This window comes from Patiria miniata, unplaced genomic scaffold (assembly GCF_015706575.1).
Source record: "Patiria miniata isolate m_02_andy unplaced genomic scaffold, ASM1570657v1 HiC_scaffold_16, whole genome shotgun sequence".
Classification (NCBI taxonomy): Eukaryota; Metazoa; Echinodermata; class Asteroidea; order Valvatida; family Asterinidae; genus Patiria; species Patiria miniata.
This window is the reverse complement of record NW_024037054.1, coordinates 5,514,068-5,642,349: the sequence shown is the minus strand read 5'-3', so window position 1 is coordinate 5,642,349 and position 128,282 is coordinate 5,514,068. Positions and strand designations below refer to the sequence as shown.

General features: G+C 42.1%; 7 protein-coding genes across 8 annotated transcripts; 4 read left to right on the top strand and 3 right to left on the bottom strand.

Moving 5' to 3' along the window:
* The first annotated feature begins 19,724 nt into the window (after nucleotides 1-19,724).
* On the top strand, nucleotides 19,725-45,650 carry LOC119722760 (sialidase-3-like). 2 transcript variants are annotated; one of them, XM_038193064.1, is made up of 11 exons: nucleotides 19,725-19,993; nucleotides 24,319-24,462; nucleotides 31,752-31,874; nucleotides 33,061-33,115; nucleotides 33,869-34,039; nucleotides 34,484-34,622; nucleotides 35,135-35,228; nucleotides 37,481-37,558; nucleotides 38,687-38,829; nucleotides 41,049-41,240; nucleotides 42,865-45,650. In XM_038193064.1, exons 1-11 carry the CDS (start codon nucleotides 19,972-19,974, stop codon nucleotides 43,237-43,239), a joined length of 1,536 nt encoding a protein of 511 aa, XP_038048992.1. In that variant the 5' UTR covers nucleotides 19,725-19,971; the 3' UTR covers nucleotides 43,240-45,650. The 2 variants fall into 2 exon arrangements, with proteins under 2 accessions (XP_038048992.1, XP_038048991.1); XM_038193063.1 differs by having other exon boundaries at nucleotides 19,726-19,993; nucleotides 24,263-24,462.
* Nucleotides 45,651-46,880: 1,230 nt separating this feature from the next.
* LOC119722759 lies at nucleotides 46,881-50,210 on the bottom strand. Its single transcript, XM_038193062.1, has one exon. The coding sequence runs from the start codon at nucleotides 49,234-49,236 to the stop codon at nucleotides 47,944-47,946; it is 1,293 nt and encodes a 430-aa protein (XP_038048990.1). The 5' UTR covers nucleotides 49,237-50,210; the 3' UTR covers nucleotides 46,881-47,943.
* A 2,671-nt stretch (nucleotides 50,211-52,881) lies between these two features.
* On the bottom strand, nucleotides 52,882-60,600 carry LOC119723204. Its single transcript, XM_038193765.1, has 6 exons — nucleotides 60,558-60,600; nucleotides 59,327-59,704; nucleotides 57,778-58,134; nucleotides 56,563-56,931; nucleotides 53,857-55,985; nucleotides 52,882-53,463 (listed from the first exon to the last, which is right to left on the bottom strand). Exons 1-6 carry the CDS (start codon nucleotides 60,598-60,600, stop codon nucleotides 53,194-53,196), a joined length of 3,546 nt encoding a protein of 1,181 aa, XP_038049693.1. The 3' UTR covers nucleotides 52,882-53,193.
* Nucleotides 60,601-63,736: 3,136 nt separating this feature from the next.
* On the top strand, nucleotides 63,737-73,969 carry LOC119722758 (calmodulin-4-like). The gene is made up of 6 exons (XM_038193061.1): nucleotides 63,737-64,116; nucleotides 65,086-65,263; nucleotides 71,581-71,727; nucleotides 72,744-72,867; nucleotides 73,394-73,512; nucleotides 73,749-73,969. The coding sequence occupies exons 2-6, from the start codon at nucleotides 65,095-65,097 to the stop codon at nucleotides 73,799-73,801; spliced, it is 612 nt and encodes a 203-aa protein (XP_038048989.1). The 5' UTR covers nucleotides 63,737-64,116; nucleotides 65,086-65,094; the 3' UTR covers nucleotides 73,802-73,969.
* Nucleotides 73,970-78,333: 4,364 nt separating this feature from the next.
* On the bottom strand, nucleotides 78,334-87,266 carry LOC119723203. Its single transcript, XM_038193764.1, has 4 exons — nucleotides 87,119-87,266; nucleotides 79,648-79,941; nucleotides 79,046-79,177; nucleotides 78,334-78,830 (listed from the first exon to the last, which is right to left on the bottom strand). The coding sequence occupies exons 1-4, from the start codon at nucleotides 87,264-87,266 to the stop codon at nucleotides 78,334-78,336; spliced, it is 1,071 nt and encodes a 356-aa protein (XP_038049692.1).
* Nucleotides 87,267-93,021: 5,755 nt separating this feature from the next.
* Nucleotides 93,022-101,161, top strand: LOC119722757. The gene is made up of 5 exons (XM_038193060.1): nucleotides 93,022-93,261; nucleotides 96,163-96,366; nucleotides 97,177-97,317; nucleotides 98,484-98,578; nucleotides 99,516-101,161. The coding sequence occupies exons 2-5, from the start codon at nucleotides 96,204-96,206 to the stop codon at nucleotides 99,849-99,851; spliced, it is 735 nt and encodes a 244-aa protein (XP_038048988.1). The 5' UTR covers nucleotides 93,022-93,261; nucleotides 96,163-96,203; the 3' UTR covers nucleotides 99,852-101,161.
* Nucleotides 101,162-104,051: 2,890 nt separating this feature from the next.
* Nucleotides 104,052-123,029, top strand: LOC119722756 (solute carrier organic anion transporter family member 4A1-like). Its single transcript, XM_038193058.1, has 8 exons — nucleotides 104,052-105,446; nucleotides 115,479-115,769; nucleotides 116,834-116,998; nucleotides 117,655-117,853; nucleotides 119,830-120,022; nucleotides 120,807-121,042; nucleotides 121,471-121,535; nucleotides 121,686-123,029. The coding sequence occupies exons 1-8, from the start codon at nucleotides 104,582-104,584 to the stop codon at nucleotides 122,060-122,062; spliced, it is 2,391 nt and encodes a 796-aa protein (XP_038048986.1). The 5' UTR covers nucleotides 104,052-104,581; the 3' UTR covers nucleotides 122,063-123,029.
* The last annotated feature ends 5,253 nt before the right edge of the window (nucleotides 123,030-128,282 follow it).

Here is a 128,282-nt window from a genome sequence, read left to right as displayed (position 1 = left end):
AAAAACGAAACTGGGAGCATCATGCACCTACGTCTGGGGCTCACTCCAAAAGTTTCAAGTCTGAAGCCTTGCCGATTTGTCAGCATGTTGGCCTATTCATCCGCTATCCACCAAGGTATAGTTTGTCAAATCCATCCATGTTAAGTACCTTTAGACCGCGACTCATGAGAGCCATGTCGGCTGGCGCTGACAGCCCTTGCTATGGGACTTACTGCACAAAAAACGAAACTGGGGGCATCATGCACTACGTCTGGGCTCACTCCAAAAGTTTCAAGTCTGAAGCCTTGCCGATTTGTCAGCATGTGGCCTATTCATCCGCTATCCACCAAGGTATAGTTGTCAAAATCCATCCATGTAAGGTACCTTTAGACCGCGACTCATGAGAGCCATGTCGGCTGGCGCTGACAGCCCTTGCTATGGGACTTACTGCACAAAAACGAAACTGGGGCATCATGCACCTACGTCTGGGCTCACTCCAAAAGTTTCAAGTCTGAAGCCTTGCCGATTTGTCAGCATGTTGGCCTATTCATCCGCTATCCACCAAGGTATAGTTTGTCAAAATCCATCATGTAAGGTACCTTTAGACCGCGACTCATGAGAGCCATGTCGGCTGGCGCTGACAGCCCTTGCTATGGGACTTACTGCACAAAAACGAAATGGGGGCATCATGCACCTACGTCTGGGGCTCACTCCGAAAGTTCAAGTCTGAAGCCTTGCCGATTTGTCAGCATGTTGGCCTATTCATCCGCTATCCACCAAGGTATAGTTTGTCAAAATCCATCCATGTTAAGGTACCTTTAGACCGCGACTCATGAGAGCCATGTCGGTGGCGCTGCACAGCCCTTGCTATGGGACTTACTGCACAAAAACGAAACTGGGGGCATCATGCACCTACGTCTGGGGCTCACTCCAAAAGTTTCAAGTCTGAAGCCTTGCCGATTTGTCAGCATGTTGGCCTATTCATCCGCTATCCACCAAGGTATAGTTTGTCAAAATCCCCTATGTTAAGGTACCTTTAGACCGCGACTCATGAGAGCCATGTCGGCTGGCGCTGACAGCCCTTGCTATGGGACTTACTGCACAAAAACGAAACTGGGGGCATCATGCACCTACGTCTGGGGCTCACTCCAAAAGTTTCAGTCTGAAGCCTTGCCGATTTGTCAGCATGTTGGCCTATTCATCCGCTATCCACCAAGGTATAGTTTGTCAAAATCCATCCATGTTAAGGTACCTTTAGACCGCGACTCATGAGAGCCATGTCGGCTGGCGCTGACAGCCCTTGCTATGGGACTTACTGCACAAAAACGAAACTGGGGGCATCATGCACCTACGTCTGGGGCTCACTCCAAAAGTTTCAAGTCTGAAGCCTTGCCGATTTGTCAGCATGTTGGCTATTCATCCGCTATCCACCAAGGTATAGTTTGTCAAAAATCCATCCATGTTAAGGTACCTTTAGACCGCGACTCATGAGAGCCATGTCGGCTGGCGCTGACAGCCCTTGCTATGGGACTTACTGCACAAAAACGAAACTGGGGGCATCATGCACCTACGTCTGGGACTCACTCCAAAAGTTTCAAGTCTGAAGCCTTGCCGATTTGTCAGCATGTTGGCCTATTCATCCGCTATCCACCAAGGTATAGTTTGTCAAAATCCATCCATGTTAAGGTACCTTTAGACCGCGACTCATGAGAGCCATGTCGGCTGGCGCTGACAGCCCTTGCTATGGGACTTACTGCACAAAAACGAAACTGGGGGCATCATGCACCTACGTCTGGGGCTCACTCCAAAAGTTTCAAGTCTGAAGCCTTGCCGATTTGTCAGCATGTTGGCCTATTCATCCGCTATCCACCAAGGTATAGTTTGTCAAAATCCATCCATGTTAAGGTACCTTTAGACCGCGACTCATGAGAGCCATGTCGGCTGGCGCTGACAGCCCTTGCTATGGGACTTACTGCACAAAAAACGAAACTGGGGGCATCATGCACCTACGTCTGGGGCTCACTCCAAAAGTTTCAAGTCTGAAGCCTTGCCGATTTGTCAGCATGTTGGCCTATTCATCCGCTATCCACCAAGGTATAGTTTGTCAAAATCCATCCATGTTAAGGTACCTTTAGACCGCGACTCATGAGATCAATGTCGGCTGGCGCTGACAGCACTTGCTATGGGACTTACTGCACAAAAACGAAACTGGGGGCATCATGCACCTACGTCTGGAGCTCACTCCAAAAGTTTCAAGTCTGAAGCCTTGCCGATTTGCCGGCATGTTGGCCTATTCATCCGCTATCCACCAAGGTATAGTTTGTCAAAATCCATCCATGTTAAGGTACCTTTAGACCGCGACTCATGAGAGCCATGTCGGCTGGCGCTGACAGCCCTTGCTATTGGACTTACTGCACAAAAACGAAACTGGGGGCATCATGCACCTACGTCTGGGCTCACTCCAAAAGTTTGAAGTCTGAAGCCATGCCGATTTGTCAGCATGTTGGCCTATTCATCCGCTATCCACCAAGGTATAGTTTGTCAAAATCCATCCATGTTAAGGTACCTTTAGACCGCAACTCATGAGATCCATGTCGGCTGGCGCTGACAGCACTTGCTATGGGACTTACTGCACAAAAACGAAACTGGGGGCATCATGCACCTACGTCTGGGGCTCACTCCAAAAGTTTCATGTCTGAAGCCTTGCCGATTTGTCAGCATGTTGGCCTATTCATTCGCTATCCACCAAGGTATAGTTTGTCAAAATCCATCTATGTTAAGGTACCTTTAGACCGCGACTCATGAGAGCCATGTCGGCTGGCGCTGACAGCCCTTGCTATGGGACTTACTGCACAAAAACGAAACTGGGGGCATCATGCACCTACGTCTGGGACTCACTCCGAAAGTTCCGAGTCTGAAGCCTGCCGATTTGTCAGCATGTTGGCCTATTCATTCGCTATCCACCAAGGTATAGTTTGTCAAAATCCATCTATGTTAAGGTACCTTTAGACCGCGACTCATGAGATCCATGTCGGCTGGCGCTGACAGCCCTTGCTATGGGACTTACTGCACAAAAACCAAACTGGGGGCATCATGCACCTACGTCTGGGGCTCACTCCAAAAGTTTCAAGTCTGAAGCCTTGCTGATTTGTCAGCATGTTGGCCTATTCATCCGCTATCCACCAAGGTATAGTTTGTCAAAATCCATCCATGTTAAGGTACCGTTAGACCGCGACTCATGAGAGCCATGTCGGCTTGCGCTGACAGCCCTTGCTATGGGACTTACTGCACAAAAACCAAACTGGGGGCATCATGCACCTACGTCTGGTGCTCACTCCAAAAGTTTCAAGTCTGAAGCCTTGCCGATTTGTCAGCATGTTGGCCTATTCATCCGCTATCCACAAGGTATAGTTTGTCAAAATCCATATGTTAAGGTACCTTTAGACCGCGACTCATGAGAGCCATGTCGGCTGGCGCTTACAGCACTTGCTATGGGACTTACTGCACAAAAACGAAACTGGGAGCATCATGCACCTACGTCTGGGGCTCACTCCAAAAGTTTCAAGTCTGAAGCCTTGCCGATTTGTCAGCATGTTGGCCTATTCATCCGCTATCCACCAAGGTATAGTTTGTCAAAATCCATCCATGTTAAGGTACCTTTAGACCGCGACTCATGAGAGCCATGTTGGCTGGCGCTGACAGCCCTTGCTATGGGACTTACTGCAAAAAAACGAAACTGGGAGCATCATGCACCTACGTCTGGGGCTCACTCCAAAAGTTTCAAGTCTGAAGCCTTGCCGATTTGTCAGCATGTTGGCCTATTCATCCGCTATCCACCAAGGTATAGTTTGTCAAAATCCATCCATGTTAAGGTACCTTTAGACCGCGACTCATGAGAGCCATGTCGGCTGGCGCTGACAGCCCTTGCTATGGGACTTACTGCACAAAAACGAAACTGGGGGCATCATGCACCTACGTCTGAGGCTCCCTCCAAAAGTTTCAAGTCTGAAGCCTTGCCGATTTGTCAGCATGTTGGCCTATTCATCCGCTATCCACCAAGGTATAGTTTGTCAAAATCCATCCATGTTAAGGTACCTTTAGACCGCGACTCATGAGAGCCATGTCGGCTTCGCTGACAGCCCTTGCTATGGGACTTACTGCACAAAAACGAAACTGGGGGCATCATGCACCTACGTCTGGGGCTCACTCCAAAAGTTTCAAGTCTGAAGCCTTGCCGATTTGTCAGCATGTTGGCCTATTCATCCGCTATCCACCAAGGTATAGTTTGTCAAAATCCATCCATGTTAAGGTACCTTTAGACCGCGACTCATGAGAGCCATGTCGGCTGGCGCTGACAGCCCTTGCTATGGGACTTACTGCACAAAAACCAAACTGGGGGCATCATGCACCTACGTCTGGGGCTCACTCCAAAAGTTTCAAGTCTGAAGCCTTGCCGATTTGTCAGCATGTTGGCCTATTCATCCGCTATCCACCAAGGTATAGTTTGTCAAAATCCATCCATGTTAAGGTACCTTTAGACCGCGACTCATGAGAGCCATGTTGGCTGGCGCTGACAGCCCTTGCTATGGGACTTACTGCACAAAACGAAACTGGGGGCATCATGCACCTACGTCTGGGGCTCACTCCAAAAGTTTCAAGTCTGAAGCCTTGCCGATTTGTCGGCATGTTGGCCTATTCATCCGCTATCCACCAAGGTATAGTTTGTCAAAATCCATCCATGTTAAGGTACCTTTAGACCGCGACTCATGAGAGCCATGTCGGCTGGCGCTGACAGCCCTTGCTATGGGACTTACTGCACAAAAACGAAACTGGGGGCATCATGCACCTACGTCTGGGGCTCACTCCAAAAGTTTCATGTCTGAAGCCTTGCCGATTTGTCAGCATGTTGGCCTATTCATCCGCTATCCACCAAGGTATAGTTTGTCAAAATCCATCCATGTTAAGGTACCTTTAGACCGCGACTCATGAGAGCCATGTGGCTGGCGCTGACAGCCCTTGCTATGGGACTTACTGAACAAAAACGAAACTGGGGGCATCATGCACCTACCTCTGGGGCTCACTCAAAAAGTTTCAAGTCTGAAGCCTTGCCGATTTGTCAGCATGTTGGCCTATTCATCCGCTATCCACCAAGGTATAGTTTGTCAAAATCCATCCATGTTAAGGTACCTTTAGACCGCGACTCATGAGAGCCATGTCGGCTTGCGCTGACAGCCCTTGCTATGGGACTTACTGCACAAAAACGAAACTGGGGGCATCATGCACCTACGTCTGGGGCTCACTCCAAAAGTTTCAAGTCTGAAGCCTTGCCGATTTGTCAGCATGTTGGCCTATTCATCCGCTATCCACCAAGGTATAGTTTGTCAAAATCCATCCATGTTAAGGTACCTTTAGACCGCGACTCATGAGAGCCATGTGGCTGGCGCTGACAGCCCTTGCTATGGGACTTACTGCACAAAAACGAAACTGGGGGCATCATGCACCTACGTCTGGGGCTCACTCCAAAAGTTTCAAGTCTGAAGCCTTGCCGATTTGTCAGCATGTTGGCCTATTCATCCGCTATCCACCAAGGTATAGTTTGTCAAAATCCATCCATGTTAAGGTACCTTTAGACCGCGACTCATGAGAGCCATGTCGGCTGGCGCTGACAGCCCTTGCTATGGGACTTACTGCACAAAAACGAAACTGGGGGCATCATGCACCTACGTCTGGGGCTCACTCTAAAAGTTTCAAGTCTGAAGCCTTGCCGATTTGTCAGCATGTTGGCCTATTCATCTGCTATCCAACAAGGTATAGTTTGTCAAAATCCATCCATGTTAAGGTACCTTTAGACCGCGACTCATGAGAGCCATGTCGGCTGGCGCTGACAGCCCTTGCTATGGGACTTACTGCACAAAAACGAAACTGGGGGCATCATGCACCTACGTCTGTGGCTCACTCCAAAAGTTTCAAGTCTGAAGCCTTGCCGATTTGTCAGCATGTTGGCCTATTCATCCGCTATCCACCAAGGTATAGTTTGTCAAAATCCATCCATGTTAAGGTACCTTAGACCGCGACTCATGAGAGCCATGTCGGCTGGCGCTGACAGCCCTTGCTATGGGACTTACTGCACAAAAACGAAACTGGGGGCATCATGCACCTACGTCTGTGGCTCACTCCAAAAGTTTCAAGTCTGAAGCCTTGCCGATTTGTCAGCATGTTGGCCTATTCATCCGCTATCCACCAAGGTATAGTTTGTCAAAATCCATCTATGTTAAGGTACCTTTAGACCGCGACTCATGAGAGCCATGTGGTTGGCGCTGACAGCCCTTGCTATGGGACTTACAACACAAAAACGAAACTGGGGCATCATGCACCTACGTCTGAAGCTCACTCCAAAAGTTTCAAGTCTGAAGCCTTGCCGATTTGTCAGCATATTGGCCTATTCATCCGCTATCCACCAAGGTATAGTTTGTCAAAATCCATTTATGTTAGGGTACCTTTAGACCGCGACTCATGAGAGCCATGTCGGCTGGCGCTGACAGCCCTTGCTATGGGACTTACTGCACAAAAACGAAACTGGGGGCATCATGCACCTACGTCTGGGACTCACTCCAAAAGTTTCAAGTCTGAAGCCTTGCCGATTTGTCAGCATGTTGGCCTATTCATCCGCTATCCACCAAGGTATAGTTTGTCAAAATCCATCTATGTTAAGGTACCTTTAGACCGCGACTCATGAGAGCCATGTCGGCTGGCGCTGACAGCCCTTGCTATGGGACTTACTGCACAAAAACGAAACTGGGAGCTTCATGCACCTACGTCTGGGGCTCACTCCAAAAGTTTCAAGTCTGAAGCCTTGCCGATTTCTCAGCATGTTGGCCTATTCATCCGCTATCCACCAAGGTTATCTATGTTAAGGTACCTTTTGACCGCGAGTCATGAGAGCCATGTCGGCTGGCGCTGACAGCCCTTGCTATGGGACTAACTGCACAAAAACGAAACTGGGGGCATCATCCGCCTACGTCTGGGACTCACTCCAAAAGTTTCAAGTCTGAAGCCTTGCCGATTTGCCGGCATGTTCGCCTATTCATCCGCTATCCACCAGGGTATAGTTTGTCAAAATCCATCCATGGTAAGGTACCTTTAGACCGCGACTAATGAGAGCCATGTCGGCTGGCGCTGACAGCCCTTGCTATGGGACTTACAACACAAAAACGAAACTGAGGGCATCATGCACCTACGTCTGAGGCTCAATCCAAAAGTTTCAAGTCTGAAGCCTTGCCGATTTGTCAGCATGTTGGCCTATTCATCCGCTATCCACCAAGGTATAGTTTGTCAAAATCCATACATGTTAAGGCACCTTTAGACCGCGACTCATGAGAGCCATGTCGGCTGGCGCTGACAGCCCTTGCTATGGGACTTACTGCACAAAAACGAAACTGGGGGCATCATGCACCTACGTCTGGGGCTCACTCCAAAAGTTTCAAGTCTGAAGCCTTGCCGATTTGTCAGCATGTTGGCCTATTCATCCGCTATCCACAAAGGTATAGTTTGTCAAAATCCATCCATGTTAAGGTACCTTAAGACCGCGACTCATGAGAGCCATGTCGGCTTGCGCTGACAGCCCTTGCTATGGGACTTACTGAACAAAAACAAACTGGGGGCATCATGCACCTACGTCTGGGGCTCACTCCAAAAGTTTCAAGTCTGAAGCCTTGCCGATTTGTCAGCATGTTGGCCTATTCATCCGCTATCCACCAAGGTATAGTTTGTCAAAATCCATCCATGTTAAGGTACCGTTAGACCGCCACTCATGAGAGCCATGTCGGCTTGCGCTGACAGCCCTTGCTATGGGACTTACTGCACAAAAACCAAACTGGGGGCATCATGCACCTACGTCTGGGGCTCACTCCAAAAGTTTCAAGTCTGAAGCCTTGCCGATTTGTCAGCATGTTGGCCTATTCATCCGCTATCCACCAAGGTATAGTTTGTCAAAATCCATCCATGTTAAGGTACCATTAGACCGCGACTCATGAGAGCCATGTCGGCTGGCGCTGACAGCCCTTGCTATGGGACTTACTGCACAAAAACGAAACTGGGGGCATCATGCACCTACCCCTGGGGCTCACTCCAAAAGTTTCAAGTCTGAAGCCTTGCCGATTTGTCAGCATGTTGGCCTATTCATTCGCTATCCACCAAGGTATAGTTTGTCAAAATCCATCCATGTTAAGGTACCTTTAGACCGCGACTCATGAGAGCCATGTCGGCTTGCGCTGACAGCCCTTGCTATGGGACTAACTGCACAAAAACGAAACTGGGGGCATCATGCACCTACGTCTGGGGCTCACTCCAAAAGTTTCAAGTCTGAAGCCTTGCCGATTTGTCAGCATGTTGGCCTATTCATCCGCTATCCACCAAGGTATAGTTTGTCAAAATCCATCCATGTTAAGGTACCTTTAGACCGCGACTCATGAGAGCCATGTCGGCTGGCGCTGACAGCCCTTGCTATTGGACTTACTGAACAAAAACGAAACTGGGGGCATCATGCACCTACCTCTGGGGCTCACTCAAAAAATTTCATGTCTGAAGCCTTGCCGATTTGTCAGCATGTTGGCCTATTCATCCGCTATCTACCAAGGTATAGTTTGTCAAAATCCATCCATGTTAAGGTACCTTTAGACCGCGACTCATGAGAGCCATGTCAGCTTGCGCTGACAGCCCTTGCTATGGGACTAACTGCACAAAAACGAAACTGGGGGCATCATGCACCTACGTCTGGGGCTCACTCCAAAAGTTTCATGTCTGAAGCCTTGCCGATTTGTCAGCATGTTGGCCTATTCATTCGCTATCCACCAAGGTATAGTTTGTAAAAATCAATCCATGTTAAGGTACCTTTAGACCGCGACTCATGAGAGCCATGTGGGCTGGCGCTGACAGCCCTTGCTATGGGACTTACTGCACAAAAACGAAACTGGGGGCATCATGCACCTACGTCTGGGGCTCATTCCAAAAGTTTCAAGTCTGAAGCCTTGCCGATTTGCCGGCATGTTGGCCAATTCATCCGCTATCCACCAAGGTATAGTTTGTCAAAATCCATCCATGTTAAGGTACCTTTAGACCGCGACTCATGAGAGCCATGTCGGCTGGCGCTGACAGCCCGTGCTATGGGACTTACTGCACAAAAACGAAACTGGGAGCTTCATGCACCTACGTCTGGGGCTCACTCCAAAAGTTTCAAGTCTGAAGCCTTGCCGATTTCTCAGCATGTTGGCCTATTCATCCGCTATCCACCAAGGTTATCTATGTTAAGGTACCTTTTGACCGCGAGTCATGAGAGCCATGTCGGCTGGCGCTGACAGCCCTTGCTATGGGACTAACTGCACAAAAACGAAACTGGGGGCATCATGCACCTACGTCTGTGGCTCACTCCAAAAGTTTCAAGTCTGAAGCCTTGCCGATTTGTCAGCATGTTGGCCTATTTATCCGCTATCCACCAAGGTATAGTTTGTCAAAATCCATCCATGTTAAGGTACCTTAGACCGCGACTCATGAGATCCATGTCGGCTGGCGCTGCCAGCCCGTGCTATGGGACTTACTGCACAAAAACGAAACTGGGGGCATCATGCACCTACGTCTGTGGCTCACTCCAAAAGTTTCAAGTCTGAAGCCTTGCCGATTTGTCAGCATGTTGGCCTATTTATCCGCTATCCACCAAGGTATAGTTTGTCAAAATCCATCCATGTTAAGGTACCTTAGACCGCGACTCATGAGATCCATGTCGGCTGGCGCTGACAAGCCCGAACTATGGGACTTACTGCACAAAAACGAAACTGGGGGCATCATGCACCTACGTCTGTGGCTCACTCCAAAAGTTTCAAGTCTGAAGCCTTGCCGATTTGTCAGCATGTTGGCCTATTCATCCGCTATCCACCAAGGTATAGTTTGTCAAAATCCATCTATGTTAAGGTACCTTTAGACCGCGACTCATGAGAGCCATGTTGGTTGGCGCTGACAGCCCTTGCTATGGGACTTACAACACAAAAACGAAACTGAGGGCATCATGCACCTACGTCTGAAGCTCAATCCAAAAGTTTCAAGTCTGAAGCCTTGCCGATTTGTCAGCATATTGGCCTATTCATCCGCTATCCACCAAGGTATAGTTTGTCAAAATTAATTTATGTTAGGGTACCTTTAGACCGCGACTCATGAGAGCCATGTCGGCTGGCGCTGACAGCCCTTGCTATGGGACTTACTGCACAAAAACGAAACTGGGGGCATCATACACCTACGTCTGGGACTCACTCCAAAAGTTTCAAGTCTGAAGCCTTGCCGATTTGTCAGCATGTTGGCCTATTCATCCGCTATCCACCAAGGTATAGTTTGTCAAAATCCATCTATGTTAAGGTACCTTTAGACCGCGACTCATGAGAGCCATGTCGGCTGGCGCTGACAGCCCTTGCTATGGGACTTACTGCACAAAAACGAAACTGGGAGCTTCATGCACCTACGTCTGGGGCTCACTCCAAAAGTTTCAAGTCTGAAGCCTTGCCGATTTCTCAGCATGTTGGCCTATTCATCCGCTATCCACCAAGGTTATCTATGTTAAGGTACCTTTTGACCGCGAGTCATGAGAGCCATGTCGGCTGGCGCTGACAGCCCTTGCTATGGGACTAACTGCACAAAAACGAAACTGGGGGCATCATCCGCCTACGTCTGGGACTCACTCCAAAAGTTTCAAGTCTGAAGCCTTGCCGATTTGCCGGCATGTTCGCCTATTCATCCGCTATCCACCAGGGTATAGTTTGTCAAAATCCATCCATGGTAAGGTACCTTTAGACCGCGACTAATGAGAGCCATGTTGGCTAGCGCTGACAGCCCTTGCTATGGGACTTACAACACAAAAACGAAACTGAGGGCATCATGCACCTACGTCTGAGGCTCAATCCAAAAGTTTCAAGTCTGAAGCCTTGCCGATTTGTCAGCATGTTGGCCTATTCATCCGCTATCCACCAAGGTATAGTTCCTCAAAATCCATACATGTTAAGGCACCTTTAGACCGCGACTCATGAGAGCCATGTCGGCTGGCGCTGGAAGCCCTTGCTATGGGACTTACTGCACAAAAACGAAACTGGGGGCATCATGCACCTACGTCTGGGGCTCACTCCAAAAGTTTCAAGTCTGAATCCTTGCCGATTTGTCAGCATGTTGGCCTATTCATCCGCTATCCACAAAGGTATAGTTTGTCAAAATCCATCCATGTTAAGGTACCTTAAGACCGCCACTCATGAGAGCCATGTCGGCTTGCGCTGACAGCCCTTGCTATGGGACTTACTGAACAAAAACCAAACTGGGGGCATCATGCACCTACGTCTGGGGCTCACTCCAAAAGTTTCAAGTCTCAAGCCTTGCCGATTTGTCAGCATGTTGGCCTTTTCATCTGCTATCCACCAAGGTATAGTTTGTCAAAATCCATCCATGTTAAGGTACCTTTAGACTGCGACTCATGAGAGCCATGTCGGCTGGCGCTGACAGCCCGTGCTATGGGACTTACTGCACAAAAACGAAACTGGGGGCATCATGCACCTACGTCTGTGGCTCACTCCAAAAGTTTCAAGTCTGAAGCCTTGCCGATTTGTCAGCATATTGGCCTATTCATCCGCTATCCACCAAGGTATAGTTTGTCAAAATCCATCCATGTTAAGGTACCTTTAGACCGCGACTCATGAGAGCCATGTCGGCTTGCGCTGACAGCCCTTGCTATGGGACTTACTGCACAAAAACCAAACTGGGGGCATCATGCACTTACGTCTGGGGCTCACTCCAAAAGTTTCAAGTCTGAAGCCTTGCCGATTTGCCAGCATATTGGCCTATTCATCCGCTATCCACCAAGGTATAGTTTGTCAAAATCCATCCATGTTAAGGTACGTTTAGACCGCGACTCATGAGAGCCATGTCGGCTGGCGCTTACAGCCCTTGCTATGGGACTTACACCACAAAAACGAAACTGAGGGCATCATGCACCTACGTCTGAGGCTCAAACCAAAACTTTCAAGTCTGAAGCCTTGCCGATTTGTCAGCATATTGGCCTATTCATCCGCTATCCACCAAGGTATAGTTTGTCAAAATCCATCTATGTTAAGGTACCTTTAGACCGCGACTCATGAGAGCCATGTCGGCTGGCGCTGACAGCCCTTGCTATGGGACTTACTGCACAAAAACGAAACTGGGGGCATCATGCACCTACGTCTGAGGCTCACTCTAAAAGTTTCATGCCTGAAGCCTTGCCGATTTGTCAGCATGTTGGCCTATTCATCTGCTATCCACCAAGGTATAGTTTGTCAAAATCCATCCATGGTAAGGTACCTTTAGACCGCGACTCATAAGAGCCATGTCGGCTGGCGCTGACAGCCCGTGCTATGGGACTTCCTGCACAAAAACGAAACTGGGGGCATCATGCACCTACGTCTATGGCTCACTCCAAAAGTTTCAAGTCTGAAGCCTTGCCGATTTGTCAGCATGTTGGCCTATTCATCCGCTATCCACCTATGTATCGTTTGTCAAAATCCATCTATGTTAAGGTACCTTTAGACCGCGACTCATGAGAGCCATGTCAGCTTGCGCTGACAGCCCTTGCTATGGGACTTACTGCACAAAAACGAAACTGGGGGCATCATGCACCTACGTCTGGGGCTCACTGCAAAAGTTTCATAAATGAAGCCTTGCCGATTTGTCAGCATGTTGGCCTATTCATCCGCTATCCACCAAGGTATAGTTTGTGAAAATCCATCCATGTTAAGGTACCTTTAGACCGCGACTCATGAGAGCATTGTCGGCTGGCGCTGACAGCCCTTGCTATGGGACTTACTGCACAAAAACGAAACTGGGGGCATCATGCACCTACGTCTGGGGCTCACTCCGAAAGTTTCAAGTCTGAAGCCTTGCCGATTTGTCAGCATGTTGGCTTATTCATCCGCTATCCACCAAGGTATAGTTTGTGAAAATCCATCCATGTTAAGGTACCTTTAGACCGCGACTCATGAGAGCCATGTTGGCTGGCGCTGACAGCCCTTGCTATGGGACTTACAACACAAAAACGAAACTGAGGGCATCATGCACCTACGTCTTAGGCTCACTCCAAAATTTTCAATTCTCAAGCCTTGCCGATTTGTCAGCATGTTGGCCTATTCATCTGCTATCCACCAAGGTATAGTTTGTCAAAATCCATCTATGTTAAGGTACCTTTAGACCACGACTCATGAGAGCCATGTCGGCTGGCGCTGACAGCCCTTGCTATGGGACTTACTGCACAAAAACGAAACTGGAGGCATCATGCACCTACGTCTGGTGCTCACTCCAAAAGTTTCAAGTCTGAAGCCTTGCCGATTTGTCAGCATGTTGGCCTGTTCATCCGCTATCCACCAAGGTATAGTTTGTCAAAATCCATCCATGTTAAGATCTTTTAGACCGCGACTCATGAGAGCCATGTCGGCTGGCGCTGACAGCCCTTGCTATGGGACTTACTGCACAAAATCGAAACTGGGGGCATCATGCACCTACGTCTGGGGCTCACTGCAAAAGTGTCATAAATGAAGCCTTGTCGATTTGTCAGCATGTTGGCCTATTCATCCGCTATCCACCAAGGTATAGTTTGTGAAAATCCAACCATGTTAAGGTACCTTTAGACCGCGACTCATGAGAGCCATGTCGGCTGGCGCTGACAGCCCTTGCTATGGGACTTACTGCACAAAAACGAAACTGGGGGCATCATGCACCTACGTCTGGGGCTCACTCCAAAAGTTTCAAGTCTGAAGACTTGCCGATTTGTCAGCATGTTGGCCTATTCATCCGCTATCCACCAAGGTATAGTTTGTGAAAATCCAACCATGTTAAGGTACCTTTAGACCGCGACTCATGAGAGCCATGTCGGCTGGCGCTGACAGCCCTTGCTATGGGACTTACTGCACAAAAACGAAACTGCCCACTTCTGACTCCAAACTTATAAGAGAATGTAGCCACGCTATTTAGCTCCACATCCGTGTCAAAATAGTTGGATGATAAAGTTTTTGATGAATAGGGCACTTAAAGTCGAGATATAGTAAGTCACATCATAGCCGATTGAGCGCCAAAGTTAGGCAGTCAAATGGAAAACCGCAAAGAAATAAACTTGGCCAAGACATAGTTGCGTCAACTCCAAACTTGTGGGAGAATGTAGTTACTCGTACTAGCTCCATATTCAAATTTCAAAATATTCTGAGATTTCTGAAGAAGGGCACTAAATGTCGAGATATAGCAAGTCATGTCATAGCTGATGGAGCACCGAATAAAAGGCAGTCAAAATGCAAAACCGCACAGAAATAACCACAGCCAAAACACAGTTGCATATCCCTAATTTTCTCCAGTTATATTTGGTCAGCCAACTCCATACTTGTGGGAGAATGTAGCCACATTACCTAGCTCCACATCCATGTCAAAATATTTCGAGATTTCTGATGACAACGCCGCTGCCATATTCATGTCATAGCTGGCAGAGGGCCAACAGACTGATCGGCAGGCAAATGGAGAATACTGCACAGAATTATAGTCGGCCGAAACTAATTGTCTACAGGTATCTGATGAATTCAAACGTGTTGTATAATGTAGTCACACTAGCAAGGTCCCTATCCATGTCAAAATATTCCAGAATTACTGATGGCAAGGGCACTAAAAAATGAGATATTGCTAGTCACATCTTAGCTCGCAGAGCACCAACTGATAGGCAGTCAAATGGAATATATTGTACATATATATAACCTTGGCCAAAACATGGATGCGCATGTCAAATTATCTTCAACTTTGTATTTGATCTGCGGACTTTAAATTTGTTGGGAACTGTAGCCACAATATCCAGCTCCCTATCCATGTCAAAAATCCGAGAATTTCTTTCTAGAAAGGGACTCATACTCGAGATTTAGCATAAGTCATATCATAGCTGGCCCAGGGTTCGCTGACAGGCAGTCAAATAGTGCACAGAATGTCTCAAACTAAACGCATATGGATATGTCAAATTATTTCAACAAAAGCAAATCATCCTATTGCCTTTATTGTCGTATGGCTTGGAATATACATTGAGGTAAGAGCCGTTATACAGGGTGATTCAGAAAAAGCGGAACCAAAATCCCATAAAGTATATTTCATATTTAAAAGAATATTTAGCACCGACAACAATAATGAATGAAAAGCCAATTTGATAAGCTACTTTTTTATTTTAAAAAAATATACAAATTGCTCAATCCGTTCAAAGAACATCACCATTTACTGAACACAATGACCCTAAAACCCGTCTCGTCAAAAAAAAGCCATTCATTGTGTGTTTTGAGTGTTTGGAACAACAACGAAAATGACACAGAATACATATATCAAAAACTACTATCAACTGTAGCATATCTTTATTAACAAATCTGGCAAACAATTTAATTAATAAAATATACTTTTTAAAGGACGGGCCTTCAAAAGAATTCTGTTGAATATGTTTTATCGTTTATACTGAGATTTAATCGCTGGTGATGTTTGAAGAAAGATGCGATGACGATTCTTGAATTCGCATGGGGGGGGGGACGAGACAGGTTTTAGGGTTATTGTGTGTAAATGATGATATTTTCTAAACGGATTGACTAATTTCTTTTTTTTTCATCAAACAGTACCTTGTGAAATTGGCTTTCTAGTCATTATTATTTTGGGTGCTGCATATTTGTTTAAATATGAAATATAATGTTTTGGGGTTTGGTTCCGCATTTTGTTGTACTCACCCTGTAACATTATTAAAAACAATAATTCAGTAACATAAGAAGTGCAAACACTTACCAGACTCAGCAGTGTTGAAGAATTTCTTGAGTAGCTGCGACGTTGAACCACATCAGCTTTATCAGCCTGCCATGCATGATAGCGTCCGAGGGTTACAGGGAAATTGATGAACGGATGCCCGTGAAAACCCTATAGCTAGCAACGGCAAAACGATCAAACGGTCTTTTTAAAAGGTGTTGTTTAAACAATTTTTAACAATGTTCATTGCTTCCTTATTCAAGGCCACTATCCTATATCACTTCTCCAATAAAGGGCCATACAGAAGGTTAACACCTTGAGGCCATTTCTTTTTACAATTAGCATGTTGTTTACAAGGAAGAAAGTGAGCATTATCATGTCTAAAAAAAATCGGAAAGTCGAAAGACGCCAGTATACAAATATAACAATTAACATGTTTAATTTGAGGATGGACAGTCGATATTAGCTCTAACAAGTTTTGGAAGATGATAAAATAGTTCCTAAGGCGAAATTAAAGGGGCACTTCGTCCTGAAAACCACGAAATGTGCATGTTTCTGGTTCTGGTTTAGTCAGTAAAATTCACTCAGGAATATCACATAAAAAAAAAAAATATTGACTTTAAATTAGAATATCGCGCACAAGCACGGTTCCAAAGCGAAAAGATAGTTTTCGAAAAATGTATCAATAACCAATACCTTAAGGATGAGAAATCCCGTGTGCATCCATGTTTAAGAACGGCCTAATTAGCACTAATTATTTACTGTCAATTAAACTTTTGAGCACAAGAGCAAAACCTTTACTTAGGCTGCTTGTGACTATAATGCAAGATCCACAACTTAAGAATAGATTTTCCCGTGCATTTTGTGCTTAAGAACGAGTTAAAGTTCAATAATTAGCCGCTTTCTAAGGTGCTTTTTGTTTAATGTGTTTAAACATTGAGCACAACGATCATTCCAACACCAAATGGTGCGTTACGAGTCAGCGTCTGCAGAATGTCAAGTTAAGAATAAAAAAAAAACTCGTGCAAAATCTGCGAACCGCTTTATTTACCGCGAAATAACGCAAAACCGTAAAGCCCGGTTCATACTTCATGCGAAAGCGAATGCGAAGCGAATTTGACGTCATAAAACATTCGCTGCGAAATTCGCCCGAGTTGAAATATGTTCAACTTTTACGAATTCGCAGCGCGAATACTTGCTACGACGTCACAAGTCGCGTTCGCTTTCGTTTTCGCGTAGAGTATGAACCGGGCTTAACTCTTTTTTTGTGAAATGACGTAATAGCATTGAGGCATACGTATCAGTTTGCAAAACAGCCCCCAAGAATCGCGAAATACCATGACAGTAATTTTAAAAATAAACACGTACCGTACACATGTACTGTAAAATAACAGAGTGTTACACAGTTTTGGAATTACAACGCATTATTTGTAAATTATTCATTCTTTTTCAAAAACTTCTAAATCCCCAGAAACACTCCCACTTCCTGATCTCACGGTATTGTAGAGGTTCCGACTTATGCATAATTATGTATAGGCCTCATTAGTACTTTTTTGGTATCAATCATTTAATTCATAAACAAATAATTATACATATATAGGTTTTCCCCTTCCTCCACTTAAAAGTACACATTCATAACAGTTCCATGGTCTATTTCGATCAAAATCAAAGAATGTCTTGAATCAAGAATCACTCTATAGGCCCTATATGAACCATTATACACATGAATGTATTGATCTGATAATATATGATATATTGCGGTGGGTTTTTTTTACTTTCTTTTTTAAGAAACTGTGCGCCTTTGGTTGGAAAAGTTTAACACTCCATGGACAGCTGTAAAAATTGTGTTACTTTAATTAAACATGCGTATGACTTCCGTTAGTTGGGATCTATGTTTTCCGGATTAGTGGAAAAACATGCCCGTTTAGAACAGCGCTTCTTTGGTGTGTTCAATTCAATAGCAGTTTGTAAAGGGGAAAATCATCGATCCCGGCCATTTTGTATCATCCTTTTTATGCCGAGAGGACTCGCATCAAACTGGGGAGAAAATCCAAATGGCCCTTAGGATCCCTGGCATACTAATGTGTTCGCCATATCATCCTAAATCTCTTGCTTGCTTTCAGGCCTTCTTCGTAATGTATCTCTCTTTAATAATTCAGGCTCCGCCATGAGTGAATCTGCTTTACAGTCCATTCATGTATCAGGTAGGCTTTGATACATCGTCAAAAAATCTAAATACCATGAGAATTGACTAACTGGGCATTATTGCGTAATTCGCAAAATCATGACTATCTCGAATATTTGGGCCGGCATAATATTAATGCATAATATCGTATATTGCACTATGTTACATTGCAGTGGTTTTGCAATGCAGTACGTGGGTAGCGATGCTTTGGTGTGCATTGCGTAATACTTTTTAAGCCGTGCAGAAATCGGCAATTAACTTGTCGTTCTTAAGTGAATTTTGCACGGGATTTTTTATTCGTAAGTTGAAATTCTGCAAGAGCAGACTCATTCATGACTGTTTGGTGTTGGAATGATTGTTCTAATGAACTTAGACATAAACAAATGTTTAGGCGGTGTCCCCTCCCAGACGCACGGGTATGACACTTAAGAATTGCGGTTTTGAAGGTTGGACACCCCACCTACTCGCTGCCGCCATTAAACCTTTTGTGAGAGACCTCAATGGGCTCTCGGATTATATGGGTAAAATACGAACAAGGAAATATTTGAGAGGATTTCTGACCAAGAGGATAACGCAGAAACGGTCACTATTAAGAGCAGGAATTTGAAATCCCCTAACAGACGCAAAATGCTTTGAATGTTGTAATTCCAGGCCATTATAGCAAAAGGGATTTGATTTCGCATCAACGCTGTTTCTTTCAACGGCCTCATAATGTACAATCTCCGTAAAAGTGGGATGCAGAACAATTACTGAAGTGTATAATGCCAACCTTTGGAAATTGCCCAACTATAGGCCTATTTGGATTGAAAAAAAACTATTGCCTGTTGCAGCCGATTTTTTGTTTATTTACGCCATTTGCCCCTTACTGTTTAAAAATATGGCCAACTCCCAGCAATGGCGAAATTCTTGAATTATTTTATTTTCACTTGGGTGAGCAGCTCTATGGGTGAGCTGGCCAAATGCAGAAAAGAAAAGAAAAGGTGAAATTATCGGAATCGTTCTTTGCCGGCGCAGCCCCCCACTTTTTAGCGTCATGACCCGCCCCTAAAAGGGTCAGACAAAATGGCATTAAATGGTTTTGAACTTGTTGAAGTACCGCCTATGCTATATGTGTTGGGAGAGAGTGTACCCAAAAATACATATAGAGTCCGCCCCACTAGAGCACATAGGAAAGGGCGCGCAGTGACGGTTGTTGCAACTATATAGGCTTAGTACTAGTACTTTTTTTCCCGGTCGTCAGAGAGCATTGCCAAAAAAAAAATGTTGATATTTACCCAACTGCATGAAGACCATGATTTTGGAAATTTCAGAGTTGTGAAGAGAAGCTTGAGGAAACTGTAGCTTGAGGAGCCTGCGTCTCCATCTTGTCTCTCAACATTTCTGACATCTTCATGATTTCCTTCCGACGCGGATACAGCCAAAGGTGTTGTATTTACACCGAAGCGGCGGGTAAGAAATTTGAGAGCGCCTGCCACACGTGCTTGTGGAAGAGATGTAAACGAGCCGACCGTCGCATCAGCAGGGCTGCACATTCCTTGCAATTGGCATAAAATAATCATATGGCCATTGCAAATTGACATGAATTGGATATTTGTACATTCCACACACACAAAGATGGAAATGTGGTCCACATTGTAACGTTTTGTAAAAGTGGATACACACAACAAAACGTATGAACCGCGGCCCGCTGGTCCTGTTAAAAGCTTCTTGAAAACTTAAATAACTTGGGGCGTCTGACGCGGATAGAGCGCCCCCAAGAGTCTACCGGCATTCAAGAGTTTTTTGTAAAGTGTTCCGTCATCAAAAAGGGTATACCATCAAAAAGTGCTGAGTGAGAGAATTTACTGTTGTAATGTTCCCTAATGAGAGCTCAGATTGCTTCCAAATAGAACTTATAGAAGCTGTTCAAACTCTCTGTGCAAAATGTTTTTGGACTTTTCAAAGACAGCGTTGGGGAACAAGTTGATGATAGTTCTGCACGTCTACCTGCGATCGATTAAGCCAAAATAGGCATGGTCATGATGGTAGGCCAAGGTACGTGGCGGTAGTAACAACTTACAACTTACAAGTTCGTGCTAGGGCGGGCTCATTATTATACAGACTATGGGCGGGCCATACATACGATTGCACTTGGTTCCATTACTTGACTACCTCCTGCAAGCTGGGAGGGGGTAAGAAAGAATGTTGCAACCGGTAATTTCAGCAACAGCCCCCCCCCCCCCTCCCAGTCCACCAACACGGCAACAAAAAAACACCCCCAAACAAAAGGCTTGCTTTATTTCCTCCTGATGCCAGTGCAATATTTACTCTAGCCATGGCGAAAGGCCAAATAAAAAAAATGAAAACATGTTTAGTGTCCCCGCCTGCTTCCTTTTTGGAGGCCGCCTGCTTCCTTTTTGGAGGGTGCCTCCTTTTTGGAGGCCGCCTCCTTGTTTTGGGGGTTTTTTTACCGAAAAAATTATAAGGCAAAATAAAAAAAAACACATGTTTAGCGTCCTGCCTCTTTGACAAAAAGGAAGGAGGAGGCCCTTTTTTTTTTTTTTCTTTTCAAAATGGCCGCCCGACACATTTTTCAAGACAACGCGGCCGGGCTATTTTTCAAGATGGTTACCAGCTTTTTTCAAAATGGCCTCCACTTGGACTCATTGACTATTTCCACAGCTTTATACACGGTATAAAAGTCTAAAAATACGATTTCTTTCGTCAGATATCGTTAAAATTTATCAATTTTTGTCCTTAAAAAAAAAAAAAAAAAAAAAAAGGAGGCGGCCTCTAAAAAGGAAGCGGGCGGGGACGCTAAACATATTTTTTTTTTTACTTCGCCTAAATTCTGGCCGCTTTGTCTGTTGCATCTAGCCCATATTTTTCCACATATCTAGCCCATATTTCCAGAGTCCAAGTGGCGGCCATTGAAAAAAAAATGCTGGTGGCCATCTTGAAAAATAGCCCGGTCGGGCGGCGATTTTACAGGGGAAAAACAGGGCCTTCTCCTTCCTTTTTTTCAAAAAGGCAGGACGCTAAACATTTTTTTTTTACTTGGCCTAACTTGAAGTTCACCGAGAAGTAGTCAAGTTAAATAACTTTTAATCTATTTCAATATTTGAATATTAGGCCAAATAAACCTATTCGGACACTAACACTGACGACAAGAATGTATATGGCCGAAAAACAGTGACAACACATCAGGACAAGGGACAATTGGACGTGTACACAAGACTCAAACTAGGGGTAGGGCAGGGCAAAATCAACATTTCAACAACAGAAATCTGCACAATTTTTATATAGGGCCTACATGTATTTGATAGAAATGTGAGTCATCGTGCTCACTGTAGTGCGTGAAAAGCACCGCTTACATGTATATTGTTATATAGATGGTTGAACCAACTTGAATAAAAGTTGAATCGCCTTTTTCCTCGCAGACGGTCTTGCAAATTGTAAGAAGTTCAAGTTTACGTTTGTTGAAGAGAACAATACTGAAACTTAATTATGACCTGCCTCCATGATTCAGACCGTTTGTAATTTTATGGTAACACTCAACATTTTCATTTCAAATGACACCTTCATGTTTTATTGCATTATGATTTATTGTCAAAACTGTACAATCAGCCTTCGCCTGTGTACTACAGTAACCTTTTCACTACGTTTTCCAAATGCGACTGCCTCACAAATGCGACTGATTCTATTGCTCAGAATACATGTACATGTAGCTGATTCAATTACTCCAAACTCAAAACTTTAAAAGATGATCTTCTGCTCAAATTGGTTTCAGTGGTCAGAAATTGCCTCAGATCACACCACAGAAATTGCTTTACTATAACTGCATGTCTCCCAACTATATCCCCCATTTACATTTAACTCCCCACATTTTCATCTCCAACACTACGCCCTACCCGATCTATGATCGGGTAAATCAGCTTGTTGCCAATAAGCGGCCATACACGGTGTGTCTCGTTGGAAGGAATAATGCGGATTATACATGTTATAACACCTCACACACAGATTCTGTGTCTTGATTGGCCAAGAGCGAGTCACATGTTACTTTCTATTTTTGCTATCTTTCTGTGCACGGCCAAAAGTACCATACCCGTAGCAACCAAAGTACTAGGCCTATACCATTAGCAACCAAAGTACTATCCACGGTGCGGTATTTGTATGCAAATGCATGCTGGTGTGTGCGTTGCGCGTTTTGTTCCAAAGAGAGCGCGACGTGTGAAGGGGTAATTTGGAAGAGAGAAACACATTTTCCACCAATTTTGTATTGAAATTTACATTTATTTAAACTGTGTCCAGATTTAAATCGTGTAAAACATTAAAACCAAGCAGAATCTGTGGTAGAAGTGTTATAAACCAAATATTGAATGCTTTATCTCATGGTGTAGTAAAACTGGCCTCCCTCTGTGATCCATGGACCATTCTATTTTCCCTCGGCTTCGCCTCGGGAAAATAAAATGTCCATGGATCACCTCAGGAGGCTAGTTTTACTACACCACTCGAAAGCATTCAATATTTGTATAGAATAAAACTGCACACCTATTCGAATTGTGGTTGAGCCCAAAATTGTGTAGATTTAGAGCTACGTGATTGGCTGGGCGAATGATGAGCTATGAACACCCATATTGGGACATGCACTACACATGCATCTGTGACCTAATGTACCATGATTAGAGAGTATTGGCTGGAGCTGAAGACTGTTTGTACTGTAACAGAGGTAAATGTTTAGTTTCTAGTGCACCTTTCAACAGATTGTTCATCAAAGAAAAAGTAAGTGGAATAATACGCAGATAAGCAATGTGAATGGTCAGGCACGAATACATCACTTAAAGGGAAGATACAACATTTGCAAACATCACAAAACGAAATGATCAAATTATCATGAAATACCTTACTGGATTGTTATGGAATGACAGTCTAAAGCATCCTGTAAAATTGTGGCTCCTGGTGTGCTATCATTCTCAAGAAAAATGGTATTTTTCCAACGCTGGTCGGCCGACCAGCGTTGGAAAAACTGCTTTTTTCAAAAAAACTGTTTCTAATTTTTCATAATAAGTAATTCATTGTTTTCTTTGCAATTGATTGCACACCTGTGAAGGGGTACAAGCCTGCTAGTCTGATCCTCTGACTTTATTATTCCCCAAAGTCTATAAATTGCTCCGTTTCATCTTAAGTGGGGTCGGGGAACCAGACTACAAGAACATGATTGGTTTTCTTGGTTTTTCCAACATCTACAAGCCAAAAACGTGAAACAAGTCATTTTAACAATATTGTTATACATACTAATCCTCCAAACCCATTTATTTCTGAAACTTGCAGCAAAAGCAAATGTTGTACATTCCATGCTTAAATTTTGAAAATTATTGTTATTGTTGGGTTTATTTCATTCAAATAAAAACCTCGCGGCTTGGTAGACTGAATGAAGTTTTGATTTACAATAAGAAATATTTATTATAAAACATTAATCAAATATTGAGAATAAAAACCCCTACTTAATTAATTCATGAAATTAACTTGAAAAAGTAAATAAATGCTTGATTTATTTAAACTTTACTTGTGCACTCTCTTGAAACTTAAAGTAAAAATTTGAAGAAAAAATTGTAATGTAAAATTAGTGAAATTTGAAAAACAAAACCAGGTTTATTTCATACAAGTTTATTTAAGACTCTATACAGTAAAATATAAAAAGATTATAATCTGGAACTATATTTAAAAAGTACACTCAACCAAAAGGAAAGCCCCCCCCCCCTTCTGAAATTTTTTTTTTTCTAATTCAAAAACTACTGAGCACCTCTCGCTCAAATAATGACTAATCAGTACAGAAATTCGTTAGCAATCCAGCCATACTCTTTATTTGGCCCAAAACAGTGATAATCAGTACAAATTTATGCAGTTTATGACAAATGATACTGAAAACAGTTGCACTTCTGTATAGGTGCAAGTTGTGGTTCACACTCACCTTGCACATATACAAAAGTGCAATTTTTTTCCCAGTACCTTTGTGATAAATGCATAATTTTGTACACATTGTCACTGTTTTGCTTAGGGCCAAACAAAGAGTATGGCTGGATTGCTAAGGAATTTCTACACTGATCGGTCGTTATTTGAGCACGATGTGCCCAGCAGTTTTTGAGTTGAAGACAAATATTAAAGTATTCAGGGGGGAACTTTCTTTTTTGGTTGAGTGTATGAAAATTGTGTTTATCTGTGTGCAATTGAGCAGGATGAGGAAATGCATGCTTGTGCATTATTTTTGGGACTGAAATATACAAATTACATGGGTAAAAGAGTTAATGTTGTCTTTTTTTTCAGAATGAGGTCTGCACGCAAGGTTAGATCTAACCTGCTTCTGTTGGGTATCTCCCTAGGAACCCTTTTCTTTGCCGCTTGGAAACTTGGTGTCGAGAGCTCCTTGAAGAACGCACTTGATGAACACATGCAGGTGCATAAGCCCATGGAGGTTCCACAGGCACCCTGGACCACTGCCAACAGAGCATCTAGTCACAAAGTGGGTAGGTTTCATTGCTAGAACAGCCCTCCTAGGCTTACATCCCAGCTGTACCACATGTAGGTATGGTTGAATCAACAAGATAGTGACCCGTGGATTAAAGATGGTTTTTTTTTTCTTAAAGGGAAAATACAACATTTGCAAACATCAAAACACAAAATGATCAAATTGTCACAAAATGCCTTACTGAATTGTTAGAGACTGACAGTCTATGGCATCCTTTAAAACCTTAGCTCCCTGTGTGCTGACATTTTCAAGAAAAACTGTATTTATTCCAACGCTGGTTAGGCCGACCAGCGTTGGAGAAACTGGCTTTATTTCAAAAACTGTTCTTAATTTTTATATTAGTTATTCTGACTTTTCTTTGCAATTGATTATACCTTTGAAGGGGTACAAGCCTGCTAGACTGATTCTCTGACCTTACAATTCCCTAAAGTGTATTAATTGCTCTGTTTCATCTTAAGTGGGGTCAGGGAACCAGACTACAAGAACATGATAGGTTTTCTTGGTTTTTCGCACATCTACAAGCCCAAAACGTGAAACAAGTCAGTTTAACAATATTTTCTATAACATACTAATCCTTCAAATCCATTTATTTCTGAAAATTGAAGTAAACTCAAATGTTGTACATTCCCTTTAAAAAGCAGTCAAAGTTGGTACGCCAATGAAGTCTAAAAAGAGCAAGTTCGTCCACTCAACTGAAGAAAAAAAATTACTGAAATTGGTCCATGCCATCAGACGTTAGGCCAAGTAAAAATAAAATGTTTAGCGTCCCCGCCTGCTTCCTTCTTGGAGGCCGCCTATTTTTTTTTTTTTTGTTGAAAAAAAAGCAAAAAAATAATCAATTGTAAACAGTGACATCATTTTGACCTTTTTGTCTGTTATTGTACATGTCATTTCCTGAGTCCAAGTGACGGCCAATTAAAAAAAAAAAGCTGGGGGCATTCTTGGAAAACAGCCCGGTCAGGCCTCCTTCCGTTTTTTTTTTAAAAAGGCAGGATGCTAAGGCCAAAAAAAAAATAGTTCTGCATCCGATTACACGGCATTCTAAAATAGGGTAGGTAGGTAGGGATTTTTTTTTTGGCCAATTTTTTTTGTGTACAATCATATGGAGGCGTCTGCGTGTAGTCAAGGGTAAAACTTAGAAATTGATGGTCTTAGGTGTTTTTTTTCTCATTTTGCCCATAAGAAAACTAGGGTAGGGGCTGTCAGAATAGGGTAGGTAGGGAAACCGGAAGCAGAACTTTTATTTTTTTTTGGCCTAAACATGTTTTTTTTTTTATTTGGCCTAAATGCATGTTTTACTACAAACATCTGGCCATTAAATTGGGCCCTTGTCTGAGTCCAGGTTTTGTACACAGTGTGGCCAAAAAAAGTGCAACATTTACAAAAAAAATTAGAACCTTTTGATGTTTTTTCTTCAATGAAATTGTATTTCATTAAAGCTATCCGAAAAGTAGCTGGCTTAATTATTGTTGAAAAACATACTTGGTTGAAAGATAGTAAGGGGACTAAACTCCCTGTGAAATTATTCTTTCTGGCAAGCTGTCATTTTAAAGTAATCAACGAAAAAAGGCCTTTCCAACGGTGCTTCTTAAGACGCACCGTAGGAAAATTTTTAATTAGTAGTTCGTTATTGTTATTCGGCGAAGCGCGTGCAAGCATTGGCATGACGCACACGCACCCCCGGTTGCTTATTCGTCGGATCAGTGCGCGACATCGCGTAGCTGCAATCGGCTTAGCAAGAACGTGTCTCAAACGCTGAATTCAGGCGCAATTCAAAACATGATTCAGCAACTTTTGATTTAATATTGAGATCCTAGAATACTGTTTTTCTCAGAATATACAGCTAAAGCTAAACTGAAACTTCATCAGGTTAGTTGTTCAGTATCCTTCTTTAGATTTTAAGCACTTTTGTTGCTTCAAATGAACAAAATGCACGAATTACAAATGATGGACCATATCTTTAAAGACTGACTATTTCTCAATCCACTCCTCTTAACTCCATTCCATGATTCCATTTGGGTCCCTAGATACAGAAATAAGATCAAATAAGTAAAAGAGCGTTACCGCGACATGCTGAATCTGGCTTTAGTATTGAATGGCATTGAAGTTGGTGGCATTGAAAAATCTCGTTTTTGAGACATCATGATGATGTCACACATTTGTTGCATTTTTGTGCAAATATAGATCTACGGTCTAACAAACCAATACAAAAAGCGTTATGAATTTGGCACTGTTTGTGAGATACATTGAAAAGACTAAAGCATTCGAAGTTTCATTAAAAGAAACCACACGATGATGTCACCACATGATGTCATCAGCATAATGTCACTCCAAACATACCACGTTTCTACCTGGTCGTAGTTCTCAAGACTTTGAAAAATGAACACGTTTAAGATGGCGTCACATGCTACATGTACGTGATGACGTCATAATGATTTGAACATCTTTGCTATAATAATATGGTATTTGCCCATATTACATAAATTTGTAAGTTTCAAAGGTACATGGTGTATACATGCATATTCCTTGTTTTCATTACCAGAAATAAATTTATAATTTAATGATCATTTGCTTCTGTTTCGTACAAATAAAAAGGAGAAAAATGCTTCAGATTTCAAATATGCACAAGTTTGTCATTATTCAAGGCTGGGTTGGGGTAACCTTGAAATTATACAGCAAATAGTTCTGTGCAAAAATTACTGCATTTATTAATGTTACTTGCAAAAAATAAATATTAATTAACAAAGTCAAAAAAGTACAACGATACCGCGTTTGTATGAATAAAACATGGCATTTGCTTTTACTACCAATTTTTAAGCATACCAATTTTTAAGCATTTACTCGCATCTGTATAGATGAAAATTAAGCAAATTTATACTTTTTCTGAAAACCACTTGCTAAACTCTGGAAATATTTACTTTTTACCTTTTAGCTTTTGCTACACTCGTTTACTTCGTTTCATATGAATAAAAAGGGGTAAATGCTTCAGATTTCAAATATTTACTTGTCATCAATCACGGCTGGGTTGGGGCTACCTTGAAAATATAAAAGCAAATGACTCTGCGCATACATTACTACCTTTATTAATGTTAATTGCGAAAAATGAATATTAACAAAGTTTATAAAGTACAAATAATACCATAGTCTGTATGAATAAAAAGTAACATTTGCATACATGTATATACCATGTATACTACCAAATTTTAAGCATTAACTCGCATCTGTATGAATAAAAAGTAAGCATTACTGAAAACCATATGCTCTTGAGTAAATGGCCTGCACAATGTAAAGGTTCACAGATTTATAAGTTTGCAGAAAATGAAATTATTGTAAAGCCCGGTTCATACTTCACGTGACAGCAAAGCGAAGCGAATTTGTGACGTCAACAATACATTCGAAGCGCGTCCACCATTGTTGACGACATGAATTTCGCTTCGCACATGCTTTCGCGTGAAGTATGAACCGGGCTTAACTGAAACGGAAAGCGGCACGTGTGTGCGCAGCGCGTACATGCTCGGTGCGCATTTCTAGCTTCGGGCGTGTTGAGCTAGGTCACGTGCTGGAGGACAGATACATTTAGCTGTACATTTGTATATGACGTTATTTAAATTTGTTTGCGCGTCCACAAGAGACCACACAAACAATGCACATTTATCGCACAGTGAATGGGGGCGTATGCACGCACTGCCGATCTAGTCTTTTTATTCTATGTATCTATGGCCATAATATAGACTGCAACCGCGCCACCGTGCTTGCGTTACGTTCCAGGATGAGCTACATGTATAGAATGGTTAACATAACATTGTTTGTTACTGTTTTTTCAAAAAGCGTAAATTCCTTGGGCTGAAATTTCAACAGGTTTGGTTTTGAACATTCTTCTTGGATTTTGAGTGGGGTTAGCATTGGAAACAAACAAAATGCATATAAAAAGAAAACGATCCTCCCTTTAAAATGGGTGTAACACTAAATAACAGTAACACCTTTTACTTTCAGTAAATGCATTTTTTACGATATTGTCATGATTAACACAGTGCATTTTCCATTCGTAAGTTATAAAGGGTGAGTAAAAAAAAACGAAACCCAAATTGCTGGACTAATTTTTGAATGAAGTTTTGCCTGTAGCACTTTCAAAATCTAGGATATGAAATCACTCATGTACTTTTCAAGTTACGGAATTTTGAACACAAACACCGTTTTAAAGTTCTGTCCGCGGATCACCAAAAAGGTAAGTGTTCTTTTCGCAAAATGAAAAACAATTCACATGCATCCCTATGAGAATTAGTTTTCGTTTTCCTGAAAGAAGAACACTTACTTTTTTGGTGATCGGTGGACAGAACTTTAAGACGGTGTTCAAAATTCCGTAAAACTTGAAAACTAGGAGTGATTTGAATGATTCTTGTAGTAAAAGAAATCTTAATTAATGACTGGGCTTTCAAATCCTAGATTTTGAAAGTGCTTCAGCCACTACTTCATTCAATTGGTCCAGCCATTTGGGTTTTTCTATTTTTTTTACTCATATTTTTTTACTCTTCCTGTGTAATTGCCGCTGTCTTACAAATTATGCATATTCATATAAAGTGCAAAGGGTTATCACTTTGCATTCTGTTGATTTTTTCCAATGATTAGGCCTACAGCTCTCTGAAACTGCCACAGCTGCTAAAAAAAACTTTCAATAAGAGGCAAGAATTTGTAATGGATTGAAGGCATTGTTTTAACATACATGTATTTTGAACATTTATGCACACAGTTTTTGTTAAGGAAATTGTAGGCCTATTGTGTTGAAAAAAAATTGAAAGAACAAGTTGTTTTTGAAAGTGATATAAATTTTCGGCTTTGTTGGAATAGTTAGTAACATCAGTATTTTATTCCATTTTTGTTCTTACATGCCTGCGTATCATGTTTAAACGAGGGCGACTAGTGCGACTAGTTGCAAAGTCGCCAATACCAAAAGGTATTGGTACATGTAGTCACGACTATCGATTTTCAGATAGTCGGGTAGTCGTCATGCAGCGACTATTGTCCAGCTAGTTGCGACTAGTGCGCCGCGGCAATAGTTTGCGCCGCGACTATTTGTTGCGTTGCGACTATTGACCTGCCCCGCACCACGCACGGCTCAAATTCTGAGTGCCCAGTCACTGTACAGTACATGTACATTGTACACCAGGCGCACAAGTCCCACACACAGTACTTACAGTTTCAACGAAACACCACACACAACGAAACACTCACTGAACGCTTCAATGTACATCGTACATGTACAATACATCGCGATAGTGCGTGCACAACTGCATTGGGGCCGGGGTCACTCATGAACGATGAATGGCGCACGTGTTGACTGTGGAGAGTGCCGATAACTGTACACAACGAACTTGGCGCACATGAATGGCGCCAGACACACAAAACAATGTAGGCCTGCACGTACGTATGTTTCCTTACAGTTGGACAAGTTGATGGTGAATATCTTTCGTCGTGTGTTTCTTGAATTAAAAAATAAAATATCAGACAGCTGCTTGTTTGCTTGAGTCCTTTCATTCTGTTCTTTTCATTTTTCTTGCGTATAATTTTTGTAATTAAGATTTGTATGTGTAACTTTTAATTAGTCTAAGTTCTTTTAGTAAAGTTTCGATGTAATTTTTGCAAAGTTTCAAATTGATTGAAAAGTAAAAAACGTGACAAGCTCAAGTCAAGGCCTCCATTGAACGTCCCGAAATGTCTTTTATTAGACCCAGCTTGCCCATTAACTTTGCTTATTTATTCATGCTTTTATTGATTTCTCAAACTTCTCACAGCAATAATCATAATGATTTAAAAAGACTCAGTCTAGCTTCAGATGTGGTTTTTAATATAGTTTTATTCAAGCAGAGAAACAATTCACAACATTCAGGATGTTGATTACTTGAGCCCTTAGCGCGCGGTACGATCAAACACCCTCTGTCTGGTGGATGAATAGAGATTGGCAGTGTAGGTCCAGCCATGCCCTACAATAGTGTTTTTTTACACACGTGGTAAATTTAAAGGCTGCTGTTTTTTATGCATGTGCGGGGCCCTAGTCCGATTCATTATCAAGCTTGGGATCCAAAACCACGTGGTACATGTAGTTCCTCCTTCTGCGAAAGGCTGACGTTTTGTTCATTTTTCATGTGCGGGGCCCTAGTCCGATTCATTATCAAGCTTGGGATCCAAAACCACGTGGTAGTTCCTCCTTGAAACGCTGACGTTTCGTTCATTTTTCATGTGCGGGGCCCTAGTCCGATTCATTATCAACCTGGGATCCAAAACCAGGTGGTAGTTCCTCCTTCATTGAAAGGCTGACGTTTTGTTCATTTTTCATGCACGGGGCCCCGGTCCGATTCATTATCAAGCGTGGGATCCAAAACCACGTGGTAGTTCTCCTTCCTTGAAAGGCTGACATTTTGTTGATTCTTCATGTGCGGGGCCCTGGTCCGATTCATTATCAAGTATGGGGATGTTTTTTTTCTTTTTCACAATGTACATGTTTGTAAAATAAAATACGATGTTTTGTTTTCATGTATTATAATTGAATATGGTGCTTCAAACAATATCTTATTCTTTATAAATCATGTAACCGTATTCAATAAATTTAAAACTCTCCTTAATGAAAATGGAAGTATCTTACAATGTACAAAAGTGTCACGTGATCGTGACTGACCGCGTCTTCTGAATCTTCTCATGCATGATGCATCTTAGCGGGGCCATTTTTGTTTATGTGGACAACTCAGTCTAGAAATCATCCTGAAACCACAAGCCTGGAAAGACACAAAGTGCGACGCACTCTGCGCATGCAATTCATTCATGTATGATGTACAAAACATGTTGCTGGCAAACCGGATGCGTGCGGCATGCCTCACACAATCTGTTGAAATTCTTGTTCTTAAAAGTGTTAATTATTCAAGCATGGATTTGTAGAATTAATTGCAATTGACGATCAAGGAATTATTTGACTAATAACAACCACTTGATGTTACAAAAGTGATAGGAAAGTGCGTCATAATTCAATACGTTTTTAAAAAAATAATAAATAAACTCCACCGACTAGTTTGTGGAGAAATGCTGTGTGGGGCCGGCGTGTGGTAAGCCTGGTGTGTGGGTATCCTTTGTGTTATGCAAACGCAGATCCACGGATGCCTTATCAGTGGTTTTAATGGATAAATAAACAATGCAATTAGTCGTGACTAGTCCACTAGTCGCGACTATTTATTGATAGTCGCCGTGACTATTGAAATTTGATAGTTGCCCAGGCCTAATCATGTTCTTCTGTCTTCACAGGTAGCTTTCCATCGGATCATAAACTTAACTCCACAATGTACACACTGGATAATAATCACCTAGAACAACTTGTCAAAAGCCTTCAACTGAAGCTAGACGATGCCTGGGTGTCTGAAACCCCATGTAAGTATTGCTGGACATGTTAGATTCCATGAGAAAATACCGTATCACAAAGTTCAGCTGGCCACCAATGCTCATGTACCGTTCCATGACAGTGGAACTTCGCTTTACCGAACACCGCTATACCCAACACTCGGCTATGCAACATCATGGTTGGCTTCCGATTTTTGTGTTCAAAACGTACTGAACATTGTTGTTAAAAAATGTCAAGAGAAGAGTGACAAGTGGCTTCCCCAAGGAATAGAAGGGGAGAGCCACCCATTGCTGTAGGTACAGGAGTTCAAAAACTGTGTAAACATAATTCAATAGTCGGCACATGCTCAAAAATTGGCTTTCAGTAACTACCAGGGCGTGCAGGGTGAAGTTCTGAAGGGTGCCATTTATTGAAAAGTGAGTACCGGAGCACAGGCAGCTTAAAATCGCTATACCGAACGATCGCTATTTCTGTGGATCCTGTGATGTTCGTTATAGCGGCATTCCACTGTACAATGAAGTAATGGCGTTTTCATGCCTTTATGAACCAACAAAAATTTGTGCAGGAAAACAGACAAAAATCACCATCACCATGATCAATATCTCAGGGGGAAAAAAAAAATAATTCGAATGCCTGTGTGCGTTCTGGTTCTCGCTCAGTTCAATAGCTTCAAATGGCATTCCATGGACAGCTGTTAAAAATGGATTACCCTAGTAAATATGCATAACTTCTCAAAGTATGGATCAATTTCGGTAATTCCTTTTCCAAATGAGTGGAAGAACATGCTCGTATGTATGCTTCATTGCCCGTAGATGTCACATTTAATTGCTTTTTAATTAAGGGGAAAAAAATCATAAATCCAGGTCACTTTCTTTTTGGCTCACCCTTTTGTACAGTAAACGTTCCCCAAAATGTAACATACATGTACAATGAAGGGGTAAACATATCTTTTTTTACTAATTTCTGTATTTTTATTGTATGCTTAAAAAGAGGAGATTTTGTCAGAAAATTTAGATATCCTACCTCCATTTTGAAAAAAAATCATCCACAGTATTTCTATGAGCAAATAAGAGTTGAATATTGACATGCAGTATATGAATTTGTTTTTTTGTTCAGGATAAAAATATTGGCTTATATGGGCAAATGATTCACTTGTAGCAATTCATATATTTCTTTTTAGACTTTGTTCTGTTTTATTTCTCTGTACTTGTATAGCACTTTTTGCAAAGGAAGAGTTTAAGGATTTAGACATTCCAGAGTTTCAAGCAAGGTAAGACTCACAAGGATCAGTAATTTTGGACGATCACACTTTAAAACACAATGTGACATCTTTACATCTCTTGTTTGTCTTAATTAGTTTTCGAGTTTGAAAGTGTAGTTTGAAAATGCTCATACAATGTATGTTAACCAGAATTAATTTCCTTGGCTGAAATGTGGACTTACCGGTAATATCCCTTTTCTAAAACTCTTCCATTTGCGACAGATCAACATAGCTTGGAAATTCCTAGTTTTTGAGTACAATCCATATATCTATTTCGTGAAAACTTGTGGAGACGTATGATTCATCTATAGAAATTGCCCTGTGGAGATATACATGTATACAATCTTTTGGTCCCTATTGTACACACGTCTCTAGAGGGCACAGTGTATCAGATCTGTCATGTGCCCCTCTAAAAATGTGAAAAGCACTCGCCTCTCACTACTGTGGCCTGGGTTCGACTCCCATCACAGCCCATATGTGAGTAAAATTGTTTGTTGATTCTCTCCAGTGCCTAGAGGGTTTTCTTCAGGTTCTCCAGTTTTCCTCCCTCCCCAAAAATAAAAAATTCAACACTTTTGATCCTGCTATGCTCAGGGGTAAAAAATTGTCATATGGCGGCTACCAAAGGCACCTGTACTTGCCTTCGGCTTGAGAACATTGTAGCTGCATCCTTCACAATTCAGCTTCTGCTGTGAGTAAGGATGATTGTCCGTCCCCCCCCCCCCCCCATTATAAAAACTGTTCCTTCTCTGAATGTCCCAGAGTGCCAGCGGTAGTGTACCATAAGGAGACGATCTTGGCTTTCTGCGAGGCCAGGTTTGACACGGTGATGGACTGGGGGAACATGATGATTAGCTTGAGGCGTGGTAAGCTGACAGGACAAGACGTCACCTGGGAGAGAATACGACTTATTGCCGGGATACCAGGACACAGGTATGTGACTTGCCCAATACATTTTCATTTTCCACAGGCAGTGCCAAACACCTGCTAACGTCAATTAAACGTACAGCAATTAGACTGTAGCTGGGCCACCTCTCACCAGTGATGTCACCAACCCAGATTCAGCATGTTCAGGTGAGAGTGCTCCAAATAAAAATGTACACCCTTAATTGATTGGTCGGGCAAACCCTACCACTCTTTAGATTTGTTATGATTAATCTTTCTTTCTTTCTTTTTTTCCGTACAACATGTTTCCATGGGTTTTCTCCGAAACGCTTTATGATATGAACTTGTAACTTTCAATATATATCGACCCTCATCCTTAGGGTAATTATCAGCACCCAGACTCTAAGCGGTCTTAAACAGAGTGATTAAAACCTCTCGAGCACACATTTATTCCCTTAATATAAGCATTCTTTTGTGTGCATTGTATTTCAGGACCATGAATCCCACTCCCATTGTTGACCATAAGAAGAATGCCATTGTCTTAGTGTTCTCCGCCTTCCCAACAAACATGACCTTCTTTGATTTGGTCAAACGCAGGGGCAAACGATTATCAAGAGTTTACGTTATAAAGGTGAGAAAGTTAAATACTTGTATAAATAAATATTGCACACTCTGCTTAAAAATGTTAAAATCACTAACAGTAAAGTGATTGGTTTTAGACTAGGACCATACTAATTTTAACTGCTTCACAGAAAAAGGCACAAAATGGGTTTCTTGGCTTTGCCGTTACGCAAACATATCTTTGCATTTACAAAAGCAATCTCAATTAATCAAACGGTATTCTAAAGCTAAAATCTATTACCTTGAAGATGGTGTAAGCATCCGCAGAAAATTTTGGTTGTAAATTAACAAATATGGAGGGGTTTACATGCATTTTTTTATCAGGATGCCTTGTAGTTCAAATTGCCAGTTTTTGATTGGTTTCATTTACCCTAGCCTTGTCAGGTTTGATTATATACCACTTTGATTGTCGTCGTTCTGTTAGTCTCTTTCCTCTTTCACTCCGCATTTTACTGATGGTACATGTGGACCGATTTGTTCTCTGAATCATGTTTCTACAATTTTATTTTACCTGTGGTCTAGAGTTATGATGTTGGCTTGACCTGGACGGACCCCGTAGAAATCACCAATCAGACCATCGGCAAGATGAAACCTTTCCCTGTTTTATATGCACCAGGTAACTAATAGTTTGTATCTGTGTATGGGCCATTTTTGTAGTGTCATTTGGCAGGACTTTACCTATGCAAAAACTCTCTGGGTATTTGCACATTCAGATGATCATCCATGGGTATTCCGAGTCGACAGTAAGAAGTACCTTTCAGCTTACTTGTTTTTGAATAGTTGGCCAAAATAACATAGCGCCCTCTATTGAATACGCATTTTATTCGTATTGCAATTCGCTTGTACCTCCCGCCCTGCAAACAGGACGCTGGGATACTCTGATGAGCTTCACAGAATCTTGTGAAGGAAGTGGCCTATGACCTATGTATAAAGCATCTGGCTGCAGCTGTTCAAGACCGCATTTAGACAATGTGCTCAAATGCTATCCGAAACTTCCCATAGCATTGCGCACATTTCATACCGGATGTGATTTCTGTTTCATTGCGGACCATGTGGACAAAATTGTGTGCGTCCCATAATGCAATCCGACCGTTCGTGATTCGAAACGGAGCCTGAGCAAGTATTGGGAATTGTAAATTTACAACACAGATAAGTTTTACAGAATTTCCTACATTGTTAAGCTTTTTTAACGAGAAAAAATATCTCTAAACTGGAATAAAAGAGTAATGAATCAGTCTTAACGGCCGTTTCAAACCATGCAGAGTCATGACCTTGATGACGCGCAGGTCACTGGTCACACAAAATCCAACCAATCAGAGCGTGAATTCATCAGAGTCCTGTTTGCAGGGCGGGGGTACGAGCGAAGTATTGCAATTGCGAGGTTGCAACAACAAGAGGGCGCTGTTTCACTCTGCAACCATATGAAAATGTTACAGCTGAGTATTTCTGTTCATTAGTATTATGTTACACTCATCAACATGATGTTTGGGCCTCAGTAACTCTCTGAAAAAAGAAAGAATTAACAGCTCAAATATTGATGGTGCGTTGCTCACAACAACTTAGCGACACTGAGAAGTGTGGAAAAAACTGTAGTGAGTAAGAAGCTTACATAATGCATGCTTTTGTTAAGTGGCACAAACTTTTGAACGATATGCATGCCTGAAGTTTTGGGACTCGCATACTTAGTATTGAGAGTCCCAAATTTTTGGACCTAGTTTTGAGTCTTACCTGTAAGAACCAGTATAACAGTGAATGTGTGCAGCAGCCGATTTCACGAAAGAGTGCGCAGCAGACTTACGCAACAAATTTGTTACGCAGCTGCGCAATACACTTCCAGATCAATTTCACAAATGTTGGGTTATAGCTGCGCAACGTTTAAAATTTTGTAAACATCTTGGACGAGGATAAAAACAGCATTTATGACGGCTGTTTGTATGTGAATTTGTTCGTTTGCAAAAAGTCGTTGGATCACCTCAGCCCGCCATTTTGAAGTTTTGAGTTTCTTCAGAATTGTTCGGCAACTCTTAAAATTACGTTACAAGTAAAATAGAAATTCATTTACTTCAAACATAAAGTTGTGAGTGTCTTGTAAAGTCAACCTTGATAAATTGTGCAATGACAGTCCCGATTTTCTGGCGAAATAGGTCATTTTCAGTCACTACAGCACAACTCACATGTACGCCACCCAAAATGCAAGTTACGCCATAATTTATTGCGCAAGTCGCCCATTCTTGTGAAAGGTATTATAAGGGAACTGTTGCGCATAGTTAAATGTTGTGCAACTTATGCAATAATTGTTGGCGCAAGCAGAGTTGTGCCATATTGCGTAAGGTTTCGTGAAATCGGCTGCTGCCCAAGGGTCTTTTGTGAGTAGCATCACAAAGCATCATCTACCGTTCACGCACTGAGTCCTCGGAATCCCTTGAGCAAGGAGTAGAATGTTACAAATCTTCCAAGGTTTGAGATGCCCCATAACAACTGTTGATAAGTTGACAAAATTGAGTTAGAACCTTTGTTGAATATAAGTCTGCTCACAAGTGCTATTTTCTCCAAGTAACGATTACAAAATGGCATTTTTCACTTCACCGACGTATTTGTTGTAAATACTGTATACTCATCCATGCTGTCCCGATTGATTTGGACTCGAACCCATGACCTCCTGCTTACTAGTGCAGACATCTTAAAACTCGACCACCGAGCTTGCTGGGGTCAGCTGGCTCACAGCCATTACAGATAAACATCGTGAACCGAGGAAACAGCATTTATCAAATACGTCGGTGAAGGGCAAAACCCAACATTGAATTCATGTTACCCCAATGCATTTCCATCTTATGAATCCCAGGGATTTACAAATTTGTTTTTTGGCAGGGCCTGGACATTCCATACAGATGAAAAGTGGAAGGCTAATAGTTCCCGGAAATTTCTTCACTACAGAGAGAAGAAGAAGTAAGGAGACATGTCATTGTAAAATGTATGTATTAATTCACCTACCCATGGCGATGTTTAGTTGCCTGATGAATACTACCAGAAATTGGAACAATTCAAACACAATTTTACTGTATGCAATTTTTGTTGCGATAAAACTGCACGTGAAACCTTAGCCCTTCGCCAAGGCCATCGTGGCTTAAAGCTGCGAAACTGAGAGTGACTGGAACGAAGACTAATTCAGCGCGCACGAGTAGCGAAGCCACAAGGCCTTTTCTAACTTGATTTTGTTGAATTATTTATATTTTTTTATGCAAATAAATAGGGTGCTGAAAGGTTGACCAATCACAACGCGGATTTTACCTATATAGTTGTGTCCATATGTGAAAGAAGTGTGGGTTATGGAAAACGTAAGAGGAAACAACTATAAGTTCAGATAAGAAAGTAAGTTCCTACACTCAAATAATTTCTTGAAATACTTTTATAAGTAAACTTACAATAAGATAATGAAAATACAATTACGCTGTCACGATCTCATGGAGAATTAGAATAGACTCGCATTTTTTTGTTTTTCAAATTTTGTGCCAGCATCCGGGGTGGCGCGCGCATAGGGTAGAAGCCACGCGCGCCAAAAGGCTGATGATTGGTTGGAATTTTGCTACACTTTTAGGGTAGCAAAAAGAGATTATAAAGAAAAACATAAGAAATTCTTGACAAGTTGGAAAAGGCCTCGTAGCTGATCGCCACTTGCGTGTGTGGTCTTCCGCTCCAGTCGCTTTGCGCATTCACGGCTTTGCAGCTTCCTGGCTTCGCGGCTTCGCGGATTCGCTGCTCGGCGGCTTTGCCGCTTAGTCTAATGCAGGCAAGTTAAGCCACGATGGCCTTGGCTAAAGGCTAGTGAAACCTGTGCAGGAGGACCTTCATATCATATTACTATACCTCATACATATTTATGAGCGAGAGCCACATTCCCACTGGTCCATTCACCATCATATGTCAGCGCGTGATCATGCACAGTGTAAATACGCATGCGTAGTAGACAAACGCATTACCGGGCAATCATGGAACTAGCGTACAGGGGTATATACATTTGTAGTGCGCCTTTTTATCCACCATTCAAAACCTTAAAATCGTTCATTCACAAAATAGGTATCTCTGGCATGTGCTCTGACTGTACCAACCTGGCCAGCATAATATACAGTGACGACGGGGGCATAACGTGGCATCTAGGGGCCGAGACAAATCCTGCCAAAGATGCCAGGGGGGCTCGAATATACCCAAATGAAGCTCAGGTTAGTTTCCAGAGTAACGGTCTCAGTGATCCCGTGTCCTGTTTTTTTTTCCAGACGATTGAGTGGATAATTGGCTGTTTCGGCAACCGGCCGAAACAGCCTTTGTTTTCGTTAAAGGTTTTTTTTTTTTTTTTTTTTTTTTTTCCTCCAGCCGTGGCCAATAGTATTTGTACACGTTTTCATCGTGGAAGGCACTTTGGGCACTAAAATCAGTCCGATTGACTTAAAACTCGGCACACACTTAGACCAGCACCTGAAGTTGTGTGCCGAACATTGATGTCATCATGATATCATCACGAGTCACGTGACGTCACAATATAGGTGCATATTTTGAAGGCCTATATCTCCATAACTACAGGTCCAGTTGGGTTGAAACTTAGTATGTTCCTAAACTGGGATGTGTAATAGATGCAAATTTATGTGAAGTCACGATGACGTCATCACGTGACATGTGACGTCATATTAAAAATGCATATTTTACAGGCCAATATCTACAGAACTACATTTCTGATTCGGTTGAAACTTGGTATATACCATGTGGGTGGCATGGGTGGCTCGTGCGTAAAGCGCTCGCCTCTCACCAAGGTGACCACGGTTCCAATCCTGGCCGCGGATCACATGTGAGTAGAGTTGTGCGTTGGTTCTCTCCTGTGCCACGAGGGTTATTCTCCGGGCCCTCCAGTTTTCCTCCCTCCGGAAAAATCAAACTCGATCTCAGGCTGTGCTCCGTGGTCATATATGGGTCGATGTGGCCGGCAGCCATAGGCGCCTTTACGTGCCAGCGGCCCGACCACGTTGTAGCCGCGTCCTTCGCAATTCAGCATACCAGCTGCGAGTAAGGATGATTAGCCTCCCAAATTATTATTACCTAAACCGGGATGTGTTATAGATGAAAATGTAAGTGACGTCACGATGACGTCATCATATGACATGTGACCTCATATTAAAAGTGTATATTTTGAAGGCAAATATCTACCAAACTTTATTAGTACTGATCACTCCACCGCACATGCCCTATCAGTCTTACATGAAATAAAATACAGTAACAAATTACCGAAACAGCCGTATATTTGTACACAAACATAAGTAAATCTAGTTGAGCTTGTTACCGTCACAGGCTTAGACCCATTCCCACTAGATCCACCAACTGACCAATTGGGGGAACTGAGCCATTTTTGTTGCCAAATTGCCGGATCAGATCCGCCAATTGGTGGATGAGATCCTGCAAATGTGAGTAGGGGGAACGCTAACCGTTATAACGTGGATCAGGATCTGATCCACCTTTGGACTAGGATACAGATCCCCCAATTGGTGGCGTCGAGTAGTACCCTGATGATGGCTACATGTATATCATTTTTACCCTCGCCAAGGGGTTATGTTTTCACCAATGGTTGGATTGGTTTGTCTGTGAACAGGATAGCTTAAAAAGTTGTTGGCAGATTTTCATGAAAACTTGTGTAGGGGTGGTACAAGCACGGACCGTTAGATTTTGGACCTAATCTGGATGCAGGATTTTTTTTAAAGGATTCTTCACCATTCTGTATGTGCAAATATACCATAGACCACCATGAAACTGGGGCCCCCCCCCCCTAAAAAAAACCTTATGGACCGGTCCCTAGAGACCCGCGGCTATGGAGCCCCTGTTTTCCAACCTACATTTGTAATGCGCCTATCAATTGTTCCCCCCCCCCCCCCCACTGCCCCAGGTCTGATGTCGGGATCTTGTCACGTTTTTCAAGCCCCAGGGTGGGGATTTTGGTCACTCAAATTACATTGTTACCATGGAATACTACATGGAAAGGCAATCACTAGTGCGCCCCGCGTGTGTCTGGAATGGTCGGGGATCATCAATTAAATTTTGCCCGAGCGGTGGGGATTTTGTCACTTCAAAAGTGACAATCCCCACGTCTTTGGTGTGGCAGCTGGGGGGGGGGGGGGGGGGGGGGGGGTGGGGGAAACAATTGATAGGTGTATAATGTAAACACTGACCCTATAACTGACTCAATTCCGCTAGATGCACTTAATAATTCTATATTCGAATAGAGCAAGGTCCTTGCTCTCTGATTCAACAAGTAAACGATACATATTAATACAGAGTGTTTTGCCCTTTGATTTCAGAACATGATTGAGCAATTTAAAAGTTCCTCTTGGGTCTTGGGTATTTATGAATATTCATGAACTCATACCTGAATACAGCCATTTCCAATTCATTCTTTCAGCTTGCTGAAGTTGAGGACGGCACTCTCTACATGAACCTCCGCACTCTGGATGGCGTGCAGCCCAGGGCTTATTGCTATAGTTACGACGGCGGCCAATCATTGACCCCCGTTCAACTCCATCCTACTCTGGTGGAGCCGGGGTATAGGAAGAAAAACAATGTATGGAAACCCACATCTCCAGGTGGTTGTCAAGTGAGTCTCTATGTGTGGGGGTTCATCAAACGTCTGGCTGTGGTTTGTTTTTCTGGCTGTGGGCCTATCCGCTCCGTTCACAAGTACCCCCTCTACGGCAAAGAAAGTACAGTTAGGGGTGACCGAACGACGCCATCTTGCCTGACTGCAATACTTTGCCGCGAGGCGCGGCCACTGCGTGTACATAGTACAAATCCCCTGGTGTACGTGTGTCACACACAAGGAACGATGCGCGCGCGTCAACCAGCAAAATGTATGTGTTCCGCCCATGGGACGTCGTTGCTAGGTAAAAGGGCGCCCTCTTTTGTTGGCGCACGGAGCCCATAAGCTGTTAGTGTTCGGTGACAATTGGAGGCTGTACACTTTGATCTCGTGATCAGGGCCCATTTCATGGCAGTGCTTAACTGTTAGCAGACACGTTGTGTTAACTATCCTATATTACAATATCCTACGTTGTCAGTCTGTCTGTCTGTCTGATGTCTGTGTGTCACGGTTTTTTTTTTAAAAGGCCTGAGAAGTGTGCGGAAACACAAAATGCAAGGGTTTTGGAGAGGCTTATTATTGTTTACTTGTCCTTAAGTGTTATATATATGCCCCGATTTCACTGTCCTCTGAAGTCACAGTTGTCATGTAAAAAAAAAATCATTTATTTGTTTTGTTTTCCTTTTTTTGGAAAATTTCAGACTATGAAGCGTTAAATTTCACATTAGCTCTGTGAAAACAATCCACAAGGTATCACTATTATACAAAACACAACATTCATGATGAAAAATTAAGTCAACTTAAGCCGTCAATCGTACTAATTTGTACCTTATGAATATCCATTTCAAAACCTGACTTCAAAATACGTCAATTGAGGGCTCTCTGATCATTTGTACGACACCCAGCTATAGCCGGTGCCACAGCGCGGCGCCCCGCTAGTAGCAGAAAATTACCTAAGCTCTATTTCATGGTGCGAATGTGCTGACAGTTGCCCGCACATGGAGATTTCTAGTGTTACGTCACTGATTACAGCAGCTTATTCCTTTGGTTGATAAGTGAGTGTACCTTTTGCTTTGCTTGATTACTGCATATGGCCTAATGAAATAGATGGAGGCTGTGTTAACAGAAAATCACATGCTTCGGAAATGGGCCCAGCTTGATGCTCTTAGGCAGAAAATGGGCTTATATTGAGATGGATCTGCCAGTGTAAGGTCCTTTCATATCCTGCTGCTTTGGTCACTATAAGTGTAAAAAAAGAAAATCTGTCATGAGCCAATATGGCCCATCAGGCCAGTGTTAATCTCTGGTCTCAGTGGCATGAGATGACTGAAAAGTTTCTATTGCCACCTGGATGAGATGCCAGTCCATCGCAGGTTACTTATCTAAGCTAATACCTATTATTCTCCAGGATGGAGAGAGATACAAAGTGGGGTGAAGTGGCTTGCCCAAGGACACAACAAATGGCCATCTGCTGGATTCAAATCCCTGATGACCCTCTGATCAAGAGTCAGGAACCCCAACCATGAGGCCACACTCCCCTTTTTGGTCACTAAAGGGTTACAATAATTTATGCTTGGGGTCTAGGGTCCAAGTCTAGGCTTCAATGACAGAACTGGTCTCTTGATTTTCCTCTTCTCTTTAGGGGAGTGTCATCGCAGTCAATTTTGGAAGTCCCAGTCAACGTCCGACGTCGCAGCAGAAATGGCTGGTTTTCTCCAATCCAGCTGACCCTTTGAGCCGTGTCAACCTGGGCATCCGGGTCTCTGCGGACAGGGGCAGCTCCTGGAGCAATCCCTGGATAATCTTTCCTTATAAGGCGGGCTACTCGGACATGGTGTACATCGAGACCACTGTGGCTGGTAAACCGGTGCAGTACTTTGCCATTATATTCGAAGGGGGGAGCTCCCGATTCTCCGACCACGTGAAATTCCGGATGTTTAACATAGAGGCGCTCATACAAAATATATTGAAGCATGAAACAAATGAGAGACTACACCGACGGCCGTCTGAAATCTAAATTGCGTTGTAGTTACTTCTTATTTTAGTTCCTTCTCCTGCCTGATTATCCCCTCCTATTACACCCCTATTTATCTCACACTTCAGGGACGGATACAGGAGGGGGTGGGGGGGGGGGGGCAGGTGTGAAATGTAACAAGCAGCAAATGGTGAAGGCAAGTTAGGCGCCTTTGCCGAAGGCCAAGGGGGGGGGGGACATATTGTGATTAGTAATGCGAGCGTGTAGCACGAAGCAGTAACTGTGTGGGGTCCGGGGCCTACTTAAGGGCCCCTGAACATTTTGGATTCTAGATGCTCTGTGGTGCAATCTCAGGCAATATCTGACGACTTTAACCAATTCAATTTTTAGCAAAATATCATCATTTATACATCATTTTCGAGTTTGGAGTCATTGAATCAGCTATCCTGAGCTGTAAAATCAAACTGTAGACAATATTTATCTATTTGGTATTTTTTTTTGGAAGATTGCGTCGGAAAGAGAAAGTGCCTAAGACTTCTAATTAATTGTGACATCAGCACACAGTTTCACAAGAGAAAAAGTCAAAAATATTTCCCCGAATTCAAACATTTTGGAAAGAAGTCTTCCGAATTGGCATTAATTCAAATGTAATATTATTGTACCAGGATACAAGTATTGAATGCAATACTGTATACATGTATTTTTTTATGTATTTTTTTTTATAAAGCGTACTCTTACTTGTTCACGTTGTCTGATTCTGTCCCTCGTCTTGTCATACCACAAATAATCAATGACATGTTTTATTTCTGCTTTTGATATATCTATCCAATCAATGATTCTGACCATATAAATTATACTTTCGAAATCATATTTTCGAAATGTGTGCATACAAATATTGTATGTCGTTTGGGATTATAAATTTTGTTCCAAAAGTAATTACTGCAAATTACTTTTACATGTACTATAATATTTCAGTATTTTTATTTTAAAATTTGTTTTTAAAGTTTTGTTCTTCTTTGTTTGTTTTGTTTTTGTTTGTTTTTTGTTTTTGCTGTCTTGCCAAGATGTATTAATGTTAGGGTGTATTTACTTCCAATTCAAATTAGCTATTTTTTTGGCTGCGTTGGAACCTTTGAGATATGCATATGGTTTTTCTTTATTGTAGGGAGACTTAAAGGTATTATACAACGTTTGCAAACATCAAAAAACAAAAACAAAACTACTAAATTATTATAAAAATACCTTACTGCACTGTTCTTGAATGACAGTCTAAAGCATCTTGTAAAATCACGGCACCTGGTGTGCTTTCATTTCCAAAAACTGGCCTTTTCAATATACTGCCCCCAATTTACCATATTTAGTTAGTCCGCCTTTTGTTTGCAATCGTACTTGCAAGCCAGCTGGACTGGGTCCCTGACCTTCACAATTTCCCGACGTCTATAAATTGTTTTGTTTTATCTTAAACCGGAACATGACTGTTTTTAATGGTTTTTCCGGAATCTACGAAAATAAAACTTCAAACGAGTCGGTGTAACAATTTTTGTTATAAAATACTAACCCCAGATCCATCCATTTCTGAAAATTACAGCAAAAGCAAATTAATTCCCTTAAAATACCGTTCACTAAAACAAAAAACACACGCACATACACGCCAGTGCCAGTTCAAGTTTGTTTTTTTTTGTAATTTAAACAAAATGTACAAAATGAAGCCTTGATGTATGTTTCCATGCCGTTGCGTAAAACCAATAAGTTATTACAATATTATGTTTGTACTTTGTACATACATTTGTATTAACAGAGACATTGTTTCATATCCGTGTCTGGTAAACATATTGTGATTGTGTAAAATAATAACAAGTTAGGGGTGCTGCAGGAAACGAACGAGGCCAAAACAACATCCGGTTTCTGGTTCGGTGGAGTATACGTCATGTGATGATGATACTCTTGTGCCTTGTAATATTGCCATACTAAACCTTGCCAGTTTGCCAAATGTGCATCTCTTAAAGAGACAATGCATATGAAATTAACAGTCACTTCAAGACATTAACAGGTTTCTTATATCGTGTCTTAATAAACTATATTAGACAGTTTCCACCGAAATGTACAGGGTGAGTAATGGTTGGACCATTGAAGGGAGTTCTGAATGTAGCACTTTAAAAATCTAGGATATAAAAGCCGAATTCCTAAGCTTTCGTTTAGAACCACTTGTAATCATTTAGATCACTCATGTAATAGTCAAGTTACGGAATTTTAAACACAACCACCGTTTCAAACTTCTGCCCATTGATCAAGTGTTCTTTTTCAGCAAGACAAATACAATTCACATACAACTCCATTATTATATGTTCATTTTCTTTTCTGCTGAAAGAACACCAACCTTTTTTTATGATCCGCGGACAGAACTTTTAAACTATAACTTAAAAGTACATGGGTGATTTGAATGATTCTTGTACTAAACGAAAGCATATGAAGTGGGCTTTCATATCCTAGATTGCTACATGCAGAACGTCAAACAAAATTGGTCATGCCATTTGGGTTTCCTTTTTGTTTTACTCGCCCTGTTTTCTGTTGTGCAGTTATATTTCAGTTCGCCCTTTGCGTGGCATATGCTACACACGTTTACAGTGATCCAGCCTGATCTGCTATGCTTGCATGAAAGCGAACTGCACCAAGCAATTTTACACAAAGTATAAATCGTTAAAGAGAAAGTAATCTTTAAATTTAAGGGCAATAATTGAGCCCTTTGATTCAAATTTATATATCTGTAATTATAACAAAAGAATACATTGATATTGATTGTTCAGCTTGTAATTTCTACATCTCTTTTTTTATAAGAAATAATAAAAGAAGGTCGTTTCCTAAGACAAGTTTTAAGACACCTTTTTGGCAATATCAGTTAGTAGTTCGTTTTTAATTCGGCGACATCGTGAAGCTGCACTGAATCAGCTGAATGAGAACATGTCCCCGACGCAGATTTCGGGCGCAATTCAAAACATGACTTGGCAACTTTTGAATTGAAATCGAGATCATAGAATGCTGTTGTCAAACGAAACAAAAATGCACAAATGGCAAATGATTTACTCTACCTTTAATTGCAATGTGATTATTGGATAACTAACAAATTAAAATGAAAGTTCCCTTGCCCAACCCATGATTGTGGATCGAGTCGCGTAACGGTTTTGCTTTCGTTTTCAACAGACATCGTTATCAAGATTAACATATACATTTTATAACTTGAATAATTCGAAAGCTCTCTATTGACACATCTATAATCTCATATAAAGTATCACTATATAATTACATGATATATTATACATTTTATATAGCATTTCAACTCCAGTTCATTTTCAACTCGGAGCTTGGAGCTGATATTCTTTATTTAAAGATTATTTATTAAAGACATAATTATGGGGTCATTTTCAATTATCCCAAAAGTAACCCACCGAATGATTATCATACTTGATAATGTTTATCATAGGCCTACTTGGATTGATGATCGTACTGGTACGAAACGCCCCGTGAAATTATTCCATCTGGCTTGCTGTCATTTAGAAGAAATCAAGAAATGTACATGGTTTCCAACCATCAGTAAATTGACTGAATTTTTTGAAAAATGAGTTCCATAAACGAAATCGTGTTTCGTGATCTAAAGGTTGTGCATGGTTTTTCACTGGGGTCTGAAACTTCAACAGGTAACGTTTTGAATATTCTTTAGATTTTGAGTGTTGTTATTTGAAACGAACAAAATACATGAAAAAGCAAATGACCCTATATGCCTCTAAAAAAAAGTCGTGAATTATTTCGGTAAGAAAAGCCATACCGGTTCTGTAACTGCCATACTACAGAGCATTACAAATAAATTAAAAGGTATACAAATATATACTTAAAATGTACAAAGGAAGAACTAATCGGCAAATTATAAGCAGTCGGAATATAGAAACACATGTGTAAAATACAATCGAAGGAACCTTTTGATTGTCTCAAAGTGCGAACTTGTAGCGGGAAAAGAATTACATCGAGGCCTATCTGTGATTATTCTTTTCTCCTTTACTCTTTGTAATTATAATATACATGTACCCAACATTCATATTCTATTGTGAGCTTGTCGGAGACTAACAGCTCGAAATGACAAGTCCAAACGTTTTAGTTCATTCCCAAATCCGACTTCGAAATTGTGAAAGATTTTTGAGGAAAATGTAAATATTCTACATTATTCAACCAAGTTTTTTTGTTATCTCAATTTTGCTAAATCAGTATCGCGCAGGTTACCTCCTTAGTAGCCTGACTTTGAATGATACAATTTTGGGTTTGCTGTGTACTGGGCCAATTTCAGGATCTACCACCAGTAGGCATATGACAATTGTCACTTTCACACAAGTATAATGACCGATTATCTCGAGTTTTTACTGTCTCGAAAGTATATTATTCACAAACTACCCTGATAACTATTTGTTTCAGGCGTGAGGTAATTTGTTTCGTACTTATTTCCTATATGTAATGCTGTATTTTCTTGGGCAATATTTTGGCATCCTTGGTTGAGTATTGCTAACAATGCTATTCAAAAATGAGCGGAAGTGTATCTCAGAGTAGTTGGCAATTTATAGGCCGACATACGTTTATACAAAATTCTAAATTGCTAATAGTATTGTAGTTTTTTAATCGTGTATGGGTACGATAATATTGGGCGCCCTTTTCTCTAGGAGACCGGCAACGAAGCTTCAGTTGTGCGGGCAAGTTGCATGAAATTCACGTGAGAAAGTCGGGCAATGACGCCGTGTGGCCCAACGTGGGCTTGGGCGACAGCGGACGGGAAGGGAGGGAGGGCGCAACGTTCTCGTACACATCAGCCCGTGGCTCCGTGTGATCATTTGGATGGCCGTTGTCATCTTCGTTTGGGCTGGCCACGTTCTCGTATTCCGTCTTCTTCCGTTGGTGGGACGACCTGGGGGTGGAGTAGTAAGGCGGGGATGTGGGGCGATGTCCGAGCATCGGCAGGGTTGCAGCCGACGTCGGCGCCGGGGTGTTGACGTAGGTGCTGTCGGGGTCCAGATGCAGATCTAGAGGCGGCGGGGGTGCCGGCTTGTGAGGCGGCGGATTGGTGCCGTCGTCTTCATCGTCGTTTGCTGCTGCTCGCGAGGAGTTACTGGTCAGCCCGTTCTCCTGCCGCTCGTTCAGGGTGGTCTCGGCGATCGGTGACTCGTGAACCTCGTTCTGCTCCTCGTTCAGCACGATGTGCCGGCGGGACTGGCTGCGCTTCTTGGATCGCTTACGTCTAGCTCTGGAGCGCGCCTTATGGAGGCACCAGGCCAGGCAGACCACGATCAACACGATCACAGGGATGCCACCAGCCGCGGCACACGCAATGAAAATCCACAGGCTGGACACTGAGCCACCCTCGTCAACAGACGGCTCGTCTAGATCGATTGTCAAGTTAGCGCTTGCTTTCAGACCTGACGGTATGTAAGCCTCACACGTAATCACGCTACCGTCATCCGATATCATCAATCTCTCAATCGTGACAATCTTACCGTCCTCTGATCGTCTGAGTCTACTCCCTAGACCCTCATCCTCCAGGCCGTCTACATACCAATGGTAGCGATCGATCGAGGGCAGACCCTCCGCTTTGCAGATTAGAGACGCCTCCTTCCCCAGGACGAAAGCGCCACCGAGGTTCTCAACGGACACAGTAGGAGGCACCACAAGAGGCATGAGAGTGCAGGTAGACACGTCACCCGATGTGCTATTCTGTCCAACGCAGAGAAACTCAACGCCGTTGTCCAGCCCTGCCATTCTCCATATCGCCTCGCCGTTTTGAGCGGATATCGGGCTCATTTCTTCACCAGAATCGATTCGGTACCAGTTGAGATTGCTGTTGTCGACGTCTTCATCCACACTTGCCCAGCTGCAGTTCAAGGTGACATAGGTGCCCTGAGTTATCAGTCCTCTGCCGTGAGATGTAGCGGAGGTGCATAGTAATTCACCTGTCGCACACCACCATAGGGGTAGACACGTCGCCAAGACAAACCTTGCCAGATACATTTTAGTTGTAGAATCACTGTTCTTGATTTGGGTGTAGTGTTCTTCACCGAAGAGGTTTCAGTTCGTCAAACTTGGCACGCCTAATTAAGACGTTCTAAAGGGTTATTTGGATAATGTTATTTTACGATGTTCCGGAGCTAAACGTTAAGTTGACAGGTGCATGAGACGTGATTAGGAGGTATTAGAATTGTGTTATTGATCCCTCTTTTCCGAGAAAATCCGATCTCGGCCGATCTTTGAGCCTGGCTCCAGATTACGTAGTTGGTAGAGCAGACTGTCTTGTGATTGAAAGACTCCTATAGCACATGTGGGCGCGGAGCTGGGTGAAGTTGCATCGGCTTTGGAGAATGTGATAGAACGCTGGAGTATGGAGTACACGATTTTAACATCACACTGTTAGATACGTTTATGGCACGGTGTTCGTATCGTCCGGAGAAAAACAAAATCACCTGACATTCGACGAAATGGTAAACGCAAACACCAAAAATCCGAGGGTCTTATTTGGAGAAGACGACGAACGCAACGAACCGGGTTTTCCCCAGAAACATTCTCATTCGAACTGCATGCACATACCACGAGATCTAACCCGAGCTCATTACCGGGAATGGGATATCACAACATTTACATTGTCAAGATGAGGTCTATGCAGTATCAGACACCACAGACGGAACCGAGAACTTCCCTGAACAATCTGACACGACCATCTGATAGCTTTACCCGGCCGGGGAAGGCCGAGGAAGCGCGTGTGAACACATGGGCCTGACCCAAGAGCCAGGCTGGAGGGTTGGAGGTCGTCATGGTGCTGTCCGGGTTGTTTCAGTTGGGTGTGCTCCAAACACACAGGGTGGACCGGGTTGCTTTTCCTTCCGTCCGTGAGGGTATGGTTCCATAATGGTGTTTGTTCTATATAGGATTAATATTTCTTCTATAGCCTTTGTGTGCCAGTTGTGTATTAACCGTAGGCCTTCAAAAACCTACGCCAATGACCAAACGTCTATTCAACAATAAAATGTCGAAAACAGACGCTTGTAATATAAAATCAGTATTGGGTTTTGCCCTTGGGCCACGTATTTTGTAATAAACTCAACCCACCTCGAGTGATTGTGAGGAAAATTTCACACATTACTCAAGTGGGACTCGAATTTTTTGTTCGTGATTTATTTTTGGTGATTTGTATACTGTGAGTATACAGTGTTCATAAAAATAAGTTGCAGGGCAAAATGCAATATTGATTTCACATTTTATGAATAGCTTGTGATATACTACAGCATAGCACGTAAATTGTAATGCGATTGTTGTTCAAATTGAATGGCATGAAAGTTACACATTTAATATTGAAATTGAATATAATAACTGAATAAACTGTTGTTTTTCGTTAATCCGTGGTATGTTTGGAAACATATCAAATACGAACATGCCGTTTTTTATATGAATCGGTATACATGTATATAATTAAAATGTATTGACAGAGAAAGACGAAATAATTTAAAGAGTTGTTTTGGAGCAACACCAAAAAATCGCTATCATAATGGAATGACTTAATATGGTATGATAAGTTAGTATGTCGGAACTTGTTTGTTTTCAACAGTCTGTTACGTGTTTTGACTTGATAAACTGACTCGAATTCCTAAATTTTAATAAAATAGCCTGCCTTAATAGATATTTGCCCGATTACTCTATGAGGAAAAGAAATGAATATTTACCTTTTTTTAGGGGGGGGGGTATTTATTTCTTGAGCCCACGCAAAGATGACGTCAGAACCGCTACTTTTATTGAGCCTTCCATTTTCTGGCGGATTTGATCAAGTAGGCTCTTAAGCTTAAGGTAGAAAAGGGATTTTTCAGATTGAATATGACGTATGTAGGAAATACTCCAAGACTCAACTAAGAAACAAAAAACCACTGGGCATATTTAAAAGAAAAGGCACAAAGACATGTAGGTTTGAGGAAGTACATTATAGAGGCCTTAACAATGCCACCCTGTAGGCCTACCTCACAATAGACAGACTGTAGATACCACGTTAACAAAAACAGCTTTTTCCCCGATGTGAGGATGTGAAAAGGAAAGCGTTAACCATCGAAACCGAAAGAAAACACTGATTGGTACTACCATCAAGGAAACAGTTTTTCCCTGTTCTGTGGTGTACCACTAAAACTAAAAATAGGCAAGGTAAATTGTACCAAATAATCACCTATTTTAACCTCAACGCCACACCGCAGTGGCACCATTTAGGCAAATGTTGTTTCTATTGTGTAGTCTTTAATCGCCGTATTTACAAGCCACAAGAGTTAAAACAGCAGTGAAGATGAGAAAATGTTGGTTGTTGCTTCCAATACTCCAACAGCCATACGATTTATATACAGCGGCATACGTGATCTTATATTAATTTCAAATGAGTGGTACCAGTGGCGTAGCCGGGGAGGGGGAGGGGGGCGGGGGTTAAGGGCGGTATTTAACCCCCCCCCCCCCACAACCTCCAACCCAAACCAAGTTTTTTGTAAAGCCCTTTTCACAAGTGCCTTTTTTCACGGGTGCCCTTAACGAGTGGCATTTTTGTTTTTGGCATGTCGCGTGAACGTCGGCAATTGTGCCGCCATGAAAAGCGCCACCTATTTTCAGATTGTGCTATATGATCGTCAGGTTTGAACAGCGCCTCGTTTGCAATTAAGATGGTGTCCAACCCCCCTTCCGCTTTTTGATTTTACGGAGGCCGGGTTATCGGTGAAAAAATTCCTTTCTACCTTTCAGCACGGATGGGCGATCGAGTGCCCTTTTTCCTAATAAAAATAACCTTGCTGTGACACTCTGTACCTGAGAAGGTCTGTGTTTTTAAGTGCCCTAATTTTTCCTTATTTCCCCGCCCCCCAAATCTGGCAGGTTTTTGATACTTTTCCGCGAAATTTCCAAAAATTTTCGCTTTCTCTTTGCGAATTCAACGTATTTGTGCAACAGTCTGAATAATGGCTTTCATAAACAGCGCCCTCGGTTGCTTGACAAAATCAAATATATGCAACAGCAATTAATGCAGCATGGGGCAAGTTCACGCAAGAACTATTGTTGACCAATACAGGCGCGGATCCGGGGGGGGGGTGTTCAAGGGCGGATCCAGAACACAATTTTTTTGGGGGGGGCCAAAAAAAATTTTGGTCCCCCAAAAAAGTGGGTCAAAAAAATTACGGCGTGGGGTTCGGGGCCCGCTTAATTAAGGGCCCCGAACAAAATTTGGATTCTAGATGCTCTGTGGTGCGATCTGAGGCAATTTCTGACCACTTTAACCAATGTTTTTTTGAGGAAAAGATGGTGGTGTACTCATTGCCTGCCTTTATTGCGATGTCACATAAAAAAAAAACTGGTTTCATTTGGGGGGGGGGCATGGCCCCCTTTGCCCCCCCCCCCCTGGATCCGCCCTTGGGGGTGTTAAAAAAAACAGCTCTGTCTATTTTTTTGGAAAGAATTTCATGGAAAAACTTAACTCTAACTCTGTCTGGTCGACGATAGTCGACTACGCTTGTCGACTATTTGAACCAGCCTACCGCGGCTGGTCGCGCAACGATTTATAGCTGGTTATTAATAGCAATTTCCAAGGCATAGTGCAGAGGGGACCAACTATCAACAAAAATGGCGGAAAGCAAAACTGCGAGCACTAAATTTCATTTTCATCGCGCATTCTTTCCATGTTAGTTTACGATTTAGTCACTTTTATCACCATTGTTTAGGCAAAATAATATTGGCGATTATGTAAGATGTCCTTAACTATACACAATTACTATTTTTTGTGTAAATAAAGAGAAACAACAAGTGTTGAACAATTTTGCGACTGCCATATTTGAACGGTCGTTGACATGATAATATGTCGGCTAGAGTCCTTCGCACTTCAACTTCAGTACTAGTGCGCATGCGGTAGGCACGTCGCGAACCGACCACTAGTTAACCTGTAGCCTCTCTTTGGCAGTGGTTTTACACCATGGTACCGGTGTTCCCAGTGGTGGTTTTCATGACATGTGACGACGGCTTGCACATAGTGGATGTGCCACTTCCTGCCGTCCCAGCCGGTCGACTCAGCTTTTCCCTCCACAGCGCCCTCACCTGGCGACTAAAAGCAAAGGCCAAGAACACGAAGACGCCCTGAAGCGAGCAAAAGATGATGAACAGATACCAGAATACGGTCAGTTCCGTTGCCACGGCTACGAATCCCAGGATCCAAGCAAAACTCATCAAACTTGATATCTGTTGGAGTAATGCGATTAGAAAAATGTCTACATCAAAATTTAACCTGGCTCGTGGATATTGAGTTATAATTATTTTCAGTGACCAAATTCACCGATTTACTAGAGTATGACATGGGCCCAAGGGCATCAATCGCTTCTCAAAAGTGAGGGGGGGGGGACATACCTTGATCAGAACCAATGCCAGCACGAAGCGCGAAGCCTTAATGGCGTGGGGTTCGTGGGCTTAAGGGCCCCAAAACATTTTGGAATCTAGATCCTCTGTGGTGCGATCTGAGGAAATTTCTGACCATTTTAAACTGGTCAGAGCAAAAGATCATCATTAAAAATCATTTTCGAGTTTATGAATATTAATTAAACAATATAGCGGTCTAGATAGTGGAGCTTTCAATACCTTTGCGTAGACAACTAGCTCCTGCCACACGGCCTGCACCCTCGATGTGTTCCTGCTCACCATGGTCGAAGCTTTCTTACTGGCTCGGATGCCTCGGATGGTCCAAGCGAAGCAACCCACGTTAAAGCAAATACACAGCACGATCGGCACGCAGAACATGAGGAGCGAAGACCCACGGCCTGCCAGCCAGCAGGCCAACCGACCACCGTAGCGAAAAACCAGACGGGTGCAGTCGCAGAAGTGTAGGGCCAGGTTAGGAATGACAATCAACATGGGTGCTCCCCAACCGAACAAGCTCAGGCGGAGGAACCTACCCTTGCCGCCGGCCGTCATTGCCGACGTGGTGCTGGTGAAGGTCCGCATCAAGTCCCATGACATGGCCGCCATCCAGGCGAAAACAGCGAGCCAGACGTAGTGACTGGTGACTGCCACGGCGGTGCAGATAGCCTCGTTAGCAGGATCCACAACAACCGTGGAGAGGATCGCCGACAGTTGGCCGACCAAGATGGCAAGAGACAAGCTCATGATGGCCAGACCGGGAACATTTCTGAGAGTTGGGAAAACGCTGTAAGTAACCAGGGTCGCCATCAGGCCGGCCATAGACAAACTGAATCCCACTACATTGAGAACCTGGGCGGGGTCCTCGAAGGAAACGCGATCCTGTTTGGTCAGTATCAGGTTGTCAGAGAAGCATACAAGTTTTTCACCACTTGGTAGAGTCACGTCAGGCAAATCTGGGTTACGACCATTCTCATTATTTTCATCCCGAGTCTCGCAAGTTATGCTGTTCGCTCTTGTTCCACAGTACCTGAAGAGCTTGAATTTCTCAGTACGTTCTGCCTGGGTGCCGTACCTTATAGTTATCGTTGCATTGGCGGGTCTAATTAATGCTCCGACAGGAACGACGTAGACGAATATCTCTTCGCTAATGTTGACCAACGTGGAGTTCATCTGGTCGATTTCGTAGCATTCCGTGCTCTCGCTGCTGCTCTTGTTAGTTGTCTGTGCTGGGTTCTCCAGATCAGATTTCTCGATGAGCAGGACCTGAGCAAGACCGCAACGATCCGCCCAATTGACCCCGGACGGGTAGCCATCTTGGATCAAGATGTCGTCCAACTCCTCTTCAAGTTGACCCGTGTATTCCAGAGACCAGGTTGCTATGGTGACTACGTTGGTTTCTTTGACGAAGTCCCAATCCAAAACAGATGAAGGGAAGTGCAGAGCCAGTTTGAGATCGGAATAGGCGATCCTGTTTAATAGACATGTCGCAGAGTCAATACCAGAAGATGAGTTCCAAAAGGTCTCAAGAGCACCAATTCTGGTAGTGACTCCTAAGCTTACCTCGTGTCTGCCTTTGCGAAATTTTGCTGGATCCACTCTATCGCTGACATAATATACGGGCTGGGGTTTGATGGGGGAAATAATTGGTACTTCCCCCTTGAGCATAACCTGGAGAGAAGTTATACGGCCATTTTTATAACACACTCCACGGTACGCTGGAAACTCGTTGCACAGTCCGCAGTGCGGGTTTTTATACTTAGTGTCTGGTGCCATGTAGGCCATACATGCGAAAAACGCTTTTGTCGATAGGCATGTACTTACAAGCGAGGTGCAAGGACGCAAGGTGCTATCGTAACCAGATGCTGGTATGGGGACCAACGAGTCGCCTAGTGCATCGGTGCCTGCGATACCATCGCCTGGAGGGACCGCAGCTCCGTGACAGTACGCACACTCCACATTCTTGAAGGGAACTCCAAGCGGTTGGTAAAGAACAGGATACACGTTGGAGGAGAGGTGGCATTGGCTTGTGATGACGTCATCGGCTGCCCACGAGTCGGGGCACCGACTCACGAGGTGATATGCAGAGCTTTGATTGGAACTTACGCGCAAGCACTGGTAGAACTGGGAACTGTCCAATAGTGACGTGAGACCCAAGTCCTGCCCGGTCAGGTTTCTGCCCTCCCCCTCCGTGGATGTCGGACACTCGGAAGTGACGTCATAACAACAATCCTGAAACGTATGACACATTGCGTCACAGCCACACTGGACTGGGGATGACGACTCACCGCAACGCCCGATGCAGGTCTGGTTTGGAAATGCGTTTACTGTCACGCCATGTGATGTTATATCTGTAGGCAGAAAACAAAATACACTTATCACACTAGTGCGCCTGTCAAATGCCTTCAAAAGTGACAATCCCCACGTCTTGGGTGGGGAAGCCGGGGAAGGGGGAGGGGTAGTGGAAACAATTGATAGGCGCATAATATTAGAAACAGAATTGAACCATTGACAGCGATTCATAACATCAGAATTTTTTTCCATCAGGCATAACTTTCGGTTTATTCTGTTTCTTTAAATATCAGTTAATTCTCCTGAAAGATTCAGAATTCATGATTTGGAGGGGAGGCCTGGCCATTAAATCTATGGGACAATAGTACTCGTCCACAGGTGTACAACAACCACTCAAATTCCGAAATTTATGTTGAATTTAATATCGAACCATTTACATTGATTCAAAACATCCGACTGTTATCACGCATAACGTTCTTTGAATATCATTTAATTCTCAGGAAAGATTCAGAATTCATGATTCAGAGGCTGGCCATTGCTCAACGAACCTATTCCATACGTTTACGTGTCCACAGGTGCACAACAACAACGAGTCAAATAGATGAGACTGATGATGAATTCACTAGCTATACCAACCTAGACTGCAAGCGACATTCAGGTAGCGTCCACCAAGTTGCCTGCATTTCTCATTTAACCTCAGCCAGTGCCTTTGACTGTCGGGCCCCTCCCTCAAGAGGTACTCAATGCCCGCGCCCCGGCTCGGGTCATCGTCAGGCGATACCAGATTGAATTCAATAGAGCATTCCGAGCCAATTCGCTTACAAACCGCTGTGGCTAGGAAATCGATAATAAGTACGGGTTCTTCGTACAGACAGGCGGGACCCCAGCCGGTCTCGTTGTATTGCATCTCCACCAATCCAACAAGACGCGAGGGGCCGTCGGCGAGGCGGACGTCGAAGTCCAGACGGTGCAATATGCTGTTGGTACTGACAACGATTTCATTATCTGTATGCGAACCAAACGTGAGGATGTTAATAAGCATTTCACAAGAACAACCAAAAGGACATCGTCACAGCATTATATTCAAAAGTGATTGTTTGAGGTGATCAGAAAACGAGGCTTCGCTTCGCCCGCGATTCGCACTGTGAATACTACTCTTTCAACACAATGTTTCTAGCCATGATTTACCTAGAGTGTTCTTCTTCATTTTGCGACACATAACCCTATCCCAAACATGCATCTAAACATGTTTTCTAGAGAGGGAAAAAGCTTGTGTGAACCGTTTTAGTCCACAGAAGGTTTGCACAACTGCATTGCTTGGAGCTGTTCTGTTTTCAGGTCCACACAAATATGTGACAAGGTTGGCACACGTTTGTTTATTGTGAAATTATTGAGGATTTTCCATTGTTCCTCTTCCTCGATCTTGTGTTCATACTGTCACTTTTTTTGGCAACAGCTCAAGTTTGTTTTGCACACCTTTTCTAATCGAGGACGTGCTCGAATTGACTCCTGTCTTCAATAACTCGATAATACTACATAAACACCATAAACAAACCCACACACCCACACAAATGTGTTTTTGCCTGCATTGGGGACTCCCTATTGTCCCTCTTTTGTTTGTACTGTAACTTTTTAGGAAGACCTCCCATATGTTTTGTACACATCGCCGAACTGAGGACCTCTGGGAGATTGTGGACCCTATTGCCCTCTATTATTCAACGTCCCCTGTCGAATGCAGGAACAAACTCTTTCTTCTTTATAGTACAGCGTTGATGTGTATGAACGAAACTGTTTGAGCAAATGTATTGCTTGTACGTAAATGCAACTGCTTAAGTAAAAAAAAAAACCTACCGTAAGCACAAACGACCTCTATAGGCCTGCCACGATGTGACAGCGTCCCTTTCTCGCAACCACTTTTCAGTGCGGATTTTAAACACGCTGACAGTGAACTCTCCCTAGGTCCACAAGTATCCGCTTCTATCGTAGGGAGTGTAGGGTCCGCTGTTCCGTTTGTGCACGTTCCGTGCAGACCGAGGGCTATCGGGTAGCCTAGGTGCTTGCAAATCAGATCAGCTTGGTGCAGGTCGGCTTCGACATGGGACTCGTTCTGATGCTGACGGCCCGAAAGCCCGACCCAACCTGCCGAGCCCACGTTCAACTCCACCCGCCCCTCGCGAGGAGAACAGCCACCAGCGAGTCGAAGATTATCTACAAGTGAAAAAAACCCAAAGAAGCAAACCGGGTCCTTGGCAAGTTTCTTCAGGGATACGACTATTTTGTCGGGAAGGGAATCACAATGAACAAACAAATGGTACAAATCCGATCTGAGCTTTTTGGTGAGGTAAACAGGGTGACCCAAAAATGTAACCCTAAAACATTTGCCTTCAAAAAAAGGGATGGGTAGAATTGGCATTTTCTCGGCAACCCAAAGGGCTATTTTCATGATATTTTCAGTATTTGAAAGAAAAAGCTCTCAGCTTTAATCTGATACCCAAAACGTAAAAATCCACCGATTTTTTTTGTTTTGTTTTAGGGTTGCATTTTTTTGGGTCACCTTATTATGAGCATAGGACTGATCTGCAACCAAAATTCAAAGACAACCCTTGCTATTTAATAAATTAGATTTTTGTCTCCTAACGCAGTTCCAATTTGAATGTTTTATTTTAACGGGAAAAATAGTCTTTTGCAATTTGGGGCGTCTGATGCAGCCTTCTAGAAAAAAAGCAAGGATCTCAATCTGGATCGTGTTTACGCGCCAACATATTTAACCTGCGAATAGACAGGTTTCCAGTCTCCCCTGCGAGGACTGAATTAATACCGGGCTGCAAAATATAATTATGAACTTTTTTGTGAAGTAATTGTTATTTCACCAGAACTGATTTTGTTTTCGTTCGATACCTCATTCAAAAGTGATGTGTGTGTGTGGGTGTGTGTGTGCGTGTGTGTGTGTGTGTGAAAGAGAATAATTAAAATGATCAATTATTTTCGTGGTGTAACACGAAAACAACAGACACAGTCTTCAATGGCGAAATATGTTCAATAAATTCAAAGTTCGAGGGAAAAGGTCCGATATAAAAGTCAATGAAGGGTTGAGAACGAGACGTACATTTTGTTGATTATATAGTTAATCCATGGAGAACACGGTTTATCTTGGAAAGGTGTCTCATTCAATGGTGTCTCATCTCACTGTTTGTACTAGAGCTACTTCATGGGGTACTCTCACACGGGGAACATTGGTACGCCATAAGCCGGTCTTTGTGAAACGGTACCCCAGATACTAATTTAAAGTGGAGGGATAAGGGGAAAACAAAGCAAGTACCCGGTAAACCCCACCCGTAAGGTTATGTTAATTTAAATGAGTAAAGATAGTATAGTCAGTATAACTTTTCGAGCAGTTTACCTGAGATGCAGATTAGGGCCACATCGGAGCTATGGTCGCAGCTGCTCGGATGACGATTCCACGTAGCCAGTGAGCATGAGATGTTATTCTGGTCGTCCTGCTCGGTGCACACGAAACCCTGAGACCAAATCGGTAGGTCGGCCCTGTCGAATCTCTCGCCAGCAAAACTGAGGCTGTACGGGGCCAAGTACCCGAGGCGAAGGCACACGCCAAGCGCCACCGAACTACGGCAGGCGATCGCCAACACGCTGATGTTTTTGTCGCACACGGTGCCCCATACATCGTTTGGTGGACGTATCTCCAGCCGTCCCTCGTACCCATGCGGTCCGCCCGAGAGTCTGACATCCCAGTCATTCCGGTGGAAAACTTGACCTGAAACTACTGGGTACAAAATAGACAAAATAAGACACTCTGATAGTTTGCAGGTCTTTGCCACATTGGTGTAGTTTCAAGTTTTGTTCGTGTATTATTACTTTTTAGTGGTTTTATCTTCAGCCAGCCAACAGCCAATTTTCAGGATACCTGTACTACAATTTATAAACATAATAAGATTTAGGTCGTAATACGTGGTCTATCCGACCAGCTATTACACAGTCAAAGTCCCGGGTCTCTTTAGATGATGTAGCCCCTTGATGCTCAACTATAGTTCACACTTCTTGTGCCCGTTTACATCTGAAAAGTTCCACCCCCCATCAAAAAAAAAACACACCCAAGGAACAAGAAATGGGAAAAATATAATTGACTCGAGATCAAAATAATACCTTCAACTTAAATACGGTAAAATACGGAACAAAAGTATCATTAATGTGCCCCTAACGTCGGATGATTTTCAGAACTTCAACTTAACGTACACGTGCTAAATATGGTACAAAAGAATCATGAATGTGCCTCTAACGTCGAATGATGTTCAGTTAGTATAACCCCTTCACTTTCTCACCCCACCCTTGATTCTACATTTTACCCATTTCCGGCCAAAATAATGTCGAAGGTTTCCCAGAAGATGGGCAAATAAAGGACAGGACAACTTCAATGGAAGTATCATTGGTGAAAGCTTCATTGATTCATCTGTTAGGATTGCCCCTAATTATGTTGCCACATGTGGCAAAAATCGCAACTTTGACAGTGCAAATGTGCAATCATATTAGGATGTTTTCATCTATTTTGTATGAATAGACGAGAGTTCACCTCCTCCTTCTCTTCTTTTTATAATATAAAGGATTACAACACTTACCTTCGACTATAAGAATCAGCCTGAGAATGAGAATGTGTAGCATATTGAATTGTCTCTAATGATGCGCCTTCGAGCGTTCGTGTCACAATGACAAAATGACTATCAGGTGCTCAACAGCCCGTTTTATTCGCATCTGCCGCTATCTGTCAAGTCCATATATAATGACAGGAATTGATGGAAAGCGCCAGACCCAGCCCCCCCCCCCCCCCCAAAAAAAATACACGTCCATTACTGGAAACGAAGACGCCGTTGTGGCTTTAACCAATCGTTCTTTTCATGTTATTAGGTAATACATGATTTAAAGTTATCCTTCGATACGGCTCGAAAAATTGAAGAACCATCAGCGATAACGTGTTACAGATTTGAAAGCTTTTGAGTACGGTTCGCAGGTTAATGAAATATCTCCCTTTCTCATATGTCGTAGCTACGGGGCTTGTAATAATTCATATTGGTTCCTCATCCATCAGCCCTACTCGTAGTAGCTCATGCAGAACTAATTTATTTTCCAAGTCCATTTCCCCTGAGGCGTGTTCTGCATTAATTGTTTTCAGGGGGGCCGCTCATAAGTCCGATGCCTCATAGGCCCGACGCCTCATACGTCCGACAAAATCGCATCCCCTAACCAAATAGAGGCCCATAAGTCCGACGCCTCATAGGTCCGACGCATCATAGCTTAATTTGTAGCAAGTGCGACAAATTAAACGCCTCGTTTTTCCGTTGTCGGACTTATGAGGCGTCGGACTTATGAGGCGTCGGACCTATGAGACGGAATAAATAAATAAATGTTATGCCTCATAAGTCCGACGCCTCATTAAGTCCAAAATTTCGGACTTATGATACGGCCCCACCTAGTACACATTCCGTTCCCCTCCGTCGTATATCCTGCTTAATAGGTAACTCATAGTCTAGGGTTTGCATGAGATTAGGCCTATATTTGGACGCTTCATTTCATGTTATCCAGGGAGAGAAAATGAGGTTGGGAAGCCGGGAATAAAAACCTTGGCATAACATTATGTATTTTGAAACCTTGTTAATATAATGGGGGTGGCGGTGACGGCCACGACTTCATTTGGTCAATTATTGATTCGATGACAGGAGGCATTACGTCTTGCTCCAATAGATTCTCCAATCAATTAATGATACACGAAGGTTCATACTAATCATGTTATAACATAGGCACAGGCCTACGTTCGCGTATAGTCTTTTTGAACTAAGTGATATTTATGATAATGGATATTCAACTAGTAGACGGAGGTAATTTACATTATTATTATTTCCCATGCTCACTGGTCCAATAACATTCCTTATACCACGAGGTGGAGTATACAGCTCGATGTTGCCATTTTGAGGCAAAAACGGCCTATTTAAATACTATTTTAACCACTCTGTCCTCACAGCATAATACCAATATCACCCAAGGGTGGTGACAGAATAAACAAAGCGTCGGACTGGATTCGAACCCATAACCTGCAAAATTGCCCACTATAGGACTTGAATTTGATTTTTATAGAACACACGGCCACATCACAACATATAACCTATTATAATTCGCAGCAAAACTGGAGCTCACTGGCAACCGCGAAATGGTATTGGTATTTAAATTTTCCAGAATGCAAAAAACCCTGTCTTTACTTACACGGTATTTTGCCAGCCTGAGTTGAGTCATCCCGAACTTTGTGTCTTTAGTAAGCACTTTGCTTGAATGTTGTTGAAGGTGGTTTTGAAGCCGTATTGGGTTGTTGTTTTTGTCTTCAATTAATATGAGGATTCTCGGTTACCAACGTCACGGATCAGTTGTTCATCTGGATTTGCATTTATATTAATCATAACAACGCCTCCCACGCAATACGAGGCATCAAGAGAGTTGGCTATTTGCCAAATTGAAAGGTTATCTAAGGTGTCTGGTGCCCTTAATGCGTGGAATGACTGGTGATATTTTGTGTTGGGCATGACAAACAAATTGCGAAAGTTGTTAGCCTTGTTGATCCTTGTCAAAGGTCCTTGTCATTTGATTGGTGGAACTCACATCACGTGCCATTCGTTATTGCTCCCATTCACGCCGCGACTCAAAAAGTACTATCCGCCCATGGGGAATGGGAAATACTATTGAACAGTTAGGATCATTCTTGTTCCATGACGCGGTGTTTGTGTGCAAATCACTGATCTCTATATAAAGACTGGATAGCGGATATGCATACAACATTCACACAGTAGACTTTGCATATTGACCAATTCGCCCCCGGTCTCACGAAGATGGCCGCGTATAATACGAACGTTCTACGCGTAAATACGCGCGCGTTGTATCAACAGTTGACGCGCATTTTGGTCACGTACACATATTATGATGTTCTAAAAGGAACACATTTCCGTAGTGATTATTATTTCAAAAACGCCGAAAAAGTGATTTGCGGCATTATAAAAGTAACCACTACGTTAGAAAAATTGTAGTAAACCTTGGTCAGTTGGTCAGTGGTGGTGGCCAAAATATAAGTCAAGTGAGCCGCGACGTTACAAAAGAAATCAAGCTGTCTATAAAGACGGCAACTTGTCCTTTATAGATCACCAGCCGGTCTCACCAATATGGCGTCAAATTCGTACATTGTGCGGCTCTTTATTAGCTATCCAGTCTTTATATAGAGATCAGTGGTGCAAATGCATGCTGGTGTGCGCGTTCAGCGTTGTGCGTAGCGCGTATTGTTCCAAAGAACCAGCGCTTCGGCGTTGGGTTCAAACATTTTCGTGAAGGGGTGGTTTGGAAGAGAGAAATACATTTTTCTCTAGTTTTGTATTGAAATAAAAGTTCAAATATATCAAATGACAAGGATCTATATGTCAGTTATATAAAACAAATATTGAGTGGCTTTGAATTGTGAAATGGGAGGAATATTATCGCTCGGTAAAATCTGGACTTTTCCAGTTCACTCAGCTTCGTCTCGTGAAATGGAAAAGTCCAGGTTTTACCTTGCGATAACATTCCTCCCATTCCACGCTGAGCCACTCAATATTTGTACACTATACTCATATAAGGCGCAGAAGTGCCATAGCCCAGACTAGGCTCGAACCCACAACCTGCATAATTATGCAGACCACGAATTCAGATGTGGTCATCTTTGGCGTATTGTACATACACTCACTTAATTTGAAGATTAGAAAAAAACAACAACAACGTTTCTCGGAAATCAGCGAGATGATACGTGTGCACTTATCGGCTGACTGTTTAATGGACTGAATGTAATCCTAAGTCACCTGGAGATGCGGTAAATCTGTTTTTTCAACGCAGCAAATTGAATCGGTATGAGATCCTTATACTTTGATCCCGGTGGTGCGTCATACTCCACGTCAAAGTTACAAATCTGGTCAATGAGGAAAGGTCTTGTATTCCCAAGCTTTGCTTGTATATCAAACCTGTAAAACAAAAAATGATTAGAGGTGCAGTCTTCATCTCTATAAAAGGGTGTTGGGCGCTGGGGTCATAACTCAGTCTCAAAGTTTCCCTTTCGTCGAACGGACGAGGAGAAAACGTCTCAAGAACTTTGAAGTTGGCGAGAAGTTATCTGAGGTATGTGCTTTTCACTGTCTGAGGTGGTGGTGTACAGGGTGGTGCAAAAAGAAGGAAACCCACTTTTGACAGGAATGTCAACCTACTTACTTAACTTATTTGAACTGGTTTTTTTGTAAGGTAGTGAAGTATAGCTCTTCAACCATACGTGGTAAAAAAACAAATCTTTAAAAAATATCGTAAGAATAGTGTTATTATGCTAATTTGAATACAAGTCACCGAAATCACTGTTGTCCACGTGTAAGTTTATGGGTTTTTTTGTCTTCAAATGAAGCTCCGGAGCTCAGTCAAGTGGAGGGAATAAGGCCGTCCGTGGACAAACAGGTTTGGCAAATGAAGTATTTAAACGACAATATCTCAGAGACAAAATATGCACTTGCAATCATTTGTTCGTCACTTATGTTTAAAGATCAATGTTTTAATACCTTTAAATTGAATTTTTGAAATATGCTTAACAAGTAGGTGAAAATTGCTGTCAAAAGTGGGTTTCCCTCTTTTTGCACCAGTTATTAAATAGCTGTAGTCAACGTGCTTTCAGTAAAATCTGCTTACAGTTCGAATGAGCAACATTGTCGGTCCTTTTTTTTCGTTTACTGAACTGTGATTTTCGTGTAGATTATATGAACTCCTTGGTATTTGTCCATTCGTTAAGTGCTAAAGACTTTTTTGCAGATAATTCTTTTCATAAAAGTAATCTCTCTCTCTTCCTTCGTGGGTTTTATAAATGCCTTTTGTTTTGGAAAAATCGACATCAGTGGGCTGCAGATGGGTCTTTCCATTTTAATAAATTGCCTTTGTGGGGTTTTGTCCACTTAAACGTTTTAAGGTTTTTTGTCTTCATTTTATATCCAACTATTTGTTTTCCCTGATTATTTGCCGGTCTGTCTTATTGAACGCTTGTCTTATGAATCACTCTCTTCTCTTATGCCCTCCTCCCCACACACATGACCCCCGCCCCCAACAATCCAGACCTACGCCATGTCGGCTCATCAGTTCTCCGGCCTATCAGTTCTCCGTCTCTTCCCAGCCCTGATGCTGCTGTTCCTGCCCGTGTTTACCGCCATGCCGAGGCAGAAGATCACCGGACTGGGCCCGGTACTACAGAAGCGAGTGGCCCACGTGCAGCTCGGAGCACCGAGTCACACGGGTAATTACATTTTACATCATTGTACCACATTTCATGTTCCGACACCCCTCTGTTCCGACAACTCGCAGATAAGATTGTGTTAGTTACTCCCGGTTAGAGTTAGGGTTAAGGTAAGGGTTGGGAATAGGATTATGTGCAGTCGGACCATAGGGGTGTCGGAACATTAGAGGTGTAACTTTCATGGAACATGCTTAGCTCCGAAAACTTCCCCCCCCCGCCCCCCTTCCGCCGCCAACCACCCCCCCCCCCCCCCCCCCCCAGTTATCGGTAAAAAAATCGTACAAAATGAAGCAGAACTGCGTTGCACTGAAGAAAGTATAGTGATGAAAACAAAAGTTAAAGCAGTGCTCACCGGGAATTATTCTGGCGGTTTGAATGTGGATTTTTCTGCATTCAAACAGTCCGTCCAGCTCCGATGAAGGCCTAGTGGGGCCGAACATTTAGCCAGAATAATTCCCAGTGAGCACTGCTTTAACTTTTGTTTTCATCACTATCGGTACATTAGTTGTCTACTGTGAATTGCCTCATCCAGTATTTTACAGCAGATTGTTGCAATGGAATTTTCCCCATGAATTTGGACCGGATATCATGGATTGTTTTACATAAAAATCTACTTTAGGCCTATGGACTCCGTGCGCCAACAAAAGAGGGCGCGTTTTTACCACTTTTGAGAACCCAGCGGACGGGCCACGCAGCGTGTGCGTAATGTACTGTACTGGTTCGCGCGTGAAGTATACGCACGACTTCCTGAATGTGCCAAAGCGAAGATCTCCTAGACTTATCCCCGCCCCCGATAACTTTGGATCATTCGAAATACGCAGTGGATGACCAGGATACAGTCTAGGTTACCCCCAACTCTGCTTTTCCGGCCGTTGAAGGGGTACTTGTACACGGAGCCCATAGCTGAGCAAAACCGGGCTGCAAGTGAAATTGCTGTGAAATGTGTGTTGCCTCTTAGACTCATTTCCTGCAGATTTTGTTTTTTAAATCACGTAAGTTGATGAGCAGTAATTGCTTAATAACAGCGACATGTAAATTGGGCCTGAGTCTGTTGGCCCAACTAGAAACAGCTATGATACTTTTTTTCCAGGATGTGTAATGGCTGCATGGTGCAAATATAATGTAAGTCAACTAGGCCAGCATCTTGCAAAGATGGCTTTATTATTTTGTTTAGTGATATGTACTCATGATAATGTCATTGCAATAAACAAAACCGAAAGACCGTACGCATTTTATTTAGCCATCTACAGTATGTCCAAAAAAGTGTCAGTCTGACAGTTTTTCAAATAACTACAAACCATGAGGTCAATTTTGAAAATGTTGGGTTGTGCAGATACTCCTTACCCTTGGCCTAAATCCCGATGAGTTTCATTTAATTTCAGTCACGCATCACGACACATTTGTCAATTGATCACAACAACATATTTGGACACTGTGACCAAGTTCCATGCCTTAATCAATTTCAGTGCTGTTTTAATTTTATGTAAGCTGTGAAAAATCCTGCGGGTTGTGAAAAAAAGGCTGATGTGGTTTGGGATTAGAATAATTTGTCCTCGAGCATTTAAACTGAGGTCTTAGCATGATGATTGATTGCCAGGAAAACGATTCCAATCCCAACTTGCAGGATTTTACACAGCTTACATTACACAACACTGAAATTCATTAAGGCAAGGAACTTGGTCACAGTGCCCAAAACTGTTGTTGTGATCAATTGACCATTGTGCAGTGATGCGTGACTGAAATTAAATGAAACTCAAAGGGAAATAGGCCCAGGATAAGGAGTATTTGCACAATTAAACATTTTCAAAACTGACCTCATGGTTTTGTAATTATTTTAAAAATAGTCGGCCCTTTTTTTAGGGTGAAACTGCAATTCTTTTCGTCAGATTTTTCATTTCTTACCAAACGACCGACCCTACTTCAGAGGCATACAAATAATATGCGAACCACAGAAATAAGAAGGGGTTCCCTCCCCGAAGCTGCAATGAGAGTCATTGTTATTAATCCCAGTAAGAATATTCCGCTAAGAGATGTCCAGGTGAAGTCATTAATTGGCTTTCTTGTTTTTGTGGGACCCCAATATTCTACGTCATTCCACAGCTAATGGTGTCTCATGAGAGTTCTTCATTCGCTTCAATCAGTGTGATTAGTCCGCCTAGAGATGTTAAGGTTGCATCATTAATTGGCCGTTGTACCATGCGCATGGGCGTACTTGCTCCCCTTCCCCCCGAAAAAGGGGGGAAAAGGGGGGGGGAGGAAAATGAGGTGCGGAGCCATATTCCTGTTAATTTGATGGGGGGAGGGCAAATGCTCCCTGCTCACGCTCGGAAAAATGATAAACCGAGAATATATTGAAAAAGTTCAGGAATTTTGGGGAAAATTTGCTTTGCCCCCCCCCCCCGGAAAAAATCCTGGCGACGCCCACCATGCGGCAATATATGTCATGTAATTCGTTCCATCCATCAGAATACCTGCAGGTTTTTATTAACGGAGATCGTTTTGAGGTGTTGGCTAGGGTTACATGTCATATCAGTGGCGTAGCATCCAGGGGAAGGAGGGTATCCCCCACCACCCCTTCCTTTTTTTCCACGAGTTCCTTTTTTTTAACGAGTGCCCTTTTTAAAACAATAATCGTGCCCCTTTTTAAACAACTGTGCAGCTATGAAGAGCGCCACCAATTGTCCGATAGTGCCCATGATCGTCCGCTGCTAGAAGTTGTGATGTCATTTTGAGTAGAATTTCGGCCAAAGATGTTGATTGGTCAATAGCTGCCATGTTTTTGTCACACAACATCGGGTTACCGAAGACACGATAGAAGGCGCCCACTGAATGGTCAGAATCGATGTCAAGACGCAGTGCAAGCATAGGCCCCCGCCCCAATCAAAAATGACCTTGCTTAGCGCCTGTGGATGTAGTTCAATACGTGGATGCAACAATGCTTTTGGCATCGCACTATTACACTGCTACCCTCATGGTCATAAGAACTTGTGGAAAACATGTTTTTATGTATCTTGTTGGTGTACATATACAAGTTCCCATTCGACAACTTAATAATTTAATCCTTTTAACCTATAACCTCGGTGTTCGGCTCAAAAACAAAGCTACATATGAAATACAATGCAATTCTTACTATTTTTGATGACATTTTAAAGGCATATAGAATCATTTGCCTTTCTCCCAAAAGTACCTACCGAATTAGTTTCAAAAACGTATTTGGATGAAAGATCGTCTAGTGCTAAACATCCCGCAAAATGATACCGCCTGACATGCTTTGATTTAAAAGAAATAAAGAAATGTAGGTGATTACCAAGATCAGTCAATAAAGAGTGCCGTGGATGAAATCGTGTTTCGCGATAAAAGGTTGTGCATGCTTTTACACTGTTTTCCTGAAAAGTGTATTATGCACTGGGTTGAAACATCAACAGCTTAGTTTTGTACATTCCTCTCCTGATTTTAAGGGGTGTTTTTATTGGAAACGAACAAAATTAATGTAAAGCAAAATGATCCCGTATGCCCTTAAGGAAAATGATTATTTCCAATGCCAGTAAAAGTTCCCACGCCTCAGATAGCAGGACGCGTGTATCGATCCACTTTTGCGATATATCCGCCGTGATACTATATTAGTTATTATCGCTATCAACATTAACAATTCGTTTTCTTTAACATCGGAAAGTTATATTACTTGTATTATCAACGGTCATAATTTATTCGAAAAACGATAGTGTTATGCAAGGCCGACTCGCCCAATATTAAAATACGCACATTTGAATAATTCACAAATACCAAAGCCAACTTATTGATCACAAATGTTGACGTCAACATCTTTTGAACAGACGTGAGAGGGAGTGGGGTAATGTCTTACACGAATCTCGACTTCTTTTTGGTGCAATTCACATTCAGAAACAAATAAAAGTGCAGGGAGTTCACAGGCACTGTCAGTGTTTCGGTTATCTACAAAGATGCCAAAATTAATGCTATCAACGTCATGACCTAAATTTAGGACATATCTGAAGCACATCAATGGTGTCACTCCATTCAATGTGAAGATATTAATGTGAATTTTAAAGTTTAACTATTTATTCTTCAAGTGTCGTGCGAATCAGGCTTAGGATAAGAACGAGAGGTTTTGATCGCATGTGTCTGCACCAATACGTTTCCCTTTGACTAGAGTACATCTCACCCCCCTCGAAAGCCGAGCAATTTCCGGAGAAAAGACGATTTCATGGGTATCTTTGAGAGTTGACAGAGCATGATGCGGCGGATAACTGCCTTGAAATCTGGGTGCCGGGCGGTGTAAATCACGGGGTTAATGCAGTTGCTGCAGACGACAAGCCCGCCCAGAAAGGGAGCAATTTTTTGGGACTTGTCCCTATAAAGCACATTAAATGCTGAGTACGGAGTGAAACATAGTACGAAGAAAAAGACAACAAGAAACAAAGTAAGGGTAATGTCAACACTCCGACGAAACTGCCGTCTGGTTCCTTGTCTTGGGGCAGCACGGGACGGCGGACGGTTGACGGGCAGAAATCTGCGTCTGCCTCCCTGCAGACGATGATTTGGAGCAGACATCTCCAACTGGTTGTTGGGTGGAACATCTTCACGGGGTGATGGATGTGGCTGCCTGGGTATTCCTGGTTGTGGAGGTATCCTCATGTCTCCTCCAACGATGGCTACGGGCTGCACATGGACTTCAACTCTTCTGTTATGTCTCCTTACCGTGTAAAAGATAACTGCATAGCTACTAAAAGTAACAACGAGCTGCACTGGATAGTAGACGGTCACCATTATTTTGGAGAACGTATCGGAACGATGAGCTGTCGGGGAGTAGGTACAAGTGCTCAGTTTTTCATCGTATCCGTACGAGCCTAACACAGACACAATGGGCAGGAGACCGACTACAAAAGGGATCAGCCAGCTAGTAGCGACAATGACTATTAGACCTCGGCGATTGAATACGGAGAAGAGACGGCTGTGGTTTGTGCGACGAGTGATCAGGACACGGTACACGGCGATTATCGCGATGTTGTTCATGCTACACCCGATGCAGACGACGAGTACGAAGCCCTGAAAAGCGCAAAGACTCTCTGAAACGAGCAAGTGCTGCCTGTCTTCGCTCAGCATCGCCAAGACCGAGATGGGCAAACTCAGACACGAGATGAGATCCGCTACGGCCAGGTTGACCACAAAGACGCTGGTGGTTGTGCGAGGTTTACGCGAGAGAACAACGGCCAGCAACACGACACTGTTGCCCAGCACACCGGCGAAACAGATGAAGCCATATACAGCTGCTAATATCTGCTTCTCGGCGCGACTGTCAAAGACAGATGACACAGAACTGACTCCGTCTGTTGAGGTTACATTTAGTATACTTAGTTTGTGATTTTGAGCCATTTTGAGAAAGCAACATTCGCCTCCTACATTCAGTTGTTGACTGTTGTTTACTGTCCATCCAGAATTTAGGACCAGCTGCTGATTCCCCATGGGTTTACCGATTACCTTGTCAATCAATCCCTTCAGAATAAACAAGATGCTACGAATCAGGAATACTGCACGAGAAAATCCTTGATGACGTGGAACTTACCTCATTCGCTGGCAAGGCCAGCACACCGTCTTATAATTATATTACTTTTTTCTCATCACCACGTCTGCCGGCACAAAACAAGAGTCATTACGTTTCTTCTCTAGGAAACCCTGGTTTTATTTCTCTCTCCCCCTCTCTCTGTTATTAGTTCTATTAATCACTTCAATTTAGCTTTGGGCTTTTTTTCTTATCTTTCACTGGAAAGGTGGTCACATTTCTTAAAGTTCTACCTCTTGTTTCCTGAAATGGCTATGTTGAAAATAAAGGAATAAATGATGTGCTGGGCCGGTTTTCAAGACGTACGTTTAAAACCGGCATGGGCCGGGCCTTGACGCTTCGACTCGGGCCATTATCGGCGACCAGATAAGCCGTTTTTAAATGTACCGTAATCGTTTAATACCGGCCATAAATTTTCCCATTCATATATACCTTCGGTCAAAAAGTCACAAGTCAAAACGTTTTATAATTTTCTAACGATTTTGTTCCACTTTTTTACTCCATTTTTTTTAAACACCCCTCTAGCTATGTTTATGGTATGTGCCTCTCGCGAGTAGTACTAAAAATCTCCTTATATGGAGATTGGTGCGCGCGTGGTGCGTACACGCACGATGTGGCGCAGAGGGCGACCGCGGCGGTGCCGGTGTATTGTGAATGCAGGACTCTATGAAAAGAAAGAATCATTGGTATTATTGCTTATGATAACAGATCATACAATGATGTTGTCTTTTATTCATAGAATTGTTCGGTATGTACGATGTTGATTCCGATGGTTTCTTGGAGCCCGTTGAGCTGATGTTGCTTCTGCAGCGGCCCGACCAGGTCAACGCAGTGGACGAGTTCGTTCATAAGCTGAAGACGGTCCTCACCATATCCGAAACAAACGGTAGGTCAAAGCGGTGCTAGTGTGGCACAGCACTTTCCTGGCTTTAAAAAATGCACGTATGTTTTTATTCAAATTAAAACTAGGTTGGTGCATGCGATCTACAATCATATTGTAGGTCTATATAGCAGAACTTAGGTTATTAACTGCAAGAACTTGGTGGTGTCAGAGTTCTGGAGCTTCTACACCAAAGGAGGGTTAGGTGAAAAAGTAATCTGGTGCTATGGATAGCTCATGTGCATGGCACCTCTGGCTCATGAATAATTCATATAAAGGAACAGCAAGCGACCATTTACATATTGCCATTGCACAATGTCTCCGCTTGAACTTGTTTGATTGCTCGCGGGACGTGAGGGGATTGGAGTGTTTACCATGCGCCTGGTCTCGTCGATCATCTCAGCTCACAGGAATGATCTGGGGCTTGTCGGTGGTCGCTGCCGCACTTCTTGCTGTGGTCCAGCGATGTGTTCAGCAATCTCCAAGGGATCTACGTTGTCAGTGCTCTGTCGCTCCGAATAAGATGAAGTATGACGGACATCTTCATAAGATGAGGCCTCCAACTTGGGGTGGAGGTAGCCGGTATGGCCATCTTCCCAGCGCTATAGCTAGTCTGATACTGTGGCTGGCAGAACCCTCTTCTGGACGTGGAAAAGGGTGTTCATAGGTTGGCCTCGATAAAGTGCCATCACACAAGGGTCATTAGGTTGAACAGACCATCCGCTGCACATGGGCACTGCCTACTCAATACTCTTTGGCTGATAAATAATTAATCTTATAATTTGTTGGTGATTTATTTCATAAAATTTGCACTAAATAAAGAGGAAGAGCGGCTGCCGAGTGAAAAAGCGAGGTTTTAAACAAATGATTCAGTATTGTCCTTGAAAGGGAAAGCAGATTTCAGAATTAAAAAAAAATTACTTTACAACCCCTGCCCCCCCCCCCCCTCAAAAAAAAATTAGAAGACATGAATCTGTGGTGCAAATACTAATGCAAGAAGTTGATTGTTCTATTTATTTCAGGGGATGGGAAGTTGGACATTAGCGAGTTCACCGAGGCTGTGTCCGGAGACTCGCGTGCTCCTAAGCAGGTTGAGGCCTCCGGGGCTTTTGAGCTCTTCGACGAAAATGGGGACCAAATACTGAAGTAAATGGCATGGATCTGATACACTAAATTGCCGTATGGTATTATTGCAGGTTCCTTGTGTGTTTCTTGATCAGGCTAAGTTAAAAAAAAAATCAGGCTTTTTGAAAATGGGAAGGAGGTGGCTCTTTTTTCCTCAAGATGGCGGATTTTCCAAAATGGCAAATGGATTCGTCCATTTGTTCGACTCTTCTGACGATACTTTTATGTTTAAAGGAGCCCTAAGCATTTCTACCAGATTTTGACATTGTACACGTAATAGGCATATAGCTAAAATAGACAAAATTATGATAAATAAAAAACGGGGCTTGAAAAGGAAAGCGGGCGGGCACGAAAAACTGTGGGTTTTTTTTAATGGCCTTACTTATTATTCTTCATACACACTTTCAGACTGGAATAATCTCTTAAGCAAAGCGACCCGAGGCCGTGAGTCTTACTATAGTATAATGATCTCTTTTGCATCTAATTGGACACTTTTGTATCGAATATTGTGAATCGGTCGTTTCATAGTTCGCTGTTTTTGTTTTAGTTATACGGAGGTAGTCAATGCTATTCAACGTATGACCGGAACTGCGCCCTCTAGGGACCTCGTCGAGCAGATGTTCGCCAGCACGGACGCCAACAGTGATGGCGCCATCGACGAAATCGGTAAATTCCAGAATGACCGGGGAAAAAAACTGTTTCGCAGTTTTTATTGAAAGGCTGATTTAAGGTTGATTATTATTATTTCTTGTCATGCTGCTTGTCATGATAAATTGAATTGAACAAAAAAAAACGTAGACTGGTATTATCCGCACTATGATTGTAGGGATCTTATAATTGACGTGGCTTCAAAAACTGGCAAAAAGCTCTTATCCTATAATGACTGATTTTGACTTTTCCAGAGTTCGCTCGAGCCATGCAAGTAAACGGAGAGAGTGAAATCCACATCAAGTAACCGACCTTGCGAGGAATCGCACCCACCGTCAAAACAGAGGTCAAAGAAAAGTATCCAAGCTATTTCCATATTGCGCCACCACCCGTCAACGAATGCGTGTCACACATGCTTATGGTGCTTCTTTTTCCACTGCAAAAATAATAGACCTCAGCCTCGACTCCATGGGCGCGTGCGCGTTCCTTCACTAACCTTGAGATCGCGCAAGGCATGATGGGAAACAACATGGCGCAGCAAGATCTCGTACCCATGGGAACGAGGTTGAATAGACCTTATTCACGAGGAAGCTATTTTTGGTCGTGTTCCCCGAATGCATTTGATCAATTGTAAACTGTTGAATGGGATGGTGCCACACTATTTATGCGTTCCAAGCCTCACTTTTCATTTGTTTTTAAATGTGGCTTAAAATATTAGGGTGTGTTAACTCACAAATTTTAAATGATTCATCAGAGCAGACTGGTATTAGTTTGTAATGACTTTTATGTCATTGCCTTCATTTCTATTCCCAAGTTCCAAAAATGAAGATTTTACCTCGCTTTCAATTTAATGTGGCTGACTCGTGAATATTGCCTATAGTGTCCACCGAGCTGAAACTTCAGAAAGTAGTTTGAAAAGTTACCATTCATTTCGAGTTATGTTGTTAGGATCAGGTAGGCCCACTTTTGACATAGTATTTATGTTCAATTTAAAGGAAATGTGATTTTTTTTTTATTTCATTTGCTTGGGCGAGGCATGTCAAAACACCCTCAATAAGTTTACAGTTATTGTCTCGGTTTAGCTTAGTTATTTGTATTCGAGAATTGACTGGATAAACCTCATCCCACAGGAAAAGCGAAATGAAGAACATCACACTAAAAAAAAACATAAATGCGCATTTCCAACTAGCGAATCTTTGACAATGCTAAAACAAAGTCTCGAAAAACGTTCCCCTAATGAACGGGTTGCACGTGATAGACATTTTGCATAAACAAATGCGCCCCTAAAACCGGCCCGGTCCAGATTCACTTTTAGCTAAAAGTTGTTCACCCGTGTGGTGTTTTCCAAATTGATTCCAAAAAATGGAAAAGTAAAAGCTTCCTTTTTTCCACCAATCCGAAATGTAATCTCTTTCGTATAACAAATTGAACAAAAATGTCGCTAATGTTTAGTTATGTAACCATTCTTTAGAAAACCCTAGACCAAAGAAGCCGAACCAAATTGGTCCCAGATTGGGCGCAGATAAGTATTTTCAATTGATTCAGAAATTCTATTCACTTGAGATCTTTTCATGCATCTGGTCTTGAAACTTTGGCCCGAATGTAGCCTATTAATTAACGTTACGCGGTTCTCCTATACGACAGCACTGCCCGAATCCTTCCCCGATCTACAATCAGTCCAGGTCACCACTGACGGGGAGCCAGTCGGTCAGTCAGTCAGTCAGTCAGTCAGTGAGAGAGGTACTATACGTGTAAAACAAAATGTCCTACATGCTGTTTATCAATGGAATTACCTAAAATTTCAGATCATGTAAACAAGGCAAGACAAATTTTATGGAGTGAGTTTCGTCAGCTTTATGCAAGGAGGGTGGGATTTAAACGCCATACGAAAAAAAAATTAAAATTAAACCCACTAATAATAACTTCCTTGAATATCGGTACCAAATATATCGAGAGTAAAAAGTATCGTTTACGACACTAATGAAATTACTTGACAAATAAAATAGGCACGGAATAATGATTTTTTTGCAGAGTTATTTATTTGTGCGTTAGCAAATATTTAAAAGTGCAGTAAAATTCCCATTTGTCTCAAAACAACTGATAGGTCTACATCCTTTAATTTGTCTCCAGTCTGTGACGTGGTATCTTTTGAAAGAAAAAAAGAACAAAATGAAAGCTGAAGTGTCTAGGCCTATACTGATAAAATTCATTTCAAGACCCTATAATTAAAACAACATCATCAATGCGAATTAAACAAGCCTGATCGTAATGAGCAATGAATTGTGGTGCGGGATTTTGGATAATCGAACCCATGTGATGCTGAAGCAAGCTGTCTATTGGACTCGTAATGCGTGACGTGTTTTGTTTATCCAAAAAGGGCATTGTTGTAGTTGGTACGTGCATGTTTAGCCAGCGCGAAACCTCGTTTGGCTTATATACCAATCTGACCACGCTGTCAATATTATGTGAAAATACTGAGCAAGTTATTGTTTAGAGAAAAGTATGCACAATGGTTGCTACATTGAAGGGGGCCTCGTGCCAGCCTCGACTCCAGGGGCGCCCGCTCGTTCCTTACACTAACCCTTGGCTGTGATGATGACGTAAATGACGCTGAATGGCTATTCACAGCGTACTGCGCGCGCATTTCGAAGATTGCACGCCGGGCGCGCCCATAATGCGCTCGCGTACTTTGCACGTAACGTCACGTATATTAAAAAAAATTATGATTCAAAAGTCGCGATGCCTGTACGATATGGATTATGTGAGCCGCGTTTTTCGCTAAAAAAAAAACCTGTATCTGTTGTTAGTAAAGGCACGAAAGGGGTACGTACATTTAATACAAATCTTTGCTAATTAACACAACGTCCAAACGTTGTGTTTGAAAGGATTGATTCTTAAAAATCACAACTTTTAACATTTTAAAGATGGCGTCGGCACGTAAAACGCATAAACTGCAGCCCTAATTATAATGTGCCGTATTTTGGCACATTTAAATTAAACAATTCCAGGGGTTACGATCGCGCAAGGCATGATGGGAAACAACATGGCGCTGCAAGATCGTACCCACGGGGCACGAGGTTGGCCTCGTGCGTCTACAGTGATCACGTGTCCAGATAGTCTGGTGCCCAGACCAAAAGATTCTGACTTTTTCTGATTATCGTAGGTCAGGTAACCGCCAGGGCACGTGACTAAAACGGGAGGAATGTCTCCCGTCTTTCGTCGACAACCTCAGATAGCGCCTGAGTATTTCCAGGTATAAAATAGGTTTTATTCACCTGCCGCGCTTATTAAACATTTTAAACAATGAATTGATAATTAATATTCATCGCTTGCTTTAAAGGTAGAGTCCATCATTTGTAATTTGTGCATTTTGTTCGTTTGAAGCAACAAAAGAGTTCAAAATCTAATGAAGGATACTGAGCAACTAACCTGATGAAGTTTCAGCTAAGCTTCAGCTGTACATTCCGAGAAAAACAGCATTCTAAGATCTCAATTTCAAATCAAAAGTTGCTGAATCATGTTTTGAATTGTTTTGAATTGCAACTATACGCGACGTCGCGCACTGATCCGACGAATTATAACGACCACGCGCGCGTGTGCGTCGTTCGAATACTTGTGCGCGCTGCGCTGAATAACAAAACGAACTTCTAATTTAAATTTTCCTACGGTGCTTCATAAGAATCACCGTTGGAAATGCCTTCTTTCGTTGATTACTTCAAAATGACAGCTTCCCAGAAAGAATAATTTCACAGGGAGTTTAGTCTCCTTACTATCTTTCAACCAAGTTAGTTTTTCAACAATAATTAGGCCAGTTACTTTTCGGATGGCTGCAAATGATGGACTCTACCTTTAAAAAAAAAGTTGAATTCAATGGCAATTTTGAGCGTCAAGTTGCACTCACATCGTACGAGGGGCGAGCTTTGCTGCGTCATGTACTATTATGAATCTGACGACGGTAACCGGGATATTTCAAAACTCGGCGTGGTCTCAATTTCGGCTTAGGCTTGCTATTCAAATTGGGTCCCTATAATTTTGAAGATTCCAGGTCAACATTAGTCAATGTTTTCCTACACAATTGTCAAACTGTGTGATATAATTATGAAGCAATTTTTTTTTTAAATTTGATCGGAACATTCAACGATTTTAATGATAAAGCCAAACCGGAAACGAAGACAAAGTTTGAAAAATGGCTGTTATGTCTATTTCTTAGCCCGGTGGGTGTTGCCTGACCTACAATTTAGACGTCTGGGCGTCGGGGAATTGTCAGGTCAGGGAACCAGACTTGTGCACGGATTCTTCTTTATAACATGTATATTCTATGGTGGCCTCTAAAGTCATGTTAGACAGTTTATACATGCCTCCAGCCCTAAAAAAAAAAAGGTTCTACTCTGCTGTACACCAATCAGCAACTTGTGAATTAATTTAATTAAAAGTTCATCTACTCAAGCTGGGAAAAAAAGGTTAAAAAGGGTAATAGAGGGCGGGGGACAGTATGTACACAACACTACATTATGTTTTTTTTTATAATTTAAAGCTAACAGATATTTTGCCTAACATTTTGAGCAAAGTTCGTTTGATTTGAAAAAAAAAAATTAAAGATTGTTGGGAAAAAATGTTAACTGGACCAAGCCAGATCGGTTTTTTTGGGGTTCTATTTACAAACTCAGCCCACATTTTATAAAATAAGAATGTAGCAGTTCAGAACGAAGATTCCGCAAATGCAATGATGAGCGCCTTCAGTGCATTGCATTTTCAAAGGTCAGGGCCCGATTATTGAGATTTGGTGTGTGTGTGTGGGGGGGGGGCTGAATTTTCTATCTATAATTCGGAAAACCAAACTCACTCATTAAACAGCTTATTAAAAGTTATACAACCAACGGTTCCCTGAAGGGAACTCATTTCCCCAGCCCCAGCGTCATTCAACTGGCACGTCATCGATTTGGTTTGGTCGCCATCTTTGATTGTGTTAAACGAGGCGCACCACTGCGCGCGCAAACAACGGAGGGCGCACTGTAGGGTGAGGCGCGTCGTGAATTGCGTCACTACGCGGTCGCCGAGGCAATGGCCGGGCCCAAATGGGGAGCTGAACAGCCAGTTAGGGGTCTTAACACTTGAGTAAGCTGTCTGGTGAGTAGTCACCTGTTCAGGCGCTGTAGTCACCTGTTCAGGCGCTGTAGTCACCTGTCCAGGCGCTGTTGTCACCTGTTCAGGTGCCGTTGTCATTTGCTGAGGTGCCGTTGTCACTTGCTGAGGTGCCGTTGTTAGCTGTTGAGGTGTCGTGATCACAATTGTTGTAGGCTGCTGTGGTAAAGTTGTTATCGGCGTTGTAGTGTCCTCTGACAGTAAAAACAAATAGAACGAGGGCATTAGATGAATGAATACTCAGGTGTTGAGACAAACTATTAAAATCACAAAATGGAATTATTCACAATGAAATAAAAATGTAAATGCAGTATTTTGGGATGTTTGATTTAGTGTGAATAAACAATAAAAAGAACTGATAACGAATTCAAACGTTCATCTAAAAATCTAAGTTTTGCAAAATTCTTACCTAGCTTGAGTTGACAGGATACTAATGGGTCAAGGGTGTCACAACTGACGTCATTCATCACACTCCACGAATGTTCATGGTAGATCTCCATGCAGTTCTCATCGGTCCCTCCATTAGTTTGAAATGGATTCTCTAACATGCAAAAAAAATTAAATCTAAATTAACGGGTCTCGCAGTAACGTCCTGACGCATGTAAGTACGTGTGTCCACTGCGCGTGCGTGGTACAAACGGGTTTTTTTTTGGGGGGGGGGTATTTAAAGGAAACATGCATTGGAAATTCAGCTCATCTTGTTGTCATGCACATTACCAAGTGTTGCAAAAATACATACAAGCTCTTAATATTTGTTTTCATTTGAAGTGGCAAGAAAAAGGTATTTTTTCAATTATTAGCAAATCCTTTCAACAATAGAAATTCACTTTGGAATAATGTTTTTGGTATTAAAAGATGGGCAAGACTCGAGAATAAAAAATCAGAACAGCTGGAGTTTCGAATTAGTCTTAAGGCTATCGCGGAAAAAGTGAAAGGGGGGGCTGATTCCGCCCCGGCCCTTTTAGGGTTAACTTCCGGTGCCAATGGTTCCAACGCCAGACTTAATCTCACCAGTCGTCCAGTGACCGCTCGAGGATCCTCCTTCGTCGAAGTAGGTGGTGCTGGGGTCGTATCCCTCGCATACCCAGTGGCCGTCCGTCTCCACATCACGGCAGCCCAGGAAGGTGTGAGCGTCGTAAGCCCTCATCTTTTCCACCAGGTAGTCGGTCTCTGCTTGGGACTCCAACACCACCAGATCCCCCCCGATCCCGATGCAGTAGTCCCTAGAATCTTGCCAGTTTTTGCTCTCTTTGAGAAACCTGAAGCATTTCTGGCCCTGCACCTCCCAACCATCGGGACACGGACCTGATTGGAATAAAAAAAAAAAATAAGTGCGAGAGCACATTAGGCTCTGGTGAAAAATGCGACGCCGATGGCATACATGGAACATCATACTTTTGGTCAATTTTCTTTTCCTTCCAATTCTGGATACCGTCCAACCACTACACAAAATACCACGTGACTTTATAACGCGCCCATCATTTATTTTCCCTGCCCCTCTCTCCCCGGCTGCCCCAACCAAGACGTGCAGTGGTTTGAAGTGACAAAATCCCCACCCCTCGGGCACAATTAGAGTGACAATCTCCGACATACATTCGTGGGGTGCACTAGTGATTGTCTCATCCAACGCCAATGGTAACAATGTAATTTGAGTGACCAAAATCCCTCCCTGGGGCATGAAAAACGTGACCAGATCCTGACATCGGACCTGGGGCTGCGGGGGTCGGGGGGGGGGGGGCACTTGATAGTCGATCGAAACAAAACCCGTGTTCCGAAAGCTGTCTCAAGTTACAGACGACGGAATGGCATTTAGTCATTAGTCGAATGTTTTTGGTCAAAGGTTTTTAATCAATTTTCGGGGACAGACCGACCAACAGACCGACCACCAAGTGACATGTAGAAGCTCCTGCCAGAGCTGAAAAAGCGATGGCAATTGCATTTCGTAAAATACATTGGGAACCTAAAATTCGGAAGCTAAAGGGTGACGTTCGACATAGCCGTGTTCAATAGAGCGACTTTCTACTCAGTGACGTAACTATTTCTACGGCCGGGGCATTTTAGATTTGAGGATTTTGGTCCGCCCCCCCCCCCCACCACTTACCGACACAGATTTACGCCACTGGTTCTACTGCATTACCAAACACAGTCGATCGAAAATTGGCGTACATTTCGATTTTCTGCTTACCCTAGAGGAAAACAACTAATTACACGCTACGTCTAGGTAGCGTACATGTCATAACAATAAGGCATTCAAACTGCAAAGTCTAATGATTCAGGCAAAAACATTATTAAACTTGGTGTGCAACTGTTGTCGCTAGTTTCATTAAATGCCAGTCGTGATGACCTGTCTCGTGGGCTACGCCTGGTTCAGCACATTTTGATGAAAATAAGTTTTTAAGGAACCATCATCGGTACTCACGGTTACTGCGTCCTTGTATCCTTCACTTACACAAGAGCTTTTTCCCCCGGATTTAAAAAAAAAAAAAAAGCATACCATCATATACCATCGGGGAGTGCGAGTCATACCGAATACCTTCACATTTTATACTTGTATATACGTGCTTTTTCAAAATGTCGATTTTCTTTTCCGAGAGAAATTTAAAGGAATTTAATGTCCTGTAATAAATAAATTTGCTTGTTTGTTTTTGCAGGCCTTTATACAGTTTTTGAAATTGGTTTAAAATGGCACGTTCCAGTTCAGAAATTGCGCACACTATTCAGAACGACTTAGGAGCGTCCCCCTCTTAATTCAAAAGTTGAAATTAATTAATTAATAACATTATGTACTTGTCATGGGCATTTTTGCATAATGACAGACATTATGCAAAATAACCGCGCATACGCGTCGATCAAAACAAAACCCGCGTTCCGAGCGCTGTCATCAAGTTACAGACGACGAAATGGCATTTAGTCCATTAGTCGAATGTTTTTGGTCAAATAATTTTAATCAATTTTCGGGGACAGACCGACCAACAGACCGACCACCAAGTGACATGTAGAAGCTCCTGTCAGAGCTGAAAAAGCGATGGCAATTGCATTTCGTAAAATACATTGGGAACCTAAAATTCGGAAGCTAAAGGGTGACGTTCGACATAGCCGTGTTCAATAGAGCGACTTTCTACTCAGTGACGTAACTACCGATGGGGGGTGTGGATATATCCCCCACCACACTTTTTGACCAGGGCGATGGGCCAATAAATCATCCCCACCCTTTTTTTCTTGGTGAGAAACAAACAATTGCGGATTTTAAGGTTCTTTTCGAATTTCCCAATGCATTGTATAGCACTGAAAAACGGTGAAGAAACAGTACAAACGCTTTAAAGACGCGAGTACACATAATGATGACACTTGGACAAGGAACAGCGCACCCTAGTGTACCGAGGTGTCCAGCCAGCCAGCACCTCCCCCCTTCTTTTCGAATTTCCACGGCCGGGTAATTTTAGATTTGAGGATTTTGGTCCGCCCCCCCCCCCCCTCCACTTACCGACACGGATTTACGCCACTGGTTTTACTGCATTACCAAACACAGTCGATCGAAAATTGGCGTACATTTTAATTTTCTGCTTACCCTAGAGGAAAAAACTAATTACACGCTACGTCTAGGTAGCGAACATGTCATAACAATAAGGCATTCAAACTGATGATTCAGGCAAAACATTATTAAACTGAGTGGAAACCTGTTGCCGCTAGTTTCATTAAATGGCAGTCGTGATGACCTGTCTCGTGGGCTACGCCTGGTTCAGCACATTTTGATGAATAAGTTATTAAGGAACCATCAACGGTACTCATGGTTACTGCGTCCTTGAATCCTTCACTTACACAAGAGCTTTTTCCCCCGGATTTAAAAAAGGAAGAAAGCATACAATCATATACCACCGGGGAGTGCGAGTCATACTGAATACCTTAACATTTTATACTTGTACATTAAATTTTGTTTTAGGAAAAAAACGAATTCCAAATGTTTGAAGTTTTTGTGATATCTTCGTACACTCTGCGATTCAAAGGGATAAGAGTAATATAATTTAATGTATATATATATATATATTTTAATATAGGTTTTCCCGACGAATTTCCGAATTTTTCTAATCAGTTTCATTATCAGCCATTCAATTTCGCGTGAGTTTTGCACATGTGATAAAATTGGGGTTTCTTTATCATTTTGGGTTCATTCAATTTCATTTTTAGGCAGCCAAGATTTTGCTCTGAATGTTCGTATTCATTTTCGGGCAGCCTATTTCGTTTTGGCACATTCAAGACTTAACTTGTAGCAGTCTTAAATTAAGTCTTTGCAACCTTTTGACGGTTGACGCATTCAAATTAGCGAACATCTGTGCGCTTGTAACGTATAACCATGCTCTTCGTTTCTTATTCGTTTATGGGCAATCGCTTTCATCGTTTGGTAATTTAAATTAGTAAGGTTTTTTAATCGATATATTTTCGTATTTTTCTCCGAGGTTCATTTTCCCCCAAAAATCTCGATGACTGTAAAATTTACAATGTTACAAATTAACTGATATGAGGGAAACAAGATGTAATTACGAATTAATTAATTGAAAGGGACTAAGATAATTTCTTTTTCGCTGTTGATCTTTTCTGACTTGTTTAAACGTTTGAGCAAGGGGCATCTTTACGTTGACGATTTCTTGACGTACAAGACATGGCGACACGTAATGTATGGCAATGGTTGTACCATCGGGAACACTTCTCTTGCGTTATTTCTTAAATGTTTTCTTGCGTATGTCTGGCCGAACACTTACCGTATTCACAGGGCCCATGCAAAGTCAGTTTCTAATGCAAACCTTGAAAATACATCTTTGTGTCAAATTTAACCTTGTTTGCAAAGTTTTATTTTCCATTTTGAGGGGTGTATTTGGTGCCTCCTTCGTTTTTATGCTAATGCAAAGTTTCATATTCATTAGAAAACCTGTGATGGCATTCCGGGCATGATTAATGTTACACGACTATTTTAGCAAAAAAAGTTGCTAGAATGTTGCATTTTTGCTGTCATAACTTTCTTTTATTTGGTGATTATATGATGTGTCAGTACATGGTAGTAAGCCAATGACCAACCCTTTCCCACAAATGTTTTCAATTAGCAAATTTTGGATGAATAATTTGAAAGAAAAACCCCTAAACTGAACAGTGTCTTCCCGAAATGACATCACAGTGACAGCGCGCTCATACGTAGTCCGGAAAAGCATGGAAAAAAGTTTAAAGAAGTGCACTTTTGCAGCAAGATTAACCCCCCAAAAATTGTCAAATGTGTAGTTTTCTTACATTTCACAGTAGTAAAGAGTTGCACAATAATAATTCATGAGAAAAATTCATTGCACATACCCTTCAATTAAGAAAGAAAGGCATCTACGGATTGAAGTCATCAAATATGATTTACGCTAAGGACACGTGGGCCTATGAAGTCTTAAAAGATGTTTGACAAAATGTGAAATATGTTTGGCCATTAATGAAAACGAATGCCAGATCAACCCCTTACTAATGGTTTAGACGAAATTGAATGAACAACGCAAACCTTTTAATAGGAATGCATCTTTGATAGGGACGAGTGAAGCTAAAAGGCGATAGAATGCTCGGATAGGGAAAATTGAATGATTGTTTTTGATTGTCGAATGCCGATCTGCGTGATTTTTCAATTTCAATCTAAATTGAATGAGCCAGGCGTTAAATTAAATGAAAACTTGGTGAAATTGGCCGGGAAAACCTATAATATAATATATAACGTCAAGCCCATGTGTTACAAGTGAAGTTCAAGATGAAAATGTGAACAAGAAAGGCTATACGTTAAAGTTAGAATATACGTGCTTTTTCAAAATGTCGATTTTCTTTTCCGAGAGAAATTTAAAGGAATTTAATGTCCTGTAATAAATACATTTGCTTGTTTGTTTTTTGCAGGCCTTTTTGCAGTTTAAAAAATTTGGTTTCATGATGGCGCGCTCTAATTCAGAAATTGCGCACACTATTCAGAATGAATTAGGAGCGTCCCACTCTTAAATCAAAAGTTGAAATTAATTAAATGATAACATTAGGTACTTGTCATGGGCATTTTTACGTGCGATATCTAATTGAAAAGCTCACAATTAATGTAATGCTAGAAAATGATCAATTTAATTTGAAAATCTATTTTCTAGGTGACACACCCAAAAAGCAAGTACACACCAACTTTCAGCCATCTTCTTTTGAGTCGGTGAATAAAAAAAAATACTCTCCACCCTAGTAGTTGTTATAAAGATTTATAAAACTCAAGTGCTGAGGCTTTGAATTTAATATTTTAACTTTCACACGCGAAAATGCCATGTCTCCAGTCAGCTTTATGCTTCCCTGTCTGTAAAAGCTATTCTATAATTAACCTTCTCATTGAAAGGGTGTATCAATATTGAACGTCATTTTGTATGGATTACTGTGCTGTTGTTCTCTTTCCTCCTTGCATGGACTGGGGGGGGGGATTATTTCTCAAGCCTCCCGATGCTTTGCTGTGACTATTTCTAGGGACTGGGGATTTGGTTGTACGGACGGTCAGGCGGCAGTCAAAGACCGGAAATTAATGTAAGGTACCCGGTGCTCATAAAGAAAAAAGATTGAAAAAAAAAAAAAAAATTGGTTTTGTTTTTGTTCTACGAACAATTTTTTTAATTTCTGGTTTCGTTATAACAAAAGAAACACCCTACCTTATTCCGAGTTTGGGCGTCTGCAACCCCCTAAAAGGGCTTCATGTAATACCCACAAATAAATCGTCCCTGCGAGAGCCGACTTATTGTTTGACAGCTAATGATTTGAATGCTGTGAAGAAATAATCCAAAAACTAAACGTCGGTGGCTATTTTCGATCGGTGACTCGATCAGAATCGAACAGCTTTTTTTTTTCAAATTAAAATATCAAATGATAAAAAAAGTTTTTCCAGGTGAAACTCGAAAATAGCACGAGAACGCATCGTTATTAGTGCAAAGAGAACTAACAATATCATGTATTCCGAAGAGTGAAACTTAAGACTGCATGATTTACATTGAAAATCATTCTAATTTTACATTGATTTATTCTGGTTGTAAAAGGACTCTAGCAAGTAGAAAATCGAGCGAACCTGTACGTCTTGTTTCTTGTTTCAGTCGTTGGGAGTATACGTTTCGAATTGAGTGCATTTTATACTCTTTGAAGAAAAACAAAACATATGGAATAATGCATGGAACAGCCCAGTTTCTCTTGATTGTACTCAGCTTTACTCCCCCTAGTGGTTAGGGTTTGTGACTCTTGATCAGAGGGTCAGGAGTTCGAATCCAGTTGCTGGTCATATGTTGTGTCCTTGGGCGAGCATCTTCATTCCCACTTGCCTCTCTCCACCCAGGAGTGCAAATGGGTACCGGCATAAGCTGGGGAGTAACCTGCGATGGACTGGCATCCCATCCAGGGGGAATAGAAATATTCTCAGTCATTTTCATGCCACTGAAACCGGAGTTAAAAAGCCGGCCTGATGGGCCACATTGGCTCGTGACAGACTTTACTTTTCTCTCCCCTCTCCACTTCTGCATCCCGCCCTCCCCCTCCCTGTCTGCGAAAGTTTGTGATTTTGGGATGCTGCCTGGATTAAAAATGCATACCAATTTCGCAAACTTCTGAGAAAAAAAACCCGACTTTTATGTTGAGGACAAAATGAACTTGTCCAGTGAGAGCCGAATTGTCGTCTGGCAGCTAAAAAAGGTTGAATTTTATGAAGACATAATTTAATAACTAAACGCCTGTGGAGTTGGTTTTCGTTTGATGTCTCATTCAAAAGGGCAAATCTTCTATTTTGCTAGGAAGTAGCAATTAAAAAATATATATTTTTCATTTTACATTCGGAAACTAACACGGTGATGAATCTTTAAGGTAAATGTCTTGTTAAGATATCTTCAGCCCATCCATATACATGATTCGTTATCTGCTCCGAAAAAAATAATAAGCAATGCAATACAGAAGTAAAAACGAACCTAGTTATATTTGGGTTACATCTAGACCTTTGTTCCCCTTCTGTTGTTCTCCTTTGTTCCTATTGAAATATCAAACTCCAAAGCCTTTATGGGGTAGATTGATTTCTAAAGAGTTCCGTATGGGGTACATATAGTGTTCCGTTGTGTTTTCTGCCCCATAAGGAACCCTGTACATGCACAGCCCTTTTCGAAAGTCTTTCACGGACTAAAAACAAAGGCTACTCTTGCAGATAAAGGGGAACAACTTCAACATGAGGCACATCATGCGGGGGCCGCTCCCCCTTTTTATGCTAGCCTCAGCACTTTATAGGAGTTGTGAAAGAAAACACCCCTTCCCCGCTTTTACAAACGTTTTGCTAAAAAACAAACCCACAATAATTGAGCGGGGTGGGGGGAAGGGGGGGGGGGGTGCCACTCCCCCACCCCGGAAAAAAATTGAGCGGTGCACCCCCTCCCCTCTTAGTAACGCCATTGGGTAAAAGTGACGCAGATCGTTCGACTCTACTTACCGTTATTAGCAGGTGTTGTCGCATGAACTGCCAATAGGAACCAGGCCAGTGCCACCAGAGTCAAAATAAAGTGCAACATTGGGACTGATAGCTTGAGCTGTTTGCTGGATATCATCCATTTACCACCTGACGCCGTCATTGCAACCATGATCGCCACCCGGCGATCGCTGAACGCGCAGCAGCACTTCCTTATCGTCGGGATTGCCACTGTGGCTGTGGCTGTATCATTTGGCCAGGTTTAGTGCCAGTTGTGATGCGCATGCGCTAAAAGATTGATTTTTTTTCTTTCATATAGATTGGTTACTTGGAGACGTGGAGACGCGTAGTAGCAACGCGCTTCAGTGTGCAATATTACCCTCTTCGTCGCAAAAGCACATTGATTTTTCTTAATTCCTGACATATTATTAACGACCCATCAAATGTGTGGCGAAATAGGATTGCTAATTGAAAATGGCTTGCTTCGAGGTCTCCAAATTGCGTTGGGCTATAATTGGCGGGCTAATGGTTTAGTGTGTTGTATTTTATACCAAGTAGGTCGAGTCCAAAATTAAGATTACCAATCATTCTCATTTCATCCTGGTCATGCCCTCAGAATCTTCGAGGGTAAAGTATTAAGTTCAACTAGAGATAGTTGAGACGGTGTTGGGCCATGTTCGGTTTGATGGCTAGAAAACAAGTGGATTTTAAATTGATTTTAGAAGATTAAATCTAGAAATCTCTAATTGCTTGTAATTTGGTACACGATAACGTCATCATGACGTGATCACATTTTGCTCATCTTCAGTAGGTTGTGCATTCATGTATTCAAGTTGAAGTTGATATCAGTTTTCATGTTGACGAACAGTTCTGGAAACGATTTGGCAAGAAGAATAATAATAGTATACATTCTTACAATAACAATTGGTGTCGGGCTCATAGCCCAACACCCACAAAAAAAGTCCCAATCTCTCAGACGTTGAGTATTGATTACAGTTATAACATCAAAGTCAGCGTGACAAGGAGGCGAATACCTTGGGTTCCCATGACAGAAAAGCTGCCGATGATGGCGCTGATGATCCGCGGTGCATCATGGGAGTAGGTCGACATTCGTCCCCAAATTAATAAATAAGTCGCCAAATGAAACTCGTTGAGCACAAGGATATAAAGAACTTAACATTGCTAACAAATTTAGTTGGATTATTTTCTTTGGAAATAACATTTTTTTTTGTTTATTAAGCCTTGGGCTAACGTTTGTTAGCGCCCTGTATATTGTGAACGTCTTCTATTCAGTTTCAAAGAAGGAGAAACAAAATTCATCGGTGGCTTAAAGACATTTAGAATCATTTGCCAAAACTCAAAAGTGAAACTGCCAAAACAATTTGAAATATCCAACGTGATTGTAGGTAAAAAATAGGATCAAACATCCTGCGAAATCATTGCGCTTAGTATGCTGTCATTCTAAAAAAAAAAAAGAGGTATTATCGTTATTTTTCTCGCGTTGGTCAGGACCTATACTAACATCACGCTGTCAACGAAAACATATGCTTTGCGTCCAGAAAAATTAAGCTACATTTTCACAATTTGGTTCACAAAAGTGTACATCCTGAACCTTTAGCAGTTAAGGTTTTTAACATTCTTCTTTTGATATTGAGTGGCATTATTGGAAACAAACAAAATGCATGAACGGCAAATGTCATATTATATGCCCTTAAATTCCAAAAGATAACAGTTTTTTTTAATGCAAGATCGCTATCCATTTTGCAAATAAATATTTGTACTGCCGTTACATGCGTACGAGCCTTGTTTGTAAATATTTTAGTTTATTGCTTTTGAGTGTCATGCTTCGATGCTTACAGAATACATCTCGATTCTGCGGCCAAGGTGATGTAAACGCGCACACGTTTCCTCCATAGTGATGCGTTAAGTGTGAATAATGCAATTGTGTAACACGGTTCAGGAAGAGAACAGTTGATTGCATCTCAACAGTGATCGTTAAACTAAAGAGCAATAGAAAAGCACCGAATCAATCAATTTCCCCCCAATCTATGGTCCCCATGGCGACATTGCCTGACAACTTTCCCTCTACAGATATTATTATATCTTGCAATATCGTTGGATAATATGGAAGGCTACCATCTAGTTGGTGTGTCACGGTGTGTGATGTCACTATCAACAGCTCAAGATTTGCTTAATATTAAATTCACTATATACCCTCTGCACCCTTCAGCCATCTTTAAGTTTTCATGATATCACTTCGGGATGCAGACCCGTAAATCGAATTCCATAGACCTCAGCTATAATTACGAGTAGCCTACTTCCAAAAAAAATATTTAAAAATACTCACAAATATCCAAGGTATTTGAGACACCCATCAGATATGAAGCTTATTTCATCATCTTTCATTTTCAGGTTTGTTTTTTTCAGATGCAATTTTTGGGTGGTAATCCCATGACTTTTTGGGGAAAAAATCCATCCAAAGATGATCACCCGTAAAAGTAGTCCTGTGGCCCACTGCCATTTTGAAAAATGATGCGTGCGTTCCATTGCAAAATAGAGCAGTTTAGGGCCCAATTTCACCCAAATTTCACAGAAATACAAGCCCGCAATCCTGTGCACGGTTTTCACCCATCTTTTTTTTTACAAACCTTCAAAACCTTCAAGTTCATGGCCCACAAAATGTTCTGATAGCAAAGAACTTGAGGGCGTACAAATACGTGATTTGGCCCCCGTCGGCAATTCTGGGCCATGGGCAGGCGCGGATCCAGGAATTTTTTAGACGGGGGGCACACTGTTGTAAAAAAAAAAATCATTTGCTCCGAGAATTAATGCGAGCGCGGAGCGCGAAGCCCTAACGGCGTGGGGTCCGGGGCCCGCTTAAGGGCCCCGGGAAATTTTGGATTCTAGATGCTCTGTGGTGCAATCTGAGGCGATTCCTGGCTCCTTTCGACTGAATTAGTTCAGCAAAAGTTTTTAAGATAAGGATTTTTTAAAAACATACTCTTACTTTTACAAACTATTTTCCTCTTTATATTTTCTTGCTTTTATTTTTGAAAAGGAATTGTATTGACTTCGTTTTGTTAACTGTTGCAACGATGCGTTGTGACATTTGCTCCGAGGACTAATGCGAGGGTGGATCACGCCTGTCTTACCACGTGGGGTCCGGGGCCCGCTTAAGGGCCCCAGAAAATTGGAATTTCAGATGCTGTGTGGTGTATTCTGAGGGGACTCCTGGCCCCTTTTTCCCAGTTATTTGACCAAAATGTTTTAAGATTACGAGGATATTTTTCATTGGTTTTATAATATACTCTTTCGTTTACAAGCCTTTTATTTTTGTCTGTTTTTCACTTGTATGCCAAATATTTTTGTCTGCATAGTTATTTCCGTGCTTATTTTTGAAAAGGAATCGTATCTTGCAGTGATGAGTATAGGGCATCTGCCCGAAGACCAATGCGTAGCGCGAACATCTTTCGGCGTGGGGTCCGGGGCCCGCTTAAGGGCCCCGGGAAATTTTGGATTCTACATGCTCTGTGGTGCAATCTGAGGCGATTCCTGGCTCCTCTTCCCCGGAGTTATTTGACTAAATTTGTTTAAAGATTATAAGATTTTTTCATTGATTAAAATTACTCTTGCTTTTTACAAGCCTTCTCAGTTTCTTCTGTTCTTCACTTGATACCATGTATTTTCGTCTGCATGTCTTCGTGCAATATATTTTGAAAAAGGAATTGTAAAAACTTAGTTTGGTAGCTGGTGTAAGGATGCTTTCTATTAAATGTTCTGTTTGAAGTTGAAATTTTCAGTTATATCAACAAGAACAAACCACTTGAACATGTTAATCGAATTCAAGTTTAAAATTAGTGTAATTTAATCAAACTTAAACAGAGGAGCAACTAGCCTCCATTGTAACTTCACAGCTCAGTTTTATCTCATGACTACATAAATTAATCAAACGTCATCCAAGTTTCTCCCTCTTTTTTTGCATAATGTAAAATGCCCAAACATTTTAAAGAAATGTTCTTTTAATTCAGTCCAGTTTTAATTTCAAGAATAGGGCATATTACACGTGCATGTATTTGTAAATATACCATCGGCAGATAGGTGGAGCGGCAAGACAAATTGTGTGAGACATTGCGACTGGACATATAATTGACATTGGGTCTTTCGGCGCCATGGTACAATTTTGAAGGCGTATTCGTCATTTAGTTATGTAAAAAAACATTGCAGTAAATAATGGTTGACAATAACGTTGAGAAGTACACATCGGGAATAGGTGTATACCTCCCGGCTGGGACACGGATGCCGGCCCGCGTCGCCACCGGCGAACTACGATCAAATTTACGTCGCTTGCAATTCAAAGAGCAACACACTTGCGTTTCGTCTAGCTTGCAAGAGCATGTCTTGAGTGCTGATTGTTTTTGTCCTAAGAACAAACAGATCTCTTTTATGTACCAAAATTATCAGATTTGTATTTTCTGCAACGCCTAGTAACGTCAAAACCCAACTTTTGGATCTCAACTTTCTTCGTTAAAAAAATGTTTTATTGACGGATCCATGACCTTCAGGGGTGTTTCAATTTTTTCAGGGTTTTACATCGTTTCTCGAATAAAGTCTTTACGAATGATGACGTGACGTTGAAGAAGTCAATTTAAAACAAGGACATGTTTTGGACTCCGTGAAAAAGTATAATTTGTAATTCAAAAGCACGTGGAACTGATGGCAAATTGTTCTTACTAAAACACACCCTTGACCAATGGTGTGGTCCAAAGAGCAATGCACAACGTGTGTTTGAGCTGCATGTTCGTAGAGAATAAATCGTGTACATGTACGTTCTTACGAATCGGTTTAATAACGGTATATGCAGGGTGGGATCGCGGTTTATTTCGAAGCTTCTCGAGTTGAGTACGCAATGTTTGCAGGCTCAAGTTTAATATCGGTATTTTGTCAGTAAGGAGGTTCCCTCCTCTCCTCCTTTTCTGTCACCTCCTCCTCTTTTTCCCCCTTCTATTTTTTTTTTGGGACTCAAATTTGACGGGGGGCACGTGCCCCCGCGGCCCACCCCTGGATCCGCGCCTGATGGGCGTCGCCAGGATTTTTTTCTGGGGGGGGGGCGGCACATTCCCCCCTAAATCCCTGTACTTTCTCTAGCATATTCTTAAGCTATAATTTTTTTAGAGGGTGGGGGTGGGGGGGGGCGCATTTACCCACCCCACCCCCATTGACACCCTGTGGACGCCCATTTTGTTACATGTGTATAAAATTTATTTTTCATTTCCCCCCTTTTTCCTTCCCTCTTTTCTTCCTTTTTTTGCTTTTCCGGTGGGGGGGGGGGGGGGGGGGAGATGGGGGGGGGGGGGGCAATCGCCCCCTTACCCCATCCTGACGACGCCCATGTTCTGGGCCTATTTACACGTCTGCATCCTTTAGTGATAACTGGAATCCAGAACAGGTGTAATCATGTCCTCGTAGAACAAAAGCACGCACGCACCTCAAAGATGTGCACATGGCTGCAAAATAAAAAATCTATCGCGTAGTAGTTTTCAACGTCAAAATACAAAGGGCCAACATTTTTTCAAGATCGCCGAAACAACTGATTTCCGTAAAGCAAAACTCGCGTCTCGTCACAGGTATCACTGGACTGTAAAGAAAAAAAGTACATGTAATTAGAGCTAGAAAAAGTATACATCAAAAACATTTCACACTCACAATGGAAATATCACACAATGGGAATATCACTCTCCCCAGGATGCATAATTATGTGTCTCTCGTATGGAAGAAATACCGCTCTGTAGGATTGTGTACACATCACAAGCAGCTTGCCAAGGCATGACAAATGACAAGTAGCGGAAGTGATGGAGGCCTGCGAGAGCAAAGTACAATGCCCTTATGATAATCACCAAAGGCCTTGGCTATAGTATTAGTGTTCTCTCGTGCATTACACGCGCGTTGTGCAGGATTCAGTACATACAGCTATGCATTGAACAGGCAAACACTGTCCTAGACTGAGCACGCGGTGTCTTCGTACTAGAGCCAAGGAGAACTGTACCATCCAGAGGCCATTTTTAAGAAGCTATTTGAATTTTGGTTGCAGCCGGTCGCCAACTCTACGTAGGCTCTTAGTGGATTTTGACGACCGTTGATTTGGAGGGGACTGTAGTCGGTAATCAGTGGTAAGTGTGAATAGTGAAATACGGTGAAAGTTGATCCATGGTCCTCCATACACCAAAAAATAATGTCTCCCGTTTGCATTGATGCGGCCTTTGCGAGAGGGTATTTATATAGGCCCTATGCACCATTAGAAACCACATTACTGCAATGACACACATTTCTCCCTTATTTGTTTTCTATGAAAGTATGTTTGTGAATTAATAGGTTGATTTGCATTTGTTTTCGGCCATCCCAATGTTACTTAAGAAATCAGGCTAATTGTTTATAAGATGATAAGACAGACCCTGGGCCATATACATCTATACAGACGGGACACTTAATTAAGGAGTGTCCCTTCTCCGTCTCCCCATCCCATCACATCTCTCAAACCCTCGGATCAACACTTAAGTCAGTTGTAATGAATTGTGTGCACTGGTGAGCAATGATTTGGGGAGAGAAGATTTGGCTAAAGACATACAAAGAGGCACGTCCTTGGTTTGTTGGCACGCTGTCATTCCACAGGGCGCCGGATGAGTCAGCCTTCGCAAGCGCTGCAGCAAAATTAACATGTTGTCGGGGGACTGTTCAATATGAGGTGCTGCTTATTATGCAAAACAACTAGTCCCTCACCTAATGCACTGGTATTATTATTAGCCTATATTGTACGTATTATGTTACTGGTGTATGAAATGGAGTGCAGTTGTCAAAGCTTAAGCCAGTGCGCCCGAATGTTTTGTACATGACACAATGAAGTAAAGTTTTGAAATGTTCAATAAAGTCGAGCAGGAATTTTCAAATCGTTTGGGCCCCAAGGACGGAGACTTTTTAATGCATGATATTGTGTGTGTGCGCCTGTTTACAGACGTTAAGCCGTCGCTGATGGGTTTGTGACTCATTCGTGTCTCAATGTGGTGAATTTCGGCATGCGGTTTTCTTTGGCAAAAAAAAAAAAATGCATTGTATTGCTGATACTACCAAATAATCAAATAAAGGGGGGGGGTTGGCTATCCTCATCAGAAAGGGTCCAGCAAAAACCGTTCGAATGACAAGGATTTTGAATGTGCAACCTCAGGATCATCATACCAGCGCTCTAACCAGACATTTTTAACTTCTGAATTTTTGGGAGATCCTAGAATGTCAATATTATACATGTAGTAAAAAGTCACAATGTGTTATCTTGCATGGATACCCTATGAGTACTAGATTTAACAAAATTGATCTGCCTCTGAGATATTAGCCCGAATGGTATCTGATAGAATGCAATGAACACGCGTGTAATTTTTAATACATTTAACCCAAACGTACTTACCGAATTATTGTCAAAAAGCTTACTTGGATTAAAGATCGTACTGGTACTAGACACCCCATGAAATTATACCGTCTGGCTTGCTTTCATTTAGAAAAAATCAAGAAATGTAGGTGATTTCCAACAATCAGCCAATAGACCGATTTTTTTTAATGACAGTGTAATTTATATACTGGACGAATTCGTGTTTCTTGATCAAAAGGTTGTGCATGTTTTTTTTCGCTGTTTACTAGAAAAGCGTAATATCCACTGAGCTGAAACCTCAACGGGTTAGGTTGTGAACATTTTGGATTTTGAGTGTGCATTGAAAATGCATTAAATTAAAAGCGAACCAAGAGTTGTAATTTTGTATTAGTTATCCTAGGTCAAAATCTGGGACTTTCAAATGTGTGGTGATAGATAATGGTTTCACGAAACCAGTCTCGCGTGAACAAGGCTTTTGTTGAAAGGAGAGAAATGAATTACAATAGCAAAAAAGTAGGTTTCGTTTTAGGGGTTGGAGTTCAACCTCCTGACAGGAACAAAGTCACTGACTTCCAACTAGAAAAGAGAGCCAACAAAAAGGGTTGATGACGCGCACAACGACAAAGACATAATGTGGTTGTGTTAAAGGGCATTGTATATTTCCTGAAGTCCCCGAGTTATTTATGATTTGGATTGTTACCTTAGCATAATATCAAAGGTCTGGTTGAAGGAAACTAACCTAATGATTTACCGTTCCCGAGAAAAGACGGGGGAAACTAGGTTGTTTACATTGGACGCGGCTGACATTTTTTTTGGCATATGCATACGTATTTCCAGCCGGGTGCATTCAATGTATGGTCTTCGTTATGTGGGACAAATAATACACACATCGCCAATACGTCATGTTGCGGCAGGATTCACGACTAGCACCCAACAGCTCGATTTCTGAGAGTCTAAATATTGACTCTCGAATTCGTTCCTTGTACGAATAACACAAGACGGGTTATTAAAGGATGTGTGGGCATTTATGTCATATTTTTAAATGCTCTTTCCAGTTAATATCAGTTCGTTTAAAACGCGTTTTGTAGCCCAATTGGGCGCATTCCAGCGCCGCCCTTTAAATGGTTAACGTTTGGGGTCGATGACTTCAGTGAGGTGGCTGGGGCATGTCAAACTCCATGACGTACCCCGTGATAAATGACTTAAGGGTTTCCGGTACTAGTATGCGCCATGGATTGAATGCCAAAAAAATATATACAACCCACGGGGACAGAGTGGGTATTATTTGAACCTGGCGTTTTTGAGTTACTTTTATAAAGCACTGCCGATTCGACTAACATCATTATGCTCATTAACTATATTGCCGCAGCCGCACAAACTAAATGACTCCAGAGCATTACGTTTTGATGATGAAATGGAAGTGACAAGTTCTCTATGATTGCGGTAAATTATAAGAAACGGCCCAACCGTGTGCGCTTCAGAGTAGTTTTATAGTTTGAGGGCTGTCGAGAAGATTGTCACCAGTGCAAACTGCTGCTCGTAAAAATAAGCATCTGGAAAAAAAATCACACAACCTCCTTTTCACCATCGTTAATTAATTACCCAATCCAATCGAAACATCCATATTTCAACTGTTCGCAACATCTTTGTACAGCTTTATTTCCAGTCGTTTTTGTGTTTAACCAACGAGCGAGGATGACGACCGAAAACCTGAACGCCGTGTTCAATTTCTACGAGACGATCACCCCGCCGCCAGACTACCCCACCTTCGTGGACGGCTGGAAGAGTCTAGGCAGTTACGTGGAGACTCTGGATCATTATTTGGCCGCACAGCTCCACCGGAATGTCGACGAAAAGGGTGAGTTTTATCGGAACTTATTGGAACTTCATGCGACTTTAAAAGCTGCAGATGACACTTTCTATCTCAAATAATTAAAGCGGTCTGATGTTTCGATCTGAACAAGATCTGCTTCAAAGGCAAAACGACAGAGGTGTGCAAAAAAACAAACATGTGTTGACTCACAAGCAGTCAGGGTAGAGAGTAGAACACAAAAGAGGTATCAAATATGGGAACAGATCAATGTGGGTGAGGATCAAAGTGAAGGGAGTCGAAGAACGAACAAAGGACGGATTAAAAAGGGGACAGAACAAGGGGATTAATTGGGGAGGGGGCACACCAGAGTGGGTGAAGATAAGGCTAATAAAAAGTCGGTCTCTGGTCAGCGCGCGCGTCGATTTTAATCATGCGCGTCAAGCTTTTTTTTTCAAATTTTCCGCGGTAGCTACAACAGCGATCTCGATTGCTGCACCACCTCAAATTGCTGCACCACCTCAAGTTGTCACTCTGTCTGTCTGTCTGTCCCAATTGACCAAAAGTATGGTGTTCCATATGTGCCATCGGCGTCGCATTTAAAAGCTGGCAGGGATCATTTTGGTCGATTTCATGCAAGACTTTCGTGCAAGACTTCTTGCAACACGGCCAGAGCTTATTGTGCACTCGCAATTGTTTTCTCAAAAAAAATGTTTAGTAAATGATTAAGATAATTGCAAATTATCTTTTGGGCAATCAAAACAACATGTTTGACTACAAAACATTGCTCAGAGTCTCTTTGATATATAAGTCTCGTTTAAAAAAAAATCTCCCGCATTGTGTTTGTGCTCTGTGTAGGCAAGTTCCCGTTCGCCAACTTCTCCACGTTCACCGGCTCCCACGAGAGGATCATCACGGACTTCATGCACCCTGACCCAGAACTGATCAAGGCTGTGGTCAAGGGTCACGGCATGCCGGGAATTCAAGTCAATCACCCAGGTGATGCTTAGTTAAGAGAGTAGTAATTTCCCCCTTCAAGATATGGCAGACTCATTGTGAAAGTATTATTGGTTTTTGTATATTTTGGTAAATGTAAGAGTTTCCTAAACCAAATAGCGCCCTCCTGTGGTATTGTATTCACCATATCTCAAGAAGGCAAATGAGTCATTTGCATCGGTTGCAATGGGTGCGTTCGTTTACCTTCCCCGTTTATACGCTGGATAACATCATGGGAGGCCAAGAAATGAGGCTTTTCCAACGCTGCTGTGTATTTGCCTATAGCACTCTCACTCTATGGCAATTAAGGTCAAATGATTTTTTGACCTTAATTTTGGCGGGACTTTAAATACACTCCAGGCATACTGTCGTCTGCTTCGCTTATAAACTAGTTTTATTACTGTAACCAGATCAATAATTGCTGAAATCGGAGAAGGTGAGGTGAATTATCAAAAATATGTCCATCCAATTGAACATCGTTAATCATCGGCAATATTTTGTGTCGTAAATCTCTCCATTGTACTCACTTCGTATTCATATTCCCGCCATCTTTTATCTTCATGTCAACGAAATCGTCCATGTCATTACAACCGGACAGCCACCAGGGACCCACTCGCGAGCTGGGGCAGTGGTGGTTGACACCGGGGTAGACAGGGCCTACCCGTCTACCCGATATTCCCCAACACCGATGTTCCCTGATGGAATCCTTGGGATTAGGGTTAGGGTTGGGGCACATCGGTATTGGGGAACTTAGGTACTGGGGAACATAGGTATGCACCCGGGCAGACAGAGTATAACGACGTGATGGCTAACCGAACTCACTTATTGAAAGAGAGGTTCCACTGCATTTCAGTCACATGGATCAAGTTTTTTTGGACTTGAAGCTTACAAGCTTCCGTTGCGCCACGCGAAAGATTCCTTGGGTTGCACGTTACGTGAAAGTGAGCGAATGTGAGAACGTACAACTTGGATAAAACATCAGTGCCGCTTGACATTATGGTAAACGGACCCACCATTTGTCAAGTGTTCACATTATCTAGCTCCTATGGCTTTTAATTTTTATTTAATTTCGAGTTGGATATTTTCCGGTTAATTAAATTGTGAGCTTTGGGAATATTTAGTTTGATTATCAACAATGAAACAACGGATACGATCACCTTAAATTGCAGGTGGTTATGAAGAGATCGCCACACTGGATGGGAAGCCGATCATTCCAGACATGCCGCCCCGACTGGACTCACTGTTCATCTTGAGTGCTTACAGGGTAAGTAGTCAAAGTGCGGGTCATTTATGAAGTCAGTACGTGGCTTTGGAAGGTACAAAGCAAAGACCGAAGATGTGTTTGGAAAACAAGAGAAAGAGACAATGTCAAAGCTTCCTTAGTGCATGACCCGTTTTGGTGTCAGGTTAGCTCTTTGGGGGCAAATATTGGCAGAAGGGTGCTTTACAATGAATAGATGACAAATGACAACTATAATGATCGATGTTGTGGTGTGATAGAACGCAAGCAGGACCGCCTGCGGTCTGAAGACGGACAGAGCACACTGTCCGAAACGTTGAGTTCTACACTCAACCAACCGGTTCTTTTCAGAACCACATTTCTTCCAAGAAGAGATTGCGTTCCACATGATGTCCGGTGTTACCCGCAAACTTTACAATTGATCTCATTTGCCAGCTTCAAGTCATATGGACACAACTAAATAAATCCAAGATGGCGGCATCCGTGATTTTTTTTATTCTGAAACCAAAGGCCAGTCAATGACCATTTAGAGCATGTCACGTCATCTGATAACGGAATAGCTGTCAAACTTTTCTTGGAAATAAAAGGTGAGCATTTCCTTGAAAGGTGAGTTTTTAAGAAGGACAAATTCATGCTGTACATGTACTTTGGAGATAAATGAGTTCGCTGGGATCCGAATACGTATCCAAAAACTCAAACATCAACCACTAGATCGAGGTGGGTCTTCAATTTGCGCACGAAATGTAAACCTTGTAAAGTCATCTCAAATCTCGTAATATTCAAAAAAAAATTCTAGTCACGTGATATGTTTCAGGCATGCATATTCTGTTAAGTGACTTTACATGGTTGTAAAAGAAAATTTGCTAGTGGTCCAAGGGGCATCTAGACTCAAAACCTAACCCTGATTCTTTTGGAGGAAATTTACCCTAAATTTAGACTACTGTTTTGGAACTTTTCACAGAGTAAAGTCTCGGACACCGAACTAAGCAACAGCGGCGATCTGGAGACCACCTGGCGGCAGTGGGCGGGCATCAACGCCGTGAAAGAAGCCGCCCTGGCCGGGGTTAGCGTGGGCATAGCCGGGCTGTACAAGCGCTTCACCCCCGGCGAACCGTACAAAGCCGTGACGTACGTGATGAGGTGCGAGCTGGTCGGTCTGAAACAGGACGACAAAGCCGGTCAGGAGGTGGTCAAGATCATCAGAGATCTGGGGGCGCCAGAGGGTCTGGAATTGGTGGACAGCGCCCTCTATTGTCTTGACGCAGACACCATCAGTGTGGCTGCCAAATCAAAATAAGCGTGAGGGCGCTCGATTACCAGAAAAGCAGAAGAGTCATGAAATGACCAAAATATGCTGTGTTAGCTATTGCAACTAATCCAACTGTTCAGTGTCTTATTACTTAAAAATGCATGACTGTCAATACACCATCGTTATCAGCATCGTACACATGCAGGATAATTCTCACTAATTCTCAACTGCCTATAAATGTGCATGAAAAAAATCGCAGTTCAAATCTCTTTCATAATTCTTCATGAGCTTTAATGACTTTTCTTGTAATCCACTTTTAATCCTGATAAAACGTATATTTTTTTTTCGTCACAGTTCCAGAACTGGAAATGGTTTATTCAGCTGAAATCAGAGCAACATGAACGAAACGCCGTTGAATTACATCTGAATCTTCTTGAAACTTTTTTCTTTTCAGGTGAAATTGCTTTGCCTTTGAAAAGAGCAAACATCCTGTAAAACAGGCTGTGCATTTCAGAGTGATAGATCAAATCTCGTGTATTAAAAAACAGTTCTTCCATTTCCAATTCAAGCATTAGTCTAGCAAACTCTGAAAAACATCTGATCGCATAGAAATGTTTTGAGAGTGGATATAATACTCTGACATCGATAGGGCCTGAAAGTAAAAGGTCATGCGGTGAACTTCCGGAACTCCCCCGGCCCGCCTTTGGGTATTTTACACTGGGTTTCCCTTTCTCCTTCTGTAATTTTGGCAGACTGATTTCTTACCATAACCACCCAAAGAAAAACATCTCATGTTTTAATTTTATCTTGGTATTCTTCAAGTAAAATTGAGGCCAAAAAGCGAATTTCATAGTGTACGACCTTTCACATTCGGCATAGGTCTCCTTGCTCTGTACACGTTTCTGTTCACTTGCGTGAGAACGAGAATGTATAACGTTGTCAACATTTACCAGCCTACAGCGGATGGGTTCTAGATTTAGTGAGGTTGGCTTGAGCAGAGCATGGGTGCAAATCTACACACGGTCAATTTTAGATATGTTTTGCTTAAAAATTGATAACTGATGAGTCATTTAATTTTTTTTCACACAACTTTAATACCTTTCGAGACTCCTTGGGCTTCAATTTCACTTCAATTTTCACCTAATGATCGCCACAAATTGAAGAAATTCTCAAGTTACATTTGTCCGCATGTAGTTTAGATTTTCGGAAGTGAGACCTCAATGTTTGGTACGATATTTCTCCTCAAGTCAGGCAATTTAATAAACAGTTTCCACAGAGACATAGTAACAAGTTTACAAAGGACATTTTTCGGGGGTGATTTTCTTCAGAAGTCAATGACCCCCCCCCCCCCCCCCCCAATGCAAAAATCTTGAACCTTTGATGTTTCTATTTAAGGGTTCCGGAAGCACGCCACCATGAGTTAACTTTCACGCTCTATTGTTTATAGGAAATGACATGACAGATTCAGACTGCATCTGTTCAATAACATTGATGTATTTATCATTTATAAACAGATTTCTTTTTTTGCTGTTGATATATTATTCCAGGCAAATTTGCCTCTAAAACCAAAGTATCTATGACCAGCATGACATTTGTTACATCCGTTGTACAAAATGAAATTGCTATCATGTTAAGCTTTTGAACTTCATTATCCTCTGTCAATGGGAATATACAACATTTGCTTATGTTTTAATTTTCAGAAATGGTTGGATTTGGGGGGTTATTATTTTATAGCAAATATTGTTACACTGCAATTGTTTGAGGTGTTGTGTTCGTAGATGCTGGAAAAATCAAGAAAAACAATCATGTTTTTGAAGTCTAGGGCCCCGACCCCGCTTAACATGAAAGGGAGCAATTTATAGACGTCGGGGAATTGTAAGGTCAGGGAACCAGTCTAGCTGGCTTGTACCCGTTCATAGGGGTGTAATCGATTGCAAACAAAATGCGGACTAACTAAATATGGTAAGTTGGGGGCAGCATATTTGAAGAAAAAAAACACTTTTTTCCCAACGCTGGTCGGCCGATCAGAGTCAGCGTGGGAAATTGATACAAAAATTTCACTTTTCTCGAAAATGTCAGCACACCAGGTGCCATGATTTTACAGGATAAAATATAAACTTCCATTCACTAACAGTCCAGTAAGGTATTTCGTAATAATGTTTGGTAGTTTCGTTTCTTTTGCAAATGTTGTGTATACCATGTAAGGCATTTAAAAAAATATGTTGAATGGATGATTCGACTGTTCTTTTGTATTCCTTTATTTAGTTAATAAAAAGAACAATAGCATGATTCAATATAAACTTCCATTCACTAACAGTCCAGTAAGGTATTTCGTAATAATGTTTGGTAGTTTCGTTTCTTTTGCAAATGTTGTGTATACCATGTAAGGCATTTTAAAAAAATATGTTGAATACATGATTCGACTGTTCTTTTGTATTCCTTTATTTAGTTAATAAAAAGAACAATAGCATGATTCAAAGCCAGTGTTTGGATGTTGTTATTAATGTAAATCGAAAAACTGGGCGCAACTGACTGGATCATATTTGTATTCATGGTATACAGGCGGTCGCTATGGCGACTTCGCTTACATCGCCTCAATCTCAGGTCATTCCGAGTGGCTACGTCAGTTTCAAAACGCGCCCTTTTACCGTGACGTGGCACACTTTCCTCGTGCAATTCTAGTTCATGGGACTAGACGAGTTAAGTTTCGGATTCAAATTCGCATTCTAATACTTCCCTAAACGAAACACAATTAGAAAAGGAAATGCCCTCTTGTCAAAATAAATCAGTTCGTTCCACCGGGTGTCACAATGCAAACAGATCGCTACATACACGGATCGTTAATTCGCCATATGTGCCAACCGAATAATCAATCATAGGCAAGGGTACAAATATGAGGATAATAGTCAGTCGCAATAAACCACGTGTTGGTACTGTAATGACATCATGGGTTAAATCTGTGTCAACTCGTACGTGCCATAGCGTCCAAAGTTCGTAGCCCGACTGATTCGGTGGCATTATGCTGACACGTAGGCCTAATGCTTCTATTTTGGTCAACAATCGTCAGCTTTGATACGTTCAATAGATTTTTATGGGGGAGGGGGTGGTCGGGAAGCGAATGGTTAACTCAAAGAATTAGCCTGTTTGTGATATGGCGGACACAATATAGGAGGGCGTTGTTTGATTTGGGTAAAATCTTTTGTATTTACCCAAACCAAACAGCGCCCTCCGCCATAATATAGAATATTTTTCTAGTATAAATAAAAACGGCACTAATAAGAATTTCTTTAGAATGTTCAGTAAATTTGTAATTGCAGGGCGAGTCAAACAGAAAGTGACCAATAATTAGAAGAATTATTTTTTAAGTGGCTCTTGCCGTTGGTGGCACCACTTTCCCCCTTCATACTTCTCGAAAATAGGCCACATACACATCACCAAGGTCAAATCGTGGAACTAAACAACAAATGAGAACCGCTGGGGAGGGGGGGGGGCTGCATGGGTTTCAAGCCCCGAGCCCCTCCCCTTGGGTGCGCAACTGAGTACAAGTTATTGACAAGTAACTGTGAAGATTTCATGTAATTTGCACATTCTATTCACAAGTTGCGTCTATTTTGTACGAAAAACGCAACATTCAGCTGTCCAGTCCATCACTGATCATACACCGTTCTATGAACAATGGACGTTTTGCCACGTCATGAATGGAGAACCTTCAAAGGGAAACAAAACAAAATCTCCCTTAATATTTCAAAGAGAAAAAAAAACCAGATGACTTGTTCCTTATATTCAAACCACAAAATCTGACAATATCTGTGGTGTTTCAGTCTTGATTTAAAATTATTGATTAAAATCTCATTTGTATTCGAATGCTTGTGTGTCATCTGTAATTCTAACTCAGCTGATTAGCTCAGTTCCAATGGCATATTCCATGATATTTTAGTAAAACGTGCATAACATCTGATACAGCATGCATCAATTTTTTTGGGGGGGGGGGGGGGGCGGGAGCGATGAGTGTGAGATATATGCTCTTTTTTAGATATACTTCAATTGGTTACAGTGTTTCAAATTTATAATTGCTTTTGAAGAACAAAAATCATGATTCCTGTTTCTTTTTTCTTTTTACTCACCCTGTATTTCCGCCGCAAGGTCTCCACCAGGTTCATACGATTGACCTGTTATTGTTAAAATGCTAAGTAGCTCCATGGTTGAAGGTACGCTCTTAAAACATGCCCTTGACATATACAGCAATGAACTTTATTGGTACTCAACTACATGTAATAAAATGACTTTGTGTTAACTGTGTGAAATAGTATACGTGCTGGCGTCCAAAGTTCATAGCCCGGCCGTATTCATCAGTGGCATGATGCGGACACGTTATGCTTCTATTTTTAGTCCGACAACAATCGTCAGCTTTGAAATTGGGTTGGTAGAATCAAACTTGTTCTGGAGTTGTAGCCCGAGTTGTAGGCCAAGTGCATGTAGATGTACATACATGTATACACGAGGTCACACTCACAGTGTGCGCGCCGTTGTGTGTGTACATTTCACTGACTCAGTGTGATTGAGAATACACCGGCTTTTGTGTGCAGTCACACACTGCATGGCTGCCTGGCGTATTCGATACGATACAGTTTGAACCTGGATGTCTATTCATACAGCAGTCTCCTGTCTCGTAGCGAGCCAGCTCCGTGCTTGTTGTCGTACAAATACAGGAAGTAGACTGTCTGCAGTGTAAGTGTAGGTTTTAGCAGGAAACGTACCGGAGCGGAGACCTTCTAAAGATGGCGGATTACAGCAATGACATTGTCAGTGGGTTCACTAACGAGGGTTTCATGGACGATGTGCCAATTTTAGCCTCGTCACAACATAGTCCAGCCACACCAGATGAAGAACTCGGAGTCTCGAATGGCGGGCTTCCAAATCACAAGCCTCCGTGCCCTGCTGGAGACCATGTTAGCGCCGCCAACCCTCAGCCGTCCCGATCTGAGCAGGGATGTTTCAAAGGGCAACAGGCTGTGGACACTAGCGATGAGGATGACTCCCTGCCCGGGTCGTGCGGGTACTGCTGCTGGGTGCCGGCCTGCCTGCAGAAGGTGGCCTCCGGCCGGTACTTCGTGTTGTTTCTCAGCCTTCTCTCCCTGACCGAGGCCGGCCTGACGGTGGGCTACATCAGCAGCATGGTCACCAGCTTCGAGCTTCAGTTCCGATTCAGTAGCACGCTGACGGGTTTCGTGGTCAGTTGCTATGACATCGGCACCCTCGTGGTCATCCTGACGAGTTACTTCGGTGGCCGGGCGGCTGCTAACCGGCCCAAGTGGATCGCCTGGAGTGCCTGGGCCATGGCTCTGGGCTCGTCCATTGTAACCCTCCCTCATTTCCTCAAAAAGTACCAACCAAACGGCAACGATACCGTGGCCGATCTCTGTCATCCCAGTACATCGGTTGACTCGGCTCAGATAAACTTTGTATGGGACGAACTTGAACCCGCCTGCTTTCCGGATTCTTTTAGTACTATAGAGAGCTCTGCGCTAATCTTTCTAATCCCCGGGATGCTACTGGTCGGAGCTGGATCGACAGCGACGCTAACGCTAGGTGCGACGTACATCGACGATTACGTACGCAAGAAGGAAGCACCTATAATGCTTGGTGAGTTTTTGAATATCATTCAATTAATTATAGAATTTATAGCCCCTAGGTCCATGAAAACAAGAGAATTACAGTCTGACGTGATAACTGGCGAAGAGGTAAGTTAGATATTATCAGTTTCAAACTTTACAGTTTTTCTTGTGTTTTTTAATCCTTTTTTTGTGTCCTGAACCTGCGGACAATAAGGATAAAACCTGTGCCAAAATAGGCTATAAAGGTTTGAAAATATGGGACGCACCAAAGTGGCTATAAAATTATACCTCCTTTTAGTGGAGGAAGGATTTACGTCCCCTTCCCCCCCCCCCCCCCACAGCTGAGATGTTTTGGCATTTTAGATCGATGTTACACCATAGAGGAATAGGATAGATGCCATCAACATTGATAAAGAAACGGACTAAGCTATGCGACAACCAGATGATGGTCTTTGTACGTGGCGGAACAGCCTGAGAGATACAGATATACGAACAGCCTCTGCTAGTCGTTTCTCACAGGATGTTGCCATTCACACCATTACAAATCGGATATCTGCGAATATAAATTCGACGTGCCACCTCACACAACGTAAGGATAAGAATGATTTAAGCCTCAACAGCATGGGCGTAAATCCCAGGGCACACCTTGTGACGGGGGGGGGGGGGGGGGGTAGACTGGGCCATTGGATCATCCCCCAGTTTTTTTGTAGTGAGAAGCAAACAACCTGATTTTTTGGTTATCTTGTAACTTTCCAATAGTCAAAATATATTTAAAAAGGGAGAACAAACAGTAAACAAGCTTTAAATAAACCGTGTTGATTTTAGGTGGGGGGGGGGGGAGTTGCATAGCTGTACATTTTTATCGTGAACGGCGCCCCATAGTGGCTTTTTGTGTCCCCCACCTCACCCCACCCCACCCCACCCCCTTCCCCCTTGGCCGGGGGATTTTTTTGGGTCATCCCCCCACTCGCCTACACGGATTTACGCCACAGGCTCAACAGCAAAAATCACAAACCTATACATGTAGTCGGTAAATCATGACTTAAGACGTTGGACTCGTATAGGTTTCTGTGAGAATTAGTTCACTGAAGCACCCGCCTTGGTGGTATTTAATATTAGTAGTGTTTTCCTCCTCACCTAGGGAGGGATTTAGGTATTTTGTCTTAGAGGAATATTTACGAAATTAAGAGCAGCTACGCCTTCTCTGAGAGAATTGTTAATAAAATGGTTATCGTTAAATATGTTGCAGTATACTCTTGACGCTGTGTTGTAAAAGAGATAGATAACAGCTCGTGTATGGCCTTGAATTTTATTTGGCTTCAGTGGCAAAGATACAATGACATCATGTGTTTACTTTGTGGTCCCTGTTATGCGATCTCGGGCATGTCGTTCAAAGTTCATAGCCCGAGTGTTATGCCCAATTTGATGCAATTGTGCACTTAAAATCAAGTCCCCGTATCGGGCATAGTCTGGTTTCCTGACCCGACAATTTCCCGACGCCTTCCCCGAAGCCGAGTCTTCCAAATTGTAGAATCATTAGAAATAGTCAGAATCTTTTGGCCAGGGAACCAGACTACGTATTTGGGTGTTGTTGTTCGGCCAGCCCATTTTTCAATCGTAATTTTATCAGGCCTGCCCTCAGATGGAATCCCAAAACCACGGAGCTGATCCGCTATATTTACATAATCCAACCTTTCTGTTTAAGCCAAACTGTCTCCTTTTTCAAAAAAAAAGTTGTGGGGCACTATTCAGCTTTGTGCATGGACGCCTTTACTTGAACTGAGGTTTAAAAAAAGCCCTAACTCTTGTCTTATCACAAAAGTATACGCAAAATCGCCAATGTAACCATGACGGCCACTTTCAAACATTTACACTACATAGGTTTTAAATACTGAACAGTAATGCCATCTCTTTATTAATATTTACCAGAGACACTTTTGAATTCACTTAAAATCGAAGCTCATCACCCCTGCGAAATTGCACATTCTGGTATGGTCTGTAGGCCATTTTTCCAATGGGCTGGTTGCGCAAACATTACCGTTGTGATTTCGAATTCATATAAGGAGGCGGGATTCAGACCTAGCAAGTCATGCACATAACTTGCATACATTTTGATGAAAGCCTCCTAATGTATTTAGGATTCACTGCTAGCTACCTGCCCCCATACATGCCATATTTGATGTCCGAAGGACAATGGGAACAGGGAACCAGACTAGTGAATCGTAACGGTGCTTACATTGACTGATTGCTAGACCCTCAGTAAGCGTTCATATGTACCACGATTTATTGGGGCGGGAACCAGACATCCGTTCTGTACTTGATATATCGTTGAGGTCACACATTTTAAAGTGACTATTGTATTTTGTTTGTCATATACACACCCATGTTTGTTTTACGTACCTAGTGTGGACATTCCATTGTTTTTGTGTAGTTAGGCGAAGTAAAAAAAACAACAACATGTTTCTCGTCCCCGCCCGCTTCCTTTTTGGAGGCCGCCTGGATTTGTTTTATTATTTTTTATTTTTGAAAAATGCAGTAAAAAAAACACGGAAATGAATCACGACTTTTGGTGGTTAAAGCAAATGCATCTAAAACTGTTAATTGTAGACCAATACAACTCTAAATGACCCTGTAAATATGTTCAGTTCTCTTATCCAACTTGTCTTTCATTTTAAAGTATCTTTGAACAGTGGAAACACCAACGGTTGCAGGAAATTTTAAAATGGCGGCCATCTTGAAAGAAATAAAATATAAAAGCCCCTTTTCCTCCTTTTTTTTCAAAAACCCGGACGAGAAACATGTTTTTTTTTTATTCGGCCTTATACTGTACTTGTATTGGGTTTGCAGCAATATTGAAAGTGACATGACGCAAGAGGGCGGTATAAAAGGACGTTGCAGTTCAGTGGCTTATGCAACGGACATGCGACGGACAACACCCCAATATCTGCACAATTGACATGGTTTGAAATGTTCATTAATAAAAGCAACACTTAGTAGGGCAAACTGCTCCATAACGAATGTCAGTCATACGCTTCTGAAATGAGTCGACAAATCAAACTGGATTTGGTAAAATGATTATTAACCAACCAACCATGCACAGCGCAACACTTGTATTACCGAGCGTGGTCACTGCGAAAAAAACTGTTGTGTTAATTCACTGACTGTGACGGATAATAATGATGTCCTCGCTCATCGAAGCTCCATGAAGTCACCCATTTCATGTTGTTTACGAAGAAGATTGATTTACAAGGAAGTGACGCACATGTCCAGTCACTCTTGTCCGCGAGAAGGTGGCCTGCACGGGAGCTTTACTGTTACATCCAGCATTTGAGGAACCGGCTTAAACCTTCAAAGATGGAAGATTTAAGCGACATCGACATTATCCAAGTGTTTACTAACGAGGGTTACATGAACGATGGGTCAAGTTTAGCATTGTCACATATCCCAGCCACACCTGATGAAGAACTCGGAGTCCCAGGTAGTGGGCCTCCAGAGCAATGGGCCCGATGCGCGGCTAGCGTCGCCAACATTCCCTCGCAGCCGTCGCCATCCGAACAGGGATCCTCGCAAGGAGAGCAATCCCCTATGGAGGAGGAGGAGGATGAATCCCTGCCCGGGCCGTGCGGGTACTGCTGCTGGGTGCCGGCCTGCCTGCAGAAGGTGGCCTCCGGCCGGTACTTCGTGTTGTTCCTCAGCCTTCTCTCCCTGACTGAGGCCGGCCTGACGGTGGGCTACATCAGCAGCATGGTCACCAGCTTCGAGCTTCAGTTCCAATTCAGTAGCACGCTGACGGGTTTCGTGGTCAGTTGCTATGACATTGGCAGCCTCTTTGTCATCCTGACGAGTTACTTCGGTGGCCGGGCGGCTGCTAACCGGCCCAAGTGGATCGCCTGGAGTGCCTGGGCCATGGCTCTGGGCTCGACCATCGTAACACTCCCGCATTTCTTGATCTCCTACCAAACCAAGGGAAACGACACTATGGCCGAAATGTGTCATCCCAGCATACCAGTCAGTCCAGCGGAGGCGAATTCTGGTCGAAATGAACTTGAACCCGCCTGCCGACCAAGTGATGTCAGTAATGTGGATGGGTCGGCGCTGTTCTTTCTTATCACCGGACTGTTGATGATCGGAGCCGGTTTGACGTCGACGATCACGCTCGGTACGACGTACGTCGACGATTACGTACGAAAGAAGGAAGCCTCTGTAATGCTTGGTGAGTTTTTGACTGTCTATCGTTGTCTACCAGCCTACCGTGACAGGATTATTTATAGAAATGAGGTCTTTCTGTCTCCTCATGACCATGACCAATTATAGAATCACGCTCACGCGTGAATGACTGACGAAGAGATAAATTAGACATTACCGGTCTGATAATGAGTGGTATTGTCGTTCAGTGAGTGGGAAATAATCCCATCATTCATCAGGTCAAGTTCACTTGTCGACTTTCATTAAAACTCAGAATTGCTTGTCTATTCTCCATCCTTGGTCCCAGACAAAATATCTCGCAATATACCTCACAGGATCCGATTATAAAATGTGCTTTAGCTTCAAAAGTTAAAGAAAATAAACGTGATGAGTGATCGGCGATCATCGGTATGTAATGTTCTCGTCGCATTGACAGTCACTCGTGGAAGATGACTGACTCCCTTCATTGATTCTGAAACACATCATGAACAGTAACTTTCAAAACTCTAGTTACTGCTACAAATTATTTCTTGGTAATCATTTTAATAACTGTTTGAAGATATTATTACTTGAAATAGTACCTTTGGGAGATACCTTGTAGTAAATTTGCAGACCAGTAAATTTCCATAGACCTCAATGATAAATGCCCAACTTCAGAAATACAGGAAAAACATTCACAACTTTCTAAGGTATTCGAGACGCAAATCAAATGAAAGCTTATTTCATAATCTTTCATTTTCTTTTCAATTTTTTGGGGGGATAATCTGATGACTTTGGGGAGAAATTTCTATCCGAAGATGATCACCCCTTAAACTAGTGAAGCTCATCGCCATTTTGAAAAACGGTGCCTACACTCCATTGCAAAATAGAGCGCTTTTAGGGCCCCAACTTCAACCAAATTTCACAGAAATACAAGCTCACGGTCCTGTGCACGGCTTCCACCCTTATCTTTTACAAACTCTCAAGTTCTTGGCCCACAATATGCTCAAATACTGAAGAAGTTGAGGGCATGCAAATCGTAATTTGGCCGGCGTGGGTAATTTCGGACCGATTTACTGGTCTGCAACCTTAGGGAGACAGTGGTCTTTACGGATGGAGCAATTTCATAATTTTTTTTCCCATCTAATCGTAGCTTATGAAATTGGCTTACCAGTCATTATTATGTTTGGTGCTACACTTTTTTTTTTTAAATATGAAATACAATTTTTGGTGTTTGGTTTCCGCTTTGTTCGGCTCACCCTGTATAAAGGTACAATAATACACCAATGAGATCGTGCCAGACTCATTGTGGTGGCTCCTACATGTTCCAACACCCTTATGTTCCAACACCCCTATGTTCCGACAACCCGCATACAAGATTGTGTTTGTACTCCTGGTTAGGGTTTTATAGGGTTATAGGGTCAGGGTTAGGAATGTGTTATGTGCAGTCGGAACAATAGGTGTGTCGGAACATACTGTGTAACCTTCATTGTTAGGTGATTCAGAGTAACCGTGCATAAATGCATGGCCCGACTTTGCGGCAATGGAAATAAACTGTTCCTTTGCTCTGGCAATTTTTTCAAGACGCTGTATTGGGTCTCAGACTCTCAGGAAACTGACATGACGCAAAAGGGCGATTAATTTTGTCCAGACAAGTTAAGTCGGTTATTCACCTCGCACGGGCGACGCACAACACCTGATAGCAGGACTTGATTTCAAGTTTTCTTTATTTCTTTTGCTCTAAAGCGCGTAATTGTGTATGAGACCGTGATTTATAACAAAGACTGTCCCGCCTTGTGAAGTTCAGTGGAGTCCCATATTTCGTTTTGTAGGCCTAAGCGAATATGGATGACATGGAAGTGTACGTCCAGTCATAATCAATGAGAAGGTAGCATGCATGTACTGTAGGGGGTACACTGTAAGATTCAGCGTTTAAGAACGTTACCGGCTTAAACCTTCGAAAGATGGCAGATTGTAGCAACCAAAATGTCCTGGAGTTTACAAACGAGGGTTTGGTGAACGATTGGTCAAGTGTAGCCTCGTCACATTTCCAAGCCACGCATGCTGAAGACCTCGGAGTACCAGGAAGCGGGCTTCAGGTTCACCAGGCCCCGTGCGTCGCCAACAGTCCATCGCAGTCGTCGCGAAGAGAACAATCCCCTACGGACGAGGAGTATGAATCCTTACCCGGGTCGTGCGGGTACTGCTGCTGGGTGCCGGCCTGCCTGCAGAAGGTGGCCTCCGGGCCGGTACTTCGTGTTGTTCCTCAGCCTTCTCTCCCTGACCGAGGTCGGCCTGACGGTGGGCTACATCAGCAGCATGGTCACCAGCTTCGAGCTTCAGTTCCAATTCAGTAGTACGCCTGGGCCATGGCTCTGGGCTCGACCATCGTAGCACTCCCGCATTTCTTGATCTCTTACCAAACCACTGGAAACGACACTATGGCCGAAATGTGTCATCTCAGCACACCCCTCAATCCTGTGCAGACGAATTCGGTTCGGGATGAACTTGAACCCACCTGCCAACCAGGTGATGTGAGTTACGCGGAGGGGTTGGCGCTTATCTTTGTTATCCCCGGACTGTTGCTGATCGGGGCCGGGTCGACGTCCACGATCACGCTCGGTACGACGTACATCGACGATTACGTACGGAATGCTTGGTGAGCTTTTGACCACCAGTCCACTGGTACAGGAGAATTAATAGAAATGAGGTTTTTAAGACTTCCTCACAACCATGTTTAGAACCACAGTCACGCGCGTGAATGACTGGTAAATTAGACATAGTCCTAATCGGTGTTTTAATGAGCTATCTTGTCGTTCTTTAAAGAAGTCGGTCAACAGTTCACTATTTCGCATTCAACTCTCAAACTCAAATCCCAGTTCTGCTGAATCCTTTTTCCCGGTTACAATGTCTAACCGTGAGGATGTCTCACAATGTCTGAAATAAAAATAAGAAAGCTACGGTTAATTTTAATATAATAACTATATGAAAGTAAAAGTGTGGATAGAGTGGTAATTATCGGTGTAATGCTTTATAATATGGTTCGTCATCACAGGTAGAGAATGACGACCGACACCTGTAGTGAATCTGGACAATGTCTGTTACGCCAACTTTCGTTTCTGCTTACTGCTCAAAATCATGTATATGATATTTAATAACGGTTTCGAACTGTTTATCAATTTCTGGGTTTGATTGACACACTATTGAGTTTTGCCTTCGTAAATGTAAAATCTGTCGCTGGTTGAGGAAAACTGACAATTCTCTTAGGATGTGAATTGTTTTCGTTTTGCTGAAAGAACACTTACCTTTTTCTTGTGATCCGTGGACAGAACTTTGAAACGGTGTTCGTGTTTAAAATTTTGTAAATTTAAAAGTATAATCATGAGTGATTTGAATGATTCTTGTATAACTGGGCTTTCATTTCCCAGTTTTTTGAAAGTGCTACATGCAGAACTTCATTGAAAAAACAGTCCTGCCATTTGGGTTTCGGATTTTTTTTTTACTCAAATGTTGATTTCATAACTACGCTGACGAAGATGTCGAGGATTGTGTAAAATTTACCACATTCGTGCCAAATTGATTAATTTACAATATTTGTTCACTCTTAGCAAAACGTGGGTTTTTGAAAACTATCACACACAAGTAGACATTAGGGCTAGCTACGTAGCAATTTAAAACTAGTCAGGGTAATGCATTTGGATTCGGGCCATTACATGTATCCGCGAAAATGTACAGCGAATGTATTAGCTAGTCGAATTCGAGTAAATTTATACGTGCTGTAAATTCAATTTATACTAACAGTGAGATCAAAAACAATACAATTCATAGATGTTTTTGTATATTTTTTTTATTCTTTATTACATTTTGTACAGGGTGACCTTATTGGTTACAAACGGCTTCCCATAAGGGCCCTGAATCATATTATTATTATTTTTTCAATAAAAACAGTATGAGATATTGAATTAGAACATAAAAACATGAATGTCATTGACATTACAAAGATTAACAATCAAATTAAATTAAACAAAGGCCTATAAAGGAATATAAGACTAAAACCTTAAACCTTCCAGTTAAAACAAATCTTGAAATTGAAAGTAATTGACGTGGGCCTATTCAGCTTAAAACAATGGTAAAGATGAATGTAAGTAGAACTCTAAAAGACAGGACAGGTAAATAGGAAAATTAAGATCAATTTGTTCACAAAATGCCTGCAAAATTATTACATTAAAAGGTATGAACATCACATTATCAAAACAAAACATTAACAACAACAACAGAGGTATGACAAGGACATTAAAAAAAATCAAAGAAAATAAATATAAAATATAATATAAACAAATTGGTTTAAAAACAAGTTTTTTTGTTATCTGAATCCAGTAGTTTAAAAACGTTTAATTTGACTTTTTTTAATAATTCTTGAAACATGCTTCTTCATTTTCTACACTGAAAATACCAGGAAATACCTTCGAAGCCAAAACTGTGAGCATCTCGAGAGAACAAGTACTCATTGCCGTGCGCATAGGTCACGGTATGTGACCTCGCCGTTCATTGCAATTTCCTGATTTGTACATGCTCGTCGTATGATTCCTTTATTCGTTCGAGGAAATAGTTTCGGGAATTTCACAAAATGCCCCTTTTCACAGAGCCGTTGTTATCGATTCATTTCAATTCAATTCATCTAAACATTCATTTTTATATTGCAAAGTACATTCAGGTAATTATACAGAAGGTCAATATACGAAAGATGTTTGATAAAATACAAGAATGGGCAAGTTTGCGCAACAACCATTGGTTTGTAACCGTTTTGGGTATACCATGGATGAAGAAATGGAAAAAACAAATAAAAGAGTAAATGCCGTCATGGTAAACCATGTCAACCTTTTCAAGAGGGAAATAATGTTAGGTTTGTAATGCCCCCTGGCCATATGCACTTTTTGCTTTGAAATTCGCAAACTGACGCCCATTCCGGGTAAAGCCCGGTTCATACTCGGCGCGAAAGCGGAAGCCCGGTTCATACTCCACGCAAATGTGAATGCGAAGCGAATTGGACGTCATGAAACATTCGCTGCGAAATTCGCCCGAGTTGAAATACGTTCAACTTTTACGAATTCGCAGGGCGAATACTTGCCATCACGTCAAAAATTCGCGTTCGCTTTCGCTTTCGCGCCGAGTATGAACTGGGCTTAAGTTTGGATTTGGCATTGCAACGGTTTGGCGGTGCACTTTTTTTTGCAGATGGCAGAAACGTCAACGAATTATGACCCTTAATTCCCAGAAACGATGAGGTCCATTATAGGGTCCAGAACAGACCAACATTAAGCTGCAAAAACAAAAAAAAATCAGAATCGAAAGTTGTGGCGATGCCATCTGGTGACGAAAAATGTTGCAAGCCCATAAAACTGTTCCAATGCCGTTCGTCAACGTGTGCTCCAAAATCCTTAATTAAAACAACCGTACAATGAACAATTAAAGTAAATCCAATGTTATTTTTGTTTTCATTTCCTCGTCAGTTCGGGAAGCAGCGATTCTTTAATTAAATGAAATGAACGAGATAATTTAAAGGGCCCGTGCAATGTAATTGTTTTAATGGTATCCTTGAAAAAGTTTATGCCCTATTTTAACCTCTTTTTTGGGGGGGGGGTGTTCACAAATTTAACAGAAAACCCCTAAACTTAACAGTGTGTCCCTGAAGTGACACCATAGTGCAGTGAAAGCGCCCTCAGTTGTCAGGATGAACATTTAAACTTTTTAAATGTTTAAAGAAGTGCACTTTTCAGTAAAGTTAACATAAAATAGGGATAGTTGTTATACATTAAAGAGGAGTAGAACGTTGCACAAAATGTGTTCCTATATGAAAAAAATCGCATTATAAACAGTGCATTTTTGTCTCTCGCAGCCATCGTCTTCAGCACCACTGTCATCGGCCCAGCCCTGGGTTTCCTGATCGGCAGCTTCTTCCTCAAGCACTACGTGGACTTCGACAAACAGCTTCCGCCGATCTCCTCGTCCAGCCCCCGCTGGGTGGGCGCCTGGTGGTTGGGCTTCTTCTTCTTCGCCGGGGCCATCCTCATCATGGCTGTCCCCGTCTACGCCTTCCCAGCCAAGCTCAAGAAGCTGGCCGAAGACGATGATGACGAGGATGATGATGCCAACGTGCGCATGGCATTTAGTGATGTTTCTTTAAAGAGTGAGTTGATTCAAATCGTCCGGAGATGCATTTGGGGGCGAACATAAGTTCGAGGTACTTTCCAGACTTGTTTAAACGGGAGACCGGCTGACCTCATAGCACACGCGAACATCAGCACAGGCAGCACCCTTTGTGATTCTGCAATCGTATTAGTCGCTTTGCACCTATAGACCATGCCGCTCCCCTTAAGTCTGACGGTACTGCTTCCCTAGTACGCCTCGCGGAATGCAGTACCTTATTTTTGGTACGCGCGTCAATATTAAAGCCATGTAGGATCATTTGCAGTTACCCGAAAAAGTACCTACCGATTAAGCAACTGATCCTTCGTATCTTTAAAATAAGTCGATCGATCTACGGCATTTAGGTCACAAGGCCGACGGCAAGTTGTTAGATCTAAGACACTCAATCCGCAATCCTGATAGATGGCGGTGTTGAGATCGTTTGCAGGGGCAGTTTGTATAGGGAAGAGCAGTGATCTACTGGAGACTGACCTGTGAGCTATTTAACAATTTATTGTTGACTGCTGTGATGTGGGATATGTCGATCTGATTCGCCTTGGGTGCTATGCGGCCCAAGGGTGTTCAAAACGTCATACAAAACGTCTGTCTTGGATTCTTTGAACTTTGATGTAAAAATGACGAAAACAAACAGCAGTAAACACAACAGACATGACGGTCGAACGCCAACTCACATGCATATCGCGTGCTCGAAACAGCTGATCGGCTGCTAGTTCACTGCTCCCACTTATGTGTGAAAACATGGTGAAAATAGCGTGGGTACCAACGATAGATGCGTTTCACACCGTACGTACCGTACGTAAAGTCATAGCTCAATCCCTGTGCCCACAGGGAGTGTGCCATGACTTTTTACAAACTTAACACGTGATCGTTCTAGGCCAATGATGTATAAGAAATACAGTATTCAAGACAGAGGTATTACAATTATGTATGTCTGCGCGCTGGTATGAAAAGTACGGCATCGTACTGTGGTCGAAATTTCTTGGCGGTCGAGAACAAGAACATTTGGAGCATTAATGTGAGTTTTCTCTTACATTAATACCACAGAGATCCCGTTTGCCATCTGGGGACTGCTGAAGAACCCCGTGTACATGATGGTGAATGTGGCTGCAGCGGCAGAATTCAGCATCATCACCGGTTTCGTCAGATTCGCGCCAAAGTTCGTCCAGTCGCAGTTCCAAGTGAAAGCCTCCATGGCAAATCTAATAACAGGTTTGTGATCCTCTCCTATCGGCTAACTCTATAGCTCCTGATAACATCCACAGCCAGCTTTGTCCAGACAAGCCGGATGATTAAACACCACATCGCCCTCTTGTGTGCGTGCATGAGGGTTACTTTTAAGCATGCTCGTTCTCTCCAGGTACCCTTACATAACAAGTATACGATCCCTTTGTGTGATCCTGGTTGGGTTCATCTATCTTGAACCGGGTCAAGACCAGCTTGGCTGGGTGTGGTTGTTGTCTTGAGTATAAGCTAACACTGGTTACACACCTATGTCCTGACACACCTATGTTCCGACAGCCCTATGTTCCGACTGCTCACATTCCTATCCCTAATCATAACCCTAACCCTAACCGGGAGTAACACAATCTTATGCACGGGTTGTCGGAACATAGGGGTGTCTGATAGAGCAGATACCCAATACTCACCATCCTAGCCCCCTCTTGTGTGCATGAATAAGGACGTCCTTTTCATTACTTGTATTCCCCAGGTGGGCCTACTCTAATACCAGTGGGATCCCACGGTGTGATCCTAGGAGGGTTCATCGTGAATATGGTTAACAGTTAAAATTGTCTTGGTTGTTTTCTTCAGATTCCATCATCATCGCAGCTACATAAGGATCTAATGTTTTTGTTTGTTTTCCCAAGGTACTCTGATTCCAATGGGAGCCCTCGGTGTGATCCTGGGAGGGGTCATCTTGCACCGGGTCAAGACCAATTTGATGGGCTCGGTGAATGTCATGTGCGCCTCGACCATCATCGCTGGACTCCTCTACGGACTCATTTTCATCCCGGGTCCTTGCCCTAACTTTAAAATGGCCGGAGTAACGACACCGTATCAAGCCAAGTACGTTTTGCGATGAATGTCAAACTTAACTGCACTCGTCTATAGTACATGGTATAGTAGTTGCAGGTTCATGGTATACTGATTCGAAACGAACGGTGTAGAAATTTGATTTTTTTTTTTTTGACGATGGAATTCGACTCTGCAAAATAACCTTTGCCTTCACATTGGTAGCCTTTGCCTTCACATTGGTGTAATCATAGACTTCCCAGCCTGATGGAATTAAATGAATGTACTAAATTACTTTTCAAACTGAATGAAAAGTATCGAGCTTTTAATTTTTTGTTGTTTTGATGGAAAATATGAAATGTTTCTGGGGGTTTTTTTCCCGATGTTTTGAAAGTCTCGCAAATGTAAATAAATGTAATGCGGATAACATAAAACTGCCTTTAATCGTAACGTTTTTGCCTTCAAACAAATTTTTTTAAGCAAACACCAGTAACAAATGCGCACAGAATAATGTTTTTGCATGCATAATAGTTTACATTCTTGGAATGATAAAGGGTACCGGAAACACTCCACGTGGCGTGGACCAACATTGCGAAATATTATTCTTGGCCTCATTTCCTATTTGATTTTCTTTTAATTTCAGTCACGCATCACTTCACAATTGTCAATTGATCACAACAACAGATTCGGACACTGTGACTACGTTCCTTGCCTTAATGAAGTTCAGTGCTGTGTAATGTAAGCTGTGTAAAATCCTGCAAGTTGTGAAAAGGGCTTTGGTTGGGATTGGAATCATTTGCCTGGCTATCAGTCACCATGGCAAGACCTCAGTTTTTATAATGCTCAAGGGCAGTCCCAAACCATTTTAGCCTTTTTTCACAACATGCAGGATTTTACACAGCTTACATTACACAGCACTGAAATTGATTAAGGCAAGGAACTTGGTCATAGCGTCCAAAAATGTTGTTGTGATCAATCGACCATTGTGCAGTGATAAGTGGCTAACAGGGGTTTAGGCCAAGGGTAAAGAGTATCTGCACAATCAAACATTTTCAAAAACGACTATGGTTTTGTAGTAATTTCAAAAACAGTGAGTCGGACACTTTTATGGGACATACTGTATTTTACCAGTGGTGTATTTGAGATGTCCTAGCCTCATACAACAGTGCTCCTTTTGGGCTTGGCCTACAAAGGTCACCGCTAGTCACGACGCAAATCGAGATTTAGAATTTGCAAAGGAGCATGGGTTGTATAATGTATGGGCAGTATCGATGCAAATTAATCGATGCGATTGGGAAGGTTTGATTTGCTCTCGTGTGTTTTTTTTTGTTTATTTTATTGATCTGTTAGGTAAACCACTCTCGCACCTGTTGATGAATGCCGGCAACTTCCGACGAAGTAACAAAAATGTGTAGTCAGAACTGATTTTTATTTCTTGTCTTCTCAATTTGTTTAATGTCTTTTTTTTTTGTAATCCAGTTAAACATATGGAGGTCCGTCTGCCCTTAGCATTTGCGTGAACAATGAACCGATTGCCATGACAAATTGCTGTTCCAAATGCAAATGCTGTTGCACTACTGGAACCAAGGGCGGATCTAGGACACTGCTTTTGAGGGGGGCCAAAAAAAGAAACTGGTCCCCCAAAAGTGGGTCCAAAAAAACTTACGGCGTGGGTTCGGGGCCCGCTCAAGGGTCCGGACTTTCTTTTTTTTTGGATTCTAGATGCTCTGTGGTGTATTCTGAGGGAATTTCTGACCACTTCAACAATTTTTTGGGAAGAAAAGATGGTGTTTTACGCAGTGCCTGCCTTTATTCCCCATGAATCTGCCCTTGACTGGGACATCAGAAAGACTGATTAGACTGAAGAGCATTGCAATAGAAACAAAAAAATCGAAGACGTCTGAAAAGATTCGTAACCTGTAGCTGTGTCTGATGAGATTGCAGGTAGGTTGAAGGCAGGAGTAATTTTTTTACCCATACCCCTTTGGAATAACAACGTGGTATTGGTTTTCGTCTCTTGATTGTTCCAGTGATTCGAATTGGCATAGGCCCAACCCGTACAATGTTAGTCTGGTCAGCCCCTGCAATGCTGCGTGTGGGTGCAACCCCAGCAGATACAGCCCAGTGTGTAACCACAAAGCCAACGTGTCGTATTTCAGCCCCTGCTATGCTGGCTGTGCGATAAACATATCCATGTCAACCGATGACGACCTCGACGCCTTCGTAAGTACAGTAAATGCCGCTATAAGTATAACGAACACTTGGCCTATAACGCTACCAAAATATAAAATTATATTATAATGCACAACCGCTGTACCAAAAATTTCTATGACGAACGTTTACCTATAACGAACATTCCCTTTAGCTACCCAAAATATTAAATTTTGTTATAATGCACAATCGCTATAACAAGAAGGTCCAACGACATAAACTTGGAGGTCCAACGACATAAATGAGGTCCAACGACAACTTGAGTCAATCAAGTAAAGACAATCAATCAGGGACACTTTCATCGTTCACACCTCGGTAAAGATAACACTTAGTGGCTTGCAGTATGTACTTAAAAATCCCCATTTTGATGATTGTTGGAAAGGAGTGATTCTACGGAGGTCTGTAAATCTTGATATCAGTACAAAGTCCAACACACACGAAGTTGTAACGTTCTCAAATGCAGTTGTTATACTTCGCACCTGTAGAATGACAACAAGTAATTGTTGTATCTCACTCAGCCTCAGTGAAGATAATTGCGAGAAGTCCCATGCACCGCCTTCCAACCTTTATTTTAAATAGCGAAAGTAGACAGCACGACAAGTTCCTTTTGAGTAGTAAGCAAAACTGTTCTTATCAGAACTAAATCTACTTTAAGCGACAGTAGTTATTACCACATGGTGTTACCGCATCATGCGAAGCCTGAAATCTTATATAAGTAATAGTTTGCAGTTTACTTTAGAGAAAATATCATCGTTGTGATATATTAAAATGCTCAGAACGTTCGTCTCTGTCTCAGGAGTATTTCAACTGCACCTGCATCGAGGACTACGACGCGGGGGACAGCCAACAGCTGGCCGGGTTGGTTGAGAGTGATGATGGCAACAACCCTACCCCACCGACGCACAGGTCAGAGGTAGTCTCGGACCTGTGCTCGTCCCAGTGCTGGAAGCTCGTGCCGTTCCTCGCCCTGCTGCTACTAGTGGTCTTTGTCTCCTCGATTGAGCAGATGCCGGCTCTTATGACCCTTCTGAGGTAAGTGAATAGAGACAAGATTCGCGTTGGGTGTCCCTCCTTGGCTCTACGTCTTTGCAGTAATTCGGTAGATTTGACGGTACACTGGGAGGGTCGGAAATACTCCGATAGTATGCTCCTTAGTCTATTATCACAGCCTGTTGATAGAGAAGGACTTTCTGCCATGACTTGCTGACTATTAATGGCAGACGACCCTGTTGTGTTTCGTATTCCATGCTTTCAGCTATAGTTTCTTGACAGAGACCCCTCTGGATAAAATCTTCAGAACTGATGTTTTACTTTAAGAGGGCTGAAGTTAAACATTGAGACCGTTATGAAGCACTCAATTCTGAATAATAAAGGCCTGGTAAAGTGTGGTAATACATGCAACAGGTGGAGAACAGTTACGATAACACCTAGACACTCAACATTTGACGATTTTTTTCCAGATGCGTGAAGAAAGAGGAAAGGCCATTTGCACTCGGTCTACAGTTCGTCATTTTGCGACTTTTTGGTGAGTACCGTAGACGATAGGTTTATTCTTGGATCTTATAGTGTAACTATTTGGTATGTTGTACCTGCTGAAGGTTACCAGTGCTGATTCTTATAGCACGATGATAATTGAGAACTCCGTGAATTAACCGAGTTGTTTGACGTTCTTCAGGATTCATTCCCTCCCCGATCTACTACGGTGCCGTCATCGACAGCACCTGCATTCTCTGGCAGAAAGAGTGCGGTGACGACGGGGCCTGCCTGCAGTACGACAACTCCGGGTTCTACTACCGCTACCTGGGACTTTCCACCCTGCTCAAGTCTGTCTCGGTCGTGATGGCCGTGCTAATCTGGTTCCTGGTCCGGAGGATGCACCACCGGGGCGGGGCCGTCATGACTCGCCTGCCCTCCACGCACTCGGTCTCGAACGGTGACTCGGGAGTCGGAGCCTCCGACTCCGTGGAGAGCCGGAGGAACGATCGGTTGTCAGATGACATCTCGGCGCACAGTGGCATCCGCTATACCGACGGGGCTCCAAAGAAAACTTAAAAATAGACAGAGATGTAGATCCACTAAACACAAAAGAGGGGAGATAATGGTGGAGAGCATTTTGTTTAAGGGGATTCATTTGTGAATTTTATGATGGTGTAAGCCTACAGAGTAAAAACAAAAGTCCATAGGGATGCCGTAGTTCGGATGTACTGACGATACTGTTTTACGTTTAAATATAAAAAGACATAGCTCATTATCATTTTTTTTATATATTGGTTATAAGTAGCACTCAGAGAAATACTTTATACAGACATAAATGGATATGAATGTTCGAACGTTGCTACAATTTGTTTTTTAAATTGTGAGGTTAAACTGATGTAATTGATGGGCTCCGGTGAGAAATAAAGGTATATCGTTGAATTAAGTGCCTCTTGGTTGAGAAAGGAAAATGACTTGTATTGAAAATGCTGCAATATTTGCCAAAACACACAGACATTTGTAGTCCTTGGACAGTACTTAGGATGATGCTGCATGTGTTACCCTAATTTTTCGTCATTTTATAATGATGTCTTTCAGCTTCAATCAATGATTGAAATCACATTCTTCAGGATGTACCGAAGAAAAAATGTAGATCTCTGCTCAAGGTAAACTTGCAGCAGCTTTAATGTTTTTTAAGTGTTGATACGACCGCTGAAATTCGCATTTGATAATCGTGTTTGAAATTAGATTCATCGTAGATAGTAGATTTGCTAGCATCAAATTAAACATGATGTTCAATAGTGGACCACCATTGCCGTAGTAAATACATAGTTTTCTGAAATCTGAGGAAAAGCAGCTTTGGCCTATATAAAGCGAAATATTTTCAAATTGTGCATATATATATATATATCAGATAATTACGCAGGCAACGTTTGAAAGGTTTTACACAGTATACAGTATTTTGTAGATTTTATATATAACTGCTCGTTGCTTTTCAAATAAAGTGAAAGAAATTGAGTATTTTTCTCAATTGTATACACAGTGATTTGAATCTTGGCGTACCACTTTTTGAATAGAATTTCTCATTTAACATCACTTGAGTTCTGCTTATTCAGGATTTCGTCATGTCTAGGCTTTACTATTACAATATCTCAAGTCAAATCTCAAGGGAACAGGTTCAAAAATTCGACTTAAGCAGAGTTTTGAGTTCAGCAGGGTTGAATACCATTGTTATACTCCTGAAAGGAATGGATTCTTCGTTTGACTTGACAGTTGTTTTGAGTTATCAGAGTTTCACTTACTGAGATTTCACTATATGGACTTCCAGCTTTCTGGCTGATGGTCCCTAGAGCACATTCAAACTGGAATTTTTGACAGATTGGGCATTTAAAAGAAGATTGCGTCGATAATTTTGGGTCAAAATTAGTCAAATTTACTCATTTTTGACGCAATAGGTCGTTGATTTAAGCCCAAATATCAATATGTTAAGTGTTTGCGGGTCGATTGATGTTCCTCTTGCATCTGTACACAATTCTGGGTTGTTTGCAAAAAAGTCAATTTTTGGGCCAAATTTGATCAAAAATGCAAGGCTAACCCCTTACAATTTTTTCAAATTTTTGCCGAAAAATGAAATTGCCTGAAACTTGCAGGGAAGATGCCTGAAGGTCCATATAGCATTTCGAAATGGAATTTTGGACAGATTGGATATTTAAAAGAAAGATTGCGTCGATATTTTGGGACAAAATTAGTCCAAATTAGTCATTTTTGACTCAGTAAGTCGGTGATTTTTGCCCAAATGTTCAATATGTTAAGTGTTTGAGGGTCGATTGATGTTCCTCTTGCATCGGTAGACAATTCTGGGGTGTTTGGAAAAAAGTCAATTTTTGGCCAAATTTGATCAAAAATGCAAGGCTAACCCCTTGCAATTTTTTACAAATTTTTGACGAAAAATGAAATTGCCTGAAACATGCAGGGAAGATGCCTGAAGGACCGTATTGCACATTTGAACCGGAATTTTGGACAGATTAGACATTTAAAAGAAAGATTGCGTCGATATTTTTGGGACAAAATTAGTCATTTTTGACTCAGTAAGTCGGTGATTTTTGCCCAAATCTTCAATATGTTAAGTGTTTGAGGGTCGATTGATGTTCCTCTTGCATCGGTAGACAATTCTTGGGTGTTTGGAAAAAAGTCAATTTTCGGACAAATTTGATCAATAATGCAAGGCTAACCCTTGCAATTTTTTCAAATTTTTGACGAAAAATGAAATTGCCTGAAACATGCAGGGAAGATGCCTGAAGGACCGTAAGGCACATTCGAACTCGAACTTTGGACAGATTGGACATTTAAAAGAGAGATTGCTTCGATATTTTGGTTCAAAATTAGTCAAAATTTGTCATTTTTGACTCAATTAGTCGGTGATTTTTGCCCAAATCTTCAATATGTTAAGAGTTTGAGGGTCGATTGATGTTCCTCTTGCATCGGTAGACAATTCTGGGGTGTTTGGAAAAAAGTCAATTTTCGGCCAAATTTGATCAAAAATGCAAGGCTAACCCCTTGCAATTTTTTCAAATTTTTGACGAAAAATGAAATTGCTTGAAACATGCAGGGAAGATGCCCGAAGGTCCGAAAGGCACATTGGAACTGGAATTTTGGACAGATTGGGCATTGAAAAGAAAGATTGCGTTGATATTTTGGGACAAATTTAGTCAAACATAGTCATTTTTGACTCAATAAGTCGGTGATTTTTGCCCAAATCTTCCATTTTTAGTGTTACAGGGTCTATTGATGTTCCTCTTGCATCTGTACACAATTCTGGGTTGTTTGCAAAAAAGTCAATTTTTGGGCCAAATTTGATCAAAAATGCAAGGCTAACCCCTTACAATTTTTTCAAATTTTTGCCGAAAAATGAAATTGCCTGAAACTTGCAGGGAAGATGCCTGAAGGTCCATATAGCATTTCGAAATGGAATTTTGGACAGATGGATATTTATAAGAAAGATTGCGTCGATATTTTGGGACAAAATTAGTCAAAATTAGTCATTTTTGACTCAGTAAGTCGGTGATTTTTGCCCAAATGTTCAATATGTTAAGTGTTTGAGGGTCGATTGATGTTCCTCTTGCATCGGTAGACAATTCTGGGGTGTTTGGAAAAAAGTCACTTTTTGGCCAAATTTGATCAAAAATGCAAGGTTAACCCCTTGCAATTTTTTTCAAATTTTTGACGAAAAATGAAATTGCTTGAAACATGCAGGGAAGATGCCCGAAGGTCCGTAAGGCACATTGGAACTGGAATTTTGGACAGATTAGGCATTTAAAAGAAAGATTGCGTCGATATTTTGGGACAAAATTAGTCATTTTTGACTCAGTAAGTCGGTGATTTTTGCCCAAATCTTCAATATGTTAAGTGTTTGAGGGTCGATTGATGTTCCTCTTGCATCGGTAGACAATTCTTGGGTGTTTGGAAAAAAGTCAATTTTGGGCTAAATTTGATCAAAAATGCAAGGCTAACCCCTTGCAATTTTTTCAAATTTTTGACGAAAAATGAAATTGCTTGAAACATGCAGGGAAGATGCCTGAAGGCCCGTAGGGCACATTCGAACTCGAATTTTGGACAGAATGGGCATTTAAAAGAAAGATTGCTTTGATATTTTGGGACAAAATTAGTCAAAATTAGTCATTTTTGACTCAATTAGTCGGTGATTTTTGCCCAAATCTTCAATATGTTAAGAGTTTGAGGGTCGATTGATATTCCTCTTGCATCGGTAGACAATTCTGGGGTGTTTGGAAAAAAGTCAATTTTCGGCCAAATTTGATCAAAAATGCAAGGCTAACCCCTTGCAATTTTTTCAAATTTTTGACGAAAAATGAAATTGCTTGAAACATGCAGGGAAGATGCCCGAAGGTCCGAAAGGCACATTGGAACTGGAATTTTGGACAGATTGGGCATTGAAAAGAAAGATTGCGTTGATATTTTGGGACAAATTTAGTCAAACATAGTCATTTTTGACTCAATAAGTCGGTGATTTTTGCCCAAATCTTCCATTTTTAGTGTTACAGGGTCTATTGATGTTCCTCTTGCATCTGTACACAATTCTGGGTTGTTTGCAAAAAAGTCAATTTTTGGGCCAAATTTGATCAAAAATGCAAGGCTAACCCCTTACAATTTTTTCAAATTTTTGCCGAAAAATGAAATTGCCTGAAACTTGCAGGGAAGATGCCTGAAGGTCCATATAGCATTTCGAAATGGAATTTTGGACAGATGGATATTTATAAGAAAGATTGCGTCGATATTTTGGGACAAAATTAGTCAAAATTAGTCATTTTTGACTCAGTAAGTCGGTGATTTTTGCCCAAATCTTCAATATGTTAAGTGTTTGAGGGTCGATTGATGTTCCTCTTGCATCGGTAGACAATTCTGGGGTGTTTGGAAAAAAGTCAATTTTGGCCAAATTTGATCAAAAATGCAAGGCTAACCCCTTGCAATTTTTTACAAATTTTTGACGAAAAATGAAATTGCCTGAAACATGCAGGGAAGATGCCTGAAGGACCGTAGGGCACATTCGAACTCGAATTTTGGACAGAATGGGCATTTAAAAGAAAGATTGCTTTGATATTTTGGGACAAAATTAGTCAAAATTGGTCATTTTTGACTCAATTAGTCGGTGATTTTTGCCCAAATCTTCAATATGTTAAGAGTTTGAGGGTCGATTGATGTTCCTCTTGCATCGGTAGACAATTCTGGGGTGTTTGGAAAAAAGTCAATTTTCGGCCAAATTTGATCAAAAATGCAAGGCTAACCCCTTGCAATTTTTTCAAATTTTTGACGAAAAATGAAATTGCTTGAAACATGCAGGGAAGATGCCCGAAGGTCCGTAAGGCACATTGGAACTGGAATTTTGGACAGATTGGGCATTGAAAAGAAAGATTGCGTTGATATTTTGGGACAAAATTAGTCCAAAATAGTCATTTTTGACTCAATAAGTCGGTGATTTTTGCCCAAATCTTCCATTTTTAGTGTTAGAGGGACTATTGATGTTCCTCTTGCATCTGTACACAATTCTCGGTTGTTTGCACAAAGTCAATTTTTGGGCCAAATTTGATCAAAAATGCAAGGCTAACCCCTTACAATTTTTTCAAATTTTTGACGAAAAATGAAATTGCTTGAAACATGCAAGGAAGATGCCTGAAGGTCCGTAGGGCACATTCGAACTCGAATTTTGGACAGAATGGGCATTTAAAAGAAAGATTGCGTTGATATTTTGGGACAAAATTTGTCAAAAATAGTCATTTTTGACTCAACAATTCGGTGATTTTTGCCCAAATCTTCCATTTTTAGTGTTAGAGGGTCTATTGATGTTCCTCTTGCATCTGTACACAATTCTGGGTTGTTTGCAACAAAGTCAATTTTGGGCCAAATTTGATCAAAAATGCAAGGCTAACCCCTTACAATTTTTTCAAATTTTTGCTGAAAAATGAAATTGCCTGAAACTTGCAGGGAAGATGCCTGAAGGTCCATAAAGCATTTCGAAATGGAATTTTGGACAGATTAGGCATTTAAAATAAGATTTGCGTCGATAATTTGGTTCAAAATTAGTCAAAATTTCTCAGATTTGACTCAATAATTCGGTGATTTTTGCCCAAATCTTCAATATGTTTAGTGTTTGAGTGTCGATTGATGTTCCTCTCGCATCAGTAGACAATTCTGGGTTGTTTGGAGAATAGTCCATTTTTGGCAAAATTTGATCAAAAATGTAAGGCGTGATTTCTTCAATTTTTTCCCAAAAAATGAAATTGCCTGAAACATGCAGGGAAGATGCCTGAAGGACCGTAGGGCACATTCGAACCGGAATTTTGGACAGAATGGGCATTAAAAAGAAAGATTGCGTTGATATTTTGGGACAAAATTAGTCCAAAATAGTCATTTTTGACTCAATAAGTCGGTGATTTTTGCCCAAATCTTCCATTTTTAGTGTTAGAGGGTCTATTGATGTTCCTCTTGCATCTGTACACAATTCTGGGTTGTTTGCAAAAAAGTCAATTTTTGGGCCAAATTTGATCAAAAATGCAAGGCTAACCCCTTACAATTTTTTCAAAATTTTGCCGAAAAATGAAATTGCCTGAAACTTGCAGGGAAGATGCCTGAAGGTCCATAAAGATGATCCAAGAAATTCCTGCTTTTCTTTGGATCGTGCTTACAAAAATCATTGTTTTCGGTGGTGACCGCGAGTTGTTTAGCGCGCCCTCTTTTGAAAGAACATACAATACAAAAACCGTCAACTTACAACCAAAAACATCAG

What these genes read in the sequence shown, in the direction of transcription:
- LOC119722760 (XM_038193063.1), top strand. Translation starts at nt 24,264, where the DNA reads ATGAGGTCTGCACGCAAGGTTAGATCTAACCTGCTTCTGTTGGGTATC. An exon ending in CTGGGTGTCTGAAACCCCAT is followed by an intron (nt 31,875 to 33,060) that starts GTAAGTATTGCT and finishes GTACTTGTATAG; the next exon opens with CACTTTTTGCAAAGGAAGAG. An exon ending in CAAGAGTTTACGTTATAAAG is followed by an intron (nt 34,623 to 35,134) that starts GTGAGAAAGTTA and finishes CCTGTGGTCTAG; the next exon opens with AGTTATGATGTTGGCTTGAC.
- LOC119722759 (XM_038193062.1), bottom strand. Translation starts at nt 49,236, where the DNA reads ATGTATCTGGCAAGGTTTGTCTTGGCGACGTGTCTACCCCTATGGTGG.
- LOC119723204 (XM_038193765.1), bottom strand. Translation starts at nt 60,600, where the DNA reads ATGCTACACATTCTCATTCTCAGGCTGATTCTTATAGTCGAAG. An exon ending in GAATGTCGCTTGCAGTCTAG is followed by an intron (nt 55,986 to 56,562) that starts GTTGGTATAGCT and finishes TTCTGCCTACAG; the next exon opens with ATATAACATCACATGGCGTG. An exon ending in AGCTAGTTGTCTACGCAAAG is followed by an intron (nt 53,464 to 53,856) that starts GTATTGAAAGCT and finishes TTACTCCAACAG; the next exon opens with ATATCAAGTTTGATGAGTTT.
- LOC119722758 (XM_038193061.1), top strand. Translation starts at nt 65,095, where the DNA reads ATGTCGGCTCATCAGTTCTCCGGCCTATCAGTTCTCCGTCTCTTCCCA. An exon ending in CACCATATCCGAAACAAACG is followed by an intron (nt 71,728 to 72,743) that starts GTAGGTCAAAGC and finishes TATTTATTTCAG; the next exon opens with GGGATGGGAAGTTGGACATT. An exon ending in TGGCGCCATCGACGAAATCG is followed by an intron (nt 73,513 to 73,748) that starts GTAAATTCCAGA and finishes TGACTTTTCCAG; the next exon opens with AGTTCGCTCGAGCCATGCAA.
- LOC119723203 (XM_038193764.1), bottom strand. Translation starts at nt 87,266, where the DNA reads ATGGTTGCAATGACGGCGTCAGGTGGTAAATGGATGATATCCAGCAAA. An exon ending in GAGCGGTCACTGGACGACTG is followed by an intron (nt 79,178 to 79,647) that starts GTGAGATTAAGT and finishes TTTGCATGTTAG; the next exon opens with AGAATCCATTTCAAACTAAT. An exon ending in ATCCTGTCAACTCAAGCTAG is followed by an intron (nt 78,831 to 79,045) that starts GTAAGAATTTTG and finishes TTTTACTGTCAG; the next exon opens with AGGACACTACAACGCCGATA.
- LOC119722757 (XM_038193060.1), top strand. Translation starts at nt 96,204, where the DNA reads ATGACGACCGAAAACCTGAACGCCGTGTTCAATTTCTACGAGACGATC. An exon ending in CCGGAATGTCGACGAAAAGG is followed by an intron (nt 96,367 to 97,176) that starts GTGAGTTTTATC and finishes TGCTCTGTGTAG; the next exon opens with GCAAGTTCCCGTTCGCCAAC. An exon ending in AATTCAAGTCAATCACCCAG is followed by an intron (nt 97,318 to 98,483) that starts GTGATGCTTAGT and finishes CTTAAATTGCAG; the next exon opens with GTGGTTATGAAGAGATCGCC.
- LOC119722756 (XM_038193058.1), top strand. Translation starts at nt 104,582, where the DNA reads ATGGCGGATTACAGCAATGACATTGTCAGTGGGTTCACTAACGAGGGT. An exon ending in CATGGCAAATCTAATAACAG is followed by an intron (nt 116,999 to 117,654) that starts GTTTGTGATCCT and finishes TGTTTTCCCAAG; the next exon opens with GTACTCTGATTCCAATGGGA. An exon ending in ATGACGACCTCGACGCCTTC is followed by an intron (nt 120,023 to 120,806) that starts GTAAGTACAGTA and finishes TCTCTGTCTCAG; the next exon opens with GAGTATTTCAACTGCACCTG.